We start from the raw sequence: 123,384 nt of genomic DNA, 5'->3' as shown, positions 1-123,384 counted from the left end.
CTGAGATTCATGGAAGGAGGCAGTTGGTGGTTCTGCAGCAGTTTGGATGTGAATCGGAATGGTCTGCATTGGGGTTGAGTCTTCATTGGAGCCACCAGTGATGTGGTCTTTTGGAGCCACTTGATGCCACATGGTATCTTTGCAGCATAAAACTATATACTTGGATGGCCGAATAGGAACAGCTCCAGCCTCCAGCTCCTAGTGTGAGCGACACAGAAGACGGGTGATTTCTGCATTTTCAACTGAGGTACCAGGTTCATCTCACCGGGGTGTGTCAGACAGTTGGCGCTGGTCTGCGGGTGCAGCCCAACCAGTGAGAGCTGAAGCAGAGTGAGGCATCGCCTCACCTGGGAAGTGCAAGGGGGAAGGGAATTCCTTTTCCTAGCCAAAGGAAATTGAGACACACAACACCTGGAAAATCGGGTAACTCCCACCCTAATACTGTACTTTACCAAGGGTCTTAGCAAACGGCACACCAGGAGATTATATCCCACACCTGGTCCAGAGGGTCCCATGCCCACGGAGCCTCCCTCATTGCTAGCACAGCAGTCTGAGATCTAACTGCAAGGCGGCAGTGAGGCTGGGGGAGGGGCGCCCGCCATTGCTGAGGCTTAAGTAGGTAAACAAAGCCGCTGGGAAGCTCGAATTGGGTGGAGCCCACCACTGCTCAAGGAGGCTGGCCTGCCTCGGTAGACTCCTCCTCTGGGGACAGGGCATAGCTAAACAAAAAGCAGCAGAAAACCTCAGCAGAGGTAAATGCCCCTGACAGCTTTGAAGAGAGCAGTGGATCTCCCAGCACAGAGGTTGAGATCTGAGAACGGACAGACTGCCTGCTCAAGTGGGTCCCTGACCCCTGAGTAGCCTGACTGGGAGACATCCCCCACTAGGTGCAGACTGACACCTCACACCTCACATGGCGGGGTACACCCCTGAGACAAAGCTTCCAGAGCAAGAATCACACAGCAACACTTGCTGTTCAGCAATATTCTATTTTCTGCAGCCTCCGCTGCTGATGCCCAGGCAAACAGAGTCTGGAGTGGGCCTCAAGCAAACTCCAACAGATCTACAGCTGAGGGTCCTGACTGTTAGAAGGAAAACTAACAAACAGAAAGGACACCCACACCAAAACCCCATCAGTACATCACCATCATCAAAGACCAAAGGCAGATAAAACCACAAAGATGGGGAAAAAGCAGTGCAGAAAAGCTGGAAATTCAAAAAATCAGAGCGCATCTCCCCCTCCAAAGGAACGCAGCTCATCGCCAGCAATGGAACAAAGCTGGACAGAGAATGACTGATGAGAGAAGAAGGCTTCAGTTGATCAAACTTCTCAGAGCGAAAGGAGAAACTACATAACCAGTGCAAAGAAACTAAAAACCTTGAAAAAAGAATGGATGAATGGATAACTAGAATTATCAATGCAGAGAAGACCTTAAAAGAACTGATAGAGATGAAAACCATAACATGAGAACTATGTGACAAATGCACAAGCTTCAGTAACCGACTCAATCGACTGGAAGAAAGAGTATCAGCGATTGAAGATCAAATGAATGAAATGAAGCAAGAAGAGAAGTGTAGAGAAAAAAGAGTAAAACAAAATGAACAAAGCCTTCAAGAAGTATGGGATTATGTGAAAAGACCAAATCTACGTCTGGTGTGCCTGAAAAAGTGACAGGGAAAATGGAACCAAGTTGGAAAACACTCTTCAGGATATCATCCAGGAGAACTTCCCCAACCTAGTAAGGCAGGCCAACATTCAAATTCAGGAAATGCAGAGAACGCCACAAAGATACTCCTTGAGAAGAGCAACTCCAAGACACATAATTGCCAGATTCACCAAAGTTGAAATGAAGGAAAAAATGTTAAGGGCAGCCAGAGAGAAAGGTCGGGTTACACACAAAGGGAAGCCCATCAGACTAACAGCAGATCTCTCGGCAGAAACTCTCCAAGCCAGAAGAGAGTGGGGGCCGATATTCAACATTCTTAAAAGAATTTTCTTTTTCTTTTTCTTTTTTTTATTATACTTTAAGTTCTAGGGTACATGTGCATAACGTGCAGGTTTGTTACATATGTATACTTATGCCATGTTGGTGTGCTGCACCCATCAACTCGTCAGCACCCATCAATTCATCATTTATATCATGTATAACTCCCCAATGCAATCCCTCCCTCCTCCCCCCTCCCCATAATAGGCCCCAGTGCGTGATGTTCCCCTTCCCGAGTCCAAGTGATCTCATTGTTCAGTTCCCACCTATGAGTGAGAACATGCGGTGTTTGGTTTTCTCTTCTTGTGATAGTTTGCTAAGAATGATGGTTTCCAGCTGCATCCATGTCCCTACAAAGGACGCAAACTCATCCTTTTTTATGGCTGCATAGTATTCCATGGTGTATATGTGCCACATTTTCTTAATCCAGTCTGTCACAGATGGACATTTGGGTTGATTCCAAGTCTTTGCTATTGTGAATAGTGCCGCAGTAAACATACGTGTGCATGTGTCTTTGTAGTAGAATAATTTATAATCCTTTGGGTATATACCCAGTAGTGGGATGGCTGGGTCATATGGTACATCTAGTTCTAGATCCTTGAGGAATTGCCATACTGTTTTCCATAATGGTTGAACTAGTTTACAATCCCACCAACAGTGTAAAAGTGTTCCTTTCTCCACATCCTCTCCAACACCTGTTGTTTCCTGACTTCTTAATGATTGCCATTCTAACTGGTGTGAAATGGTATCTCATTGTGGTTTTGATTTGCATTTCTCTGATGACGAGTGATGATGAGCATTTTTTCATGTGTCTGTTGGCTGTATGAATATCTTCTTTTGAGAAATGTCTGTTCATATCCTTTGCCCACTTTTTGATGGGGTTGTTTGTTTTTTTCTCGTATATTTGTTTGAGTTCTTTGTAGATTCTGGATATTAGCCCTTTGTCAGATGAGTAGGTTGCAAAAATTTTCTCCCATTCTGTAGGTTGCCTGTTCACTCTGATGGTAGTTTCTTTTGCTGTGCAAAAGCTCTTTAGTTTAATTAGATCCCATTTGTCAATTTTTGCTTTTGCTGCCATTGCTTTTGGTGTTTTAGACATGAAGTCCTTGCCCATGCCTATGTCCTGAATGGTACTACCTAGATTTTCTTCTAGGGTTTTGATGGTATTAGGTCTAACATTTAAGTCTCTAATCCATCTTGAATTAATCTTCGTATAAGGGGTAAGGAAAGGATCCAGTTTCAGCTTTCTACTTATGGCTAGCCAATTTTCCCAGCACCATTTATTAAATAGGGAATCCTTTCCCCATTTCTTGTTTCTCTCCGGTTTGTCAAAGATCAGATGGCTGTAGATGTGCGGTACTATTTCTGAGGACTCTGTTCTGTTCCATTGGTCTATATCTCTGTTTTGGTACCAGTACCATGCTGTTTTGGTTACTGTAGCATTGTAGTATAGTTTGAAGTCAAGTAGCGTGACGCCTCCAGCTTTGTCCTTTTGACTTAGGATTGTCTTGGCAATGCGGGCTCTTTTTTGGTTCCATATGAACTTTAAAGCAGTTTTTTCCAATTCTGTGAAGAATCTCATTGGTAGCTTGATAGGGATGGCATTGAATCTATAAATAACCTTGGGCAGTATGGCCATTTTCACGATATTGATTCTTCCTATCCATGAGCATGGTATGTTCTTCCATTTGTTTGTGTCCTCTTTGATTTCACTGAGCAGTGGTTTGTAGTTCTCCTTGAAGAGGTCCTTTACATCCCTTGTAAGCTGGATTCCTAGGTATTTTATTCTCTTTGAAGCAATTGTGAATGGAAGTTCATTCCTGATTTGGCTGTCTGCTTGTCTGTTACTGGTGTATAAGAATGCTTGTGATTTTTGCACATTAATTTTGTATCCTGAGACTTTGCTTAAGTTGCTTATCAGCTTAAGGAGATTTTGGGCTGAGACAATGGGGTTTTCTAAATATACAATCATGTCATCTGCAAACAGGGACAATTTGACTTCTTCTTTTCCTAACTGGATACCCTTGATTTCTTTCTCTTGCCTGATTGCCCTAGCCAGAACTTCCAACACTATGTTGAATAGGAGTGGTGAGAGAGGGCATCCCTGTCTTGTGCCAGTTTTCAAAGGGAATTTTTCCAGTTTTTGCCCATTCAGTATGATATTAGCTGTGGGTTTGTCATAAATAGCTCTTATTATTTTGAGGTACGTTCCATCAATACCGAATTTATTGAGCGTTTTTAGCATGAAGGGCTGTTGAATTTTGTCAAAAGCCTTTTCTGCATCTATTGAGACAATCATGTGGTTCTTGTCTTTGGTTCTGTTTATATGCTGGATTACGTTTATTGATTTGCGAATGTTGAACCAGCCTTGCATCCCAGGGATGAAGTCCACTTGATCATGGTGGATAAGCTTTTTGATGTGCTGCTGAATCCGGTTTGCCAGTATTTTATTGAGAAGTTTTGCATCGATGTTCATCAGGGATATTGGTCTAAAATTCTCTTTTTTTGTTGTGTCTCTGCCAGGCTTTGGTATCAGGATGATGTTGGCCTCATAAAATGAGTTAGGGAGGATTCCCTCTTTTTCTATTGATTGGAATAGTTTCAGAAGGAATGGTACCAGCTCCTCCTTGTACCTCTGGTAGAATTCAGCTGTGAATCCATCTGGTCCTGGACTTTTTTTGGTGGGTAGGCTATTAATTGTTGCCTCAATTTCAGAGCCTGCTATTGGTCTATTCAGGGATTCAACTTCTTCCTGGTTTAGTCTTGGGAGAGTGTAAGTGTCCAGGAAATTATCCATTTCTTCTAGATTTTCTAGTTTATTTGCGTAGAGGCGTTTATAGTATTCTCTGATGGTAGTTTATATTTCTGTGGGGTCGGTGGTGATATCCCCTTTATCATTTTTTATTGCGTCTATTTGATTCCTCTTTTCTTCTTTATTAGCCTTGCTAGCGGTCTGTCAATTTTGTTGATCTTTTCAAAAAACCAACTCCTGGATTCATTGATTTTTTGGAGGGTTTTTTGTGTCTCTATCTCCTTCAGTTCTGCTCTGATCTTAGTTATTTCTTGCCTTCTGCTAGCTTTTGAATGTGTTTGCTCTTGCCTGTCTAGTTCTTTTAATTGTGATGTTAGAGTGTCAATTTTAGATCTTTCCTGCTTTCTCTTGTGGGCATTTAGTGCTATAAATTTCCCTCTACACACTGCTTTAAATGTGTCCCAGAGATTCTGGTATGTTGTATCTTTGTTCTCGTTGGTTTCAAAGAACATCTTTATTTCCGCTTTCATTTCGTTATGTACCCAGTAGTCATTCAGGAGCAGGTTGTTCAGTTTCCATGTAGTTGAGCGGTTTTGATTGAGTTTCTTAGTCCTGAGTTCTAGTTTGATTGCACTGTGGTCTGAGAGACAGTTTGTTATAATTTCTGTTCTTTTACATTTGCTGAGGAGTGCTTTACTTCCAATTATGTGGTCAATTTTGGAATAAGTGTGATGTGGTGCTGAGAAGAATGTATATTCTGTTGATTTGGGGTGGAGAGTTCTATAGATGTCTATTAGGTCCGCTTGGTGCAGAGATGAGTTCAATTCCTGGATATCCTTGTTAACTTTCTGTCTCGTTGATCTGTCTAATGTTGACAGCGGAGTGTTGAAGTCTCCCATTATTATTGTATGGGAGTCTAAGTCTCTTTGTAAGTCTCTAAGGACTTGCTTTATGAATCTGGGTGCTCCTGTATTGGGTGCATATATATTTAGGAGAGTTAGCTCTTCCTGTTGAATTGATCCCTTTACCATTATGTAATGGCCTTCTTTGTCTCTTTTGATCTTTGATGGTTTAAAGTCTGTTTTATCAGAGACAAGGATTGCAACCCCTGCTTTTTTTTGTTCTCCATTTGCTTGGTAGATCTTCCTGCATCCCTTTATTTTGAGCCTATGTATGTCTCTGCATGTGAGATGGGTCTCCTGAATACAGCAGACTGATGGGTCTTGACTCTTTATCCAGTTTGCCAGTCTGCATCTTTTAATTGGAGCATTTAGTCCATTAACATTTAAGGTTAATATTGTTATGGTGAACTTGATCCTGCCATTATGATATTAACTGGTTATTTTGCTCGTTAGTTGATGCAGTTTCTTCCTAGCCTCGATGGTCTTTACATTTTGGCATGTTTTTGCAATGGCTGGTACCGGTTGTTCCTTTCCATGTTTAGGGCTTCCTTCAGGGTCTCTTGTAAGGCAGGCCTGGTGGTGACAAAATCTCTAAGCATTTGCTTATCTGTAAAGGATTTTATTTCTCCTTCACTGATGAAACTTAGTTTGGCTGGATATGAAATTCTGGGTTGAAAATTCTTTTCTTTAAGAATGTTGAATATTAGCCCCCACTCTCTTCTGGCTTGTAGAGTTTCTGCCGAGAGATCTGCTGTTAGTCTGATGGGCTTCCCTTTGTGGGTAACCCGACCTTTCTCTCTGGCTGCCCTTAAGATTTTTTCCTTCATTTCAACTTTGGTGAATCTGGCAATTATGTGTCTTGGAGTTGCTCTTCTGGAGGAGTATCTTTGTGGCATTCTCTGTATTTCCTGAATTTGAATGTTGGCCTGCCCTACTAGGTTGGGGAAGTTCTCCTGGATGATATCCTGAAGAGTGTTTTCCAACTTGGTTCCATTTTCCCCCTCACTTTCAGGCACCCCAATCAGACGTAGATTTGGTCTTTTTACGTAATCCCATACTTCTTGCAGGCTTTGTTCATTTCTTTTTCTTCTTTTTTCTTTTGGTTTCTCTTCTCGCTTCATTTCATTCATTTGATCTTCAATCGCTGATACTCTTTCTTCCAGTTGATCGAGTCGGTTACTGAAGCTTGTGCATTTGTCACGTATTTCTCGTGTCATGGTTTTCATCTCTGTCATTTCGTTTATGATCTTCTCTGCATTAATTAGTCTAGCTGTCAATTCTTCCACTCTTTTTTCAAGATTTTTAGTTTCTTTGCGCTGGGTACGTAATTCCTCCTTTAGCTCTGATAAGTTTGATGGACTGAAGCCTTCTTCTCTCCTCTCGTCAAAGCCATTCTCTGATCAGCTTTGATCCGTTGCTGGCGATGGGCTGCGCTCCTTTGCAGGGGGAGATGCGCTCTTATTTTTTGAATTTCCAGCTTTTCTGCCCTGCTTCTTCCCCATCTTTGTGGTTTTATCTGTCTCTGGTCTTTGATGATGGTGACGTACTGATGGGGTTTTGATATAGGTGTCCTTCCTGTTTGATAGTTTTCCTTCTGACAGTCAGAAGGACTGTCTGTTGGTCTGTTGGAGATTGCTTGAGGTCCACTCCAGACCCTGTTTGCCTGGGTATCAGCAGCAGAGGTTGCCGAAGATAGAATGTTGCTGAACAGCGAGTGTACCTGTCTGATTCTTCCTTTGGAAGTTTCCTCTCAGGGGTGTACTCCACCCTGTGAGGTGTGGGGTGTCAGACTGCCCCTAGTGGGGGATTTCTCCCAGCTAGGCTACTCAGGGGTCAGGGACCCACCTGAGCAGGCAGTCTGTCCGTTCTCAGATCTCAACCTCCGAGTTGGGAGATCCACAGCTCTCCCCAAAGCTGTCAGACAGAGTCGTTCGCGTCTGCACCGGCCCCCGCTGCTTCCCCTGTTGGTCTTCAGCTGTGCGCTGTCCCCAGAGGTGGAGTCTACAGAGACAGGCAGGCTTCCTTGAGCTGCTGTGAGCTCCACCCAATTCGAGCTTCCCAGCGGCTTTGTTTACCTGCTTAAGCCTCAGCAATGGCGGGCGCCCCTCCCCCAGCCTCGCTGCTGCCTTGCCGATAGATCGCTGCAGACTGCTGTGTTAGCAGTGAGGGCGGCTCCGTGGGCGTGGGACCCTCCCGGCCAGGTGTGGGATATATTCTCCTGGTGTGCCTGTTTGCTTAAAGCGCCGTATTGGGGTGGGAGTTACCCGATTTTCCAGGTGTTGTGTGTCTCAGTTCCCCTGGCTATGAAAACGGATTCCCTTCCCCCTTGCACTTCCAGGTGAGGCGATGCCTCGCCCTGCTTCAGCTCTCGCTGGTCAGGCTGCAGCAGCTGACCAGCACCGATTGTCCAGCACTCCCTAGTGAGATGACCCCAGTACCTCAGTTGAAAATGCAGAAATCACCGGTCTTCTGTGTCGCTCGCACTGGGAGTTGGAGACTGGAGCTGTTCCTATTTGGCCATCTTGCTCCGCCCCCCTTAAAAGAATTTTCAACCCAGAATTTCATATCCAGCCAAACTAAGTTTCATAAGTGAAGGAGAAATAAAATCCTTTACAGACAAGCAAATGCTGAGAGATTTTGTCACCACCAGGCCTGCCGTACAAGAGATCCTGAAGGAAGCACTAAACGTGGAAAGGAACAACCAGTACCAGCCATTGCAAAAACATGTCAAAATGTAAAGTCCATCAATGCTAGGAAGAAACTGCATCAACTAGCAAGCAAAATAACCAGCTAATATCATAATGACAGGATCAAGTTCACACATAACAATATTAACCTTAAATGTAAATGGACTCAATAGTCCAATTAAAAGACACAGACTGGCAAATTGGATAAAGAGTCAAGACCCATCAGTTTGCTGTATTCAGGAGACCCATCTCACATGCAGAGACACACATAGGCTCAAAATAAAGGGATGGAGGAAGATCTACCAAGCAAATGGAAAACAAACAAACAAAAAAAGCAGGGGTTGCAATCCTAGTCTCTGATAAAACAGAATTTAAACCATTAAAGATCAAAAGAGACAAAGAAGGCCATTACATAATGGTAAAGGGATCAATTCATCAGGAAGAGCTAACTATCCTAAATATATATGCACTCAATACAGGAGCACCCAGATTCATAAAGCAAGTCCTTAGAGACTTACAAAGAGACTTAGACTTCCATACAATAATAATGGGAGACTTTAACACCCCACTGTCAACATTAGACAGATCAACGAGACAGAACGTTAACAAGGATATCCAGGTATTGAACTCAACTCTGCACCAAGCAGACCTAATAGACATCTACAGAACTCTCCACCCCAAGTCAACAGAATATATATTCTTCTCAGCACCACATCGCACTTATTCCAAAATTGACCACATAGTTGCTTTAGCATTCCTCAGCAAATGTAAAAGAACAGAAATTATAACAAACTGTCTCTCAGACCACAGTGCAATCAAACTAGAACTCAGGACTAAGAAACTCAATCAAAACCGCTCAACTACATGGAAACTGAACAACCTGCTCCTGAATGACTACTGGGTACATAACGAAATGAAGGCAGAAATAAAGATGTTCTTTGAAACCAATGAGAACAAAGATACAACATACCAGAATCTCTGGGACACATTTAAAGCAGTGTGTAGAGGGAAATTTATGCCCACAAGAGAAAGCAGGAAAGATCTAAAATTGACACCCTAACATCAATTAAAGGAACTAGAGAAGCAAGAGCAAACACATTCAAAAGCTAGCAGAAGGCAAGAAATAACCAAGATCAGAGCAGAACTGAAGGAGATAAGAGACACAAAAAACCCTCCAAAAAATCAATGAATCCAGGAGCTGGTTTTTTGAAAAGATCAACAAAATTGATAGACCGCTAGCAAGACTAATAAGAAAAGAGAGAAGAATCAAATGGACGCCATAAAAAATGATAAAGGGGATATCACCACTGACCCCACAGAAATACAAACTACCATCAGAGAATACTGTAAACACCTCTACGCAAATAAACTAGAAAACCTAGAAGAGATGGATAATTTCCTGGACACTTACACTCTCCCAAGACTAAACCAGGAAGAAGTTGAATCCCTGAATAGACCAATAGCAGGCTCTGAAATTGAGGCAACAATTAATAGCTTACCAATCAAAAAAAGTCCAGGACCAGACGGATTCACAGCCGAATTCTACCAGAGGTACAAGGAGGAGCTGGTACCATTCCTTCTGAAACTATTCCAATCAATAGAAAAAGAGGGAATCCTCTCTAACTCATTTTACGAGGCCAACATCATCCTGATACCAAAGCGTGACAGAGATACAACAAAAAAAGAGAATTTTAGACCAATATCCCTGATGAACATCGATGCAAAAATCCTCAATAAAATACTGGCAAACCAAATCCAGCAGCACATCAAAAAGCTTATCCACCATGATCAAGTGGGCTTCATCCCTGGGATGCAAGGCTGGTTCAACATACGCAAATCAATAAATGTAATCCAGCATATAAACAGAACCAAAGACAAAAACCATATGGTTATCTCAATAGATGCAGAAAAGGCCTTTGACAAAATTCAACAGCCCTTCATGCTAAAAACTCTCAAAAAATAAATTCAGTATTGATGGAACATATCTCAAAATAATAAGAGCTATTTATGACAAACCCACAGCCAATATCATACTGAATGGGCAGAAACTGGAAGGATTCCCTTTGAAAACTGGCACAAGACAGGGATGCCCTCTCTCACCACTCCTATTCAACATAGTGTTGGAAGTTCTGGCTAGGGCAATCAGGCAAGAGAAAGAAATAAAGGGTATTCAGTTAGGAAAAGAAGAAGTCAAATTGTCCCTGTTTGCAGATGGCATGATTGTATATTTAGAAAACCCCATTGTCTCAGCCCAAAATCTCCTTAAGCTGATAAGGAACTTCAGCAAAGTCTCAGGACACAAAATCAATGTGCAAAAATCACAAGCATTCTTATACACCAGTAACAGACAAACAGAGAGCCAAATCATGAATGAACTCCCATTCACAATAGCTTCAAAGAGAATAAAATACCTAGAAATCCAACTTACAAGGGATGTAAAGGACCTCTTCAAGGAGAACTGCAAACCACTGCTCAGTGACATAAAAGAGGACACAAATGTAAGAACATACCATGCTCATGGATAGGAAGAATCAATATTGTGAAAATGGCCATACTGCCCAAGGTAATTTATAGATTCAATGCCATCCCCATTAAGCCACCAATGACTTTTTTCACAGAATTGGAAAAAACTGCTTTAAAGTTCATATGGAACCAAAAAAGAGCCCGCATTGCCAAGACAATCCTAAGCCAAAAGAACAAAGCTGGAAGCATCACGCTACCTGACTTCAAACTATACTACAAGGCTACAGCAACCAAAACAGCATGGTACTGGTACCAAAGCAGAGATATAGACCAATGGAACAGAACAGAGCCCTCAGAAGTAACACCACACATCTACAGCCATCTGATCTTTGATAAACCTGAGAAAAACAAGAAATGGGGAAAGGATTCCCTGTTTAATAAATGGTGCTGGGAAAATTGGTTAGCCATAAGTAGAAAGCTGAAACTGGATCCTTTCCTTACTCCTTGTACGAAAATTAATTCAAGATGGATTAGAGACTTAAATGTTAGACCTAAAAACCATAAAAACCCTAGACGAAAACCTAGGTAATACCATTCAGGACATAGGCATGGGCAGGGACTTCACGTCTAAAACACCAAAAGCAACGGCAACAAAAGCCAAAATTGACAAATGGGATCTAATTAAACTAAAGAGCTTCTGCATAGCAAAAGAAACTACTATCAGAGTGAACAGGCAACCTACAGAATGGGAGAAAATTTTTGCAATCTACTCATCTGACAAAGGGCTAATATCCAGAACCTATAAAGAACTCAATCAAATTTACAAGAAAAAAACAACCCCATCAAAAAGTGGGGCAAAGGATATGAACAGACACTTCTCAAAAGAAGACGTTCATACAGCCAACAGACACATGAAAAAATGCTCATCATCACTCGCCATCAGAGAAATCCAAATCAAAACCACAATGAGATACCATCTCACACCAGTTAGAATGGCAATCATTAAAAAATCAGGAAACAACAGGTGCTGGAGAAGATGTGGAGAAATAGGAACACTTTTACACTGTTGGTGGGACTGTAAACTAGTTCAACCATTGTGGAAAACAGTGTGGCGATTCCTCAAGGATCTAGAACTAGAAATATCATTTGACCCAGTGATCCCATTATTGGGGATATACCCAAAGGATTATAAGTCATGCTGCTATAAAGACACATGCATGCATATGTTTATTGCGGCACTATTCACAATAGCAAAGACTTGGAATCAACCCAGATGTCCATCAGTGACAGACTGGATTAAGAAAACGTGGCACATATACACCATGGAATACTATGCAGCCATAAAAAAGGATGAGTTTGTGTCCTTTGTAGGGACATGGATGCAGCTGGAAACCATCATTCTCAGCAAACTATCACAAGAACAGAAAACCAGATACCGCATGTTCTCACTCATAGGTGGGAATTGAACAATGAGATCACTTGGATACAGGAAGGGAAACATCACACACCGGGTCGTATTGTGGGGAGGGGGGAGGGGAGAGGGATAGCATTAGGAGATATACCTAATGTAAATGACGAGTTAATGGGTGCAGCACACCAACATGGCACATGTATATATATGTAACAAACCTGCACAACCATTTTGTTACTTATAAATCATTCAGCTTTATCCTTCATCTTGTTAAATGCTGGCAGTTATGTAGCACCATGGTTTGATCTCTTAAAGTTATTGATGGGGTAGATTATTTGTACTAGTATGAGTGGCTTCCTAAACAAGCTCCAGTCTGAGTATGCTCATGGGTGAAAGTCTAAGGCCTGTAACTCCCAACGTAGAATCTACCCACCCTCACAGTCCTAGGTACCTGTGGTTCTTATTTCTACAGCCTTACAATATACCTCCAGGCATATTAGAGGAAGCAGGGGACTGTGGGTAGGTTTTATGATAATAACTTTGTACCACTTAGTAAAGCCAAGGCCTCTGGCCTGTTCTCTGGCTGGTCATTGGGAGGGAAGGACAGGTCCTAAAGCTAGAAGCATCATGCAGGTGGGATACTTGATGCTATACAACATTACTGGCACCTTGGGCCCTAGCTTAGGCCCCTGGGTACCACTGTAATGCTCAGGTTGCTGGGGCCATACTGTAAAATATCATCGGATTCATTCACAGTTGACTCCCTGACTCATTTCTATCAGCTGCTCACTTTGGTGACTAGCCTTGGATGACCTAGGAAGCATGTACTGATGTGGGAAAAGTATGGACTCCCTTGGAGAGACAGAGTGTGTGTGTGTACTGATGGTGTGTGCTGTATGGGTGATATGGGGAAAGAATCTTCACGCAGTCTCAGAGAAGATTCCAAATAATGTATGTTTTCAGGGGTAGTCAAATGACTTAATTTTGTGATGGGAATTCTGTAGTATGCAGTAGAATGATTTGGCAGATATAAGCTGATAGTTTCATTCATTCTTTACAAGACTGGTTTTCCTAATTTCCTATATTTTGATTTCCTAATTAATTGCTTCTTGCTGTGATTTGTATAAACTTCTCATTTCAAGCTTTTTACACTGTTCACGTCTGTGTTGCCCAAACTTGACAATGTCCCTCAGAGCTACCTTTATCTCTTTTTCTGTCTCCAAATCCAGGAAAATGTCACAAATGATTAGATATTTTATTATCTAGATAAAATATCTAGTCAACAATTTTATTTTAAAGTATTTCAAAATACAAAAGTTATCAAAAAGCTGAATATTTACAATTATGTCATAGGTTACTATTAAGTGTGCAGAGGATAGAGTGTGTGAGACTTTGAAGAGGAAATATACAAAGTACAATAAACAGCAAGGTTACACGTCATCGTTTTGCCACTGTACGGAAGTGGGAAGTGCCGACCTGGAGAGGTCACTGTTGGTTCATTTCCCTGTATCCAGAAAGGACTGTCTCTTAAATCCACCAGGGGAGGAAACAGCTTCCTGTGGAAAATGCTGTCTTCTCAGGAGCATTGTATCTAGAAAGGACAAACAGAACACATGCCTCTAGAAGTGTTTCAAATAATGGCTAGCATTTAGTAATAAAGCCAAACATATTAAAAAGAATTTTTTTTTGCCCATTTCTAGAATGTGGAACAGGAAACATTCAAGTTGGAAATCTCTAGTCTGTAATCTGCATCAAGTTTTGGTACTAGCCTTGCCAACTGACTCAAATTGTGTGGGCAAGCTCTTGAGCCTTTGTAATGAAGTAAGGATGCTGATAATAGCCACCTCACTGGGAAGAACGAATGCAAAGTGCTCAGAAATTAATTTGTAGGAAAAATTTTCCTGAAATTAAAGTTATATTTGTTTAAAAGCCAGTGAACAACAGCTTCAACCAGTATTCACTGTATAAGGATGCTTACAGTGACAGTGTGTGTGTGTGTGTGTCTTTTTTTTTTTTTCTCCTAGGAGATGGGGTCTTGTTACATTGCCCAGGCTGGATTACTGTGGCTCTTCATAGGCATGAACATAAGTCTCCTAGAGCCCTGAACTCCTGGGCTCAAGTGATCCTCACGCCTCAGCCTCCTGAGTAGCTGGGACTAGGAGCACAGGCTCTGTGCCTGGCTATAGGACAGTGCACAGTCATAACTCAGTGAAGACATACTGCAAGGAGCTATGATGTACCATGGTCTGGTTCCTTGAAGTTTTCTGTAAAGCAGTATCTAATGCCGTGATAGTGTGTGGAGAGGTTCTGTGGTTGTTTTTTAAAAATACAAAGTTCCACTTGCAGTTTAATCTTCCCATAGATAACAGTTAGAAACTTGTGACAAAATCTGAATTTTTTTTTGTCTTTAGAAGGCCAGGAATGGTCGCTCACACCTGTAATCCCAACACTTTGGGAGGCTGAGGTGAGAGGATCACTTGAGTCCAGGAGTTCAAGACCAGCCTGGGCAACATAGTGAGACTCCATCTCTTTAAAAAAAAAAAAAAAAAAGGTGGCACGTGCCTGTAGTCCTAGCTACCTGGAAGGCTGAGGCAGGAAGGTCATTTGAGCCCAGGAGTTTGAGGCTGCAGTGAACGATTATTGTGGCCCTGCACCCCAGCCCAGGCAACAGAGGGAGACCCCGTCTCAAAAAAAAAAAAAAAAAAAAAAAAAGAAGGTCAGTGAGCTAGAATATAGATCAAAACTACCCAATATGAACAGAGAAAAAAGAGGAAAGAACTTTAGTGACTTTAGATATCAAGTAGTCACAGATATTACTGGAGTTCCAGAATGACAAGATAGAAAGGGATAGAGAAAGTATTTGAAGAAATAATGGCTCAAAATGTCCCAATTGAGGAAAAAATATACAGATTCAAGAATTCTAGGAAATCCTAAGTTAAAAAAATTTAAAAACCACATCCAGGCAAGTATAGTAAAAATTCTGGAAACCAAAAATAAAGAATGCCTTGAATGTAGCCACAAAGAAACCAGTAAACTCAAGGGAACAATGAAGTTTGATATTGGAGACAATTGTGAAAGTGCTTTAAGAAAACCTCAGAATTGCATATCAAGCTAAAATATCCTCAAAAATGAAGGAAAATAAAGAGAAGAAGTCACCAGCAAACCTGTACATGTAAGAAATGTCAAAGGAAGTACTTCAGGCTGAAAGGAAATAATACCATATGGAAACTTGGATTCAGGCAAGAATAACATGGAAATTATAAATGTGGGTAAATGTAAAGCTACATTGTATTTTTTTCTTTATAATTTCCTTTAAAAAGACACAACTAAAGAAAAATTATATCATTGTATTACAGGATTTAGAATGTGTACATATGTATATTTGTGTGTGTGTGTGTATATATATATAATAGGATATTAATCAAGTACAAAATTTTGCAAAGACATAGGTAAAAAATAGAAGAATCAAATGAAATACGAAAAAATATTTAGTCAAATAGAAGGCAAGACAAGAGGAACTGAACAAAAAGTGGATAGGACAAATAAAAAGCAAGTAACAAAATTGTAGACCTAAATTCAGCCTTATGATAACACTCGAAAAAAAAGAATCACAACAGAGGAAAACTGCAAACCAGTATCCCTCATGAACACTGACACAATATTCTCAATATATTAGCAAAATAATCCAGCATTAGGATAATACATTATGATCAAGTGAGTTTATATCCAGAATAAAAGTTGGCTTTCACACTTGAAAATCAATATAACTTACCATATAAATGGATTAAAGGGGAAAAGCCATATCATCTCAATTGATAGAAAAAAAGCATTTGACAAAATCTGTCACCTAGTAAACTAGAAAGAAACTTCCACAATTTGTTAGGAGACTCTGAAAAACCTTACATCACGATAGTGAAATACTAAATGCCTTCCTCCAACACTGAGAACAAGACAAGGATGTTGACTGTACTATTATACAACATTGTAGAGGAGGTCCTAGCCAGTGCATATAAGAAGAAAAATAAAAGTTAGTTATAAAGATTGGAAAGATGAGTACATTTTTTGTTTATTTGTAAATGACTACACAGAAAATCTGAAGGATTCTACAGTACAACTACTAGACATAAGTCAATTTAGAAAGGTTACAGGATGCAAGGTCAATATATAAAAATTAACTGCACTTTCCTATGTAAACAATTAGGAAATGAAAAAAAATAAATTTCATTTAGTATTAAAATCTCCCCAAATTATTTAGAAATAAATTTAACGAAAGACTTCTTTATTCAAAACTGCAAAATAGACCGGGCACGGTGGCTCACACCTGTAATCCCAGCACTTTGGGAGGCTGAGGCAGGTGGATCACCTTAAGTCAGGAGTCCCAGACCAGCCTGGCCAACGTGGTGAAACCGCGTCTCTACTAAAAATACAAAAATTAGCTGGACATGGTGGTGGGTGCCTGTAATCCTAGCTACTCGAGGGGCTGAGGCAGGAGAATGGCTTGAACCTGGAAGGCAGAGGTTGCAGTGAGCCGAGATTGCACCATTGTACTCTGGCCTGGGTGACAAGAGTTGAAACTCCATCTCAAAAACAAACAAAAAACCCTGCAAAATAGTGATGAGTAATTGAAAAAGATCTAAATAAATGTAGAGATATACCATATTCATAGACTGGCAGACTGTTGTTAAAGATGTCAGTTCTCAAAATGATCTACAGAATCAATGTAACTGTTGTAATAGGCAGAATTCTAGGATGGTCCCTAAATTTCCCATACCCAGTGATACTTATCCTGTGTAATACCTTCCTCTTGAGTGTGGGCAGGGCTTGTGATATGATGTGATAATAACCATATTAGGTTTAATTATATGATAGAGATGAAGGAATTTTGCAGATGTAGTTAAGGTCCCAATCAATGGACTCTGAATTATCAAAAGAGAGTTTGTCATGGGCTTCACTAATCAGGTGAACCCTTTATAATAGGGTCCAGACTTTCCTTGAAGGGAGAGATTGTAAATATGAGAGATGATCTTACACTGGACTTGAAGCAGTTTCATGTTGTGGGGAGGGTCACATGTCAGGAAACTGCCTGTAGGAGCTAAGGGCTTCAGTCCTCTGACCATAAAGATCAGAATCTTCCCCCACCGTCCCCAAAGAAAACAAAACCCAACAGACTAGAAAAAGACTTCAGATAAGATCGAAGCTCCAACCAACACTATGATTATAGCCTTGTGAGACCCTGAAGAGAAGACTCAGCTAAGCCATACCTAGACTACTGACCCATAACCATAGAAATTGTGAGATAATAAATGTGTGTTGTTTTAAGATGCTAAATTTGTGATAATTTGTTATATAGCAACAAAATTAATACAAGTCCCAATCATAATTTGAGCAGGTTTCTTAAACAGAATTTGAGAAACTGATTTTAAAATTGTCTACAAAGATAGAATAACAGCCAAAACAATCTTAAAAAAAAAAAATGACAAATTGGAGGATCCACAATACCTGACTTTAAGAGATTCTATAAAGCCACAGTAATCAAAATAGTGTAGTATTAAAATAAGGGAGAAGCACGTCAATGCCAAAGAAGAGAGGGTCCAGAAATAGGCCCACATTTTATATCTATTTGAGGGGAAGAAAATCCAACCCTTCCTCACACTGGAAACAAAAATTATTTCAAGATAAATTGCAGATCTAGAGCTTCTAGAAGAAAACAGGAAAATGTTTCTGACTTGTTAGTAGGCAATATATATATATAAACACACACATATATATTTAGGACAAAGAAGGCAACCATAAAATTTCAAATTTAAAAATTAATGAATTATAATTCATCAAAATCAAAACCTGCTCATCAAAAGACACCATTCAGAAAAACAAATGGGAAGCCACAGCGTGTGATATTTGCAAAATATATGTGACAAAGAATACATACATAAAAAACTTAGAACTCAAATAGACAATAATCCAGTGTCAATGAGGAAAATTTGTCTTTTCGGCAAATTCTGCCAGGTCAGCTGGATATCTACATGCAAAAGAAGGAAGCTGGATCCCTATCTCACACCAGACACAAAAACTAAGTGGATCAAAGACCTAAATGTAAGAGTAATAACTACAAAACTTCTAGAAGGAAACAGGTACAAATCTTCATGACTTTGGAGATGGGGTCTTGCTATGTTGCCTAGGCTGGTCTTGAACTCCTGGACTCAAGCAATCCTGACTCAGCCTCCTGAGTATCTGGGATAACAGGTGCATGCCACTGTGTCCAGTTTACACAATAGTTGATTGGCTGGTTAGTTTTTTGAGACAAAGGGGCTCGCTCAATCTGTTGCCCAGGCTGGAGTACAGTGGCTTGATCATAGCTCACTTCAGCCTCAGCCTCCTGGGCTCAAGTGATCTCCTGCCTCAGCCTCCCAAGCAACGGGGACTACAGGTGTATGCCACCATACCTGGCTAATTATTTTATTTTATTTTTGTAGGGACACTGTCTCACTGTGTTGCCCAGTCTGGTCTCGAACTTCTGAGCTCAAGTGATCCTACCACTCTGGCCTCCCAAAGCATTGGGATTATAAGCATGAGCCACTGTGCCCAGCCTGGCAATGGTTTTTGATACAATACCAAAAGCATAAGCAACCAAAGGGCAGGGGGAACCAAACAGATAAATTGGACTTCATCAAAATAAAATACTTGTGCATGAAACAATGCTATCAGGGTCGAGCATGGTGGCTCATGCCTGTAGTCCCAGCACTTTGGGAGGCCGAGGTAGGATTGTTTGAGCCCAGGAGTTCGAGACCAACCTGCGCAATGTGGCAAGACCCTGCCTCTATTAAAAAACAAAAAGGATCAAGAAAGGGGAAAAAAAACCCCACAAGAAAATACTTCCAAATCATATATGATACAGAACTTATATCTAGAACAGATAAAGAACTCTTAGAACTGAACAATAAAAAGACAAACACCCAGCTGGGTGCAGTGGCTCATGCCTGTAATCCCAGCACTTTGGGAGGTTGAGGCTGGCAAATCACATGAAGTCAGGAGTTCGAGACCAGCCTGGCCAACATGGTGAAACCCACCCGTCTCTACTAAAAATATAAAAGTTAGCCGAGCGTGGTGGCACATGCCCGTAGTCCGAGCTACTCAGGGGCTAAGGCATGAGAATCACCAGAATCTGGGAGGCGGAGGTTGCAGTGAGCCGAGATCATGCCACTGCACTCTAGCCTAGGCAACAGAGCAAGATTCTGTCTAAAAAAAAAAAAAAGGCAGACAACAGCTGTTGGCAGGGATGTGGAGTGGAGAGCCGAACGCTTTTGTGCAGCTGGTGGGAATGTAAGAGGGTGCAATTGCTGTGGAAAACATTTTGGAGTGGTCAGGTAAGGGCAAGAAGGCCGGTGGGGCTGCAACATGGTGAGTAATCAGACCTGAGGCAGGAGGAGAAGGTTGGGCCTGTTCATGGGCAGCCTTGGAGGCTCTTTGTTTCTGCAGGTGCAATCAAAAGCCAAGAGAACCATGAACCAGATATACTGGAGATAGCCTGAAAGCCCTTGCTCATGGGGGCTAAGGGTGGGAGGAATCTAGAAAACATGTAGGGTTTCTGTCCTGTCCAACTGGTTGGATGGAGCTGCCGCTTCCTGAGGAAGGGAAAACAGAGAGGTTGTGGGGGGAATCTCGACTCCTGTTTAACCAGGCTAAGTGTGAGATGCCGTGTCAGAGGTGAATTACTTTCACTTCTCCCTTTGGTAAAAGAATATCCTGAGTTTTGGCAGGGCTTTTGGCTTCTCAATTAAAGACTACATTTCCCTGTCTTCCTCTGCAGTATGTGTGGCCACGAGTAAGTGCTTCCAATGGAATGAAGTAGAAGGAATATGTGCAGCTTCCATGTGACAAAAATGGGACTTGGAAAGAAAAAGAAATGGAGATTATTTCCAAATCTCTGGAAGCCAACATTTTTACAATATATTCTCCTGAATTATATCACAGACCCTAAAAAACAAAAACAAAAACAAAACAAAACAAAAACCTTTTATTAGCTGACTCTAGTTTTAATGGCGCGATTAAAAAGAGCCCTGTGAGATTTGAAAAAATCTGGTCTAGTCGGAATGATGCTGCTTGGCCAAATAACCTTTGTATGGAGACAATAATGCTTGCGTTTTAGCATTAAAAAAAAACACATCAAAAGGTGGTTGTCAGATTGTTCAAATCTGGCAAGTTCCATGATGCACTAAAAGGAGTTGATACCGATACACAGTAAAAAGCTGCATGCGACCAGGCGTGGTGGCTCAAGCCTGTAATCCCAGCACTTTGGGAGGCCGAGACAGGTGGATCACAAGGTCAGGAGATTGAGACCATCCTGGCTAACATGGTGAAACCCCATCTCTACTAAAAAATATTAAAAAACTAGCCGGGCGAGGTGGCGGGTGCCTATAGTCCCAGTTACTTGGGAGGCTGAGGCAGGAGAATGGCATAAACCCGGGAGGCGGAGCTTGCAGTGAGCCGAGATCTGGCCACTACACTCCAGCCTGGGTGACAGAGTGAGACTCCGTCTCAAAAAAAAAAAAAAGCTGCATGCACGCTGTGGACCCTTGCGCCCAGAAGGCACATGGGTGCTCTGCCACTCACCTGCACATGCCGCTCACAGTTCCTCCTCCGTTCGCAGGTACTGGGTACAGTCTGAAATCTTTTTCAGTTGAGCAGCGTTTAATCTTTCTGAACACATAGGACATGTGCTTTCAGTGTTTAGCATGCTGATTAGGGGAGGGAAAGACAGAGTAAATTAAATATGTAACATTCCTTTAGCTTTGGGTTACTCTAATGAGAAAGACAACTACTTTCTGTCTACACCTCCTAATACATGTCCACCATGCAATTTGAGAATCAGAACTATTGAGTCTCATGCAAGATCCTCTTTAAGGATAATATTCTCAAAGACAATTTGAGTCTTTAGAGATCCTTAGGAACACAAATAAACAGAAGGATGCTTCAGAACAAAAGAAGTAGAATGAAAGGCCTGTGTCTGGACAAATCTGTGAGACTCGGTGACATGATGCACACTTACATCTTCAATTCGGAGTACAGAGCAGGGAAGTCACAATGTGGACACACTGTCCAGTCATCTTTCAACATGTGTCGACCCTGGAAACGGTATGTTTAAGAGTTAAATTCATCTTTGTTTTAAAAACTCCCACTGTTATTCAATTTTTTTTTTTTTTTTTTTTTTGAGACAGAATCTTGCTTTGTTGACCAGGCTGGAGTGCAGTGGTACAATCTCAGCTCACTGCAACCTCCACCTCCTGGATTCAAGCGATTCTTCTGCCTCAGACTCCCATGCAGCTGGGACTACAGGAGCATGCCACCATGCCCAGCTAATTTTCATGTTTTTAGTAGAGACAGGGTTTTACCATGTTGGCCAGGCTGGTCTTGAACTCTTGACCTCAAGTGATCCACCCACCTCGGCCTCCCAAAGTGTTAGGATTACAGGTGTGAGCCACTGCGCCCTGCCTGTTATTCAATTATAATAATTGAACTCCAGTTATAAGTCAGACCTCTAAATTATAAAATCATTGCTATTTCACACAGGTGGGTAACAGATGACATTAAAAGGACTAAAGCTAGGTTTTTGCTTATCAGATTCCTGTTTAAAGGAAGAATAATCTTCAATTTTGTGATATCATTACCTGAATTTAGTTTTCTTTAAAATAAAGCTTAAATTAGTTCAGTGAATTACAAATAAACTGATATGTTAAAGTTCTCTGACACTAGATCTCAATATTATAATAATGAAAACTACTGCTTATTAAGTGCTGCAGCCTGCCAGGATGCCACCAAGGCTTCACATGTTAGCTCATCAGTCTGTGGTTGGTGTTGCTGCAGAGGATTGAGCCTGGGACAGTCTGATCCCCGAGTCTGCGCTATTCAGCCCTGCAGTGATAGTGCCTCCACTATTATTATTTGCTTTGAATATCACCTTTAACTGTATTGACCACGAAATAAAATGCCAGATGTTGCAGGAAATTTGAGGGATAAGATTATTTTAAAAGTGAAGAAAATATTGACATATTCAAATGGGTTACAAATATATATGCAAAGAAAGGGAAATTACTATAAAGGAACTCACTGTTGCAATGCAATATGGGATACTGTTTTTACATCCAGGACAGAGGAGTTCACACTCTGGGAGAAGAAATTTGCAGAATGGACATGGAGTCATGGCCTCTTCTATCTCAGATGTATCGGGTCTCCTGTGAGGAAGAATCATGTCAATTAAAAATACCGTTTTATTCATGTACCGGGGAGGGCAAAGAGAAAGCATATTTGGAAAACCAGGGGCACGTGACACACCTACTTCATAGTCAGACTCTGGGCTTAGAGAGATACTTACAAGCTCACACTAGCCCTTGATCCACTCCAGGGAGGAGGAAGACTACTTAGGATTGGTTAGGTTCTAGGGTGTTACATGGGCCACCTTTGGGAACCGGAGTTCATAGCACATTCAACGGCAGAAAGCACGGGTAGGTCTTGTGGTCTTCTCTCTTCCTGTGCTACTGGAGTGGTGAGCTTGGTATTTATCCTCTGTCTCTCTCTTTTGTGTAACAGAAGTGGTAAAAGCTATACCAGCACTGTCCAATAGAACTGTCTGTGACAATGGAAATGTTCGGATTCTGTGCTGTCTAATATGGTAGCCATGAGCCACATTTGAACACTTGAAATACGGGTAGTGTGAAGAACTAAGTTTTAACTTTTATTCCATTTTAATTAAATTTAAATAGCCACATATGGCTAGCAGATACCATACTGGACCACATAGCTATAAACCATTTGTGCATGGGGCGAGAATGACTAGCATCTCCTCCCAGCCAGAGCCTCAGCTAGTGTGATTCTATGCTGCGGGGGTAAATATGATCTTGCATTTTCTAGTTACCTTCTCCCCACCCCATTCTCCATGCTAGCAGGTATTTTGGGTCAGAGTGATTTGGTCTGAAGCTACTTAGGCTTAAAAAAAGGAGTATTCCACGTACTCCTATCCACCTTAGAGCTCTCTGCCATGAGGGTGGCTCCCAAGTCCAGCTACCAGTGAAGTGTCATTTGCTTCCATTTGTCATTACCAATCCTAGTCTTCTCCCTGGGCTAAGGTCTGGGTCAAGACTCAGGGACCTGGGTCTCATCATAATGTAATGAACAGGAACCCCAAATGTCATCACTCCTCTGAATAAGTGGTTGTTTAGAATTACTCCATGACTGCAATGACTTTTTTCTTTTCCAAATGCAAGGGCTACTTTTTCCTAGTTTTCCTTTAGAAAAAGCAGGCTACTGACGCTTTCTGAAGCGAGGACATGCCTAAGGGCTTTTGGGGCTGCATAGGATTTGGAAATGGGGTCTCTGCTGGCAGTGGGCCCTGTGAGTAGGAAGTTCCCACAGAGAATGCCCACGATTTTCTATCCCTCTTTGGCAGACGTAGTTCGCTGCTTCTCTCCATCTCCTTGCCAGCAGAACTTTGTTTCCACTTAGCAGCCTTAAGTGCTGTGAGGCAGAGTACTGGCCACGGAGGTGAAAACTGAAGGTCCTGAGGATGGTGCCTTCCTGAGCAAAAAGGAGAAGATCCCTTTGACTTCTCATTTCCCTACTTCTTCCTGCCTGGAATGAAGACATGGTGTCTGCGGGTGTGGCAGATGTCTTGCCACATGGAAACCTCTATGCTATGGATGGCAAAGCTGGAAGATAGGAGGATCTGGGTCTGGTGGCATCAAGGCACAGTGACACCAGCCCTGGACTGTGATGCCTTGTGTATGAGTCAAATAAATACTGACTTGGTCAAGCTGCTGTTAGGTTTTCTGCTGCTTGGGGCTGAATATAATCCTAATTGCTATGCCCGCCTTTTTTTTTTTTTTTTTTTTGACATGGAGTCTCACTCTGTTGCCCAGGCTGGAGTGCAATGGCACAATCTTGGCTCACTGCAAACTCCGCCTCCAAGGTTCAAGCGATTCTCCTGCCCCAGCCTCCTGAGTAGCTGGGACTACAGGTGTGCGCTACCAGGCCCAGCCAATTTTTGTATTTTTAGTAGAGATGGGGTTTCATCATATTGGCCAGGCTGGTCTTGAACTCCTGACCTCAAGTGACTTGTCCACCTCAGCCTCCCAAAGTGTTGGGATTACAGGCGTGAGCCACTGCACCTGGCTCCCCGCTGTTTTCTTATCGAACCTGCACATTGGCAGCTACATTTTGGGAAATACCTTTGAGAAATGTGATTAGATAGCAGAAATAGCTGTCTCTGCCTACCTGACCATTCCCTCGATCTTCTTTTTGTATTTGGCATCTATTTTGCTGCGGTATTCAGGCCTCATCAACATAGCTGCGAAGCTGAAAGCAGAGTTCTTCAGGCCTGCCCTGTGACACTCAATCACAGTTGACGTCAGGATTGGTACAATGTCTGCAAGAGAAAATGGGAGAGCAGTAAGGGCACAGTGTCTCCTGTCCTCAGTGATACAGGCGGGACTCCACCCTGGTTCTGTAGGAAAACAGGGTCATAGCCTCTGAACTTTGCTTTTTCTGCAAAGAACCAGATATGATCTGTTTAATGAGGAAAGTACGTAGCCATGGGGTCAGGCTAACTGCCCATCAATTGCTTTTCCTTTGATTACACCATGTCTGCCTTGTAACGCTGGGACCTGCATCCTTTGAGGCAACACTTCCATGAGTTTCCTTTCACACCTCTTAGATATATTTTTTTGCATCTGACAGGACTACTGATAAAAGCATTAGGGGGATTAATGACTTTAGGCACTAATCTCTCTGCAGGCATCAAATTCTTTCTTCAGGACAGATACCCAGAATTACTGGCTCAAAAACAGGACCTTTTAAAAAATACTCTTACCACAAATTGCCGAACTACTTTCTGGAAATGCCATACCAATCTCCATTCCCTCCAGCAGTCATGAGAGTGCTTGTCCTATCCAACACTTTGCCCGCATGGTAGACTTTCATGTAACAACGACGACAAAAATACACTTAGAGAATATGGGTTGGCCAATTATGACCCATGGACCAAATCTAGCCCTCTGACTTTTTATATGGCCCATGAGCAAAGAATGATTTTTACATTTTTAAGTGGTTGAAAAAACATCAAAAGAAAAATATTTTTGTGACATGTTAAAAGTGTATGTGGTTAACATTTGTGTCCAAAAATAAAGCTCTACTGAAACACAGTCATGCCCATTCGTTTATGTATTATTCATGAGAAGATGGCAGAGTTGAGCAGCTGTGACAGAGACTGTATGTCTCACGAAGTCTAAAATATTTTACATCTGGCCCTTTACAGAAAAAGTTTGCTGATCCCTGTCACAATGTGACAGGATTTAATTATTTCAGAATGCTATCATGACATGGTTTTTAGAATAGCGGGGCCTTTTCAGAGGCAACATCCTACTGTGCTTGTGAACACAGAGTCAGACTATTATTAGCTGACAACGTGATCCTGGGCAAATGTTGTTTCTTTTCTTTTGTCCCAGTTTGTGCAGAAAAGTACTTGTGTGTGCAGGCCTGAGACTGTCATCCTTGGAAAGGCTTGAACAGCTAACCCTTGGCTCGCATCTGGAACACAGATTTGGAGACGGTTCCCACCATTTCCAGAACTGATGAGTGGCTCACTGTGCCTAAAATCTTTGTACAAACAATGTGGTTTATGCTGAACACCTGCTCTCTGGGAGCCTGGAAAACTGGGTACATGCCAGGCAGGGGGTGCCTACATGACCACACCCCAACAAAACTCCTGGCTGCTGAGTCTCTAATGAGCTTCTTGGCACTCTACGTTTCGCCATGTCGTACAAGTCAGTCTTGGAGGAGTTACTGAACTTGCGTCCTGTGTGTTCCACTGGAAAGGGACTCTTGGAGGTCCGTGCCTGCACCTGCTCGCCTTTGGGCAAATCTTTCTGCTCATTTTGCCTCAGATCCTTTTGCTGTGGTAAATCTCAGCTTTGGTACTATCGTGTGTTGACTCTTGTAAATCCTCCCAGTGAAGAATCATCAAACCTGGGAGTGGTCTTGGGGCCCTGACATGCCACTTCATGGAGCTGCTGTGAGAATTAAACGAGTTATTGACGAGGGGAGCCTGCACAAGGGGTGCCGTGCCAGCGTGGGGCATGGGGCATGCGGCCTGGGGAGCCTGCACAAGGGGTGCCGTGCCAGCGTGGGGCATGGGGCATGCGGCCTGGGGAGCCTGCACAAGGGGTGGGGTGCCGTGCAGCGTGGGGCATGGGGCATGCGGCGTGGTCAGTGGTACTTACGTGATGGAAATTTGCTGATGTTGTTGGCCACCCGAATAAGCATGCGAGCCCCTTTCATGTGATCTCCATTTTTAACATGAATCTGAAACAAATGACATATTTTACTCTTCTCATAGTCATTGGTTATCCCCAATTCATGCTTTGTTCCCCCAAATAACTCCTTGATTATGGCCCAGGGTCACTGTGGGATCCTTGTAGACTTTCCTGGCTGATGCCACTGGAGATCCCTCCCTTTTTTCTCTTCAACAGCTGCTGCCTGGCTCCATGGCCTCACCTGCCTCACCTACTCTATGCTCTGCTTTTGACTTTGCCCTAGACCACTTGATATGGGTTCAAATCCCCAGTCTATCTCTTACTGGCCATTCCTGGGGGACCAACTTCACCAAGTTGTGGTAAGACCTGAAAGCTGAGTGAGTCAGGAATCAGGCAGAAAGAAAGAGAATGATCTGCTAAAGGAAAGGGGCCCTGTCTGTGCTAGGAGGGCAATGATGGGCGGAAGACCTGAGACTAGGCAAGGACCAGCAGGGTCAGTGACACATTGAGGGGTGCATTTAAGATGGGGTGAGCCTCGAGAGTCAGCAGGGGCCAGGCCATGAAGCCACTGCAGTCATCCAAGGGTGAGATAAGGAGGCCAAAAAGTGGGGCAGTGGGGAGGAGAGAAGCAGACAGATAAGGCGTCAGGGCTGCTGATACTTGGTGAGAATGTGCAGGGTGAGAGTGAAATGATGCCAACACTTGGGGCCAGAGAAAAAGAAAAGGACGAGAGAAGCACCCCTGTGGCTTACGGTGCTAGAAAGCTCTGTTGCTGGAGGGCCTCTTACAGAAATTCCTATTTTTGCCCCACATCTTCCACCAATGTGTTTCCCCTCCCCCACTGCACTCCTAAAGGCTCCATTTTGCCAGATTCTGTGCTCCCAGGACATTGATATCACCACTCATGTCTGCAGCTGAGAAAGACTCTCCTCCTTCCAACCCCCTCCTTTATGGAAGAAGGGTCCTCCTGACTCTCTGAAGGGAAAAGTACTCTTGGAGGTTGCAAGTTATACCTTCAGATGCATTTCCCTTAGAATCAGCATTATAGACCTGTACAGTCTCATGTGGTAGTCATTAGTCATGTATGGCTACTTACATTTAAAAATTAAAATCATATACAATTAAAAATGTAGTTTATCAGCTGTACTAGCTGTATTTTAAGTGCTCCATAGCCAGGTTAGTGGCTACCATATTGAGAAGTACAGATATAGAATAGTGCTATCACTGTAGAAAGTTCTACTGGCCAGTGCTGATATAGACAATAATTAGGATATAAATCATTCATAACATGACTGCTCTTGTGAACAGGTCAGAGAACCAATTTAGCATTAATATGGAAAGATGTACTGTGACATAAATGAACATCTGAAAAAATATGTCAGTTGGATCTGCCTGTATCTTTACAGATATATATATATATATATATATATATATATAAATGTACACATGAATATATGTGACATTTATGTAAGTTGTATTGTGTCTTTTTCTAGAGTTGAGGTCTCGCTCTGTTGCCCAGGCTGGAGTTCCATGGTGTGACTGTAGCTCAGTGCAGCCTCAAACTCCTGGGCTTAAATGATTCTCCTCGCTCGTCCTCCCAAAGTACTGGGATTACATGTGTGAGCCACCATGCCCAGCCTCATTTATGTAAATCATACATACAAGTACTTGAAGTTTGCAGGATCTATTTTTGTTTGTATTGATAATTATTGATTTCAAAACAATATACACAACTAAACGTAATCCCAATTTGGTAAAAAACATGCATTTATAGAAGTACAAAGAATATATACAACACAGTGTTAACAATTGTTATATCTGGACGGTGGACTTAAAGGATGAATTTTTAAAAAATTATTTTTGATGTTCTTTACACTTCCTTAGTGAATATGTATTATTTTTATATTTGGATGAAGACTAAACAATATTTAAAAAAACAGTGGAATTTTATGAAATCCACTAACAGAATAAATAAATTAACAAGTTTTGGATAAACAAAGATGTTTTAAGTAAATCTATTTTTCTGGCACAGGTAATACATTTATATGTTTCAAAATCAAAACAATATAAGAAAGCTGGGCATGGTGGTTCACATCTGTAATCCCAGCACTTTGGGAGGTCAGGAGTTTGAAACCAGCTTGGCCAACATGGTGAAACCCCATCTCTACTAAAAATACAAAAAAATTAGCTGGGTGTGGTGGTGTGTGCCTGTAATCCCAGCTACTCGGGAGGCTGAGGCAGGAGAATTGCTTGAACCTGGGAGGCAGAGGTTGCAGTGAGCCGAGACCGTGCCACTGCCTGGGTGACAGAGCAAGACTCCATCTCAAAAACAAAACAAAACAACACACCACACTATAAGAAGATGCACATGGGGAAGCCTGGTCCCCCTCGTCTCCCTGTCCCCACACTGGAGTTGGTGCTGTGCCTCCTGCCCCGTGTCTTATTCCACACAAGGCAGCGTATTGTAGAAGTGTTCTGTATCTTGTTTTGTTACTTAACAATACAGAGATCTGGCAATCGCTCTAATCCAATGGAGAATGCCTGGAGAAAATCTCAATGGGGGACAAACACCTGGCAGGTTATGTCCCAAGTCACTCCATGGGCCTCACCTTCACTAGTATATAGCTGTGCAGAATCATGAGGTTGGTGGCCATCTCGGAGGGAATTCTGATCTTCTGGGATTTCAGTTCTGCGTACATACTGAAAAGAACATCGTGTGCATTCCGGTAGTTGCCTTGAAAAAAGGTGGTAAAACTACATTACTGCAAAGGGTGAAATCTGAGGACGTTCTATGGACCCCCATCTTACAAGTGGATTTTGTTAATCTTGTTATTAGTAATCGCTTAATAATGTCTTATTCAAAGCAACTCAGCAGATTTCCTATCTGTCTGTCTGTCTGTCTATCAGAGACAGGGTCTCGCTCTGTCACCAAGGCTGGAGTGCAGGGGCACAATCTCTGTTCACTGCAACCTCTGCCTCCCGAGCTTAAGTGATCCTCCCATGCCTGGCTAATTTTTGTGTTTTTTGTAGAGACAAGGTTTTCACCATGTTGCCCAGGCTGGTCTCAAACTCCTAGGCTCAAGAAATCCACCCTCCTCAGCCTCCCAAAGTGGTAGGATTACAGGCGTGAGCCAATGCACCCAGCCAGATTTCCTATTTTAATTGATGTTATGAACACCTAGCCAGTCCCTCTGGTGAAAAATGGTGGTGTCCTCCTTGATGTCTTACTCTTCCTCAGGGCACCCCCCTGGCCCTAAAGTCCACCAGGCCATGGAGTTCTGAGTCTCTCAGTCTCCCAATTCCAGCCTCCCTTCCCATGCCCACTGTGAAAGCTTCTCACCATTTCCTTCTGCAGTAGTGCTCATCAGGATTGCTCTGGGCCCACATCTGATGTCAGAGTATGCTTTGAAAACCCTCAAGCCTTCATCCACTCTCAGATATCTCAAGGTCACACCCCTGCATAAAACCCTCCAATGGCGCCACTCACGCCTGTAAGTGCAAATTCCTGAGCAGAGGACTCGTGCCCTTCAGGATTGGCCTCTGCGCTCCTTTCTGGCCTGATTTTCCCTCCCTTCCTTCTCCAGGCATGTAAATGCTCAGCCTTGCCAGCAGTTTTCCTCATCCCAGCACTTCCCCACACCCCCATTTCCCCATATCCCAGCACTTTGGCTTCTAGCACCTCCCACTCCCCCTGTCTCCTGCTCCCCCATCCTTTTAAAACTCAGCTAAAGCTTTCATTGCCTTCTCTCGTCTCCATCCTCCAACTCTCCCTACCCCAACCTTCAGGATGCTGTGGGTAACCCAGCAGTCGCTCTTATTTTAATTGTGCCTTTTCAGCCTATTTCTCTTTCTAGTCTGGCACTTGTCACCCTGTCCAACAACTCTGAATTTACTTTCTGTCTCTCCCATCAAATTATGACCTTGAGGGCTGAACTGTGGCTCAGTTCTCTCTGTATCCTGAGCTCCTAGCACGCATCTGACAGGAAGAAGGTGTTGTTAGATCAATGTAAGCTCAAAAAAGTAATGATTTATTTGACTGCATATTTTCCAAAATTGTGTCCACATTTATAAAGATTTAAGATCAACTCACAAAAATTAATGAAGATATCAGACTAATTCTGTCACTCAATAAGTACTGACAGAGCACATGTGAGCAGAACCATCCTGAAGAGTCTATCAACAGTCTCTGCATATTATAAAGAACTAGGTCCATAACAGCACCTCATCATTACCCTCCATCGCCTAATGTCTCATATTGTTAAGGCCAAACACAGGGAATGGAAGAAAATGTCATGAGTCTGTAGGAAGGGGGTTGTGGGCTGGAGGGGTGAGAGGAGACATCATTCATGAGGCAGAAACTCTGAGGCTGTGGGGGAGGAGAGGAAATAGCACTTGACAAGAGACGGTCTTAGTCTCTTACATTTAAACAGTCCCCTGGGACAGTACATTGTTTAACCCCTCTGAAACCTAGAAATGGTCATCTCTTTAGTCTTTTGGGTTCAAAGCAAGCCTATGTTAGAAATGTAGGGGCTACTCTTTCCTACACAGAAAAGGGGCTGGGGCTTGATTCTGCTGCCTGTCTGGGGAGTAACAGGTATGTATCACGGACCCACCTGCAGACTGCTCTTCTCTGGCAATGATGATGGCAGTCTGGGCAGCTTCTCGGTATTGCTTCAGAGCCATGTACAAGCGGAACAGGTACTTGGCATCCTGACATATAAACCATTATAGAAACATTAGTTTCTTCATTAGCTAAGGGGAGATTAAATTTTGTATTTCAGTTAGAATCACATTCATCTGCCAGTAACTGAGAATTGATACTGCTTTAAAAAACTCAATGAATAAAGAATTAGTTTATTTATTAAACATTTATTCAGAGCTCAATATGGCCAGGTGGTATTCTAAGTACTTGAGAAATACTAATGCATTTAAAACCTCATACCCACCCTGAGAATAAGGCACTATTGTTATCCTGATTTCACAGATGAGAAGCTGAAACAACAGGAGGGAGTCAGCCAGGATTTGAACCACAGAATCTGAGTCTGTATTCCTGACCCTACTCCACAGAATATTTCTCATGTGCTTGGAAACAAACTATATTCTTACATGACACGTGAATTTTGCAAACTTTCAATAATTTTTATATGCATATCAGTTTTCTCTGACCTATAAAATTTTCTTTGGCCTTTGGCCATTTTCCATTCCTATTCCAGCTCTAGACAGCTGCGAGATCTGATGCTGGTTTTCAGATTATTAGAGTAAGTGGACACCATGGGAGGTGGCTGAAGCAGCTGAAGGGCCTGTATCCTTTGATGAGTTAACTGAGCTGCTCTGGATCTCTGTGGCTTTATCTGTAAGATGCAGAAAATGGACTCAGGGACCACTACAGTCCTCTCCAGTGGTGACATGCTATTGCCCTTGCTTCCAGTCAGTGACTTGAGTTCTTCACCAGCAAATGTCCTTGAATGTAAAGCAAAGGGGAAGAAGGAGGTCTGGGGCATTTTCAAAGGTATGTGAGTCTCTCCTCACCAGGACTGGGAGAAGATGGACATTCTGTAGGAAGCCACAGTGAGTCACATATTTTGAAAATATGCTTGTAATGATTTCTTTCTTACTTTTTCTTTTTGAGATGGAGTCTCACTCTGTCACCCAGGCTGGAGTGCAGTGGCACAATCTCTTAGCTCACTGCAACCTCTGCCTTCTGGGTTCAAGCAATTCTCCTGCCTCAGCCTCCTGAGTAGCTAGGACTACAGGCGCGCGCCACCACACCTGGCTAATTTTTGTATTTTTTGTAGAGACGGGGTTTCGCCATGTTGGCCAGGCTAGTCTCCAACTCCTGACCTCAAGTGATCCACCCGCCTTTGCCTCCCAAAGTGCTGGGATTACAGGCATGAGCCACCACACCTGGCCAATTTATTTCTATTTTATGTTATAGAGAACTACCTTTATGCTTAATCTGATTTTTGTTAATTTCCATAATGTTGGGAATGTAAACAAAGCACACTCTGAGTTTTAGAGATGAGTGCTAGGTCATAGTTTCAATGTCAGTGATCTTTTTTCATAGTTCCTAGAACAAACAAAATTATAACATTTGAGAAAAATTGCATGTGGTGAGGATTGTTATCTAGAGGGGCATGGCTATCTCACAGTTGGCAAAGCCAATTTTAAAGAGTAAATATACGTTATCCTCCAAAACGCAGGGTCTGTCTAGATCAAGCTTGCTCTAGCCATGGCCTGCAGGCTACATGTGGCCCTGGACAGCTTTGAATGCAGTCCAACACAAATTTGTAAACTTTTAAAAAACAGTACGAGTTTTTTTTTGCGATTTTTTTTTTTTTTTTTTTTTTTTTTTTTTTTTAGTTCATCAGCTATTGTTAGTGTATTTTATGTGTGGCCCAAGACAATTCTTCTTCTTCCAATGTGACCCAGGGAAGCAAAAAGATTGGACACTCCTGGTCTAGCTTATCTACACTACTGACAGGGAGTAAATTTTTCACGTCTATGTTGTAAAAGCATGATGGGTAAAAGAGGCAGAATCAAACTGTAACTGAGATCTGAGGACGCACATGAAGCCCACGTGTTCAGTACCTTAGGCACGCCATCGTTTTCCCCCAAGAGGTGGTCTATCAGCTGATGGGTCAGCAGTTCATCTTTGGCCTGACCAACCTGTTTAATAAGAGAGAAAGACCCAGCAAATTCACCATCTTAAATCGAGCAAGACTGGAGAAAAAGACAATCTTCTGCTTAAGGAGATGGACTAAGAAGCATTAATAGTATCTATAATAAAGTGCCTGAAATATGACATAGGATCAGGGTCTTTCTTCATTTGTTGCTAGACTCTCCATTAATAAAAATCCATCCTTAGACGCTATAGCTTTTCTTAGCTGCTGTATCAAAATACCATATTTTCTTTCACATGCACAGAGAATGTACTTCTGGATTTATTTATTTATTTATTATTATTACTATTTTTTGAGACGGAGTCTCACTCTGTTGCCAGGCCGGAGTGCAGTGGCACGATCTCGGCTCACTGCAATCTCCGCCTCCTGGGTTCAAGCGATTCTCCTGCCTCAGCCTCTCGTGTAGCTGGGACTACAAGCGTGCGCCACCACAACCAGCTAATTTTTATATTTTTAGTAGAGACGGGGGTTTCACCATGTTGGCCTGGATGGTCTTGATCTTCTGACCTCATGATCTGCTCATCTCAGCCTCCCAAAGTGCTGAGATTACAGGCGTGAGCCACCGTGCTCAGCCCTTGGATGTTTTAATAAAAACTTTAAGATAAATGACTATGACACCTTGAGGACAGCATCTTAAGCACAAGCGCTGACACAAGGATATCATTCCAGGTGCCCTCCTCTGCAGCGGCTCCCTGAGGAAAAGGTCTTACGCACGACTACATGTCATCGAAAGTGTAAAGAAGTGAGGGTCCCAGCCAGAGGAGCCTGGATAAAGGCAAGCAGCTGAAATGTGCGTACGGCTCTGGAGACAAGGCTGGCTTAGAAATCTTTACTTAAAAGTCATCTCCAGGCCCGGCATGGTGGCTCACGCCTGTAATCCCAGCACTGTGGGAGGCTGAGGTGGGTGGATCACTTGAGGCCAGGAGTTCAAGGCCAGTCTGGCCAACATGATGAGACCCTGTCTCTCCTAAAAATACAAAAATTGGCTGGGTGTGGTAGTGCATGCTTGTAATCTCAGCTACTTGGGAGGCTGAGGCATGAGAATCGGCTTGAGCCTGGGAGGCGAAGGTTGCAGTGAGCCGAGATCCTGCCCCTGCACTCTAGCCTGGGCGACAGCGTGAGACTTTGTCTCAAAAAAAAAAGAGGAAAAGAAATTCATCTCCATAAAGGTGAGTTAAATCATTGAAGTACTGGGTGGTGTTGAACCAGAAAAATAATGTACCACATTGCAGGATGGGCATGTATGAGTTTAATACGAACAGAATGTGTGAGGTCAGGAATTTAGGGGGAGCACTAGGGAATTACTGACAAAATTAGGAGGCTTCAGAATTCTGTGTCTATTAAAAAGGAGTGAGCAAAAAACATAGCTGGAGCTCAACTTAGGGGAAGGAACACTGAACAGTCTTGTCACGGTAACGACATTACAATGGGAAAAACCACCGGACAATGGAGGAAATGATCACTAGGGACTCAGCAACACATGGCCTTGCTTGCTACACCTCAGGGGAGGTATGAGGACAAGTCTGCAAGTTATCTGTCCAGTAGAGGAAGGATACAATCAGTAGACTTGAGTAATAGAGAAATGGCCCTGAACCTGCAGGTGCAGAGGCTCTCAGGCTGCAGGATTTCTGCACACTGCCCCACCTGTGGTCACCGTCAGGGGAAAAAGCTAGGCTTTCCCCAATCTGTGTCACCTCTGCTCTTGCCACTTCGGTAAAGCAGGGATGTTGGGACATAAATGATAGAGTTTGTTCTCTTGATGGCTTCTGTGGATGGCTTTGGGTGAATAAGCCAGGACAGAGAAATGGTTAAAGCAAAGGCTCTGGATGGAGCCAGCCTGCTGGGGGTCAACTGAGTGACACTACTTGAGACCTGTGTGATCTTGGGCAGGTTACTCTTGGGGCCTCAACGTGGGCAGTAATAGCACCTAACTCACAGAACTGCTGTGAGGATTAAATAAGTGAATACACGTACATGGCTTGAACAGGTGCCAAGTAGACAGGATTGTCAAATACAGACAACAAAAATACAGCATTCCCAGTTAAATTTAAATTTCAGAGAAGCACTGAGTAATTTTCACTATTACGTATGCAAAATGTGGCCTCCCCACTGGCAGGGTCAGTACTCGATAGGTGTCCCTATTTTTTTTTTTTTTTAGACGGGAGTTTCACTCTTGTTGCCTAGGCTGGAGTGCAATGGTGTGATCTCTGCTCACCACAACCTCTGCATCCTGGGTTTAAGTGATTCTCCTGCCTCAGCCTCCTGAGTAGCTGGGATTACAGGCATATGCCACTACTCCCGGCTAATTTTATATTTTTAGTAGAGATGGGGTTTCTCCACATTGGTCAGGCTGGTCTTGAACTCCCGACCTCAGGTGATCGGCCCACCTCGGCCTCCCGAAGTGCTGGAATTACAGCTGTGAGCCACCATGCCCGGCTGTCCCTATTGTTTTTGTCACCAGCAACAATGGCAGCTGTCCCCAGGGAGAGTGGAGCACACTCGAAGTGTCAGGACAGACACGCAGACAGGAGAGCCAGCAGGGAATAGATGTGGCCAGGCAAAGGCAACTCATGGCAGGGTGCGGATGGAATGCTGAGGGGCGCTTGCATTGAAGGGGCAGAGAGGCCAGGGAAGGAGGCTGAGAAGGGACCATCTGAGAAGGAAGTGGAGAACAGAAGATGCAGTGTTCTGAGGGGAAAAAGTCCAGAAAGATGTAGTATAATAGGGTAAAATGTTACTGTAACATGGAGTAGGGTGAAGACTGACACGAGACTTCTATATTTAGCAAGTGAGAGATCTGTGGGGACCTTTTCAAGCAAGTTCATGGAGTGGGGAAGGCAGAAGCTGAGTGCAAGGAGGTAAGGAGGACTCTCCCAACTCACCTGAGGGACACCAGTGAGCCCCACCTTCCCCATCATCTCCCAGTGAGGGGTCTCATACTTCCCTTCCCGCTCCATAAACCAAGGAGGTGTTTCAAAGCTTTGAGGTGTCGAGGATGGGGATGGGTGGGGGTGGGTGAAGCACAAGCATTTTGACGGTGAACCCAATAACTCAGGGGTGTGGCTTCTGGCTGTGAATCAGCAGGTGAAAGAGCGCGCAGATTGTGAGAAAATGCAAGTCACGAGTAAAAGCGATATTTCCCCCCCCAGGGGAAGGTCCCCAAGAAAGAAAGAAAGAAATGGAAGACTGGGAAGGAAACTTGTTATCATCTGTTTTCACTGAGCTAGGGACCAACATGTGCTCGATTCAACAAGTATTAATTGAGTGACTGCCATGTGCTGAACACTCTATAAAGAGATGGGTTCTGGACCTTGAGGCACTTGTAAATCTGAAGGGAGTTACTATAGCAGTAAGTGACGTTCAAAGTACTTAGACCATTCTAGGGAGGGTGAAATTTCATCTCAAGGACAGTTTAGGAAAGGCTTATTGGGTAGGAGTATGAGATGCAGAGGTGCAGGGGTAGGGGTGTTTTAGGTGTAAGGCGCCAGAGTGAAGGAACGAAGGAAGGGGAACCCTGAACTATTCAAATAAAAGAGGGCAGTTTAAGACTGAGCACTGTGCTCACACATGTAATCACAGCACTTTGGGAGGCCAAGGTGGGAGGATCACTTGAGCCTAGGAGTTCAAGACCAGCCAGGACAACACAGCAAAAACCCATCTCTACAAAAAATATAAAATTAGCCAGGTGTGGTGGCATGTCTGTAGTCCCAGCTACTTGGATGGCTAAGGTGGGAGAATTGCTTGAACCCAGGAGGTCAAGGCTGCAGTGAGCTGTGATCATGCCACCTGGGCAACAGAGAGAGACCCTGTCTCAAAAGGGGATAAAAAAAAAAGTGGCCAATTTAGTTGTAGCACAGGCTGCTGACCTAGAGGAGTGTAAGAGGTAAGTGGGAAGGAAAGAAAGCATTGGTTTTAGTCCCAGATCGATTACTTTCTATTTGGGTGTCTGTAGGTTAGTCATATCACCTTCTGGTACCTCAGTTTCCCCATCAGTAAAATGAAGGAGGTTAGACTGGTTCACTTCCAGGTATTTCTAAGATTTTATGATCCATGAAGGATAATTTGGGAATAAATTGTGGAGGCAATGGGGAACCACGAGAGGTTCTGCAGCTTAAGCATAAAATGATTTGCAGCTGCACTTGAAAAAAAAATCCAGTAGTAAAATTCAAAATGGACTTGTCTGAATGAAGTAATCCTAGCAATAAGTACAAATATGTTGGTTTTACTGACTACATGTCCTTGACCTTAATAAAATTTAACAAAATCCATTAGAAATACAACATTGAGAAAGTATTGTGGGATTACAGAATACTAATGAAAGGAGAGAAATTTGACAGCTGCAAGGGACATCCATAATTTTGTCTAATATTCATTCCTTCAACTCTTCTGAGAGATGCTTCTGCTTCACTTCAACCATGGAGTTCCAGTGGAAATTCCATGTCTTAAGAGACCCCATCTCCATGGCTACTGAACTTTGTCTACTGGTGGGAATTTGACCCAATTTGCCCAGGCATGATATTCCATCCCTGTGGCCACCAATTGATTAATCCTGCGATGGACACTTGAACTACCCAAATCAGAGCCCTTCTGGACTTACTAATTAAAGGCAAGTCTTCTTCTTCTTCCAATGTGGCCCAGGGAAGTCAAAAGATTGGATACCCCGATCTAAGTAATAATCATCAACGGTTGCTGAAATCATTGGGTGACAAGTTGATGGGAAAGCTTATCATAGATTGATCAGGTTGACCACACCTACACCCAATAATCAATCTTAACACCATAAAAAGAGAGACCAGGCCGGGCGCGGTGGCTCTCCCCTATAATCCCAACACTTTCAGAGGCCAAGGTGGGTGGATCACCGGAGGCAGGAGTTTGAGAACAGCCTGGCCAACGTGGTAAAACATCCATCTCTACTAAAAAATAGAAAAAAAAAAAAAATTAGCCAGCTGTGGTTAATTTTTTTAACCATAGGAGCCAGGTGGGCACCTGTAGTCCCAGCTACTCAGGAGGTTGAGGCAGAAGAATCACTTGAACCCAGGAGGTGGGGTTTACAGTGAACCAAGATCATGCCACTGCACTCCAGCCTGGGCAACAACAACAACAACAACAACAAAAAGACCACAAAAATATGGGCTACTATGAACTGAGTGTTTGTGTCCCCCACATACCCCAAATTCATCTGTTAAAGCCCCAACCTTTATGTAATGGTATTTGGAAATGGAGCCCCTGGGAGGTAATTAAGGTTAGATTGTAGCCTTAAGAGGAAGGGAGAGAAATCTCTCTCCTTGCATACATGTATAGGAAAGGCCACGTGAGGACACAGTGAGAAGGCTGCTGTCTGCAAGTCAGGAAGAGAGCCCTCATCAGGAACCAAATTACCAGCACCTTGATCTTGGACTTCTCAAACTCCAGAAGTCACCCAGACTACGGTATTTTGTTATGGCAGCCCAAGTTGATTTAAGATATGGCCCTACTAGGCTGGGTGTGGTGGCTCATGCCTTTAATCCCAGCACTTTGGGAGGCCAAGGTGGGCAGATCATTTGAGGTCAGGATTTTGATACCAGCCTGCCCAACATGGTGAAATCCTGACTCTACTAAAAACACACAAAAATTAGTTGGGTATGGTAGCACACATCTGTAATCTCAGCTATTGGGGAGGCTGAGGCAGGAGAATCACTTGAACCCAGGAGGCAGAGGTTGCGGTGAGCTAAGATTGTACCACTGAACTCCAGCTTGGGCGACAAAGTGAGACTCTGTGTCAAAAAAAAAACAAAAAAAAAAAACAGAAAAAAAAAAAAAAAGAGATATGGCCCTACTGCTGTGATGAGAATAGGAAGTACACGGTACCATCTATGAAGTTGCTTTTACAGAAATATCATCTATATCTGATCAAGTATCTAGATTTAACTACTAGTGAGTGGGAAATACAGGGTAATTATACCACAAGGATGTAATTAGCTAAATCAAAATGTCAGAAATTCCTCAGGATAAATGACCCATTTTCTTAACACATAAATAGCAAGTATGCATGTGTGGGCGGTGTTTAGGAGATATAAATAGAGTTGAAGAGAGAGAGAGAGAGAGAGAGAGAGAAGGAGAGAAGTGAGGGGAAGGGAGATTAAAAGAGACTTAAGGCCCATATAAACTAAATGTAATACATGAGCCTTGTCTTGATACTAAGGTGAACTAACCAACTGTATGAAAGCATTTATGCAAGAGCTGAAGAAATTCGAACCCTAACTAGATAGTTGACAATATCAAGGAATTGCTATTAGAAAAACTGGAACCCTCACACAGTGCCTGTTGGAATATAAGTGGTCAGCTGCTTCAGGAAACAGTTGGACAGTTTCTCAAAATGTTAAACATAGGGTTTACATATGGCCTAGCAATTCCACTCCTAAGTAATACACTTAAGAGAAATGAAAACACATGTCCACATGAAAACTTGCACACAAATGTTAATAGCAGTATTACTCATAATAGCCAAAAAGAAGAAACAACAAATGCCCAATAACTGATGAATAAACAATGTGTGGTATATTCATACAATGGAATATTATTCAGACATAAGAAGGCATGAATTCTTGTCACATGCTACAACATGGACGAGCCTTGAAAACATGGTGCTAAATGAGAGAAGCAGGCACAAAAGGCCACATATTATATGGTTCCATTTATATGAAATGTCTAGAATAGGCAAATCCACAGAAACAGAAAGATTATAATATACAATACATACAGTAATCAGGACAATGGAGTATTGGTACAAGGACAAACTAAAGGAAAAGACTAGAGGATCCCAAACCAGATTCATACTACATGGTAATTTCATGTCATTTCATTTATGACAAATGCTTTGTGGCAATTCAGTGGTGGAAAGGATGGTATTTTGATAAATGGTGCTGGTCAACAGGATATCCACATTGAAAAGAAATATCCTTGACCCCTACCTTATACCATATACCTAATTAATTCGGGATGGGCATAAGCCTAAATGAGACAGATAGAACAAACTACCAGAAGAAAACATAAGGGAAATATTTTCATGACCATGGGATAGGCAGAGATTTCTTTTCTTTTTTTTTTTTTTTGAGATGAAGTTTCGTTCTTGTTGCCCAGGCTGGAGGGCAATGGCACAGTCTCGGCCCACTACAACCTCTGCCTCCCAGGTTCAAGTGATTCTCCTGCTTCAGCCTCCAAAGTAGCTGGGATTACAGGTGCCCGCCACTATGCCCAGCTAATATTTGTATTTTTAGTAGAGATGGGGTTTCACCATGTTGGCCAGGCTGGTCTTGAACTCCTGACCTCAAGTGATCCACTGCACCCAGCTTAAAATTTCTTAATTGGACCAAAAAACACTAACTATAAAAGATTCAATGAGTTGAACTTTATTAAAAGTTAAGAATTTCTGCTCATCAAGAGAATAAAAAGGTAAGCCATGCCTTTGAAGATTTTTGCAACATATATCTGACAAAAAGACCTGTATTTAGAATACTATGACCTAATGATTCTACTCCTGGATATATACCCAATAAAACTGAGGGCTTTTGCTCACCAAAAGACATGAACAGCTTTATGGCAGCTTTATTCATAATATGCCCAAACTGGAGACAACTCAAAAGTCCATTAATAGAGTAAGGAGTAAATAAACTGTGGTACAGTCATATAGTAGAATACTACACAGCAATGAAGAAGAATGACCTATTGCTGAGCTGGATGCGACAGCTCATGCCTGTAATCCCAGCACTTTGGGAGGCTGAGGTGGGCAGATCACGAGGTCAGGAGTTCGAGACCAGCCTGGCCAACATGGTGAAACCCTGTCTCTACTAAAAATACAAAAACTAGCAGGGCACGGTGGCAGGCACCTGTAATCCCAGCTACTCGGGAGGCTGAGACAGGAGAATCGTTTGAAACTGGAAGGTGGAGGTTGCAGTGAGCCGAGATCACGCCACAGCACTCTTGCCTGGGCAAAAGAGCGAAATTCTGTCTCAAAAAAAAAAAAAAAAAAAAAAAAAAGAATGACCTATTGCTATGTGCAATAACACAAACAGACACATTTGCATACATAATGCTGACTGAAACTGGACACAAGCGTACACATGCGTGATTCTGTTTCTATTTAGATTATACAAAGGCAAAACGAATCTATAAGAATATAAGTCAGAATTGTGGTTACCTTTGGTGGGGGATATTAACTGGGGGGTGACATGAGGGAGACTTTCGGTAGCTGGAAATGTTCTATATCTTGATCTGGGTGGGGGTTACACAGGTATGCACAGAGGAAAAAACTAATCCAGTTGTACACTTAGGATTTGTGAACTTTACTGTACTCAAGTTACACCAACTTGAAAATCAACGTTTCTTATCTTTTAGACACTGATATTGTATCCACAAGTGAAATGATACGGTGACTGCGATTTACTTAAAAAAACAAAACAAAACAAAACACCCAGGAAAGAGGGTGAGGGCATGAATAAAATGAGGCTGTCTATGCATTGACAGCTGTTGAAGCTACATGATGGGTATGTAGGGGTTTGTTATACCGTTTGGTCTACTTCTGCATATATTTAAAATTTTCTTTAAGAATTTTTTTTAAAAATTGGCATTCTTGAAAGTTTCAGTCAAAGTGTACTTACAGTTTCAATTGCCATTTCTATTGCCACATTGTCTTCTGAGCTTGGGCATTTCAGGAAGTGTTTAAGTGCCTAAAAAGAGAATTATAGCAATTAAAAATTTTCAGAATATTTTCACATTAGGGAAAACAAAGCTTTCACACAGCCTTTACATAAAGTAATTACAGTCTGTGAAAGTATCATCATCTCAACCAGGGGCTCGCATAGTGTTAGATCTTAAATATATCCTTAAAAGCTGGGTATAGTTTAAAAATGGAAGGACTCAGTTAACCCTCTGAAGAATCTAGTCCTGATGAAATGAAAAGGCAAAATGTGCCCTTTTCAGTAGGAAGATTTAATTATTTTCATTCATTTATTCTTTCAACAAATAGTTACTGACAACCTGCTACTATGAATGTGGGACTTCGTTAGATCCCATGGAGAATACCAGGAATAGGTATGGCACGGCCCCTCTTTTCTGTGTTATATACAATCTTACCAGGAAGATCTGTGTGATATGATGATAATATAAGAGACCAATTATTTTAAGTCATAATTGTCTAATTCCTGCACACCATAACACCACACTTAGGAAGAAATTTACAACTATAAAAAGACAAATGGACTGGATTGTCAGTGTTTTTTTTTTCTTTCTTTTATAGGTGCTCTGAGGAAGAAAAGATGGTTTGGCATGGAGATGATCCCGAAGGTGTCATTTGAAGGATGAATAGGTTTGTGGTAGGTGGCGTAGGGAACAGAGAGGAACCCAGATGGAGAACAGGATGGATGAAGTCCTGGCTGTTAGAGGAATGTGGGACTCTTCTATGGAAACAGCTGGGTGCCAGATTAGGGAGTTCTGGCTGGTTGGTCAAACTATGGAAATTCTCTTAAGTGCCAGCTAAGGAGTTTGGACTTTATCTAAGAGCCAGCAACAACAAATTGGTGGTGGCCTGTAGGCTGAATTCACACACAGACATGTTTTTTTTGGCCAGTGAGGTATTCTATAAATATCGGGACACATATTTCAAAACTGGCAGCCCCAAGCTTCCATTTTGTTTGGATGAATGGAGGCAAGATGGCGCACTTCCGGGTTCTTCATCCCCCAACTTCTCCCGCGCGCGTGAAAATCCAGCCGGCGACCCGGGAAGGTGCAGACCAACTAGGCATGCGCCAGGTGATGTCAATCTGAAGAGACCAAGATTTACCTGGTCGCACCTGTGGAACGCCCCCTGACACGCCCGTGCCCCGCCTATTGCCCTCCCACTCCTAGAAAAGCCGCTCCGGAGGCACGCCATGCACGGCCTTCCTCAGTCCTCCACTCCTGTCGGGATGTCAGGACTGTGGGAACTCCGTCCGAGAGCTGTACGGGTGACTCTGGGGGCCCCTTTTGTCGGGGGGCCAACAGACCTCTCCCTACCCACCTTCTTCCCTTGAAGCTAGGTGACCAAAATAAACTTGCAGTTTTGCTCCTACCCTTGCCTCGTCGCTGGTTCTTTTGTACCCGCTCTGGTGGTCTTAGAAAAACAAAACACATTTCTCTTGAAAAAATCATATGATCTGGCACTACAGGGCCTGGATTCCTAAAAAACAATTTTATGGAGGTCAGCAACAGCTGGCTTCTTAAGATATGTGCCATTCAGTAGTCCCTACCCTGTCACATGAACAATGCGCAGCTTTACCCTGTAGCTTCACTTATCGTGTCCCTTCTTTGGACACTGTTAACCCCTGCCTTAGGCCAATGGACTCTGTAACAATGAAAGCAACTATTATTTGGGGAACAAAGTGAAGGATGACAAACTCTAAAGGCGGACAAACTAAAAACAGGAAAAAAAAGAAACTACTGCAATAATCAGAAGCAAGGTCCTGTGGGCCTGGACTGAGTTGATGGTAGTTAGAATGAAGTGACAGATGTGAGAGGTATTACAAAGGAAGGTTGTGACTGGGTGTGGGAGGGAGAGGAAGATTTCAGAGTTAGCTCTGAGATTTCAAATCTGAGTGGGAGTTACTGGCATTTACATATATTTCCTACAATTATTCCTGCGTAGTCAGTGTATATTTTCTTGGCAAATACTAACTCGTGAATATTGGCCACACAGCAAGAAGAATTTTCCAGCCTGAAGATACCTCTTTTCTCCTTCAAAGTATAAGGCAATGCTTTGATAGTCTTCATTAGTAGTGTCTTCAGAACCTATAACAGAAGTTTACTGAGTAAAATATCTGAGCAAAATTTGTTTACCTTTTACTGCTAACCTGAAAATAAAGAACGAGTGATCTAAAAATAGGTGAAATCTAAGAGAAATCTAATGAGAAATCTAAGAATGAGTGATCTAAAAATAGGTGATTAAAAACTCCTAACAGCAAACATCAATATAATTATTAATGTCTGTTTTCGTCACAAAACATACTTATCACAATTACCCCAAATACTGACTCTGTTCCATCTTTTTTTTTTAACTCTAAATGTGATCCAGGAGAGGAAATTATAAGGTTTTTGTTGGTAATACAAATGGAATCCATCCCTCTCAGCAATGCCTGGTTTAAACAATAGTCTGTATATTTGTCAGACAAGTAGGGAAGACGACATTCGAGTAGCCAGTAGATGCTGGTTAAAGATATGACTGTTCTTCCTTTGGCTTGGGGCTTAAATACATTAAGCATAGAGGAAGAAGGACCCCCAAAGCTGCTGGAATTCCAATTCATCATTTACATTTACCTACGGGAGTTGGGGCCCAACAGAATACTAAAGTATAACAACCACCCTGCGCCTCCAGCTGGAGGAAAAGGGGGTTTATAGGAGAAAGGCATAAAGCTAAGTGGGGAAAAGTATGTGTGTGTTTTGAAGGTGGGAGGAGGCACACACACATACACACACACACCCTTAATATACACACCTTATATAAGACAAACCATGTTCTTAAGAACTTAGAAAAATTGCTTTAGTGAAATGGTGGTGGTAATGTTAGGACAGAAATGTCATCAGTCAAGTTAAGCATTGGCAATTCTGAAGTTGCTTATCTGTACTTCCCTTTTTTTTTTTTTTTAACTCTATTTTCTCTAATTCTCTTAATGACTTCGCAAGAAGTCATTTGGGAAGCCAAAGCATCCCAAGAAGCTTTTACCTAATTTGTATCCTTGAAGACTGAAATAAATATTTTCTTGTGAATCCTAACATCAATTCTTATGGTCATTTTGTGAATTATAAAAAACAAAATAACACAAAAGAACAAATATTTTATGATTCCACTTATATGAGGTACCATGAATAGTCAAATTCATAGATACAGAAAGTAAAATCATGCTTACCAGGGTCTAGGGAAAAGAGGGCAATGGGAAATTACTATTTAATGGGTACAGAGAAAGTCTGGGATGATGAAAAAGTTCTAGAGATGGACAGTAGTGATGGCCACATAACAACGTGAATGAATGTACCAAATTGTACACTTTTAAATGGAAATTTTATGTTATATATATTTTAGCACAATAAACCAAAACAAAACACAAATAACATTACGTATGGTCCATGAAATGAAAATTTGAAAATTATTTCAGTAGTTTCTAAAAATAATTGCAAACATGAGAAGAAAACCTCTAAGCAGGCATTCCCAGAATATCAAATTCTCCTTTGGACTGTCCAAATCTTTGAAAAACACATCTTGGGTATATCACTCTTCATCATTTGTAACTCGATTTTTTAATGAAAATATTTACATTTTCAAAAATCATCCTGCATTTTCTATCACCTTCATTTTGAAATCTTCGATTTACTACTGGCTGATAAATAGCAGGATTTGGGAAATCTAGCCTCTCTTGGAATTCACACAGAAAAACCCTTAATTTTTAAAATAATCCTTTTTAACAATACCATCTCACCTTGAAGTAGCAGGGATCTTGAAATCCAACACATAACATAGATACATGTGTGTCTACGTATAAATGATAAACATTTATACCAAGCGCATTCTTGTATGTATACCAATCTGATAATTAGATCATAAGCGACAAAGTGTTTTTATGATAAACATCTTGAAGAGAACCAGGGAAAAAATGATATTTACCAATAATATCTGCATAGATTTCCATTTTGTTGTGTTGCTGAGCCAGTGTGAAAGCTTCATTGTTACATTTGGACATGACAAGAAACTGGATGGCAGACCCATAGTCACCAAGCTGTAGAAAAAACCTGAAGCAAAGTACTTTCTTTAATTAGCTAGACTCTTAAATGAGTTTGTGATTTACAAAATTTTTCAACCAGGGGAAACCATTTAAAAATCAAAATTTATTAGATAAATTGCAGTTCTTTTTTTTTTGAAATGGAGGCTCACTCTGTCACCCAGGCTGGAGTGCAGTGGCGCAATCTTGGCTCATGCAGCCTCCGCCTCCTGGGTTCAAGGGATTTTCCTGCCTCAGCCTCCCAAGTAGCTGGAACTACAGGCATGCACCACGACACCCAGCTAAATTTTTGTATTTTCAGTAGAGATGGGGTTTCACCATGTTGGCCAGGCTGGTCTTGAACTCCTGATCTCAGGTGATCCATCCATCTCGGCCTCCCAAAGTGCTGGGATTACAAGTGTGAGCCACCACACCCAGCATGCAGTTCTATATTATATGCTTCCACTTGAAAGACATACTCTTGTCTGCTGACCACAACGGCCTTTGAATTTAAATACTTAGACCTGATAAAAAAAATAAAGACTAAATATTCCTTTTGAATTAATATATTTGATGATAGAAGGTGGAGGCTTACTTTTATGGTTAGTTTTTGAAAGTCCAAAAATATTAATGTATTATGTTACCTGGCTACCATTTTGGCTCCATCCGGAGACTGGGTCTCTCTAACAATACTGACAGCTTTTTCAGGATTATTGAGGTGATCCAGATAGATGCGGATTACACTTTGCCATTGTTTTGCATTCTCATAAGCCACAACAGCTTCTTTGTATCTATAAAAACATAGCTCAGATAAACTTTTTTTTAACACTGTCAATCTGGGGAGAAAATGTTGATAAGTGTTTAGGACACTTTTTCATGTTATTGATGGTGACTGCTTATTTTTCCTGAACTTCTTTTTCCTTTAACAGAAAAATACCAGAAACCACCCCACTAAAATGTTCTTTTTAGCAATTTGATAAATGAACAGTAAAATATCAATATTAAACTGTATTTTCCCATCTGAATCAAAGCCATATTTTTTTTACATTTTACTGCTTTTTTTTTCCTTTTAAGTAGGAAGATTATAATAGTAATATAGAAAATGTAGATTTTTTTTCACAATTATAGATACAGCTTCATGGTGATATATAAAACCTTTACATATCCTCAGTCACAAAGCTCATACCTTTGTGTTGACCTCCAGATAGAGCTCAGGATCCCTCTTCAGTTCCTGACCGGCTCTCAGCTCCCTCCATTTCAACAAGACATTCGGTATATATCTCTTATTTCCTAAGGTTACTTTTCTAAAAGTGCAGGGTATTAAATCTCCTTTAAAAGTTTCTTAGTAGATATTTCCAAGTTAATTTCCAGAGGCTATAGAAAGTTACACCTCTTTAAAAAATTTTTTTTTATTTTTAAACTTGTTGTAGAGATGGGCTGTCTCTCTGTTGCCCAGGCTGCCCTCAAACTCCAGGCCTCAAGTGATCCTCCTGCCTTGGCCTCCCAAAGTGCAGGGATTCCAGGTGTAAGCCACCATGCCCAGCCCAAAAGTTACATTTCTATTGGTTGTGTACATATAAGCACATTTTGACAACATGGTTATTAGTTTAAAATAAATATTTCTAAATATGGCAGGTTGCCTTAATTTAACTACTATTAGTGAGGTAGAACCTTTTCATGTTTACATCAAATGCAATTTCATAATTGTATTTCCTCCTCTGGCACTTGTGTTCTTGTCTTTAGCCCATTTTCCTATTAGTGTCTTTGAGTTTCTTGTATTAAGTAGTGGGAGATCTTTGTATGTTTAGGATATTAACTATCCATTGCTATATTTTAACTGTATTACAATAGAGTTATAAATTTTTAAATACAGTTAAAATATAGCAATGGATAGTTAAGCAGCTTAAACAAGCTTAAACAAGCAGCCCTATGTGGCTTCAGCAAGCAGCTGTATGTTTCTTCACTTTTCTTTCCCCCTGCATCTGTGATTTATAAAATAGTAATCCTCCTTAATAAAATAACAATCACTTTATTTTCATGCCATATTATATCAAAATTTCAACTTCCACTATAAAACCCTCAAATAAAAAGAGATACTAGTCTATATTTGAGTATATAAAGGAAACACTGAGATATATGAGGTACAGGAGGATTTTAATAGTCTGGCACTTCAGGTCAACAAAGGATTAAATAAAGGTGTTTTCTGTCTTTCTCTACTTTGCCTTTCTTACAGGGTTGCAAATATCAATGGTTAATTTGTAAAGCTTATATTACTTTAAATTGGTATAAATTTGAGAAAGGTACAAACCTTCCATCTGCTTCCTTGGCTTTGGCATACTGCAAATGGATCTTAGGAGAAGAAACGTGGGGCAGAAGATCACCAACTTTTGCCCTGGAAAAGTAGGTCCAGGAGAACAATATGAGTACCATGTTCACTCTAAAAGTAGCCTGCTATAACCAAATGTTAGGTTTTAGGATGCAAAAAACAGTTATTACTATCTTTCAAAAATCTTGGTTCCTGGTGGGGTGCAGCGGCCTGTAATCCCAGCACTTGGGAAGGGTGAGGCGGGCAGATCAGCTGAGTTTAGGGGTTCAAGACCAGCCTGGACAACATGGTGAAATCCTGTCTCTACTAGAAAAAAAAGTACCAAAATTAGCCAGGCATAGTGGCGGCATGTCTGTGATCCCAGCTACTCAGGAGGCTGAGGCAGAGAATTGCGAGAACCCAGGAGGTGGAGGTTGCAGTGAGCTGAGATCGTGCCACTATGCTCCAGCCTGAGCAACGGAGCGAGACTCTGTCTCAAAAAAAAAAAAAAAAAAAAAAAAAAAAAGAAAAGAAAATCTTGGCTCCTATGGGTAAAAGCTGATTTAATTGCTGTTTCTCCTAACACCCACTCCACTCCCACCCCCAAGGGTAGGAAAATGGTTAGTCCATTAACTCTGTTAGGACAAGGGGGGTTTTTGTTTTTTCCTACTAATTTATCTGATTAAGGATTTCTCCACACCAAACCAGGAGAATGTGCTATTCTTTGGAAAAAGAACTATTAACATGAACTTATCTAAGGAGAACAAAAGAGATGAAGGGAAGGTCTAGATAGGGGAACAGAATGGACAGGGAGAAAGCATGGCAAGGAGGCACTTAAGTGGGGAGACCCCAGAGGCACATTCATTTCCAATCCTGTTCAGAAACAAACCGCAGGCAGCTCTTACCAATTCTTAGAGCGGATGTAAACAGATGCTGCTTTGTCATAGTAGAGACCTTTTTCATACAGTTGGGCTGCTTCTGAAAATTGCTAAAATAAGACAGGATTATTAAAATACTAAGTTATTATGTATAAAAGACCATATGAATATTGATGCAGACAAAAGAGGACCTTCATATTCTCCAATATGGCTCCACAGTCTCTTTTAAGGACCCTGCTGGGATGCTTGAGTGCTTGGTTAACCCCTCGACGTATGTCTCCCATTCTTATGGACATCTGGGCCACTCCAGCCAGACAAGCTTCATCATGTTCCTGCAATCACAAGGCAAATACTAACAAATCAGATTCTAACTTAACACCATGTGTTTAAGAAAGAACAATGAATTTAACTCTAAAATGATTCCAAAGGTTATGGTTTACTTTTATCTTTTCAGGGAAGTCTCATGATTTTAAAATAACACTTGGGTCTTTTTTTTTAAAAAACCAGCTATTACAAAATTATATTTTGTTCTGTGAAAGCCTAGATCAACTTCATGCTTAAGACCAAATTTTTACTATCTCTCATATGTCTTGACCTTCTTTTCTTTTTCTTTTTTTTTGAGATGGGGTCTCGCTCTGTTGCCCAGGCTGGAGTGCAGTGGCGTGATCTCTGCTCACTGCAAGCTCTGCCTCCTGGGTTCAAGCCATTCTCCTGCCTCAGCCTCCCAAGTAGCTGGGACTACAGGTGCCCATGACCACGCCCGGCTAATTTTTTGTATTTTTAGTAGAGACAGGTTTTCACCGTGTTAGCCAGGATGGTCTCGATCTCCTGACCTCGTGATCTGCCTGCCTCGGCCTTCCAAAATGCTGGTATTACAGGCATGAGCCATCGTGCCCGGCCACCTTCATATGTCTTTTTGGTATAAAATTTTATATAAGAAGCAATATACTAGCTATATAGCATAAATGCTATGAATAAAATTAAGAAGAAAACCATTTATCAAATTGCAGATTTCTCTATGAGGCATGATTAAACATAAAAACTTCATTTCTTTAGTAATTGTTAAATTCATTAAAGATACCAAAGACAGCTAAAGAACTCACCAAATAACTAATCTCTACTAGTAAGATGTAATGTCAGATTATATTTTATCTAAATCAGCATGTCTAGTAAAATTTTCTGTGATGACAGAAATGTTCTATATCTGCCCCATCCAATATGGTAGCTACTGGGCATTTGAAATACGGCTAGTGTAACAGAGGAATTGAATTTTAAATTTTATTTAACTTTAAATAATTTAAGTAGACACATGTGGCTAGTGGTTACTGTATTTGATGGTGCAGATAAAGAATGAACTAAAATTGATGTAGCCAGACAAAGAAAATGTCAAAAACCTAAGAGATAAATGAGCAAAGGACATGATCAGACAATTCATTAAAAAATACAAGTGGAAACAAAATACAATTGGCCAATAAATAAAAACATGCTCAACTTCACCAATAATCAAATATACATAAAATAAAATATCTTTATTTGCTTATAGAATTGGTAGAGATAAAACAACTGATAACATTCAGTTTTGCTGAGAATGAAGGGGGCACTATCATACATGGAGTGTGTGTGAATTATTACAATTTCTTTTGAACAGCAATTTAGCCATGTCAAAAATGAAAAGTACACTTTGTAACCTAGAAATCTAACTTATAGGAAAATATTCTTCAGAAATACTATCATAGGTAGCTAAAGATACATGTACTAGTAGAATATTCATTGTAGTGATTTTAAAAAATGAATTTAATTTTTTAATTTTAATTTTTTAATTTAAAAAAGTTGTTGTTTTTTTTAAAGAGACTGGGTCTCATTCTACTGCCTAGGCTGGAGTGCAGTGATGCAATGCTACCATACCCAGCTAATTTTTTATTTTTAAATTTGTAGAGATGGGCCAGGCATGGTGGCTCAAGCCTGTTGTCCCAGCACTTTGGGAGGCTGAGGTGGGCAGATCACTTGAGGCCAGGAGTTCAAGACCAGCCTGGCTAACATGGCAAAACTCTGTCTCTACCAAAAATACAAAAATTAGTCAATCATGGTGGCACATGCCTGTAATCCCAGCTATTCGGGAGGCTGAGGTACAAGAATCGCTTGAACCCAGGAGGTAAAGGTTGCAGTTAACCAGGATCGCACCACTGCACTCCAGCCTGGGTGACCCAGTGAAAGACTGTCTCCAAAAGAAAAATAAACAAATGAATTTGTAGATATGGGGGTCTTGTTTTGTTGTCCAGGCTGGTCTTGAACTCCTGGTGTCAAGCATTACTTAGACTCACTTTTCTTTTCTACTTTTTTTTTTGAGACGGAGTTTCCCTCTTGTTGCCCAGGCTGGAGTGCAATGGTGCGATCTCAGCTCACTGCAACCTCTGCTTCCCGATTCAAGTGATTCTCCTGCCTCAGTTACCTGAGTAGTTGGGATTACAGGTGCGTGCCACCACACCTGACTAATTTTGTATTTTTAGTAGACACAAGGTTTAACCATGTTGGCCAGGCTGGTCTCCTGATCTAAAGTGATCCACTGGCCTCGGCCTCCCAAAGTGCTGGGATTACCAGCATGAGCCACTGTGCCTGGCCCTGGACCCACTTTTTTTTTTTTTTTTTTTTTTTGAGACAAAGTCTCACTGTGTTGTCCAGGTTGGGGTGCAATGGCACGATCTTGGCTCACTGCAACCTCCGCCTCCTGGGTTCAAGCGATTCTCTCTGCCTCAGCCTCTCGAGTAGCTGGGATTACAGGCGCCCATCACCATGGCTGCTAATTTTTGTATTTTTAGTAGAGATGGGGTTTTGCCACATTGGCCAGACTGGCCTGGACTCACTTTTCATGTTAACATAGTTTGGTAATTTTTCAAATTAGCTATCATGAGGTTGCATTACTTTTGTAATAAAAATGCTATATATAAAACGGAAAGTCAAAAGATTTTCAACCTTCACAAGACATCACCTAACTTAAAAACAGTAATTATTATTATAAATCTTAGCTTTTTAAGCTAGAATTCTGGGATGGGTAAAAGAGGTAGCACAGTGGGTCATGCTTTCCAGGGTCATCTTAAAAGATACAGTATGAGACAGAAACAGCAGAATAAAGTTTTATGGATTGGGAATTCACTTTCAAAATGGTTACTGAAACTTTTTTTTTTTTTTCTTTGAGATGGAGTCTCACTCTGTCACCCAGGCTGTAGTGCAGTGGCACAATCTTGGCTCACTGCAACCTCCACTTTCCGGGTTCAAGCGATTCTTCTGCCTCAGCCTCCCGAGTAGCTGGGACTACACACGTGTGCCACCACGTCTGGCTAAGTTTTGTATTTTTTTTTTAGTAGACGGGGTTTCCCCATATTGGCCAGGCTGGTCTTGAACTCCTGACCTCGTGATCTGCCCGCCTTGGCCTCCCGAAGTGCTGGGATTACAGGTGCGAGCCACTGTGCCCAGCCTACTGAAACTTTTAAAAAGAGCAAAAGGAAAAATCTTATGAAAATCATAGCCTGTAGGTAAGAAGGATAAAAATCTTATTTCCAACTTTACTTATATTAAGAATGTAAAACTTATCAGACTGGTAAAAATATTGTCTTCATCAGATTTTAAGAGCTTGAAGTGTTTTAAAATGATTTAACTATTTCCTTGCAAGGTTGTTAGTAAACCAAAGAAAAGGCTCACCTGCTAGATAGGAAATACAATACAAATAAGACCATGATTTTTAAAAACGAAACTGAAAATGAACCCAAAGATTATTAGGCATATCTTATCTTTATCCAAGATTACCTTATTATCACCTGTTATTCCTTTCTCATAATGAGCCAAAGCATTTACATAATCACCCCTGAAAAAAAAAGAGTGAATTTTAATATTTATTTTAGAATTTTATTTACATATACTTTTTCCTTTTTTTTTTTTCTTTTTTTTAGAGACAGGGTCTTACTGTTGCCCAGGCTGGAGTGCAGTGGCACAAACACAGCTCATTGTAGCCCCGACACCTCACTGGCTCAAGTGATCTTCCAGCCTCAGCTTCCTGAGTAGTTGAGACTACAGGCATGTGCCACCATGCCTGGCAAATTAAAAAAAAAAAAAATTTTGTAGGGACAAAGTCTCACTATGTTGCCAAGGCTGGTCTTGAACTCCTGGGCTCAAATGATCTACCACCTTGGCCTCCCAAAGTGCTAGGATTACAGGCATGAGCCACCACTGGGGAGTAGTAGACCAATTTACAAATACAAGATTTAAAGGATAATCTTTGTCATTGAGTTGCTTAAGCTCACAAAAGATGTGGAACACTACAGATGCATTCTTTCAAAGTGCAGTATGTCATTATCTTACTACTTTAAAAGTAATTATTAAGCTGGGTTATGCTATACTGTAAGGTACTTACTGTGTGGTATGCTAGGCATTTTGAGGAGCTACATTAATTTTCTTTTTAAATTCCAGGGTACATGTGCAGGATGTGCAGGTTTGTTACATAGGTAAACATGTGCCATGGTGGTTTGCTGTACCTATCAACCCATCACCTAAGTATTAAGCCTAGCATGTATTAGCTATTTTTTCTGATAAGAAGCTACATTACTTTTATTGGCTATTTTTGGTTAATTATTTCCTTTGGGGCACTAAATGACAATCACATGACCATAGAACACTTTTTTTTTTTTTTTTTTTTAACCAAAGGCCCAATATTTACAAGAACATATATTGAGGGAATCTAGAAGGCCATCAATTTATTAAAGGGTAGAAGTGGAGGAATACATTGGGGATTATAGTGCTGAGGGCCCTGGTTCTTATACCAAGAAAAAGTATTAATATACATGATATAAATAATATTCCTGGGCCAGGCACGGTGGCTCACGCCTGTAACCCCAGCACTTTGGGAGGCCGAGGCACACGGATCATAGGTCAGGAGTTCAAGACCAGCCTGACCAACGTGGTGAAACCCTGTCTCTACTAAAAATACAAAAATTAGCCACGTGTGGTGGCATGTGCCTGTAATCCCAGCTACTTGCGAGGCTGAGGCAGGAGAATTGCTTGAACGCAGGAGGCGGAAGTTGTAGTGAGCTGAGATTGCACCACTGTACTCCAGCCTGGGTGACAGAGCAAGACTCCATCTCAAATAATAATAATAATAATAATAATAATAATAATAATCCCTTCCTGTGACTGATGCTAACATGGATCTGCATATACAGAAGACTTTTATTATTTCAACTTATTTTCATTGTTTGGGATAGAATGAATCAGTGATTTGCCTAAGATACTTTTTGGGATCTATCTTCCTCTAAGAAACCATCTTCTCCAGAATAAATTAATCAGCTCTGAAATGGCATGATTTGAGATCTACCTTATCACTATTTTATCAGCTTAGACAAGTTACTAAACCTCTCTAAGCCTCATTCACTTTCCTCATCTATTAATGTAGAAGGACATTTTTGGAAAAGGAGCTGTTCGGCGGTTGAGAACTTTCTTTTGTTCAGCCTAGGACTCCAGAGTCAGCAATGTTCCTAAATGGAAATTTCTAATACGGACCTGATTACATCAACCAAGCTAGGGATTTTTCCTGAGAATCGGGAAGAGACATCCTCAGGAGATACCCCTAGCTCAGCTGATGTAATCAATTGAGTTGACAGTTCCTCCCACAGGAGCCTGAGGTTTTCCTTGGGCATGCTGAATTAATACTTTGGAACTCTCACTTTATTTTTTGTTATTTTAGCTCACTGGATTATTTATTATTTTATTTTGAAGCTCTCATATGGAACTAGCTCATCAGTTTAATCCCAGACTTTAGTAAGTTAAATCTCACCTAGACCTGATAGACTGGCCCTGCTTTGACCTAATCAAGGTCTTGGATGCATAATGAAACAGACGGTTGAAATGGAACACAGGCCTAGGGTCTTAGGTGTCAAAGTCAGTAGCTGGTGTCTATTCAGGTATTTGATGACAATGAACTATACTTAAGTTAGGTCCCATTATCACAAGGAAATTCCTTCAGACTGTTGGGGGCTAGAGTGTGTGTACACTAGGGTCCGAAGATCTGCATACAAATATCAGTGAAGGCTTTGAGAATCGGTGGCTTCACGGTCAAGTGGTGAGCAGAAAGGGTTAGAAATGACAACACACAGGCTTTCAACTGACTTCAGTTCATCTGACCAAGTTTGAGAATTTGTTACAACACTTCAAATTTTCCCGAAGGAAGTGAAAAATCCAAGTGTTCTGGATGGTGCAACGGCTTACTGGGGTGTCTGTACTCTGACAGGACATGGTGGATCATCTTTTCTCCTTAGCACAGAAGTTTTATATTTTAAGACTCAGTCATCTTCAGGATGCAGGTAGAGGGCCAGGGAACTGGGGCCCTGTCTCTTGTGTTACGTACAAAGATTCCAACGTGCACTTTTTGGTATATGCATTTATAAGGAACAGAAATGTGGCAAACTTCATCAGATTGATTAAGAAGAAATAAAATCTCTAAAATGTTTTTAATCTGTAGAATAGAAAACTTGAAAGACGATACCATGTTTAGAAATGAAAGAGTACTTATTTTTCTTATTTTGAAACAGGGTCTTGCTCCACTGCCTAGGCTGGTGTATAGTGGCGTGATCACAGCTCACAGCAGCCTCAACGTTCTGGGCTCAAGTGATCCTCCCACCTTAGCTTCTCTAGCAGCTGGGACTGCAGTCACGTGAGCCCAGGCTTGGCTTTTTTTTTTTTTTTTTTTTTTCTTTGTAGAGACAAGTTCTCATTATGTTGCCAAGGCTGGTCTCATACTCCTGAGCTCAAGCAGTCTTCCTTCTTTGGCCTCTCAAAGAGCTAGGATTATAGACATGAGCCACCATGCCTGGTACAGAGTAGTTTTTGATAGAGTAACTCCTACAACATGAATTTATGTGTCAGTATTCTCAATGAATCCAAAGTCTCTATGACAGTAAAGTAGAACTATGTGAAATGTTTTTAGAAAAAAATCAAATGTTATAACTATATTTTCTTTGTTTAAAGACTAATCTTTTTCCATATTTTAATATTTTTTAATGTTGGAATGTATCATAATAAATGTCAAAATGTCTGGTTGTCATTACACATACATGTACAAACTTATATTTGCAAATGAATTATTCATTTATTTTCTCTGCAGATATTTACATTGGTAGCACCAACCATGGCTGAAAGTTAACTTAAAACTGGATCCTAAATGCCTCTAAAATTACACTTCGATGCAACACTGCAATAAAAATGTATAGTCTGTCAATTAAGACTATTGACAATTAAGAGGGTCTAGCAATTAAGAGCACTAGAAAATTCTAAATTTTTCAGAATAGATTATGGAATTTCCAAAGGCAAGAGGGATTTGTGACTCCTATTCATGCATCATGAAGGACTATTACTCAAGCCCTCAGTATCCTCCTGGGAAGAGTTTTTGGCTTGAATTGCAGTACCAATTGTCTAATTTTCATACACATGAAACTCAAAAAACTATAATTAAAAAAATCATTCAGTTAAAAAAATGTATGTATCTGTGAAGTACAAGTGTAGGTCTTTGTGTGCATATATTGGGTAGTGGTGAAGTCTGGACTGTTAGTGTACCCATACCTGAGTAGGGAAAACTGCACCCAGTGGGTAATTTTTCAACCCTCATCCACCCTTCCACTTTTTGGAGTCTTCAGTGTCTATTATTCCTCTCTGTATGTCCTTGTGTACCCATGGTTGAGCTCCCACTTATGAGGGAAAACATGCAGTATTTGATTTTCTGAGTTACATCCCTTTGGCCTCCAGTTCCATCCATGTTGCTGCAAAAGACAAAATTCATTCTTTTTTTATGGCTGAGTAGTATTCTGTGGTGTGTGTGTGTGTCTGTGTGTGTGTGTACACCACATTTCCTTTCTTCAGTGCTCTACTGATGGACACTTAGGTTGATTCCTTACCTTTGCTATTATGAATAGCGTTGCAATAAACATATGAGTGCAGGTATCTTTTAGATGTAATGATTTCTTTCCCTTTAGGTATACACTCAGTAGTGGGATTGCTGGGTCGAATGGTAGTTCTAGTTTTAGGTCTTTGAGAAATCTCAATACTGTTTACCATAAAGGTTCTACTAATTTACATTCCTATGAACAGTATATAAGCATTCCCTTTTCTCCACATCCTTACCAACATCTATTATTTTTAGATTTTTTAATAATAGCTATTCTGACTGGTGTAAGACTGTATTTCATTGTGGTTTTAATTTGCATTTCTCTGATGATTAATGATATTGACCATTTTTTCATATTTTTATTGGTTGCTTATATGTCTTCTTTTGAAAAATGTCTATTTATGTCCTTTGCCCACTTTTTAATGAGGTTATTTGTTTTCTTCTTGTTGAGTTGTTTGAGTTCCTTGCAGATTCTGGATATTCGCTGCTTGTTGGATGCACAGTTTGCAAATACTTTTTCCCATTCTGTTGGTTGTCTGTTTGCTCTGCTGATTGTTTCTTTTGCTGTGCAGAAGCTTTTTGGTTTAAGTCCCATTTGTCTGCTTTTGTTAGAAAAAACTATAATTCTAAGCAAATAGAAAATGTAGACCAAACCTTGGTGTTTTTCACTATGGTTTGAAATTACAGAGCAAATCCTTAAACTGTTAAAGGAGGTCAGAACCATGACGTAAGTTAGGAAAAGCAGTGTGATGCTATGCATAGTTGTTGATGACCACATGCGATTAAAAATAATATTTAGGCTGGGCACAGTGGCTCACGCTTATAATCCTAGCACTTTGGGAGGCTGAGTTGGGAGGATCACTTGAGCTCAGGAGACCAGCCTGGTCAAGATGGTGAGACCCTGTCTCTCTAAAAATTAAAAAAAAATTAAAAATTAGCCAGGCATTGTGGTGCATGCCTATAGTCCCAGCTACTCAGGAGACTGAGATGGGAGGATCACTTGAGCACAGAAGTTCGAGGCTGCAGTGAACTATGATCACACCACAGCACTCCAGCCTGGGTAACACAGAGAGATCCTGTCTCTATTAAAAATAATAATAAAATAATATTAATAACATTTAGATTCTAAATGCAGAAACAGCTTAGATCGAGACTTAGATTTTGATGCTGAAAACTTAAAGTGGATAATGCACGGATAAGACATCATTAGAAAAAACATTTTTCAGATATATAATTAATATAGTATTTTTTCTCTAAAAAAATTATTAAATCAACGGAGGGCCTTATCATTAATGGAAGTTTCAAACTAAAGATATTTGCAGTCATTGGCTACTGACTGAAATGTATAAAAACAAAGACTTACGCGAATTCAAGCTGAATAGCATATTCTTTTGATATAAAAGGAATCTGGTCTGGGGCCAAATGCTTTGCCAGTTGTAGAGCACTGTCCCAATGCTGTAAATCCCTTCTCATCTGTTAAGAAGAGAAAGACCTTAATTTTAAATGAGCAAAATTATTTTGCAAAGTTACCACCAAGAGCTAGTTTTAATAAAACTAATTACAAAACCTTTTTGTTTAAATAATGAAACTTGATCTTTACAATGATAATATATTACTATAGCATGCGTTCTCAATAGGGTTGACAGAGCCCTGAAGAAGGCAAAAACTGATTCTTGGAGGGGCAAAAAAACTTAGCTATTACAATGGTTTGTGGCCCTCCAAAACTCAACCTTATCTAACAAAATCTTAGTCCTTAGTATTTAATTTTTCTCAGCAGGGAGTAATCAAATTAAATTAATGTAATCAATTAAAGTTAAGTTTTATTTTTAGAAGGTAGTGATTTTAAAAAGTTGAGAACACTTTGCTATAGGAATTGGTGTGTTTTTCTCAGAAAATCTGAAGCTATATCACAACACGAGTAATAGCAAATGTAACTAAAATGTAACTAAAATGTAAATATATCTTTCTTCCTAGTTCCTGTGGTCTTTTATCTCTGCCTGGTACATAATTCTAAATATAAACTAATCATTAAGGAATCTTTTAAAGTTCATTCCTCACTTTATTCATACTTTCCAAACAATAATAGCTAACATTTTTCAGGTGTTATTATCTGCCAGATACTGTTCTAGGGGATTAGCTTATTTATCTTTCACGACTACCCTTTTGCAATGTATTAATACTTTCTTGTATCAATGTTAGAGATCCAGAAACTGAGGCAAAGAGAGGCTCCTCTGTACATAAGGTTACACAGCTGGTACATGACAGAGCTGGGCAGTAGGGCTCTGCCTCTGAACTCTTCACCTGGTTAACTCATCAGCTTTCAAAGTGAGGTTAAAGAGTAATCACCCTTCTCCATTATCAATCCATTACCTCAAATTCTTTCCAAGTCTAGCAGCACATGACAAGTGCCCACAGTTAAATGCAGAAGAGTTGAGATGACATCTTTCCCCTCACTCATCGCAGCCATATTCCCATTTCAGTGAGTACTAATCCAAGTTTTGAAAACTTCTCAGGGTGTCCCAATTATCTTAAATAATACTGTAAAATTACCCACATTTTTCTTAAAGTTAATTTAGTTCACTTAAAATTTAAAAATGAAAATTTGCTATAGAATGATTTGTAAAAGGAAAGCTGTAAAATTAATAACAAATGCTTCCAAAACAACCTCTTTTACATAGTTGTAGAAATGCCAGTTTTAGGTGAAATAATATTAATGATTACAAAAGCTAATGATATGTCTTTACTATTGATCATGCACTGTGCTAAAAGATCTCGTTCTCATTTTTAAATCTTTACAAATATCCTGTGAGCTAGATATTATTCTTCCTACTTTAAAGAAATAGGATCTAGGGCTCAGAAAGGTTAAATAACATGTCCAAGCTTACACAGAGCTGGAATTTGAACCCAGACATGTCTAACTGTGAAGTCTACGCTCCTCACTGCAAGTCTATATGGCCACGGTTCCCTTCTTCCCTGCCCTTGAACTAACTAGGCCCTTCATCCTGCTCTAGGCCCTCTCCTGCAATGCTCACCTCTGGGAAACCAGTGATGGTACACTAGTCCTTAGCTCACCTCTTAATACACAACAGAATTTCACATAATAAGGATAAATGTGCCTCGGTTTTCCCATCTGGAAAACAGAGAAAAAACCAATCCTATCTCATAGGATTGTTGTGAGGGTTTAATGAGTTAATACATGTCAAGTGCTTAGAAAAGTGCTTGGCCCACATAAGCACTCAATATATGATGATATTTTTCCTTGTATATGTTTTTGTAATTTACACAATCTGTTCTCTTTGGACACATTTAGATTTCAATTAGTAATGTTGTAATACCATGCATTTTATGCCTCCACAAAATGCAGAATAAACATATTTTTGAATTATGATTTTAATGAAAAATATTATAATTAAAGAGTACTCAGGGGTTCTTAAACTGACATGTTTGAATTTTAGGAGGGGGAAGGCATATAGTGTCTGTGCTGAGAAATTTTAATTATATAGAAGGGGTGATCCTCCTTTGCATGTTCTTATGTTCTTTTTTTTTTTTTTTTTTTTTTTTTTTTTGAGACGGAGTCTCGCTCTGTCGCCCAGGCTGGAGTGCAGTGGCGCAATCTCGGCTCACTGCAAGCTCCGCCTCCCGGGTTTACGCCATTCTCCTGCCTCAGCCTCCCGAGTAGCTGGGACTACAGGCGCCCGCCATCTCGCCCGGCTAGTTTTTTGTATTTTTTAGTAGAGACGGGGTTTCACCTCGTAGACCAGGATGGTCTCGATCTCCTGACCTCGTGATCCGCCCGTCTCGGCCTCCCAAAGTGCTGGGATTACAGGCTTGAGCCACCGCGCCCGGCCTTTTTTTTTTTTTTTTTTTTTTGAGACGGAGTCTCCCTCTGTCACCCAGGCTGGAGTGCAGTGGTGCAATCTTGGCTCACTGCAACCTCTGCCTCATAGGTTCAAGCGATTCTCCTTCCCCAGCCTCCAAGTAGCTGGGATTACAGGCTCACTGCAACCTCTACCTCCCAGGTTCAAGCTGTTCTCCTGTCTCACTCTCCTGAGTAGCTGGGATTACAGGCACATGCCACCACGTCCAGCTAATTTTTGTATTTTTAGTTGAGGTGAGGTTTCATCATATTGGTCAGCTGGTCTCAAACTTCTGACCTCAGGTGATCCACCCACCTTGGCCTCCCAAAGTGCTGGGATTAGAGGCGTGAGCCACTGCGCCAGGCCCCATTTTTTTTTTCCCCGTTTCCCCACTGGATACCTCTTACACAATTTCCATTCTTAATTGCTGCCATACCTCCAGGGCAGCAATAGGACAGCTGGATGCAAGGTACAGGTCCTGAGCCAGGTTATAATCATTGGTAAACATGGCAAGGTGTCCTGCCAAAAGATTGTAGTCCTCTAGTCCCTACAAATAAAAGCAATTTTGATGAGAAAAAAATGTAAGAGTTTAACTTTTTTTTTTTTTTTTAAGGACTTTGATCAGTAGGAAGTGGTAATATTCTATCGATTCACTTGTTTAAGAGTTAGGTAAGATTAAACGGAAAAAGTTTAGACTGCATTTAACTTAAAATAGCATTTACATCTTAACTTACTTGATAATTCTATAACATGCTGTTTACCTTTATTTGTTCCAAGGACATCACCATGCCAACATTTCCAATTCTCCGATAAACACGGATTGCAAACTCTACTTCCATGTGATGTAGACAAGCTCTGGCCAACTCATTCCAGGCAGCCTCATCATTCAGAATCCTGCACATTTCCCAAGCATCAGAAAACCTGGGATGTAAGTACATAAGCTTAATCAGAACGCTCCACTTGCCACGTTAGGCAATTTTCAGACTACATGTTATCTAATAGTGTGCCCCAGATAAACTGTCTAAAACATTTCTTCACCTGTAATTGTCGTTTGCAAGTAATGAAAAGACACTTAAGCTTTCTTTCTTTGGCAGATAAATTTTTTCCTGAATTCTTTTTTTTTTTTTTTTTTTTTTTTTTTTTTTTTTTTTTTTTTTGAGACGATCTTGCTTGCCCCGAGAGTAGTGCGGCTCTCAGCTCATCAAGCCCGCCTCCGGTTCACCATTCTGTCTCTCCTTCCGAGTAGCTGACTACAGCCCCGCTCTCTCGCCCGCTAGTTTTTTGTATTTTTTTAGAACGGGGTTCACCGTTTAGCCAGATGGTCTCGACTCTGTGATCCGCCTTCGGCCCCGCGGGTTACAGCTTGAGCCACCGCCCCCCGAACTTTATTATCTGAACTACTCTTATCACCTACTCAATAACACTAAATTTATTCATTATTTTTATTTCACACATAGATGAATATTATTTTTGTTCTCCATAAGTCTAATAAAATTAGTATTCTATTCCTATAAATTTAGAAGTTTAAAACAGGGGTCAGCAAACTATGGCTCATGGGCCAAATCTAGTCAGCTGCTATTTTGAAAATACAGCTTGAGTGGAACAGTCACTCATCAGCCTACTCTTTTTTTTTTTGGAAGACAGAGTCTCGCTCTGTTGCTCAGGGTGGAGTGCAGTGGCGCAATCTCACTTAACTGCAACCTCGGCCTCCCCGGTTCATTATTCTCCTGCCTCAGCCTCCTGAGTAGCTGGGACTACAGGCGTGCACCACCACGCCAGCTAATTTTTCGTATTTTTAGTAGAGATGGGGTTTCACCATGTTAGGCAGGATGGTCTCGATCTGCTGACCTCGTGATCCACCCGCCTCGGCCTCCCAAAGTGCTGGGATTACAGGTGTGTGCCACCTCACCCGGCCCAGCCCACTCTTTAATGGATTGTCTGTGGCCACTTTCCGGCTACAACAGCCAGCCTGAGTAGCTGTGATAGAGACCCTATGGCCCTTAAAGCTTGAAATATTTACCATTTGGACCATAACAGAAAAGGTTTTCAGACCTCTGGTTTAAAACATGAACATAAATGCCAATTAAACTTTTGGTGGAACCTCTACATGAGTGAATATATTACATTCATCTATCTCTTCATTTATCCATTTATCTATTCACCTATTCATTTTTCCATCCAACACACATTTACTGAGCTCCTCTTATGTGCTTGGAAACATGACACAAAAATCAACCACAGTTGCTGTCCTTAAGGCAGTCACAATTGGGGAAGGGGGAAGAGACAGATAAGGAAACAAATGACTATAACACAGTTTGACAGAGGTAACTGAGTACTTACAATAGGTAACTCTTGGTGCTAAGTCTTTTGCATAAATTCCCTTACCCTAATAACACTACCCACTAAGTATTATTATTATTTCTCCTTTAAAGATTAGGAAAGTGAGGCTTACAGATGTTAAAAGACTAGCCCAAGGCACACAGAGATAAGTGGTGTCACTCTCTTAACCACTGTGTATACTGCATCCTGGCTCTGAGGCAACACATCAGAAAGACCCCAAGCAGGACTGCCTGTGGTGGTGGGGAAGTCGGGGAAGGCTTCCTGGAGTAGGAGATGGCTCCACTAATTTCTGATGGGTAAAGAAAGAGGGGTTACTACATTCAGAGATAGGGAAAGGGTGTTCCAGGAAGAATCGTGAAATATATGCAATTTCAGCAGCCAGTGGAACAGAGAGGGAGTTGAGTGGAAACAGCTGAGCTGGTCTTAAATCATGAAGTGCCTAGTAGGTCATGGAGGTCCCCCAGGAATTTGGATTTGTTTGTAAAAGCAATAGGAAGTCGCTGAAGGATCTTGAGCAGGGAAACGAGGGGATCAAATCACATTTTCAAAAGTGTGTGGAGAACAGATGAGATCATTATAAGGCTACCCGCAGACACAGCAGTTAGGAAGTGGAGAGTTACATTACACATTATTCCAAGTGAGGGCCTGGGTAAAGACAAGGGAACACAGGAGGAGGAAAGGAGCTGGTGTATGTGTGTGTTAAGGCATGTGCATGTGTGATTAGAGTGAGGGAAAATAGGGGTCTGTGGAAATTGATGAGTTCAGTTTTAGAAAGGGCAAGTTTGAAGAGCTCTTGGACTTCCAAGTACATATGACTGGAAGGTAGTTGTAAGTACAGGTTTAAGATAAAGACACAGATTTTAAAGTCAACTTCATATGGGTGGTATGCTGAGCCATGTTAAGCAGAGGAGATTCACTCAGGAAGAATAATTAGAGTAAGAAGAGAAGGAAACTCATGAGACCCCAATAAATAGCACATTTAAGAGAGGCTCAGAAGAATTAGAACGTCAAAGGAAATTCACGGTGGCTCTAGGAGATAAGAGAAAAAAACAGGAAAAGGAAATTATAAGCAAAGCTAAAATCAAACTTCATTATGATGAAATCAAGATATTGTTGACATAATTAGGTTTATTAGGATTTCACAATAACTGGGCTCTTTGGAAGCTTAGAAACCGTTTTGTTCTTACAGGCTTTTCTTATAATAAAGTACTCATAATAAAAACAGCTTACTATCTTATCTGAGCTTCACAATACCCCTGTGAAATGAACAAGGGAAGTACTGTTATCTCCATCTATTGAATAGGATTTGACATTTTATCAAAAAGACACCTGCACTCATATGTTTGCTAGAGCACTATTCACAATAGCAAAGTCATGGAATCAACTAAGTGTCCATCAACAGATGACTGGATTTTAAAACGTGGTGTGTATATGTAGATATACACACCATGGAATACTACTCAGCCATTAAAAATGAAATCATGTCTTTTGCAGCAATATGGATGGAATTCGAGGTCATTATCCTAAGTGAAATGCCCCAAAGTCAAAAACTGCACGTTCTCACTTAGAAGTGGGAGATAAACAATGGGTACACATGGACATACAGGTGGAATAAGAGACACTGGAAACCCCAAAAGGTGGGATGGTGAGACGGGGTTGAGGGATAAAATACTATCTACTGGGTACAGTGTTCACTATTCTGGTGATGGGTACATTAAAAGCCCAGACTTCACCATACGCACTATATCCATGTAGCACAACTGCACTTATATTTTTACATTTACAAAAAATAAAAAATATTCTTGCAAGGAGAAAGAATAAAGCAATAAAATAAAATAATTATAGGATTTGACCTTTAAAATCACAAAAGCAAATGAGAAGTTCCAAAAGAAGTCTCTTTGACTTCTCTCTTTGAAAGCCTACCTTTTTAGCATCAAATTCTGTGCCAGCATTGGTCTCAGTTCGTCAGGCCCCGTATCTTTGAAGTTGCTGAGAAAGCCATAGGTGCTAAGGTAGATGTTGTTTACTTTTCCACTCTGTGTTTGGCAGGTCAACTCTCCATTATATAGCAGCAAAGGTTTATGAGCAAAAGGAACTTTGGTGCTACCAGCCAAAATAACCTTGGCTCCTACATTATAAAACAGACATCTCAATGCTGAAAGCTAATACTCAGCACAAAAATCAGAAAGGCATATTTTAATTTTACTGCAATGGGGAAATTCATTTGTCAGCAAATATACACAAAAGGGGTTTAGTACCTTGTATAGTGTCCTTGTGAAAGACATAAGTGTACACCTTATCATCATCATAAGCAATAAATACACCTTTATCCATTGGCCAGTTTTCCCAAAGAATACCTTTAATGGTTGGTGAAAAATCTGGAATCTCACAGGTAGTGTCATTAACCTACAAAATAAGATTTACAGATTTGCCCCAAGTCTGTACTTAAATCATTATCATTTGCCGTGGTAGAAGCCTGTTTGCAGCCTTAGCTGGCTTAGCTTACTAAGTCATATTCAACCTAACATCACTCCAACAACAACAGAAAAGAAAGTTTCTTTTTCCATTCTTATCCTAGGTCTGGCTTGAAAAAACTATAGTTATTTGGAAAATCCAAGGTTTGATCTAAAATCTGGCAAATTTGTAGGCGATTGCACCAGTCTAGACACAAAGCTTCAGCGTAAGGAAAAAAAAATTAAAGCTGCTCAAGATGACAGAAATTTAAACTACAAACACACTTGTACTTGTGTTTAGAAATTTTTCATAATACTGAGTATTTGATAATACTGGGTATTAAGAAACAAATTAATTCACATGATTGAAGTAAATTACACTAGGGATGCTTTATTTCAAAAGACTTCTCTAAAATGCATGTCAACAAATATAAATATACAATCATCTCTCAATATCCATGAGGGATTGGTTCCAGGATCTCCTACGGAGAGCGAAACCCACAGATGCCCAAATCCCTGACCCATAAAATGGTGTAATATGTGTATAACCTGTGTACACCCTCCCTTATACTTTAAATCATCTCTAGATTACTTATAATACCTAATACAACATAAACCTCATGTAAATTGTTGTCATACTGTATTGGGAATATAGACAAGAAAAATTTTCTGCACAGGTTTAGCGTAGACAAAGCCATCCATTTTTCCTCTGAATATTTTTGATCCACAGTTGGTTGAATCCGTGGATGAGGAACCCATAGATAGGGTGGGCTGACTGTACTATTATACTAAATAAGCTATTTATAAAAATAGTCCATATAAGTCCTGTGAACGCAGGCAGATAGACTTATATATATCCTGAGTAGGGAACTGAAAAATATCTGCCTCCTCCTACTCTCAAAATAAAAATGAAATATAAAATCCCTGCAAATAATAAGTAATACTACAAAGCTGTGTTATTTAATATGGTAGTTGCTATTATAACATCCACATGTAGCCAGATGTACCTATTAAGCACTGAAATATGCCAAGTCCGAATTGAGATATGTTTAAGTGTAAACTACACACTCAGAGAGTTCGCATGAAAAAAAGATTGTAAAATATCTCATTACTTTTTTTATATTCAATTACACATTGAAATGATAATATTGAGATACCATTGAATACCAGTCAGAATGGCGATTATTAAGTCAAGAAACAATAGATGCTGGCAAGGCTGAGGAGAAAGAGGAATGCTTTTACACTGTTAGTGGGAATGTAAATTCGTTCAACCATTGTGGAAGACAGTATGGGAATTCCTCAAGGGTTTAATTAAATATATTAAAATTAATTTCACCTGTTTGTTTTTTATCTTTTAAAAAATGTAGCTAATATAAAATTTATAATTACATATGTGGTTCACATTATATTTCCATTGGACAGTGCTACTTACAAGATATTGTACTAATTACTTCATTTCATGCTAACCTTATACTCTAAAAGACAGGTACTATTATTATTCCCATTTTACAGATGAAGAAACTGAAGTACAGGGAAATCTGCCCAAAGTCACACAGCTAGTAGGTTGATGAGCCAGTATTTGAACCCAGGCAGTCGGGCTCCTGAGTCTCTGCTTCTAACCCATGTTAGTCTATGTTATAGTGATGCTCACTTTGTATAGATGAGCACATCAGTGCCACTGGACTAGTGGTTGAACTTTTTTTAAAAAAGGTAACCATTTGTTGAGTGCTTATTATGTGGCTAACACTGTACTAAAAGCTTACATGCATCATCCTATTAACTTTTCATTTAACAACCCTACAAAGTAGGTACTAGAACTGTCTCCATCTTAGACAGACAGGAAAACTGGAAATCCAATCAAAGTGAGAGCTCGTTAACAGAAATTATCAAGAAAAAGAGAACTGTAAATGGAGAAAGTAAAAATGAATGAAATCACCTTGTTTAAGGCTGACCTTACTCCTTACCCTTTCCTAGCAGCCACACCCTATTTTTGACTTTAACTCCTGACAGACACCTGATTTACCCTCCTACTCTCGTATATTCTGTCTAAGCCACAGTTTCTAACTGTGGTGAACCCACACGGGGGAAATTCAAGGCAGCTCTAATTAGTTCCCTGTTATAGAAAGGAAACCTATACAAGGTGGAATTTCCATATTAAATAGAGGGAACTCAAGGTTTATCTTCATTTATGTCATTCATCCTTCCTTATTTGCTTTGCAATTGGGGGAGGAGTGCATTGAGTAAGAACTAGCAAATGAAGAATTTGGCATAGATAATCCAGCTACATCCGTGGAAATTCATTATATTTGTCAAATAAAGAAAGAAAAGAAAAGAGAAAGAGAAGAGAAGGAAAGGAAGGGAAGGGAAAGGGAAGAGGAAGGGAAGGGAAAGGAAAGGAAGAAGGGGTGGGCATGGGGAGGAAGTAAGTCTTTGTATCAAGCAAAGTGTAGCAGTGAGGAGCAGGCTGTTTACATTGAGGGGACACCACAGTGAGACCTAGGGACCTGGAAACAGTATTAAGGATGGGTCCACAAGCAGCTGTAGTTTATGTGAATTTGACCAAGAACATAGTAAACTATTAACAGGATATAAAAAGTAAATGAAAAATCCAATTATAGTAACTAATGTAAAGGCACATCTCCTTTTTTCTAAATCTATTTTCAAAAAAGTTAAGGACGTTTAAAAATATGAGTGGCTGATTTTTAAAATGGGCTCATCCATTTTTATTCATCTAATACAGAAATACCTGTTCCTTGTGCTCAGGATCTTTAAGGAAAAAGGAAAATCAACTGAGGTGGGCAGAAAGGACAGATAAGCTCACTGCCTATCGGGAGAGAAAAGTCACGTACAGGAAGATACACTGTAATTATTGTATTGTGCAGTAAGTATACGATAAGGTTGAAAGTGGTATAGGATATAATAACATTTTTTCCCATTAAAAATCTTTCTGGGATGGCCACTATGAAAAATTACAGAATAATGGAAAAAGTTGTCTTGATATAGTCATAAGAAATCTATCATAAACATGATATGAAGATGATAGCGAAGAACTACAATACTTGGCACTAATTAATAGAAAATTTTACATGAGATACGTTTTAAACACACTTTTTCCCCCCTATATTGCATTTGAAAAAATAAACATTTAAAAATGTTCTAGACTTACTGGACAGTAAACAAATCCATCACTTTTTTCATCAATGAAAACTAATCTGGTCCCATTTGGGTCGGGAAAAATCTTTTTCACACTGACAGGATGTCGATAATCATTAACGAACTGCCAGTCTTCAATGTAGAAATACTGAACGACACCAGTCTAAAAAAAAAAATTCAGTCATGAAAATATAAAAGGTAGTCAAGGAAATACTAACTTTCAACATTTAAATTAAACATACGTCCTAATTTTAAGAGAAAAATGTCATGTTTTTGATGAAGCGTCTAAGAATAATATTTAGTATATGTGAAAGGTACAGACTCAAGAAAATAAATAAAATGGGAAAAGTTGGGCACAGTGGCTCTCGCCTGTAATCCCAACACTTTGAGAGGGGTTTCACCGTGTTAGCCAGGATGGTCTCAATCTGCTGACCTCGTGATCCGCCTGCCTCAGCCTCCCAAAGTGCTGGGATTACAGGTGGGAGCCACCGCATCCGGCCCAGCCTACTCTTTAATGGGCGGATCTGCCTCCCTGGTTCAAGCGATTCTCCTGCCTCAGCCTCCCGAGTAGCTGGGATTACAGGCATGCGCCACCATGCCCAGTTAATTTTTGTATTTTTAATAGAGATGGGGTTTCACCATGTTGGTCAGGCTGGTCTTGAACTCCTGACCTCAAGTGATCTGCCCACCTCGGCCTCCCAAAGTGTTGGGATTACAGCCATGAGCCACAGGACCTGGCCATGTTCAGTATTGTCACTGAAGTGATGGTGTTTCATGGGTATATACATATGTCAAAACCTATCAAATTGGACACTTTTTAATTTTATTTGTTTTTTTGGAGACAGAGTCTTGTTCTGTCACCTAGGCTGTATGCAGTGGTGCGATCTCAGCTCACTGCAACCTCCACTTCCCAGGCTCAATTATTCTCCTGCCTCAGCCTCCCGAGTAGCTGGGACTACAGGCATGCGCCATTAAGCCCAGCTAATTTTTGTATTTTTAGTACAACGGGATTTTACCATGTCGTCCAAGCTGGCCTCAAACTCCTGAGCTCAGGCAATCAGCCTGTCTTGGCCTCCCAAAGTGCTGGGATTACAGGCGTGAGCCACCGTGCCCGTCCAAATTGTACACTTTAATAGTGCATTTTTTTTTGCATATCAATGAAACTTCAATAAAGCTGCCAAAAACCATGATATTTTCTGAATTACTCAAGAATGAAACTAGAATAGTTGCTGCTTAATGAACAGACTACTACACTTATTCCAAAAGTACTGTGGCATAGTGGAAAGAGATTTTCCATCAGGAAGTCTTAGTTTAAGTTCCAGTTTGCTATAGACTTGCTAGCCTCTCAATCTTTGGTATCTTCCTCCTGAAAATTTCCCTGTGTGTATTTTTTCATATCACCAAATTACCTGATATATGAGACCTACCTTACTGATGTATATTATCTCAAAGACTTACTAGTTTCGGTCAAACTTAAATTTTAAAAAGTCTCTCATATGGCAAAAAGCATGGTTTAAAACATGTTCTTTCAAAAAAATAATTTAGGTCAGGCACCTGTGGCCCATGCCTGTAATTCCCGTAGTTTGGGAGGCCAAGGTAGGAGGATCATTTGAGGCTAGGAGTTCAAGACCAGCCTGAGCAACATAGTGAGATCCAGTCTCTAACAAAAAAAAAAAAAAAAAAAAAAAAAAAAAAAAAAATTAGTTAGCAGGTTTCTAAAATAAATAAATAAATAAATAAATAAATAAAAAGAAAATATAAAAAAATGTTTCGGCTGGGCACGGTGGCTCACACCTGTAATCCCAGCACTTTGGGAGGCTGAGGCAGGTGGATCATGAGGTCAGGAGTTCAAGACCAGCCTGGCCAAGATGGTGAAACACCGTATCTACTAAAAATACAAAAATTAGCTGAGTATGGTGGTGGGTGCCTATAATCCCAGCTACTAGAGAGGCCAAGGCACAGTACTGCTTGAACCCAGGAGGTGGAGGTTGGAGTGAGTCAAGATTGCACCACTGTACTCCAGCCTGGGTGACAGAGTGAGACTCCGTCTCCAAACAAACAAAAAATTTTCAAGGAGGTCCATTTCTTGAAAAAAAAAAATAAAAGAAAAAAGAAAAAAATTAAAAACTAAAAATTAACAGGGCATGGTGGCATGCCCTTTTAGTCCCAGCTACTCAGAAGGATGAGACAGGAGGATTGCTTGAGCCCAGGAAGTCGAAATTGTAGTAAGCTATGATCGTGCTGCTGCACTCCAGCCTGGGTGACAGAGTGAGACTCTGTCTCTAAAAATAATAATGGTAATGATAATTTCATGTGAAAAAGTGGAAACTTTTAAAATAGTAAATAACTTTTTCTTTGTTGTTGTTGTTTTTTGTTTTTCAGACGGGGTCTTGCTCTGTTACCCAGGCCGGAGTGTAGTGGCATGATCTCAGCTCACTGGCAACCTCCACCCCCGGGGCTCAAGTGATCTTCCCATCTCAGCCTCCTGAGTAGCTGGGAGCACAGGCACACACACACCACCACGTCTGGCTATTTTTTTGTATTTTTATTAGAGATGGGGGTCTCGCCATGTTGCTCAGGTTGGTCTCGAACTCCTGAGCTCAAGCGATCCACCCACCTCGGCCTCCCAAAATGCTGGGATTTTCGGTGGGAGCCACTGCACCAGGCCAATATTTTGCTAAAGTGGAAAATAATGCATTTTCTACCAACTTTGCTTAATTCTTTTACAGACTGATCAAGGTAACAGGTATGACATACTTTGAAAAATCTGTGAAAACTGTTTACAAATATAAGATGCTAGCTATAACTATTTTATGTGCAGGTGGCTAATGTAATATTTGGAGATATAGGGTACCTATGGTTCAAAGGATGAAGAAATTGAAGTCAGATTCTCAATATTCAATTAATTTTAATATTTGCTGAATGCCTACTAAATGCAGACATTAGAGATTTGAAGTTGAATTGTCTATGTTCATCACCAAATTAAATCCTTAAGGTACCCAGATAGGGAAAATGGTGCTTGGAGGGGTTAAGCACCAGCTAGCAAGTAACAGAACTGGTGTTTGAGCCCAGATTTGCTAGGCTCTAAAGTCTGAGCTTTTCACTAGGCCATCAAAATTGCTTAAAATCACGAAAGCACTGATATTAACAAATCATGCCACCTACGTGTTCTATATACATACAGTCATTCACCACATAAGGTTTCAGTCAGCGATGGACTGTGTATATGATGATAGTCCCATAAGATCAGGATGGAGGTGAAAAATTCTTATTGCCTAGTGACATCGTGAATGTCATAATGTCAAAGCATAAGCCATTACTCATAAGTTTGTGGTGATGCTGGTGTAAACAAACCTCGTGTGCTGCCAGTTATATAAAAGTATAGCACGTATAATTATGTGTAGCACATAATACTTGATAATGATACTAAATGACTGTTACTGGTTTATATATTTATTATACTATACTTTTTATTGTTATTTTAGAGTGTACTCCTATTTATTTAAAAAAGTTAACTGTAAAACAGGCTCAACCAGATTCTTCAGGAGGTATCCTGAAGGCATTGTTATCATAGGAGATGAGAGTTCCATGCATGTTATTCCCGCTGAAGACCTTCCAGTGGGACAAGATGTGGAGGTGGGAGACAGTGATACTGATGATCTTGATGCTATGGTGGCCTGCACTAATGTGTGTGTCTGTGTCTTAGTTTTTATAAAAAGTTTAAACGTTAAAAAGTGAAAAATAGAGAAAGGCTTATAGAATAGGATATAATATTTTTTAAGAAAATATTTTGTGTAACTATACAATGTGTTTGTGTTTTAAGCTAAGTGTTACTACAAAAGAGTCAAAAAGTTTTTAAAAATTTAAAAGCTTATAAAGTAAAAAAGTTATAGTAAGAGAAGGTTAATTATTGAAGAAAAAAATTTTAAATAAATTTAGTGTCCCTAAGTACACAGTGTTGATAAAATCCATGGTAATGTACAGTAATGCCGCAGGCCTTCATAGTCACTCACCACTCACTCACTCACTCACTCACTCACTCACTCACTCACTCACTCACCCAGAGCCATGTCCAGTCCTGCAAGCTCCTGTCATGGTAAGTGCCCTATACAGGCGTGCTGTTTTAAATATTTTATATCATACGTTTACAGTACCTTTTCTATGTTTAGATACAATTGTGTTACAATTGCCTATAGCATTCAGTATAGTCACATGCTGTACTGGTTTGTAGCCTAGAAGCAATAGGCTCTAGCACACAGGGTAGGTGTGTAGTGGGCTGTACCATCTAGGTTCCTGTAAGCACACTCCATGACATCCACACAGTGACGAACTTTGCCCAATGACATGTTTCTCAGAATGTATCTCCATTGCTAAGAGACACATGAATGTATATAATTAATCACAGATAACTTCAGTAATTGTATTGGATTCAATATAGAAAAAAGGCTGGTAGGAGAAGGAAATGACCGAGATCACAAAGTAAAAATTAGAAATTCCCAATGTTCTCTAATAAAGAATGTGATACATACATCTGTACCATAGATGAGGAAATCACTAGTTAAGGCATGGCATAAGATACGGCACTTATCATCCACTGCTGGGAAAAGCCGAGTCTCACGTTCTTCTTGAGCATCCAAGATTTCGCTTTCTATCTAAAATGTAAAGAATAATAATGGCTCACAGATTCATTTGAGTAAACCTGCTATACAACATCTAGGGGTGTCTTTTTCTCAAGTTCAACTGAACATTCAGACTCCCAAGACTACCAGAGGTCAGTTTAGTCAGAAAGCTATCAGACAGGAACCACAGCTTGCCAGCAAGGTAGCACAGACGTACCTCTTAGTGTGAACAGTCTTTACTGCAGGCTCTGCAGCTATCTAATTGCTAATCTCTTTGTCTTCCATGAAGAGCCATGAAACATGTGAGAAATACCCTGACTTAGAAGCCCCCTCTTCACAGGTGCCAACATATCTTGAACAACTCAGCAGGCATGGTTTCAAAGACCCCCACACACAAATTGCCCAAATATGAGTCAGCACCTTCCAGGAAGCCCGAAGATATGGCATTCCCATCAGGTTTTTATGGTTCGTGTATCGTTCCTTCTAGTTGCAATTTACCAACAGGGTAATTATTATTTTTGCTAAAGGCTATGTTGTGAGTAGCACTGTTGATATTTATCAGGTTTTTGGGGAATAGGGTTAGAAAGTCAATAGAACTTCTCATATAGAAGGGGAAGGGTTTTGTTAATCCTTTACTCACATCTGGCTTTCTAGTTAGTCTGTACATCCTTGCTTCCTGACCAATATTCTTGATAATCAGACATTAGGCTGTTCATCATAACTTAACTTAGCATGTCTCCAGGACATCAAAATTATACTTACCAAATGTAACTGGACTTTGCCTTCAAAAAGTGCAGCAGCATAGTCAGAATGAAGGCAAATACTGGCTACTGTTCCCAGATACTCCATATCTTTCAATTTTTTCACAGCTGTAGCAATTTTTAAAAACCAACACATTAAAATATTTATAAAACTATCTCATACATACTTGCAAATAATTTTAAAAGGTGTGCTTTTGCAAAAATATTCTGAACTTAAAATTTCATTTTAATCTTAAATGATTAAATTGAATCTTAAAGATTAAATTTCATTTTAATCTTAGTTGCCATATAAATTGGCCTTCAGGCATTCCATTATGGTTTACATGAAACAAAGTAATAGAAAATAAAATCACATGCAAAACAATTAAGAATTAAACTTTAAGTGGCAATAAACTTAATGGTATTTCCTGTTTAACCAGTTAATTTTCAGGTTTGTTCTATTCCTGAGGGTTACCTGACCTAGAATTGGGGAAAGCTGATGGGGAGGAAGAAGGGGAAGAAAAAACAAAACAAGGTTTTCCTCACATGCTAGTAGCTATTATTCAAAGCATAAAAGGGGAGACAGAACTAATATTTATTAAGTACCCACTAGGTTTAGGAGTGCTTAAAACAGTCACTGTGCCAAGTGAGATCACGCATTTTATTTTATTTAATCTTCCTCATGATCCATTAAAGTAGAAGTATCCTCATTTTCTAGATGAGTAAGGCTCACAAGCGCAAAGTGATTTGTCTATAGTCACTTAACTAACCGAGGCAGAAAGGGAAATTAAATCCAGGGCCTCTCTAATTCTGAAACTCATACTCTACCCACTATGCTATGCTGCCTTCACTACACAGGTAAAGAATAAAAGCTTTCTAAAAATTACGTGAATTTTTAGAAGACTTACAAAACCATTTAAGCTTAGAATGAGATATGTGAACAAAAGAGTGAAAGACTTCGTCCTAAAAGAAACTTCCAGTGCTTACCAAATAAGAACAGAAATTATATGCTAGATAAGAATAAACAACTAGATTTAGACTTGCCATTCTCTCCAAGGACATAAAACCAAGCTCGATTATTCATTCCTACAGCCAGATGATAAAGACCTACTGCCACAAAGTTGGGTTCCACATCAACAGAAACTGTGATTGGTAGCTCCTATATAGAGAAAAATAGTAATACATCAACTGCTAAACTTATTTTATTAATAAATAAGAGAAAAATAACACCATTTTCATACTCCTTCAATAGGGTTGGCTATGGTGACTTCAAGGAGGGAGGTGAGATAGGCAATCCTTGTGCTGCAGGCATCCCCAAGTATAGGAAGCTTGGTCAGGAAAACATGAAGTGAGCCCCTTTGGGTAGAGAGTGCTAGCAACTGGCCATCATCAGTCCAGGACAAGGTACCCAATCCTGAAATAATCGACAAAATAAATGATCATTCAAAAACAATATATAGTTGCAGGCAGCAAACAAATATTTTCATTTAAGCTACCAGAGACATAACAATTTTCAAATACTTTCCTTACCAGTTTAAGTAGTTTTTATTTAGAGTAGGAAATTTGCCATGGATTGGCATAAGAATATGAGCATTGGCTCATTCCCTGTGGCTCAAAGGGAAAGTACAGTTATGTGTAACTTAACAACAGGACTGTGTTCTAAGAAATCTGTCATTAGGTGACTGTTGTTGTGTGAACATCATAGAGTGTACTTACACAAACCTAGATGAAACAGCGTACTACATACCTAGGCTATATTGTAGAGCCTATTGCTCCTAGGCTATAAGCCTGTATGGCATGCTACTGTACTGAACACTGTGCAACTGTAACACAGCAGTATTTGCACACTGAAACATATCTAAACATAGAAAATGTACAGTAAGCCTGAGCAACAAAACAAGACCCTGTCTCAAAAAAAAAAAAAAAGAAAAAGTAGTAAATATGGACCATGTATGTGGACCACTGATGACTGAAATGTCATTATGTGGGTCATGACTGTCTATAAGAATTTATACTTTACATTAGAATTAGGATAAAATTCACTATAAATCTCTGGATCAAAGTAGACATATCTTTGTAGTCAAGCAGTATGACAACATAATTACTAAAATAAGGAGACTATTTTAGGGAACTCTAGTGAAGAATATTAAAATTTATTTCTGGCCAGGCACAGTGGTTCACGCCTGTAATCCCAGCACTTTGGGAGGCCAAGGCGGGCGGATCACCCGAGATCAAGAGTTCAAGACCAGCCTGGCCAACATGGTGAAACCCCGTCTCCACTAAAAATACAAAAATTAGCTGGGCGTGGTGGTGCATGCCTGTAATACCAGCTACTTGGGAGGATGAGGCAGGAGAATAGCTTGAACCTTGGAGGTCGAGGTTGCAGCGAGCAGAGATCATGCCATTGCATGCCATCCTGGGCTACAAAATGAGATTCCATCTCAAAAAAAAAAAAAAAAAAAAAATCCTCCTACAACGAATGCAAATCACACAATAATGAACACAACCTTATTCTCTGTAACTGGAATGATAAAATGTCGATCTGCTTCAGAAAAATCGATACCTTTATTTTCCTCATCCAGGCTGAGTATAGCATACATGTCTTTTAAGTCAACCAAGTCTTGGATTTTAATGCTGAAAAACAAAAATGTATTTAAAAAATATATATATGATCTTTATATAAAACTCTTTTAGTTCACCAAAAATTATAAACCATGGAATAGGTTATTGGTCTCCAAAATGTGATGTACAGAACGATCTACTCGGTTAAAGTAAGAAAATATTAGAATTTCTATACTTCATTATATCTTTAAATTTTGGGGTTTGTTGTTGTTTGTTTACTGTGTGAAGAGATGGGGGGTGGGTTGTACCTGGCTGAGTTTCTGATCTATGGCTTCAGGAATGAGGAGGTTAAAATGGTCCTGAAGAAATTTGAGTATGAAAATATTCTCCTGAGTAATATTAATTATTGTAAGATGATACACGCTTCTCTTTACAATGTATTCCCTTTCTCCCGTGCCCAGAGTTCTTTCATACAAAAGGAAGTGAATTATAGTACAGAAAGAACATTAAATTTGGATCAGAAGGATCAGGTTGAAAGCTCTGAAAAATGCGGGCATAATATTATTTCATAGTGTTGTAATAAGTAAGTTGATGTAAATGAAAGTTGTGTAGTACAATGTTGAGACCCAATAGTTGTAACATTTCTTTCCTCCTAATCTCCTTTTCTCCTTTCTCTTCCCTTCCAGTATTTTCCTCTTACATTTTTTCCCTCATTATTTTCATTTAATTGAATTTTAAGATAATTTTAGATTCACAGGTAGTTATAAGAGGCAATATAGAGAGATAGATTCCATGTCCCCTTTTCTCCCAATAACATCTTGAAACACTATAGTGTAATATCACAATCAGGATACCGACATTGATAGAAACCACAAATCTTATTCCGATGCCCCTAGTTTTGCTTGTATTCAGTGTGTGTGTTTACTTGTACTTGGTGTGTGTGTTTACTTGTACTCAGTGTGTGTGTTTAGTAACTTTCTCACACAAGAGATTCATGAGATCCACAACCACAGTCAGGATACAGATAGTTCCATGACCACGAGGATCTCTCATGTTGCCTTTTTATAAACACTCACCTCTTTCCTTCTGACCCCAGCCCCTCCTAACCTCTGGCAATCACTAATCTGTTCTTTGTTTTTACAATTCTGTCTTTTCAAGAACATTATATAAATGAAATCATACAGTATGCAACCTGTTGAGACTGGCTTTTTTCCATTCAGCGTAATCCTTTGGAAATTCATTCAAGTTGTTGGGTGTATCAATAGGTTGTTCCTTTTTATTGTTGAGTAGTGTTCTATGACATGGATGAACCATTCACCCACTGAAGGACATCTGGATTGTTTCCAGTTTTTGGTTATTACAAATAAAGTTGCTATAAACATTCATATACAGGTTTTTTATTTTTTTATTTTATTATTTATTTATTTATTTATTTTTTATCTTTTTTTTTTGAGACGGAGTCTCGCTCTGTCGCCCAGGCTGGAGTGCAGTGGCTGGATCTTGGCTCACTGCAAGCTCCGACTCCCGGGTTAACACCATTCTCCTGCCTCAGCCTCCCCAGTAGCTGGGACTACAGGCGCCCGCCACCTCGCCCGGCTAGTTTTTTTGTATTTTTTAGTAGAGACAGGGTTTCACCGGGTTAGCCAGGATGGTCTCGATCTCCTGACCTCGTGATCCACCCGTCTCGGCCTCCCAAAGTACTGGGATTACAGGCTTGAGCCACCGCGCCCGGCCCTTATTTTTTTTATTATACTTTAAGTTCTAGGGTACATGTGCACAATGTGCAGGTTTGTTACATATGTATACATGTGCCATGTTGGTGTGCCGTACCCATTAACTCATCATTTACATTAGGTATATCTCCTAACGCTATCCTTCCCCCCTACCCCTTCCCCACAATAGGACCCAATGTGTGATGTTCCCCTTCCTGTGTCCAAGTGATCTCATTGTTCAATTCCCACCTATGAGTGAGAACATGTGGTATGTGGTTTTCTGTTCTTGCGATAGTTTGCTGAGAATGATGGTTTCCAGCTGCATCCATGTCCCTAAAAAGGACACAAACTCATCCTTTTTTATAGCGGCATAGTATTCCATGGTGTATATGTGCCACATTTTCTTAATCCAGCCTGTCACTGATGGACATCTGGGTTGATTCCAAGTCTTTGCTTTGTGAATAGTGCTGCAATAAACACACATGTGCATGTGTCTTTATAGCAGCATGACTTATAATCCTTTGGGTATATTCCCAGTAATGGGATGGCTGGGTCAAATGGTATTTATAGTTCTAGATCCTGGAGGAATCACCACACTGTTTTCCACAATGGTTGAACTAGTTTACAGTCCCACCAACAGTGTAAAAGTGTTCCTATTTCTCCACATCCTCTCCAGCACCTGTTGTTTCCTGATTTTTTTAATGATTGCCATTCTAACTGGTGTGAGATAGTATCTCATTGTGGTTTTGATTCGCATTTCTCTGATGGCGAGTGATGATGAGCATTTTTTCATGTGTCTGTTGGCTGCATATACAGGTTTTTATCTGAATGTAGGTGTTCATTTCTCTGGAATAAATGGCCAGATGTGAAACTGCTAGATCATACAGTAATTGCATGTTTAGTTTTTAAAGAAACTGCTAAACTGCTTCCCAGAGTAGCTGTACCATATCATTCCCACCAGCAATGTATGAGTAATCCAGTTTCTCCTCATCCTTACCCACATTTGGTGTTATCACTATTTTTCATTTTAGCCATTCTAATAGATGGGTAGTAAGAGTTAATTGTGGTTTTAATTTGCATTTCTCTAATGGCTAATTTTCATGTATTTGTTATTATTTGGTGAAATCTATGTCTTTTGCCTATTTTCTAACAGGGTTGTTTGCTTTTTTTTTTACTGTTGGGTTTTTGTTGAATGGTAACTATATAAGTAAGTTTATTATTTTTGTGTTGCATAAATAGATTGACATTTAAACAAAAATAGTATCAACATAGTGTTGGGTTGATAATATATACAGATATCAAACATATGACATACTGTTGGGTCTTGAGAGTCCTTTACATATTCTAGATACTAGATACTAGTCCTTTGTTGGATATGTGGTTTACAAATATTTTCTCATTCTGTAGCTTATCTTTTCATTGTATTTGTTTATTTATTTTCAGAGTCAAGGTTTCACCATGTTGGCCAGGCTGGTCTCAAACTCCTGACCTCAGGTGATGTGCCTGCCTTGGCCTCCCAAAGTGCTGGAATTACAGATATGAGGCACCGCATCCGGCCTTCTTTTCATCTTTAACAGAGTATTTCACAAAGCCAAAGTTTAAAATTTTGATGAAATCTACTTTATCAATTTTTCCTTTTATAGATCATAGTTTTGGTTTCAAGTCTAAGAACTCTTTACTTAACCCTAGATCCAAAAGATATCCTCCTATATTTTACATTTTATATTTAAGTCTATGAGTGAATTTTTTTATTAAGGTGTAAAGTTGGTGTTGAAGCTTTTTTTTGTTTTTTTTTTTTTTTTTTTTTCACTTTTGGATGTCTAATTACTCCAGTACCATTTGTTGAAAAGGGCATCTTGCTTTTATTGAATTATTTTTTGCCTTTGTCAAAAACCAACTGTGCATATTTGTGTGGGTTTATTTCTGTCTTCTCTATTCTATTCCATTGATTGATATGTCTTTTCCTCTGCCAATGATGCATAATCTTGATGATTATAGCTACACAAGTTTTTATATTGGGAATAATGATTTCTCCCATTTTATTGTTCTTTTTTAAGATTGCTGTTGGCTATTTTAGGATCTATGTCTATCTCTCTATCTCTCTGTCTCTATCTATCTATATTAGAATAAGCATGTCTATGCCTACAAAGAAGCGTGCTGGGATTTTGATATAAATTTCATTAAACAATAGATCAACTTGGAGGAACTGACATCTTCACTTTGTTGAGCTTTTCAATCTATGAACACAGTATAACTCTCCATTTATTTGGGTCTAATTTGATCTCTTTTGTCAGAATTTTATAATTTTCAGCACAGACACTGTACAGGTTTTGTTAGAGGTATACTTAAGCAGTTCAGTTTCTTTGGAGTGGACTGAATATGGTATTGGTTTTCATTTTTGTTTTCATTGTTAATGTTCATTGTTAGTATATAGAAATGTGATTAATTTTTGTGTGTTGATCTTATATCCTACAATCTTGCTCAACTCATTTATTAGTTTTAGTTCTAGGAGTTGCTTTTATGTAGAAAATTCCAAGATTTTTTATGCAGAAAATCCCAAGATGATCATGACATCTGCAAATAGAGATAGTTTTCCTTCTTCCTTTCTAATCTGAGTGCTGTGTATTTCTTTTTCTTGCCTATTGCAGTGGCCAGAACTTCTAATGCTAGGTTGAATAAGAGTAATGAGAACAGATATTCTTGTCTTGTTCCTAATCTTAAGGGACAAGCATTCCATCTTTCACCATTAAGCATGATATTAAGTGTAGGTTTTTTGTAGTTCTTTTTTTTTGAGACAGGGTTTCACTCTTTTGCCCAGGCTGGAGTACAGTGGCATGATCACAGCTCTCTGCAGCCGCAACCTCCCAGGCTCAAGTGATCCTCCCACCTCAGACTCCCAAGTTGCTGGAACTACAGGCAACTTGTAGAGATGGGGTCTCGCCATATCGCCCAGTCTGGTCTTGAACTCTTGGGCTCAAGTGACTCTCCTGCCGTGGCCTCCCAAGGTGCTGGGATTACAGGAGTGATCCACTGTGCCTGGCCTATATTGTTCTTTGTCAAACTGAGGTAATTACTTGCTATTCCTAACTTGCTGAGAGTTTTTATCATGAAGATGTGCTGGACTTTGTGCAATGTTTTTTCTGTGTCAATTGATGTGATTATATGGCTTGTCTTTTTTAGCTTCTAATATAGTGATTACATTTTTTTGTTTGTTTGTTTTCTTTTTGAGACAGGGTCTTGCTCTGTTGCTCAGGCTAGAGTATAGTGATGCAAATGCAGCTCACTGCAACCTCAAACTCCTGGGCTCAGCAATCCTCCCACCTCAGCTTCCTGAGTAGCTAGGAATACAGGCACATGCCACCAGGCCTCGCTATTTTGTTTTAGAGATGGGGTCTTGCTATGTTGCCCAGGCTGGTCTCCAACCCCTAGCCTCAGGTGATCCTCCTGGCTCAGCCTCCCAAAGCGCTGGGATTACAGCCATGTACCACTGCACCTGACCTAGATTACACTGATTTTTGAATATTGAACCATTTGATATTTTCAGTATCTGAAATAAATCACACTTGGTCATGAAGTATAATTCCTTTTATACACTGCTACATTGTTTGCTAAATTTTCTTGAGAATTTTCATGCTCAAGTTTATGAGAGATACTGACTTGTATTTTTCTTTTTTAATACACTGTCTTTGTTTGGTCTTGGTATAAAGGTACTACTAGCCTTATAAAACAAGTTGAAGAGTTCTTCAACTTGGTATTAATTGGTATTAATCCTTTCTCAAGTGTTTGGCAGAATTCTTCAATGAAACCATACAGGCCTGGAGATTTATTTTTTGGGAGCATTTAAATCACTAATTCCATTTTATTGTAGTTATAGGGCTAATCCAGATGATCTGTTTCATTTGGGTTGAGTTTTGGTAGTTTATGGTTTTCAAAGAATTGTCCCATTTCTTCTAGGTTGTCAAATTTTGAGTGTAAAATTGCTTGTAGTATTCCTTTATTATTCTCATAATGGCTTTCAGATCTGTAGGGATATTCCTGTTTCATTCTTGATATTGGTGATTTGTTGTGTCTATTCTCTTTTCATTTTTGTCAGGCTTGTTAGAGGCTTATCGATTTTATTTTCTTCAAAGAACCAGCTTCTTGTTTAATTGATTTTTTTTTTTTTTTTTTTTTGGAGACGGAGTCTCACTCTGTCACCCAGGCTGGAGTGCAATGGTGTGAACTCGGCTCACCGCAACCTCTCTCTCCTGGGTTCAAGTGATTCTTCTGCCTCAGCCTCCCGAGTAGCTGGGATTATAGGCATGCACCACCATACCCAGCTAGTTTTGTATTTTTAGTAGAGACAGGGTTGCTCCATGTTGGTCAGGCTGATTTTTAAAATTTTCTCATTTTTCCATTTGAACATTTTTTTAGTATCCCATTTTAATTTCTCTATTTTGCTTTTGTATATTTCTTTGAATAGTTTTCTCAGAGGTTGCTCTAGATTATAATATACATATTTAAGTTTTCATAGTCTACTTAGAATCAATATTTTACCATTTCGAGTGGAATGTAGAAGTCTTATCACATACAAAACCTTTTACCCTCTCTCCCCTTTATGGTATAGTTGTCTTATATATTGCATTTTCATGCATTAAACACCCTACTGAGCAATATTATAATTTTTGTTTTAAACCATCACATATACATTAAAGATCTCAAAAGAAAAAAATGTCCATTATATTTACCCGGATATTTACCATTTCTATTGCTCTTCCTTCATTCTTAATGTCCTAAATTTCCTTGTGTTCTCAGTTCTATTCCATCTGAAGAACTTCCTTCAGCAATACTTTTAGAGAGCAAGACGGTCTCTTCATTTTCCTTCATCTAAAAATGCTTTTATTTCATTTTCATTTACTGACATACATTTTCACTGGATGACAATGCTTTTATTTTAGCACTTTAAGAATATTGTGGCATTTCCTTCTAGCCTCAATGCTTTATGGTGAGAAAATCCACTGTCATTCGAAATGTTGCTCTCTGGCTGCTTTCAAGATTTTTTCTTTGTCTTTATTTTTCAACAGTTTGATTATGATGTGAATAGCTCTAGATTTCTTCTGGTTTATCCGTTTGGGGACTTGCTGAGCTTCTATAATATGGAGGTTTATGTCTTTTGCCATAAGTTTCCAGTCATTATTTTTGGGATTCCGAAGACACAAATACTAGACCTTTTGTTATTGTCTAACAGGTCTCTGGGACAAATAATTTTGTTTCATTTTTTCTTCCATGTTCAGATTGGATATTTTCTAATGATCTCTCTTCAAGTTCACTGACTCCTTATTATCTCCATTTGCTATTAAGTCCACCACATTTATTGCATTTTATAGTTCTAAAATTTCCATTTGGTTCTTCTTTATTGGTTCTATTTCTTTTCTGAGACTTTATAGCTTTCCATTTGTTTCAAGAGTATTAGCCCTTACCTCTTGGAGCATTTCTATATCTGCTATCTGCATCTTCTTGGCATTGGTGTTTTTTTACTGTTATTTCCTGAGCAAGTTAAAATTTTCCTAATTCTTCATATATCAAGTAATTGGGGGTTATATTCTGGACATTGTGAAATTATGAGACTGTGTCTAATCTAAATCTCACGGAGAAGGTTAATATTTTTGTTTCAGTAGGCCACCAACCTCGCTGGGTTCAGGTCACAAGTTTCAAGGAGACTTCTGTGGCTTATGGTTTCAATGTCGGTTCTATTTTCAATGCCTTTGCAGTGGTATTCAGATATGTCCCTCTATGGCCCACTCAGTGGCTAGTATAAGACCTTGGCTATGATCTATGTCTTAGTTCAGTTCACAAGGTCTTTGGTATATGTTTAGGATAAGTCTATACATATGAGCTTAAGGATGAACCCAGGAGTTCATAAATATGTTTACAGGGTTGCTTTCCTGGGTTCCTTCCTCTCTGTGATCAATCTGGTACTTTCTAGTTCCCTAGGGCTCCTAATTTTGGTCCTCTATTAATGCTTGATCTCTGGTTACCCTGTTCTACCACATAATTCCCACAACTGTATGAGCACTTGTGACCAAGAGAGGACAAAGAGAAAAATAGGCAACAGTGGTTTGCCCTATCTTCTTGAAACCACAGCCTCTAATTGGAGAGAAGATCATCCTCCATCAGAGTTTTAGATGCCTGTGGGTCCTTGGTGCCATTGTTCCTGCTGCCACTGTCATGGGGAGATTGCTTGGTGGCTGGAGCATTAGAGAACAAAGAACAAAAAAAGAAAAAAAAGAAAACCAGGGGATTTCCCCAACTGCCTTTGAGCATTACAAGTTCTCTTTTCCACAACTTAAGCCAGAACCAGAGAGCTTCCTTAAAGCTCTCTCTGTGCTCTGGTGCCTAGTTCTAGGTTTCAGACTTCCTGGAGTCCTGGCTGTGAGAGAGCAGAGGACAAATGGGAGACTCACTGCTGGTTAGCTGGCACTTCAAATTCCATCTTCTTTTCCAATCTGCCTGCTACTATTTACTTTTCAGAGTCCTTAAATATCTGCTCCATGCATTCTGCTCACGTTTTACAGCTATATTCAGTGGGAGACATGGGGTGGAGTGTGCTTACTCCATGTTACCCAGAACTACCTATTTTATTTTTAAGACTGATTTTCAACTATACTTTGTTTTATATTTTTGCCCTGAATATTAAAATCAGGAGTAAAGTAGTCTTAGATGTCTTAAATTGTAAACATGATTGCCAGATTCATATTAGCTACCAAAGTTTGGCTGATTCACTTGAGTATTTACTATACTAACTTTACTAAAAATATGTGAAAATAACTTACCAGTTATCTCCACATGTAGCAACTTTGTTAAGAGTCTGTGACACTGCAATGCTAGTTAGATTATCTTTATGGTTACGAGCCTGAAATATCTCTTGACCAAGCTCTCCAGTATGAGTAGAAACGACCACAAAATGTCCACGTGAAAAACCAATCATGATGCGGCCATCACCATACCTATAGCAACGAAGGCAACAATATGGTAAACAAGGAGATTAGCTATCAGTGGCAACATGGTAAATTAGCAAGTACCTTAAAATTAAGGAATTACAGAATATAATTTATCAAGGGCCTACTTTGTGTCAGATAATATGCTAAATAGTTCTGCATACTAAATCACAGACCATGAATCAGAAAATGTTATGTATAGAATTGAATGTTACAAACAAAAATTGAATACAATTAGTAAGGAAAAACCTATAGATGTCCTTCTGTAATGAGCTTTTTGTACATACCAGTCATAGCAGACATACCAATTATAGCAGACAATGTTGCCAAAGTCCTGCTGAAATTCAAGATCAGCTGGGTTATCTGGTTCATTCAGATTAAAAAGAAACAAAGCTTTCTTGCCAAGCACCACACTTATCTGCCAGAAAAGATTAGGAGATTGTGAAATGAGTTATTTAGTACTTCATGAAAAGACCAATAAGCAAATCCAAAAGCTGAACCTAATTTGTGAAAATAATAAGCCCAATTTAGATGTGCTCCGTGCTATAACTAGCACAATAATATGACTGACTAAAAAAATGTATTTACTAATATATAGTCTGGTAAGGGTCCTTGGTTTTACACATCTTCAATATACCCTTTGAAATATACTAAAATTCCTTTGTGGAGTAACCATTTAAACTTTCTATACGTTTCATTAGAGTACTGCACAATACAGGATTGTAAATCTGACAGTTCCACTGCAAATGAATTCATATTTTGATTATAAAGACTCTTCCACTCTAAGAGGCTGTTCTGTTTTTGAGCCATTTGGGATTACAGGTCCATACTCCTGTGGATAATCCAGCTTGGCTTTTATATCATCACTGGTTCCATCACCTGCAGGTCAGTGTTGGCTAAACTCGTGTCTCTCTGCTACTCATGCAAGTAAATTCTTCAGTGTAATTCCCAGCAGAGGATGTAATTATGTTGGGAGAAAAAATAGTACATTACTTATTTGGGCTTATTATTGATATATTTCCTTGATTATAAGATGCTCTCAATTGTAAGTCACTATCAATTTAATAATAGAGTTTTAAGAAATAAAGAACTACTACTTCATTAAATATATTCATATTGATTGTGAAAATCATCTGGATTTCAGAATGTTAAGATGTGGCAGGGAAAATGCATCTAAGTATTAACCAAAAGCTACAACTTTGGCCGGGCGCGGTGGCTCATGCCTGTAATTCCAGCACTTCGGGAGGCAGAGGTGGGCGGATCACCTGAGGTTGGGAGTTTGAGACCAGCCTGACCAACACAGAGAAACCCCATCTCTACTAAAAATACAAAATTAGCTGGATGTGGTGGCACATCCTTATAATCCCAGCTATTTGGGAGGCTGAGGCAGGAGAATCGCTTGAACCTAGGAGGTGGAGGTTGCGGTGAGCCAAGATCACATCACTGAACTCCAGCCTGGACAACAAGAGCAAAACTCTGTCTCAAAAAAAAAAAAAAAAAAAACCCCACAAATCTACAACTTCAAGAGCTTTGCTAACCACATCTCATAGAGTAAAAATTTTAAAAATAATATACGAATTAATACTTCTGTTCTGCAAGGTACCCCTAATGTTTTTGCTACCACAAGAATGAAAAGAGCAATACCAATTGTAACAGAAACCTGTCCTCATTTGCTGTAATGCCAGGCAGTCAGTAGCAATTACAACAACTTTTAGGGACTAAAAGACCTAGCTCTACCTTGGCTTAAAATATAGTCAATGGACATAATTTATTTATCACTATTTTAGTTATCCAAGAAAAGGAAATTATATATTCCACAAAATTACCCAAATGATTTGCACATGGATTTGATTAGAATTCTTACCATGCTTTCAGCAGCAGAGGTTCGGTCATCTGTCTTCATCAAGGAAAACTGTATGTTACTAGGCTCTGATCTCACTTGTGTCTAAAGGAGTAAAAACATCATCACTATGAAAAACCCAATGTTTAAATTCATTCTGAATATTAATAGAACAGGTAACTTGTTTTCATTCCTGACTAATGTTGGACTAAGAACCTGAAAATGCTACTGTCACAAATATCTAGAAATTCTAGATGAAACAGAAAATATATCTTATTAAATAGATAAATAAGCTTGAAAGAAGAAAAGGGAAATTTACAGGGACCATCAGCAAAGATCAAACTAAAACCAGAGTGTGTGCAGAAACTGATGCTGCAGCTATCCAGAGCAGCTAGTTACGGGAGACAATAAGGAAACCCATTTATCTTGGCCTGAGTGTTGAGTCAGACAAAACAAAGTTCATTTCAATAACTTAATTAAAGGATAGGCGTGGTGGCTCATATCTGTAATCCCAGTGCTTTGGGAGGCTGAGGTGGGAGGATAGCTTGAGCCCAGGAGTTTGAGGCTGCAGTGAGCTATGATCATGCCACTGCACTCCAGAGCAAGACCCTGTCTCAAAAAAAAAAAAAAAAAAAAAAAAAGGAAAAAGGATTTAAATATCTCCATTCCTCCCTTCCTATCCTCACTATAGTCTGAGGTTCAAATTCATATGTTGGGTTGTTTGGGAGCTCCCAAGATGAAAAATTAACATAAAATATGGAAGCATCCAGGCTTATACTACCCCTGCAGTTTCGGAAAAAACTAACCCAGAACCTCTACCAAGGTTTTAAAAAATTTCCACACATAAACCTTGCTAAAGATGAGCTCATAATTCAAAATTACAAAACTCGTAAAGAAACAATGTATCAAGAGAAGGAGCTAGCAGATATAAAAATAATAGAATTATCAGAGACAGAAATATAAAATAAATATTTTAAAAATGACTAAAGCTGTAAAAGGACTCATAAATATCAGAAAAGAATTTTTTAAGTTCAGGCAGTTTTTTTTGGGTGCATATGTACTTTTGTATTGTAGGAGGTGTATCTGAAGGGTAGAGTCCTAGAAATGGTATTGTTAGGTCAAAAAGTAAGTACAGATGTAGTTTTGTTAGCTATTTCCAAATTTTCCTCCAGACAGGACATACTTATTTTATCTATAGTTTCATCAACAGAATATGTTGTCATATTTTACATAATTTTGCCACCCTGATAGATGAAAACTGGTATTTCAGTGTGGCTTTAATTTGTAGTTATTTAATGATGAGTAAGTTTGAAATTTTTTCATATGTATGAGAGCCATTTTTTATATATTTTTGTGTGAACTGTCTATTCATGTATTTCAAGCAGATTTTTAAAAGAACTACAAAGTACTTTCTAAAAACAAGGAGTCATTAAAATAAAAAAACTCAATGGTATAGACAGATGATTAGACAAATTTGAAGAAAGAATATGTGAACTAATATGAGGAAATCATCCAAAAGGTTGCAGAGTGATAAAAAGATAGAAACTATGAAAAGGAGAGATTAAGAGACATAAGAAGGTCCAACAGCTATCTAACAGATGCTCCCGAAAAACAGAATAGAAAGGGCAAGAAGTAATATTCAAAGAGATAATGACTATGAATTTTCCTGAATTGACAAAAGATAGCAATCTTCAGATTCAGGAAGCAAGACAAATCCTGAGCAGGATAAATAAAAAAAAATCCATACAAGTAACACCATAGTGATCTTCAGAACACCAAAGTTAAAACAATTAAGAAAAAACACCAAACAAAGCAACACTTACAATGCATATTTTGCTTACTACATGACAGCTTAAGTAGGATGTCTAATTTTGGAAGCAGACTTCTTAAGGATTAGAAATGAAAAATAGTTATCTTGTATGTAAGTAACAGCTGAATTGTAGTGACTTCCTGGAATGCTATATGGAAAAAATATTCTAAGGCCATATTTTGATTCAGTGGAGGGAAAAAATCCACTATCTATTGGTGATGTCTGATATGGACACAAGAGAGGGGAGTTGTAGCATTTGTACTATACCTAACATTCTATTTCTTAAGGGCATTGAAAATAGGATGATTAAAACAGACACAGGAATCGACTTTCTTCAGCCCTATTTTCTAATAATTCCCAATCAAAACCTGTATCTTCAGTTAGTCCAGGCTTGAACAACACATGAACAAGCTGTAGTAAGGTTCTCCTTGCTGTTCTGCTTGTACTGAATGAGTAAATGTTCTGCACTATCTACTAAAGTAAGTTTTAGCAAGGCACATAGTCATCTAGCTGGACTAAAATTGCAGCTTTCCTAGGAGCAGGTAGATTTGGCCACATGACTAGGTTCTAGTCATATGATATGAAGGGAAATAATAAATGCATCTTCCAGATCAAGTCCTTTACAAATTTCTTACATTCTATTTCTTCTCTTTGTCCTTTCCCTGGAGCTAAAATGCAGATGTGATCCTGGTACACTAGCTTCAATCATGCAGATGAGGGTAAAATACTCTAGAAAATGGCAGAGCAATAAGATGGAAGGAACCTGAGACTCTGTACAATTTAGTGAAGCAGAGGTATGTAGGTGACTTGTCTCTCTGTTACATGAGAAAGAAAGAGAGGAAACCCCCTGCCCCCAACCCATACTATCATATTCTTACACCCCCTGAAGTTTTAGGTCTCTCTGTCCCAACAGTTTAGTCTATACCCTGACTGATTCAGATAGCCTTCTATCTTTGAGAGAGTCACAATCAAACTTTCATTGATCTTCTCTATCTCCCAAATGTTGTAGGACAGGTAAGCTGCACCACAAAATGTGACAATTAATCAGCAAGAGCATGTGTGTTTTATATTAGTAATGTCTTCTTAAGAGTGGGGCCCTATGATTGGCAACCTCTAAGGTGGCCCACAATGATCCCCACTTTCTGGTTTTATGCCTGTGTGATCCCCATCCCTGCCCTACTGAGTGTGGGCTATACCTTGTAATTCACTTCTAAAGAACAAAATATCGCAAAAGTGATTCTGTGATTAGGTTATAAAGAGATGCAGCTTCAGTCTTGAATGGCTTCTCTCACTCTCTCGCCAGCTGCTGTGTTGTGAGGCACTCTATGGAGAGATCCATCTGGCAAGGAAGTGAGGGAGGCTTCCAGTGAATAGCTAGAGAGAAACTGAGTCTAACAACCTATAAGGAACTGAACCCTGTCATCTCCCACGTGAGTGAGCTTGGAGGCAGATTTTCTCCCTATCGAGCCTTCACATGAAACTGCAGCCGTGTCTGACAACACGATTGCAGCCTTGTAGAGACTTTGAGGCAGAGACACCCAGATAAGCTGCATCTAAATTCCTCATCCACAAAACCATGAAATCATAAGTGTTGTTTTAAGCTTCTACATTTTGAGGTTAATTTGTTATGCAGCAATAGATTGGCCAATACAGAGCCATATTTCATATTCTTTCTACAGTATATAGCACAGTACCATGTGCCTAGCAGGTATTCAAAGAATATGTTAGTCAATATTACTCTAGCAATACTAAATCATGAGCAGTAGTCCAAAGTGAAAATTTCCCATTGGTTACATTATGTATCTACTGGCGATACAAATTCCCATAAGGAGGGAGCCTCCGAAAGAGCTAATCAATCTTGAGAAATGTGAACAGTAGAAAAATTTAATCTTAAAATTAAATTTCATTAGCATTAGTTTAGAAGCAATTTATCAGTTAAAGGTATGGGCTTTATAATCAGGCAGATTTGACTCTGAGTTCAAGATCTACCAGTTATTAACATTTGTATTATAAATATACATATATAAAAAAGAGTTACTTCACAAATACACTGACTAGAACTACAGAGCTGATAATCCACGTTAATAACAAAGGGAAATATACAAAGGAGGATATTTGGAGAACATATTCATATCAAAGAAAAATGTTCTGACACATAAATAGAAAGGTTTTTGAAGTTATTGTGTATACACACACACATATACATACCTCACATATAGATTTTTAAAAATTGTATAGATTAGTTTGATAGACAAACTATTTATTTGGGGGGAAAGCTTGAATATATCAGACCAAAGAGATGTTACTGTATTACCTGTCTTATCGTGTCACCTTCCTGATTACTGACTGTAATCATTTTATCTTCACCACCTAAAGCAAGCAGATTTTCTGTATTCCAACATCCACAAGTGATTCTCTTAGTATGTTTTCCTGAAAAAGAGATGATTTTTGTACAGACATGTGGATTTCTCAAAGAAAAAAATCTGTGATGCCAATCTGAATATACCAAGAGATTAAACAGACAAGAATTTAGAATTTCATCAAAGCAGTTAGTGTCTAAGCAACCTTATTTAAAATAGTTTATTACCAAGGTATCAATCAAAATAATGGGGTATAAAGGCATTACTGTTTTCCAAATTTTTATCTGGATATAAGCATAGGGGCCCTAATGTAAAAAGATATTTTGCTCCTTGACAAGATTTATTTGCTTATCATATAACCAAACCTGCAAAGATAGTGTCTTTTTTTCTTTTTTGAGACAGGTTCTGGCTCTGTCATCCAGGCTAGAGCGCAGTGGTGTGATCTCAGCTCACTGCAACCTCTGCTTCCCCAGTTCAAGTCATCCTCCCAACTCAGCCTCCCAAGTAGCTGGGACTATAGGCACATGCCACCACACCCAGCTAATTTTTTTTTTTTTTAAAACGGAGTCTTGCTGTCTTGCCCAGGCTGGAGTACAGTGGTGCGATCTTGGCTCATTGAAACCTTCGCCTCCCAGGTTCAAGCAATTCTTCTGCCTCAGCCTGTCAAGTAGCTGGGACTACAGGTGTGCCACCAAACCTGACTAATTTTTATATTTTCAGTAGGGACACGGTTTCACCATGTTGGCCAAGCTGGTCTTGAACTCCTGACCTCAGGTGATCTGCCTGCCTTGGCCTCCCAAAGTGCTGGGACTACAGGCATGAGCCACCACACCTGGCCATTTTTGTATTTTTTGTAAAGACGTGGTTTCATTTTGTTGCCCAAGTTGGTCTCCAACTCCTGAGCTCAAGCGATCCACCCGTCTTGGCCTCCCAGAGTGCTGGGATTACAGGCGTGAGCCACCATGCCTGGCTCCAAAGTTAATGTCTTAAGAGACGTAAATTCCAAAGCAGTGAAGTTAACTTTACTCATACTCAGCTTCATGGTGTGGTATACCTTTGACGTAAGCAGATTTAACATTCACAGTTTAACTGTTCATATATAACTAAAAGAGGCCAGGCACAGTGGCTCATGCCTATAATCCCAGCGCTTTGGGAAGCTGAGGTGGGAGGATTGTATGAGCCCAGGAGTTCAAGATCAGCCTAGGCAACAGAGTGAGACTTCATCTCTACAAAAATTAAAGAAAAAAAAATTAGCCAGGTCTGCTGGCACACACCTGTAGTCCCAGCTACTCGGGAAGCTGAGGTGGGAGGATCACTTGAGCCTAGGAGATTGAATGAGCCGTAATCCCACCACTGCCCTCTGGCCTGGGTGACACAGCAAGACCTTACCTCTCAAAAAAACAAAAACAGCAACAGCTAAAAGATATATAATAATATATGATAACACTGATGTACCTGTTAAGAACTGTGTAACTAAGCTAATGAGTAATATCAAATAGCCACTAACTATCATGGTTTTTCATTGAGCTTTCCAGTCAGTGCAAAAATTACATTTTTTTTGGGGGGGGGAATCACACACTTGACACGATGGGCATTTCTGAAGGTCTTGGGATAGATAAATCCTCAAGAGTCCCAAGGGTAATTCTACTAATGAGAAGAACAGTTAAATGTATAGATTCTGGAGCCAGACTGCTTAGCTTTGAGTCTTAGCTCCACTACCTACTGAAAAAAATCTTCAGTAAGTTACTTAACCTTTTTTTTTTTTTTTTGAGATGGAGTCTTGCTGTGTTTCCCAGGCTGGAGTGCAGTGGTATAATCTTCTCAGCTCACTGCAGCTTCTGCTTCCTGGGTTCAAGCAATTCTCCTGCCTCAGCCTCCCAAGTAGCTGGGATTACAGGAGCCCACTACCACACCTGGTTAATGTTTTTGTATTTTTTGTAGAGATGGGGTTTCACCATGTTGGCCAGGCTGGTTTCGAACTCCCGACCTCAAGTGACCCACCTGCCTCGGCCTTCCAAAATGCTGGAATTACAGGGATGAGCCACCATGCCTAGCCAACCTTTCTATTCCTTACTCACTTCATTCATAAATTGGGAATAATAGTATGACCTCTCATAGGGTTGAGATTCAATTGCATTAAAGCACTGACCAAAGTGCAAGGCACATATGAAATGAAATGCTATCAAAGTGTCAGCTATTTTAGCTGTTACTGAAAGCAGAGACCACATTCATTTCATTCTTCGTACCCTCATAGAATCTAATACAGTACCTATGCAGAAAGCAAGTATTAAATGAAAGGTTAAGTGAGTAGACCCTGAGGCAGGAGTTTGCCTGGTGTGTTAAGAGGCTCAGGAAGGACAGTGTGGTTGGAGCAGACAAATGACGAAGGAAGAACATGAGATGAGGTCAGAGGGGTTGCAAAGGCCAGATTATGGAAAATTTGTTCTGGCCATTTTAAGGCCTTTCGCTTTGATTCTGGGTGAGACAGAAACCATTGAAGAGTTCTGAGCAGAGGGCTCATTCTGGCCTCTGGGTTGAGAAGATTCTAGAGTGGGGCAAGAGTTGAAGTGGAGAGGCCAGTAAAGAGGAGACTGCAGAAATTAAGGCAGAAAATGTTTGAGACCACACCATGGTGGCAGCAGTAGAGATGGTGAGACAGGCTGCATTCTGGAGATATTTAGAGGTTGAGTCTATAAGATTTTCTGACAAATTAGATATGGAGAGTACGAGAAAGAAAAGCGTCAAGGGTGGCCCTAAATCTTGGCCTAAAGATTTGGAAGAATGAAATGTCAACAACAGTGGAAGGAAAAGCTGTGAGTCAAGAAGGTTTTGGAGATACTAAATTTGAAGTGTATATTTAGACACCTCATTGAAAATGTTGAGTAAGCAGCTGGAGGTATGAGTCTACAGTGTGGAAAAGATAAAAATTTGGGAGTTTTCAGGATATAGACAGTATTTCCTATCAGGAGACCAGAGCACAAAAGTGAAAGAAATATTCAGAGAAGAAACTGGGGCTACAGAGATTTTGCAGATCATAGATTAAGGGACTTGGGTGTTATAAAGGAACTGGGTCTCCAAAGAAATAGGCATTAGGAAGGGGAAAAGACTATACAAAGACAAGTAGGAAGATGCCAAAGATATCTTTCTATACCCAAGAAAGGGAGAAGAAAGTATCTTCTTCCTCCTCCTTCTTATATACCTCAAAGCCCTTTTGCTTTCAGTGCTCAGATATCAAGTTAGTCTTAACATCAATAATAACAGTTAATAGACAAACGAATTTAAAGTTGATATTTGTAACTTAAAAAATTTTAGTTTAACTTTTCAAATAGTTCAATGACATTAATGTTTAGCTGTAGCACCAAAAATTAATGTTAACATTAAAGAGATACATATATGTAAAAATAATTTGAAATGATTATCTTGAATGAAGAGCACTTTCTCAAGTATCTGTGGGTGCCACTATCTCCAGAGTGTAATTCCTTTATTAGCAGTAAGTTATACTTTTCCTGGCCACCTGGATACAATTAAGCCCACTAGGTTCTACCATTCATCACAATGATGTTACAATAATTGACAAGAATAGATGATTCTTCTTGGGTATTCAGAGGGCAGATGCCAAGTGGCCAGAGGTTGGGGGAATCAAAGAGCTGAAACAAGAAGGTCAAACAGGGAACACATAAAAACACCCTCCGGCTGCATATCCTGAGGCAAATGGAATTCATAGTCCACATCTAGATTTAACTAGGATTTGGAGAGGGTGAGGGGTCAGAATTAGAAATCTTGATATATTCTATCCAAGCAGTAAATTTTTTTTTTTTTTTGAGATGAAGTCTCACTCTGTCACCTAGGCTGGAGTGCGGTGGTGTGATCTTAACTCACTCCAATCTCCGCTCTCCAAGTTCAAGTGATTCTCCTGCCTCAGCCTCTTGAGTAGCTGGGACTACAGGTGCCTGCCACTGCACCTGGCTAATTTTTTTGTATTTTTAGTAGAGACGGGGTTTCACCATCTTGGCCAGGCTGGTCTTGAACTCCTGACCTTGTGATCCACCCACCTTGGCCTCCCAAAGTGCTGGGATTACAGGTGTGAGCCACTATGCCCAGACCCAAGCAGTAAATGTTTTAATCTGCCTACTGTGGGGAGTAAAATTACCACATATTATAATGCAACTAAATTAACTAAAATTAACAAAAATAGCACATATTATCAATATGTGTTCATATGCATATGAGCTATTCCTTGTCCAGAGGTAGAGTCTGGGTGAGAAAGGACAAATGGAAGCCATGCTATTAATGTCCTGATGCCAAAGGCACAGCCTGACTTTAACTCAATCCATTCTATGTACCCTGGGAAGTTATCAGTAAGCAGTGAACAGGGATCTTCATGTTTAGCTAAATGTAAGACTTTGGGGGAACATGGGGAGGGGGTTCATACTGCAAAATTTCCCTTTCAAGATCAGGGAAACCCAAGGCAGCAGAATTTATATTTAGGTAAAGCATCTCAAATATTTAGCAGTGTTTCCAGCTATCACCTACCAAGGACAGGAATCTTTCGAGATGTCTGACGATTATAAATAAGCAAATTTCCTTTAACAGTTCCAACAGCCAGGAAACTTCCAACTTTTGACCAAAGAAGGAAAGACATTTGATCCCTGTAACATTAAGACATAAATTACTAAACAATTCACGATCATAACCTCTAAACAGTCCTTTAAAAAAGTACTCCATGGATAACTTTAACATCTACTTAGAAGCCAAAGTACAAAATACAACTTAATGCTTCAGAACAAAGACTAAATGCTAAAGACATTTTGGAGATGCTATAGGATGATCTTAGGGTCAGTTAGACTCAAAATACAAAAGTATAATGAATGTAGACTTCAATTCTGTTATGATAAACTCAAAATTCATGAGATGACCTATGATGAGGTATTTATTAATTTGTCTATTAAAGAGGTTTAGCTCTAAATGTAATTACAAAAATATTAATGGATGGTGAAACCTCATGCTTTAAAAAAGTGGCATCCAATAACATAATATATTAAATGGTAAAAATCATTGGGAGTTCGTAACTTTAAAAAGGATATATCTTTTCTAGCCCCGTCACTATTAAGAGTAGCTCAAAAGCAGGCAGAAAACACTTTTGCCCACCACCAGTTCTGACATGCATTCTAGAATTCATGAGGTTGAAGTGTTATACAGTTCCCTACTAAGGGGATGCAGAACTTCTTGGAGTGTACCTCGTTCCATATATTGAGAAAAGAAATTACAATGGGTCAAGAACAGTGGTTCTCAAGATTTGAAATCAGAACCAGCAGCATCATCTAGGAACTTGTGGGAAATGCCAGTTCTCAGATCCCAGCCCAGACATACTAACCGAGGAATTCTGAAAGTGGCACCCAGCTCCCTGTGTTTTCATAAGCCCTCCAGGGGATTCTGATGCAGCTAAATTTTGAGCACCGCTGACAGACCATGGTATGGTTTTCAGAAAGCAGCACTGCTTCCAAGAATGTTGAGGGCAGTGATAAAAGGACAAAATAGTAAGTTTAAAGAGGTTTCCTCTGGCAAAATTAGGAGAACTTGAGGATTAAACATTACATACTTGTTTAATACAAGTTGAGTTTGTGAAACATCGTAAAATCATGATGTTACTTGGAAGAGAAAAAAATAATTTAAAGTATGTGGAAAAATTAGTTGTAATAATAGAAGCATATAATAAAATGTTTAGTTAAAAAATTAATTTTAGGCCGGGCAAGGTGACTTACGCCTGTAATCCCGGCACTTTGGGAGGCCAAGGTGGACGGATCACAAGGTCAGGAGTTCAAGACCAGCCTGGCCAATGTGGTGAAACCTGTCTCTACTAAAAATACAAAAATTAGCTGGGTGTGGTGGCATGCACCTGTAGTTCCAGCTACTAGGTAGGCTTAGGCAGAAGAATTGCTTGAACCCAGGAGGCAGAGGCTGCAGTGAGCCGAGATTGTGCCACTGCACTCTAGCCTGGGCAACAGAGCGAGACTCTGTCTCAAAAAAAAAGAAAAAAAAATTAATTTTAGCAAGTAAGGGAGTAGTAACATACCAGGCTGCTAGGTTCTTCTATTAAGTATCTATTTACAAAAGATAAATATGCATTTTAATCTTTTTTTCCTTGTTTTAAGTAGGTGCCATAGCTACAATAATGTGCCTCTCAGATTTCCCTTTGTCTGCAGAAAGTGTAACTGGCCACAAGCCCCAACTGCTAGGCTTTGGAATCCATCACCTCAATGAACTGGGCTGTGCTTTCTCATGGGCTGCTCCCAGACAATGACTGAGTGAGGGAGGGATAACTGCTGGGCCCATTCCCGGGCAGAACTCCTTTGACAGGTAACTTTTGCCCAAAGACTCCCCACAGACCTAGCTGAACTTTCTTAATTAGAACTCTACTACAATTTAATGGGCTGGGCACGGCGGCTCACACATGTAATCCCAGCACTTTGGGAGGCTGAGGTGGGCAGATCATCCGAGGTCAGGAGTTCAAGACCAGCCTGGCCAACATGGCGAAACCCCATCTCTACTAAAAATACAAAAATTAGCTGGGCGTGGTCGTGGGCACCTGTAGTCTCAGCTACTTTGCAGGCTGAGGCAGGAGAACTGCTTTGACCCAGGAGGTGGAGGTTGCAATGAGCCAAGATCGTGCCACTGTACTCCAGCCTGGGTGACAGAGGGAGACTCCGATCCAAAACAAAAAAAAAAACCAAAAAAACCAAAACTGTGCTACAATTTAAGATGCTTCTTCCCAACCTTACTTCTTTCCCTCTCTCATTTATAAGGGTCAGACATGCACTGAGGTCTGACAGCTCTTCCAATCTCTTCTCCTAACCTCTCTAGGTTCCCTCACAGGCATTTCCTGTAAGAAATCTCTTACACATTTAATCCTGTCTTAGAGAGACTCCTTCAAAGAAAATATGAATAAAAATAATTCTGCATGAGCTAAAAATAGTATCAGAGAAAAGAACTGTATAACAAGAACAAGATCTGATCAGCAACAGTGATCATATATAATAAGATAAATATAACATTAGTTTATTCAATAGTTTATCAGCACTGACAGTTACACAACAACCAACTAGAAAGAAAGTGTTAAATAATGTGTTCTAAGAAGATCAAGTAATCAAATGTCCTCAAAAGAAGAGCTAACTGAACAGACTCCATCCCTCTTAGGAGATAAGGCCTGTAGAAAGTCTTGCAAATTACAATACGATACTAAAGCATATGTAAATTTCCAATAATGCCATTGGATCAAGACAACATATAACAATCACATGTATCTCTGGCCAAGCAAAATTTAAAGAATATATCATCCTAGGGAAATGTACAGGTTACAAAAAATTGCAACCTATGTATAAGGCATGGGCTTAAAAGAATTTTACTAACATGACAACTGAGGTCAATTTAAAAAGACACTGAGTAGGATACCTAGTACTCAGGTCCAAATTGCCTTGGGAGAAGCAACCATGTTCTGTGATCCATCCAAGAATGAATTGGTTGATGAAGCAGATGTTACATACACGGTTTTCTGTGGAAAGAAATGGCTATATCCCAGTCATATAATTAAATGACTACTTCTGTTAGGTCTAGGCAGGAGCAGAGTAAATACTGCTATAATCCTAAAAGAGTATAAAAGCATATATAGCAAAAATAAATGAATTCAGCTCATTGAATTAATGTAATATTTTTAGTTAAGTGGCACCACGGTTAAGTTTTGTGATAATTACATTTGGATAGGTTTTGGGTACTATTTAAGGTGTCTGAAGTGCTCAAAAGACTCACTTCAGATAAATTTTATAAATGGAACCTAAATTGATTAAAAGCATTTATTTACTAAGGAATAACTGAACCTAGAGGAATCAAGGTGGCCATGTACAACAGGACCTTCTTAAATAAAAATACTTAAGAAAAATTGATATTCAAAGTTTTGTTTAATAACTAGCTAGTATAACAGATTGGCCTTTGAATAGAGAACAAACAATAGTGGGTATGCTTTTGTATATACAAAAGTCCTTTAGACTTTAATTATAAGCATCAACAGTAAAGCAACCTTAATTTTATTTTAATGACAATTACGATAACATCTACCATTTACTTGGGTCTTAATTTTATGCCTTGCCATGACATACATTTAAACACCACAACAATCCTAAGATGAAGTGGAGAAACAGACACTCTGGGAAGATAGAGAGCTGAAGGCAGAGATAGACCAGTTAGAAACATCAGGGGATTAATTATGCACTTTTCTCTGAGTGAGAACATGGCCTTACTATTGCTGAATTTGGCTCAAGAACCAGTACTTGAAGTTTATTAAACATTCCCTTGAATGAAAGCACAGAGAGTGTATATAAAATCTTTCTGAAAAGTGATGTAAACCCAAAGTGTAAGAGGACAGAGTAAGAACTGAAGGTTCTTAGACTCAGAAAGACTTTACATTGGTAGACAGTATCTTCTGCAGCTACTTGCCTCAACACTCACTCTGGAGGGTCAATGGGACTGCACTCCCTAGGTTATAGCTGATGCTGCTCTACATGACTGCCTTGCTTCCTCTGGGTTCGGTTATTCCTTAGTAAATAACTTGAAAACTTATAGTCTGGTCTCATAGCATGTATATGATCTCTTCCTCCCCACCTGAGGGGTACATGAAGCCATGAAACATGCTATACCCACGTCATACAGATGAAGAAACTGAGGCTTGGAGAGAGGTTAAGCAACTTGTCCAAGGTCAAAATGGCAACGTTTCAGCTGGAAATACTGACAAGTTTTTCTTTTCCATATTGGAAACTGATTTCTATTTTAGCAGATATCTGTCATTTATTCTGTCTGCCCAAGGTGTTTTTCCATTTGGGAACTGCCCTGCCCTTCACCCTTCCTTTCACTTGGTGGGAAGTACCAATCCATGGCCCTGCCTACTCCATTCAGAGACCTTTTGAGGAACTGAATGGGCTCTGGTGATGTCAAGGCACATGCTCTTTTCTCTGGCATGGCTTGCTATGAAGAATGATACACACTGATAGCTACCAGTAGTCGTGGGTGAGAATCTGATTTAGAATGAAGTCAATACAGAGAAAAGAGGAGCTGAGAGATGGAGAAAAAGTCTTGATTGCACCATTATAACTCCTAGATCCAGCCATGCCTATGGTCAAGCCCATCTCTGGATTTTCCCATATATATTTTGTCTCATCTCTGCACTTCTTAGTCTGTTCCACTGAAAGTAACTTTTTAAGAAGCTATTTATATTTCACAGTTATAACAATTTCATTCTAATTGGGTAACAATAATAAAATAACCATTTTCTAAGAAAATAACTCATTAAGGAATCTTTAAAATGAAAGTAGAAAAGAATTGTTAGCACCAAAGCTACAAATATTCATGTTTCTAAGTGAAGCTTTAAAAAATAAAAAAGTTATCTTACCTCATGCCATTATCTAACTGGCTAGTCTTATTTGTGTTGGCATCCCAAAGATAAATGCAGCTAGATTTCTCAGCAATCACTGCTAGGACATCTCCATCTTTATCCCAATCCATGGCAACACAGTTACTTTTTAAAAAGAGAGCAAAATATCACTATACATTTTTTTAAAGTAAAATCACTGTGATTTTTGTCTATAACAAGATTATTCAATCTATTTTGAACAGATAATAAACTCTCTAAAGTGAGAAATACAACTCACTATTCACTGCATGGGTGATATTAACTTCAATTTTTTGCTGTGGTTGAGGGGATGGTAAAATTCAAAATTTTACTTTTAATACCATTTTCATACACTACATTAAATATAATCATACTTAAGTTAGCAGATTTTCTTAAATCCTATAAAGAACCCTGCCTTTTGATAAAACAAACTCATCAAGCACCTTTACAAATGAATCACATCTGGAATTGAGACATAATTTGTATGATCAGCTTTTAAAAGATCATTTTAGATTGACAGAGAGGAAAAGAAGGTATTGATAAGAAACAAAGTGGCTGGGCACAGTGGCTCACGCTTGTAATCCCAGCACTTTGGGAGGCCGAGGCAGGCGGATCATCTGAGGTCAGGAGTTCGAGACCAGCCTGACCAACATGGAGAAACCCCATCTCTATTAAAAAATACAAAAATTAGCTGGGCATGGTGGTGCATGCCTGTAATCCCAGCTACTTGGGAGGCTGAGGCAGGAGAATCGCTTGAACCCGGGAGGCAGAGGTTGCAGTGGGCCAAGATGGTGCCACTGCACTCTAGCCTGAGCACCATGGTAAGTTCCCATCTCTACCAAAAAAAAGAGAAAAAAAGGGGGGCTGGGCATGGTGGCATGCACATGCTACTCAGCTACTCAGGAGGCTGAAGTGGGAGGATTACTTGAGCCCGGGAGGTCAAGGCTGCAGTGAGCCATGTTTGTGCCACTGCATTCCAGCTTGGGAGATACAGTGAGACCCTGTTTCAAAAAAAGAAAAGCAGCAAAATTATAGCTAAACTGGGTGATTGGGTAGATATAGGATTGTAAAAAAGGGAAAGATTGATTCTTTTTTTTTTTTTTTTTGAGACGGAGTCTCGCTCTGTGGCCCAGGCTGGAGTGCAGTGGCGCGATCCCGGCTCACTGCAAGCTCCACCTCCCGGGTTCCCGCCATTCTCCTGCCTCAGCCTCCCAAGCAGCTGGGACTACAAGCGCTCGCCGCCACGCCCGGCTAATTTTTTGCATTTTTAGTAGAGACGGGGTTTCACCGTGTTAGCCAGGATGGTCTCGATCTCCTGACCTTGTGATCCGCCCGTCTCGGCCTCCCACAGTGCTGGGATTACAGGCGTGAGCCACCGCGCCCGGCCGGGAAAGATTGATTCTAAGGTGGTGAATAAGAAATGTTATTTTCCTTTTTTTTTTTTTTTTGAGACAAGGTCTGGCTCTGTTGCCCAGGCTGGAGTGCAGTGGTGCGATTATACTTGGCTATAACCTCACACTCCTGGGCTCAAGTGATTATAGTTCACGATAACCTCAAATTCCAGAGCTTAAGTGATCCTCTGCCTCAGTCTCCTAAAATACTGGGATTACAGGTGTGAGCCCCTGTGCCTGGTCATTATTTTCATTTTATATCTTGATAGAAAATAAGGAGAGTAATTTGATTAAGGTAACAACATAGTTATAAATAGGAAATGGTCTATTATTCCAATTATTGACAAAATCATCTACTAATTAAAGATTATGTATTTAACAGCATTTTCCTTATCTGGGGATCCTCTGTCAGTCAATTTCCACTATTATGAATACAGCAAAACAATCCAGAAGAAATGAGGCCATCATGTAACAGAAATAGATGTCACAGAGATCACACAATAAAGCTCACGCAATTTACTCAAAGACAACTTTTACTGAGCCTTCTTTTATTTCACATATAATTATAGCTTCTTTGACCTGCTTCCAGGAATATAGAAACCAGAAGCTACAATTAAGAGAGTTAATGGAAAATGCCAAAATGATGGCATTAGGTGGGTGGGGCAGGGCAAGAGGTAGGAAAGGCTATTAGAGACTGAGAAAAGTAAAATCTGATTTTCAAAAATGGTCAATAAACTACAGAAAGAAACATGAATTTTAAAAGCACAGCACCATAAGTCAGTTTAGGTGAGGGACTCTATACATATTTTTTTTTTTTTTTGAGACAGAGTCTCATTCTGTCACCCAGGCTGAAGTGCAGTAGTGCAATCTTGGCTCACTGCAACCTCCACCTCCCGGGTTCAAGCAATTCTCCTGCCTTAGCCTCCAAAGTAGCTGGGACTACAGGCGCATGCCACTACGCCCAGCTACTTTTTTGTATTTTTAGTAGAGGCAGGGTTTCACCGTGTTAGCCAGGATGGTCTTGATTTCCTGACCTCATGATCCACCTGCCTCGGCCTCCCAAAGTGCTGGGATTACAGGCATAAGCCACCGCACAGAGCCTTTATACATCTTAATAACCACTGAGACTATCAGCAGAATGACTAATACAGGTAGCGATTACACTGAATCATTAAAAATGCTTCAATTATGCTTAGTATAATGTAGAATGATTTCCTGAAAATGGATAAAGCCTTTATCCTTTACAAAGTTATGTGGAAAGTAAGTATTTTCCAACAATTTATTAGAGATGGAAAACTAAAGTAGACACAGGTTTATCTTATCTGCCTATACATACACTAAGACTTGTTTGTAATTTAAAAGAATTCTTTCGTGTGGACTCAATTCTTTCACATGGTCTGATTTATGATCCTGTCTTAAGGCTTCTCTGTGAGTATATGGGTGTTGATATATAGAAACTCTAATTCATATATCTCTACATATTTCATAACTACTTACGGCTAAAAAAACAAATCCCTTTGCAAACAGAAGAAGCGAAAGATTCTATTTGATTATAATTTTAAGGCAGTATTTTTTTAATGTTTTAGGTAACAAAGGTTGACAGGTTTTTTTAAATCTACTTCTGGACTTACCCAGGTAAGTTAATTTCACTTCTTTTTTGACCATGGCGATCAAAGATTTTCACAATATAATCAGCTCTGAAAGCAATCAGAACATAAAGATATGATACACTTTTTTTTTTTTTTTTTTTTTTTTTTTGAGACAGAGTCTCCCTCTGTTGCCCAGGCTGGAGTGCAGTTGTGCGATCTCAGCTCACTGCAACCTCCACCTTCCAGGTTCAAGCAATTCTCCTGCCTCGGCCTGCCAAGTAGCTGGGATTACAGATGCCTGCCACCACACCCGGCTAATTTTTGTATTTTTGTAGAGATGGCATTTCACCGTGTTGGCCAGGCTGGTCTCAAACTCCTGGTCTCAAGTGATCCACCTGCCTTGGCCTCCCAAATTGTTGGGATTATAGGCATGAGCCACTGCACCCGGCCTAAATGTTTCTTTTATTTATCTATGTATGTGTGTATATATATATAGCTGCCATCCAAGTGATTTCAGTGTTTTCTCCTGATAGTTTAATAATTTGTATATAAAAAGTTATTACCAGGGAAAAGGTTCTATGAACTTTGATGTTAATGGAGATAAACATATTCCTTTTCCTACCATACAACTGTTACACAAAAACTTTTACTGAGGCCAGGTTCACTTGAACCTGGGAGGTGGAGGTTGCAGCAAGCTGAGATCATGCTGCTGCACTCCATCCTGGGCAACAAAGCTAGACTCCGTCTAAAAAACAAAAACAAAAAAAACTTCTACTGAGTAGATGGTATGGTTACATGGGCATACAACCACTGCTTAAAACATTCATTGGTTTCTTACCCTGTTACTGCAAGGTAGTTTCCGGACGTTTTTTGCCAGGCAAACTGTATTGGTGCGCCAAGCCAAGTCTTTTCTAGCAATGAGAAAATACGCTAAAAAATAAACACAATTTTTAATATTTTCAAAACATACAATCAAGTGTTGATCAGAAAAATATCAAAACATGGTCATGAAAACAATAGGATTCAGGATGGTGAGGATTATTTTAGAGCTTATCTAGAAGTTAACAACAAAACAAACAAAACAAAATCAACCAACCAAACATACACAACTACATGGTAAATTACAGATCTTAAGATATAGGAGAGCTTTTATTATAAAATTTTTTAGCTTTTTAATGCTTCTGAATGTTAATTTTATAAAAATGTGTAATTTTAGTGTTTTATAGATGTTAAAGATTAAAATAAGTGAAGCCTGAATTCAGTTAATTATCTGTGGCACGGATTCCTGGTGATTAAACACAAAAATTGCTATCTTAAACATCATAAAAATACAGAACGTCTTTACTCCTTTCAACATTATTTTCTTCTATTAGTTTCATTGGTTATATTTACATCATCATTAAGTGTTTAACTTGGCTACTGGGTGAATAGTGTTATCAACTGAAAACTCTTTCTTTTCCTTGAAACAATCTAGAAACATGATGTCCAAGATGGAGGCTACAAACCACATGTAGCTATTGAGGACCTGGAATATAAGTAATCCCAACCTAGCTGTGCTGTAAATATAAAACGTATATCAGATTTCAACAACCGAAAAAAGAATATAAACTATCTCATTGTTAATTTTTATACTGATTACACGTTGAAATAACATTTTTTGATATACTGGGTAAGATAAAATATATTATTAAAATAAATTTTACCTGTTTTCTTAAAAAATTTTTAATGGTCAATAAAAATATGAAATTACATTGGCTCACATTACATTTATATTAGACAGTGTTGATCTAGAACATTTAGGAATATGAGTTTGGGTGAAAAAATTTGGATTTCGATATTAGGTTAAATTATATATTAAACAATGATGCCCATATCTAGGCATATGAAGTTTAGATATTACAGGGGACTTAGTCTGTGCAGCAACACAAAACTCTTACAGTCCTCAAAATTCCAAACACAGCCTGGCCAACATGGCGAAACTTCGTCTCTACTAAAAATAAAAAAATTAGCTGGGCATAGTGGTGCGCGCCTGTAATCCTAGCTACTTGGGAGGCTGAGGCACGAGAATCCCTTGAACCCAGGAGGCAGAGGTTGAAGTGAGCCGAGATGGCGCCACTGTACTCCAGCCTGGGTGATAGGGCGAGACTCCATCTCAAAATAAATAAATAACCAACCAAACACAAAGCAATGAGGTTTTTTATTTTTAATTTTTTTTAGACGGCGTCTTGCTCTGTTGAGGCTCTGGAGTGCAGTGGGGCGATCTTGGCTCACTGCAACCTCCACCTCCTGGGTTCAAACGATTCTGCTGCCTCAGCCTCCCGAATAGCTGGGATTACAAGCACATGCCACCATGCCCGGCTAATTTTTAAAATATTTTTGGTAGAGACGGGGTTTCCCCACGTTGGCCAGGCTGATGTAGAACTCCTGACCTCAAGTGATCCACCTGCCTCGGCATTCCAAAGTGCTGGGATTACAGGCGTGAGCCACCACGCCCTGTCCCAACGAGCATTTTACATGCTAAAGAAATTAACCTCTATTGAAAGTAGAAGTGGGCTATGATCATGGGACATAAAAGTTTTGTAGAGCATAAAGAAACTCATGAAGAAAGAATACCTAAAAGCATCTTACTTTTGCAATTTTGTGACCATTTCACCCTGGAACTCCTTCATACAAGTGACAAGTCCTTAAACTGGAATTTCATTACCTTCTATGGCTGACTTGCCTCTAGCTGTGATCTCATATTTATTTTTCTTCAGTGGAGCTCTATAGATGCTCCATATACCGTGCAGAGGAAAAAGTGCTAGTTTCACAACCAAAAAACCAAGATTTAAATTTGTTTGTCGCTTATTAGCTGTAGGGTTTTAAGTAAGTCGCTTAAATTGCCTTCAGCAAAAAATTCTCAACTGTAAATCATGAATAATATCTTTTCACTACTAATATTTCATAAATTGTAAAGAGCTTTAGAAATAAAAATGGGAGTTATGATTACTGGTCCGTCAATTCCAATTACCACACTAATAGCCACGAAGAAGCATGAGGACATCTAAAATAATTTTAAAATTGAGCCTTCCGGCCGGGCACGGTGGCTCACGCCTGTAATCCCAGCACTTTGGGAGCCCGAGGTCGGTGGATCACGAGGTCAGGAGAGTGACACCATTCTGGCTAACACGGTGAAACCCCATCTCTACTAAAAATACAAAAAATTAGCTGGGCGTTGTGGCACGCGCCTGCAGTCCCAGCTACTCGGGAGGCTGAGGCAGGAGAATCACTTGAACCCTGGAGGTGGAGACTGCAGGGAGCATAGATTGAGCCACTGTACTCCAGCCTGGGCAACTGAGCGAGACTCTATCTCAAAAGAAAAAAAAAAAAGAGCCTTCCATTTCTTTGCCAGAGCACAGCAAGGGGGAGACTGCTCTGATAAATCAGAAAGTGGGGTGGGCAAGAAGCCCAAGCCTAGAAACCGTGCGTGCAGAGGATGAGGCACATGAACGTGAGACCTCAATAATGTACACTCGCTAGCAGTTGATTGAACTGGTCACAGGTAATACAATTTGAGGTTATTCTTTAGGAGTCTTTTCATTCTTTTTAAGGCGCTGGGCAGCTGCGCCAGAGGTGTAGCCCCAAGAAATGAGGTAGCTCGTGATATCTGACCCAGTCAACTTTACCGCGACCCTCCAAACGCGTTTACTCGACCGCTTCTTTCCGCGTGCGAAGCTGGGGTATCTTTAGATTCAGTCCGCTCATTTCGGCCAGGGAGGGGTTCCTACTTTCTGCACTGCTTCTACAGCGTCTGCAGTCCCCAAAACGAGAGGCCTCTCTCTCCGCCCTCTCCTCTCATATTTTCTTTCCTTTCCCTCGTCCGTTCAACTTCGCCCCCGTCCTCTCTGGTCACCTCTCTCCCTCATTTCCAACGAACTCGGAAGGAGGGAGAGGGACAGACATCCTCTTTTGAAAGCGAGCGAGGGTCAGTAGTCGCGTTTTCCCGCCCCCCGCCCGGGGATTTGTGAGTTATTTACCTTCATTTCCAGGCTCGAGCTGCTACGCGAACTATGAAGTACGCAGGCGCACCCGGTCTCCACCAAGCAGGCTACCGCGTTCCCGTCACCCAGGAGACCGCGCGAGCAGCGACCAATCAGCGAGAACTAACTGAAAGGCGGTGCCTCGCGGGGCCGGGTCAAGTGCACAGCCCTCTGCGAGGGTGGGCGAGAGGCGGAGGGTGGAATCACCTGACATCAGAGTCGCTAACCCCAGGAAGTTGGGCGTCGCAAGGCCTTGCTGGGCCTCGGCTTCCTGGCTGGCTCTGATTGGATGAGATTTGTCCGGGAGAGACCGGCTCTGCGAGCCCTCAAAGGCGCGTGCGTATATTTTGGACCGCGATAACTAAGATGTCAGTGGTGGCCAAAGGGGGCGCCGGGAAGCTGAAGAAAAAAAGACGCAGAATGTTGGATTAAAGGAGGCAGGATGGGCCAAATAGCCCTACACAGTCCACGCAAAGAGGGGTTGGACGAGCTCGGGTGTATCTTTTTTTCTTCCAGGATTCTGGGGTATAAGGGATGAGGCGTAAGAGGTACAGTAGTTTATTTCAAGATAGGGTTGTTGGTGCTTTTTTTTTTTTTTTTTTTTTTTTTTTTTTTTTTTTTTTCAGTTTCAACAAAATGTGCTAGGTAACGTGGGCAGGAAAAATGAGCTCCAATAATTTTCCTTTATAGTTTGGACCTGGCAGCTTTCCCCAAAGTATAAAGCCCTGTCGTATAGTATTTGTGCTGCGTTATTTATAGCATGAAAGTGCATTTTTTGCCCAAGCGTCTGAAAGTGTTGAAACAGTCTACCTTTTGCTTTTCTTTTCGACATCAGGTAGGAATCTGGCTTAGAGAAAGTTAATCAATGATGTGAAATAATTAATGATGAATGTTTGCAAATTCTTAAGTAGGGTGTTATGCCTTTGCACTGGGGTTTTCAATTATGTTACAAGACAGGGGTCTGGATCCAGACCCCAAGAGAGGGTTCTTGGATCGCGCGCAGGAAAGCAGGGCGAGTTCTCAGTGCAGAATAAAAGCAAGTTTATTAAGAAAGTAAAGTGGTGAAAGGACAGCTGCTCCATAGACAGAGCAGGACATTCCTGAAAGTAAGAGGAGGGACGCATCCACCCTCGTTACAATGCTTGTATATATGGGGAGACGTGCTCTGCTACAAGAGTTTTGATCAAGGATTAATTTTCTTGATTATTTTGCAAGAATAGATATCTTTAAAGCAAAATTAGGAATGCCTTTGTTCTCCAGATATTGGGATATCTGGACACTCCCAAGTCTGGGTCTGTTTTAGTAAACATTATTAATTTGTTCCCTTAATTGTAAACATCTAGAGGCAAGGGATGCCTAACTTCTGAAAATGCAGCCCAGCAAGTCTCAGCCTCATTTTCCTAGCCCTCACTCAAAATGGAGTCGCTCTGGTTCAAATGCTTCTGACAGTTAGGTTAATTACTTAAATTTTTTTCTGAAAGATTCCTCTGCTGAAAAGGTAAGCATTTAAAAATATACCAGAGCAATCAGTTCTTAACAAGACCTGCCCTCGGGAGAAAGTATTTTACCAAAGCCTAGTCTGCTGGGGTTTTATCAGAGCCTAAACTACTTGGGAGAAGGGAAATACACAACTCCAGCCTCCATAAACCATCCTGTTCCACTTAAGTGTGGGAGATTAAGAAGTATTGGTGGCTAGGCTCAGTGGCTCACGCCTGTAATCCCAGCACTTGGGGAGGTCGAGGTGGGGGGATCACTTGAGGTCAGGAGTTCAAGACCAGCTTGGCCAACATGGTGAAACCTTGGCTAACATGGTGAAAACCCGTTTCTACTAAAATACAAAAAATTAGCCCGGCGCGGTGGTGCATGCCTGTAGTCCTAGCTGCTCGGGAGGCTGAGGCAGGGGAATCACTTGAACCCAGGAAGGGGAGATTGCAGTGAGCCGAGATCGCACCACTGCCCTCCAGCCTGGCGACAGAGCAAGACTCCGTCTCAAAAAAAAAAAAAAAAGAAAAAAATTATCCTGGTGTGGTGGCACATGCCTATAATCCCAGCTGCTCAGAAGGCTGAGGCATGAGAATTGCTTGAACCTAGGAGGCAAAGGTTGCAATGAGCCGAGATTGTGCCAGTGCACTCCAGCCTGGTGACAGGGCTAGACTCCATCTCAAAAAATAAAAATAAAAAAAAGGAAGTACTGGTGACATTCACCATCCACACAGATTCACCATCTACACAGGCTCACTAAAGGCTGAGGCCTAATCATAGGACTGCAGAACACTTGCCCTATCCTGTACCTTACCACACACTACTAAAAGCCTACTTACCAGCACTCCTTTTGTCTAGTACATCCTGTCTGGTGTTGTTTTCTATTGTTTATGACAGAATACATAAAACTGGGTAATTTATAAAGAAAAGGAACTCATTTCTTATAGTTACGGAGGCTGAGAAGTCCAAGGTCAAGGGAGTGTATCTGGTGAGATCCTTCTTGCTGGTGCGGACTCTCTGAAGAGTCCTGAGGCAACACAGGATATCACATGGTAGGAGGCTGAGTGTGCTAACTTTCTAGCTAAGGTCTCCTTATAAAGCCACCAGTTTCACTCCCATCATGAGCCATTACTTCATTAACCCATTAATCCATGAATCTGTGGATCTGTGAATGAATGAATCCATTCATGAAAGTAGGGCACAGAGGATCCGTTTGCCTCTTAAAGGGCCCACCTTTCAATATTGCCACATTGGTGATTAAGTTTCAACATGAGCTTTATAGGGGACATTCACACCATTCCAGATTTCACCAAAAAATTACAAGGCATACTAAAAGGCAAAAAACAATGTTTGAAGAGACTAAACAAGCAGGAGAACTAGAGTCATATAGAGCAGGAGTGTTGGAATTATGAGACCAGGACTTTATGGGTGGATCACGAGGTCAGGAGATCGAGACCATCCTGGCTAACACAGTGAAACCCCGTCTCTACTAAAAAAACAAACAAACAAAAAACAAACAAACAAACAAAAAAAACTAAGATGAATGTGCTACTGGAGGTAATGGAAAAGTAGACAACATGCAAGAGCACATGGAAAATACAAACAGAGAGATAGAAATTCTAATAAAGACTCGAAATGCTACAGATCAAAAACACTAACAGAAATGAAGAATGCTCATGATTAATTTCCCCCAAGTTCATGTCTGACAACAAATCACACATCGTAGAAGCTCAGAGAACTCCAAACAAGATAAATGCTCAAGAAATCACACCTAAGCATATCATATTTAAACTCTGAAAAATAAAATATTTTTAAAAAGTCATGAAAGAAGCTGAGGGGAGGGGGGACTTTACATATAGGGGAGCTAAGATAAGAATTACATTGAATTCTCAGAAACCATGAAGAAGAGAGTGGAATAAAATATTTAAAGTGTTGAGAATTTTTAAAAAACCCCCAAACCTAGAATTCTGTATCCTGTAAAATTATCCTTCACCAGTGAAGGAGTCCACTCCTCATTGATTAGATGCCAAACACAAAGTGGCTAACTTTGGTGAAAGGATCTTGACCTGCTTTTTTCAAACTGGAACTACTTCTTTCCATGCATTTTCCTCCTGACTCAACAGTAAAGCTGCTTTAGTTCTAAGTGTTTTGATACTACAAGGATGTAGTGGTCAGTAATCAGATCAAGACCTGGAAAAAAAAAAAGTATTTTATGTAAACATTATTTGGGGGTTACTCAAACAATACCGCTAATTTATGCTTTAATGTAAAACACACACACACATTTGTGCAGAAACACTATATGAGGATTCAAATCCCTGAATGTCAGTAAATGGAGTTGAGAAATATTTTTGTGTGAGGAAGTTGATTCTGTACTATGAAGGAGGTACAATTGTTTCATGTAGACTTAAAATTTTTTTTTATTGTGTTTCATGGCCAGGAGTAGCAGCTCAAGCCCATAATCCCAGCACTTTGGGAGGCCAGAGGTGGGAGGTTCACTTGAGCCCAGGATTTGAGAATAGCCTGGGCAACAAAACAAGACCCCTTTGCTACAAAAAAATTAAAAAATAAAAATTAGCCAGGCATGGTGGCATGTGCCTACAGTGCCAACTACTTGGGAGGCTAAGGCAGGAGAATCCTTTGAGCATGAGTTCAAGGCTGCAGTGAACTATGATCACGCCACTGCACTCCAGCCTGGGCGACAGAGTGAAACCCTGTTTCAAAAAAAAAAAAAAAAAAAGTGTTTTATGTTTTTTATACCTTTTTTTTTTTTCACTTTAATGCGATCTTATTATTATTTTTTTTTAGTATACTTTAAGTTCTAGGGTATATGTGCATAACGTGCAGGTTTGTTACATATGTATACTTATGCCATGTTGGTGTGCTGCACCCATCAACTCGTCAGCACCCATCAATTCATCATTTATATCATGTATAACTCCCCAATGCAATCCCTCCCTCCTCCCCCCTCCCCATGATAGGCCCCAGTGTGTGATGTTCCCCTTCCCGAGTCCAAGTGATCTCATTGTTCAGTTCCCACCTATGAGTGAGAACATGCGGTGTTTGGTTTTCTGTTCTTGTGATAGTTTGCTAAGAATGATGGTTTCCAGCTGCATCCATGTCCCTACAAAGGACGCAAACTCATCCTTTTTTATGGCTGCATAGTATTCCATGGTGTATATGTGCCACATTTTCTTAATCCAGTCTGTCACAGATGGACATTTGGGTTGATTCCAAGTCTTTGCTATTGTGAATAGTGCCGCAATAAACATACGTGTGCATGTGTCTTTGTAGTAGAATAATTTATAATCCTTTGGGTATATACCCAGTAGTGGGATGGCTGGGTCATATGGTACATCTAGTTCTAGATCCTTGAGGAATTGCCATACTGTTTTCCATAATGGTTGAACTAGTTTATAATCCCACCAACAGTGTAAAAATGTTCCTATTTCTCCACATCCTCTCCAACACCTGTTGTTTCCTGACTTCTATACCGTTTTTAACTGAAGTTATAAAAATGTTTCCAACAAGTTATCTCTCCTTACGTTTTAAGAATCTAAATTATCTCGATGAGTTGAAATAAGGGTGTTAGCAGCTTTCTAATTAGTACTATAAATCTGTCTAAACAAGAGGACATCCTAGTACACAAAATAATGTCACTGTTTCAAACCAGTCTAGACCAAAAAAAAAAAAAAAAAAAAAAAATTAAAATTTTCAGAGTCAAAAATGAACATCTGAAGAGAAACTAATTCCTCCTTAAAAATAAAAGTATCTTCAAAATAGAAAAAAAATTTCAGAATCATTTCATAGTTTAATTGCAATATGTCGCTAACAGATGGTGATTCTTCTCTTGGGAAAGATTTAAGTAAAAACTTTGATATAAAACCAAGGTAAACATACAGTGTTCATGTAAATGTACACATGGTATTACATATACTTATCATTAAGCTAATTTTTAAATTAAAATCAAAGATTTAAAAAAGTGAAGAAGTAAAGACTTTCTTAGACAAAAAAAAAAAAAAAAAAAAAAAAAAAAATTGAGGGAATTTGTTGCCAGTAGACCTGCCTTGAACAAGAAATGTTAAAAGAAGTTTTTTTTTGTTTTAGAGAGAAAGAAAATGATATGTCAGAAACTCAAATATCCATAAAGAAAGAAAGAGCATTGGGAAAAGAATAAATGAAGGTATAATTAAATATTTTTTCTAATACTTAATTGATTTAACAGGTAACAGTTTGTTCTGAATAAGAATAGCAACAATGTATTCAATGACATATGCTTATATATAAATATATGCTTATATATAAGGGAATTAATGATAACAATGATTTAAGGAATGGGAGGGAAGAAATAGAAATAATTTATTATAGAGTACTTACGTTACCTGTGAAATGATAAAGTGTTATTTGACAGTGGACTTGGTAAATGTATATTGCTAAATATAGGGCAACTACTAAAAAAAGGTTTTAGAAAAGCGTAATTGATATGCTAAGAAAGGAGAGAAAATGGAATAATATAAAATGCTCAATTAAAACCACAAAAGTCAGGTAAAAAAAATGTAGAAGACAAAAATAAGAACGAGGAACAAATGGAAATGAAACCATACAATGTCTGATCTCAAGCCTTAGGCACTTAAACTAGAAATCAATAACAGAAAAATTGCTGGAAAATCCCCAAATACTTGGAGATTAAACAACACACTTCTAGATAACACACGGATCAAAGAAGAAATCTCAAGAGAAATTTAAAATAGTTTGAACTAATAAAGTGAAAATACACTTGTTAAAATTTGTGGGATGCGGTGAAAGCAGTGATTGTTTTGTTTGTTTTTGCTTAGTTTTTTTTTTTTTTTTGAGTGTGGTCTTGCTCTGAATCCCGGGCTGGAGTGGGGATGCAGTGGCATAATTATACCTCACTGCAGCCTCAGACTGCTGGCTTCATGCTATGCTCCCACCTTGGTCTCCCAACGTGCTGGGATTACAGGCATGAGCCACCATGCCTAGCAAAGATAGAAACTTATAGCATAGAATGCATATTTTAGAAAAGAAGAAAGCTCTAAAAATAAATAATCTAAGCTTCCACTTTAGGAAACTAAAAAAAGAAAATTTAAATTAAAAGTAAAAAGAATAAAAGATATAATAAGAATTAGAGCAGAAATCAATAAAATTGAAAATAGGAAATCAATAGAGAAAGAAGACCAAAAGTTGGTTATTTGAAAAGAGCAATACAATTGACTAGCCTCTAGCTAGACTAAGAAGAAAAGAGAGAAGACTCAAAAATCACTAATGTCAGCTGTTCTAATGAATTACTAATGAATAGCCTGTATCTATTTAAAAAATCAGACCAGTAATTAATAATTTTCTAGGCCGGATGCAGTGGCTAATGCTTGTTATCCCAGCACTTTGGGAGGCTGAGGCGGGTGGATCACCTGAGGTCAGGAGTTAGAGACCATCTGGCTAACATGGTGAAACCCTGTCTCTACTAAAAATACAAAAATTAGCTGTGCGTGGTGGTAGGCGCCTGTAATCACAGCTATTCGGGAGGCTGAGACAGGAGAATTGCTTGAACTTGTGAGGTGGAGGTTGCAGTGAGCCAAGATCATGCCACTGCACTCTAGCCTGGGGGGCAAGAGCGAGATTTGGTCTTAGAATAAATAAGTAAATAAAATAATAATAACTTTCTGAAAGAGAAAGCACCAGGTTCTGACGGGTTCACTGGTGAATTCTGCCAAACATTGAAGGAAGAAATTATACCAATTCTCTATAGTCTCTTTCAGAAAATAGAACCTGAGGGAATACTTCATCACTTATTCTATAAGGCCAGCATTACACTAATACCAAACCAAGACAAATACATTACAAGAAAAGAAAACTACAGACCAATATCTCTCATGACCATAGATGCAAAAATTCTCAACAAAATGTTAGCAAATCAAATCCAGCAACATATAGAAAGAATTATACACCATAACCAAGTGGAATTTATTCTAGGCATACAACGCTGATTCCACACTGGAAAAACAATTAATATAATCCACATCATCAGGCTAAAGAAGAAAAGGTATGTTTGTAGACCAATAGATGAGAAAAAAGCATGTGACAAAATTTAACATTGATTCATGATAAAAACTCTCAACAAACTAGGAATAGAGGAAAACTTCCCAACTTGATAAAGAATGTCTACAAAAAAACCTACAGCTAGCATCATACTTGCTGGTGAGAAACTTGAGGATTTTCCTACTAAGATCAAGAACAAGGCAAGGATGTCCCCTTCTTACCACTCCTTTTGAGCATCATACTGAGAGTTGTAGCTAATGCAATTAGACCAGAAAGAAAATGAAGGGTATACTAATTGGGAAGGGAGGGGGAAAAAACTGTCTTTGTTTGCACATGATGTGATTGTCTACATAGAAAATCTGAAGGAATGGACAAAAAAGCCCTCTTGGAACTAACAAGTGATTATAGTAAGTTTGCAAGATACACAAAAGTCAATCGCTTTCCCCTATACCAGCAACAAACAAGTAGAACATGAATTTAAAAACACAATACCATTTACACCAGCATCCCCAAAATGAAATACATAGCTATAAATCTAACAAAATATATACAAGATCTATGTGAAGAAAACTACAAAACTTTGTTGGAGAGATAGTTCATGTTCATAGATGGGAAAACTCAGAATTGTTAAGATGTCAGTTTTTCCCAACTTAATCTACAGATTGAATGCAATCAAAATCCCAGCAAATTATTTTGTGGCTATTGACAAACTGATTCTAAAGCTTATATGGAGAGGCAAAAGACCCAACTCAGTTTTGAAGGAGAAGAACAACATTGGAAGACTGACACTACCTGACTTTAAGACTTATGCCACAGTAATCAGAGAACATGATACTGATGAAAGAATAGATGAATAGATCAATAAAACAGAATAGAAAGCATAGAAAAGACCCGCATAAATTTAGTCAACTGATTTTTTTTGTTTGTTTTTTTGAGATGGAGTCTCACTCTGTCGCCCAGACTGGAGTACAGTGGCACAATCTCGGCTCGCTGCAGCCTCCGCCTCCCGGGTTCAAGTGATTCTCCTGTCTCAGTCTCCTGAGTAGCTGGGACTATAGTCACACACCACCACGGCCAGCCAATTTTTGTATTTTTAGTAGAGATGGAGTTTCACCATGTTGGTCAGGCTGGTCTCAAACTCCTGACCTCAGGTGATCCACCCATCTCAGCCTCCCAAAGTGCTGGAATTACAGGCGTGAGCCACTGTGCCGTGCCTGATCTTTGACAAACGAGTAATGGCAATACAATGGAGCAAAAGTAGTCTTTTCAACAAGTTGTGGTGGAACAACTGGACATCCACAAGCAAGAAATGAATGTAGACACAGAGCCTTTTTGAAAATTCACTCAAAGTGGATCATAAACCTAAATGGAAAATGTGGAACTATAAAGCTTCTAGAATATAGGAGAAAATCTAAGATGAACTTGGGTATGATGACGACTTTTTAGATACCACCTAAGAGCATGGTCCCTGAAAGAAATAATTGATAGGCTGGACTTCATTAAAATTTGAAAGTTCTGCTTTGCAAAAGACAACTGTAAAGAGAATAAGACAAGCCACAAACTGGGAGAAAATATTTGCAAAAAACACATTTGATAAAGGATTGTTACCCAGAATATACAAAGAATTCTTAAAACCCAGCAATAGAAAATGAACAACATGATTTTAAAATATGTAAAAGACCCGAACACCTCACCAAAGCCAGTATACCGATGGCAAGTAAAGATAAAGAAATGTTCAAAATCATGTGTCATTAGGGAATTGTAAATTAAAACAACAACTATTACACACCCATTAGAATGACCAAAATCTAGAACACTGACAACAACAAATGCAAGTGAGGGTGTGGCACAACAGGAACTCTCACTCATTGCTGGTGAGAATCCAAAATGGTTCAGCTACTTTGGAAGATTGTTTGGCAGTTTCTTACAAAACTAAACATACTGTTAGCATACAGTCCAGCAGTCATGTTCCTTAGATTTTATTTAAATGAATTGAAAACTATGTCCCCACAAAAATCTGTACAAAAATGTTTATAGCAGCTTTATTCATAATTGCTAAAAGTTGGAGGCAATCAAGATTATCAAGATGTTTGTTAGTAAGTGAATGGATAAACAAGCTATGGTATATCCAGACTATGGAATATTATTCAACACTAAAAAGAAGTGAACTATAAAGCCATGAAAATATATGTAGGAACCTTAGCAGCAAATTGCTGAGTGAAAGAAGCCATTCTGAAAAGGCCGCATACCGTATGATTCTAACTATATGACATTTTGGAAAAGGCAAAACTATGGATATAACTGTCAGTGGTTGCCAGGAGGGAGGGCGGGAGAAACAGGCAGAGCACAGAGGATTTTTAGGGCAGTGTCACTATTCTATACAATACTGTATTACTATGGTGAATACATATCATTATACATTTGTCAAAACCCATAGACTGCACAACCTCAAGAGTGAACCCCAATGTAAACTATGGACTTCGGATGACAAAAATAATTCATCAACCGTACAACCAATGTATCACTATGGTTAAAATGGAATTTTAAGGGACCAGAATACCCAAAACAAAAGAATAAAGTTGGAGAACTCACATTTTCAAAACTTACTATAAAGCTGAAGCAACTAAAATAGTGTGGTATTGGCATAGGATACTATATATAGATCAATGGAACAGAATTGAGAGTCCAGAAATAAAACCATACATCTGAGGCCAATTGATTTTCAATGATTGTCAAGACAATTCAGTGGGTGAAAGAATAGATTTTTTCAACAATTAGTGTTGGAACATGCAAAAAAATGAAATTGCACCCCTATCTCCCAGAATATACAAAAATTAACTCAAATGGATCAAAGTCCTAAATGTAAGAGCTAAAACTATAAAATTTTTAGAAAAAGCCAAAGAATTCCTGACCTTGGTTTAGACAATTATTTGTTGGATCTAATACCAAAATCGCAAGTGACAGAAGAAAAAAATAGACAATTTGTACTTCATCAAAATTAAAAAATTTTATGCTTCAAAAGACAACATCGTGAAAGTAAAAAGATAACCCATAAATTGAAAGAAAATAATTGCAAATCATATACCTGATAAAATATTTATATCCAAAATAGATAAAGAAATCTTACAACCCTAAAACAAAGACAAAGAACCCATTGAAAATGGGAAAATGATTTGAATAGCCATTTCTCCAAGGAAGATCAAAGGGTATGAAAAGTGTATGAACAGAGAGGGTATGAGAAGTGCATATGATCAGGCAGAGTATGAGATACACCTATGATCAGAGAGGGTATGAGAAGCGCCTACGATCGGAGAGGGTAGAGACGCGCGTAAGATCGGAGAGGGTATGAGAAGCGCCTACGATCAGAGAGGGTAGAGAAGCGCGTAGGATCGGAGAGGGTATGAGAAGCGCCTACGATCAGAGAGGTACTAGAGTAGGGAAACTGAGTGCTTACGTAACAAGCAAGTTTTTTTTTTTTTTTTTTTTTTTTAAGTATGAAAGAATGTGGTTTCATTTCACAAGGTCATGCAAATGTATCCACATCAGTTGTTATGAAAGAAGTCGGTAGCAGTACAGTCTGAGATGGTGTGTGTGCTATCAGAAGAATTAAAATAGCACATTTAAGAAGCAAGTTTTAAGCCTATATTTGTGGACCATAGGAACAACAAACTGTCATCCCCCAATGGTAGTGTTCAATAGGGCCAACTGATACGAAAGCATGCAATAGCATTTTAAAAAAATCTGGCCAGGCGTGGTGGTTCACACTTGTAATCCCAGCACTTTGGAAGGCCGAGGTGGGCAGATCACGAGGTCAGGAGCTTGAGACCAGCCTGGCCAACACAGTGAAACTCCATCTCTACTAAAAATACAAAAAATTAGCTGGGCATGGTGGCGGGCGCCTGTAATCCTTGCTACTTGGGAGGCTGAGGCAGGAGGATCGCTTGAACCTGGGAGGCAGAGGTTGCAGTGAGCTGAGATTGCATCACTGCACTCCAGCCCGGGTGACAGTGTGAGACTCTGTCTCAGATGAAATAAATAAATAAATAAATAAATAAATAAATAAATAAATAAATAAATCTGTTGTTGCACAACAGTAAAATTTAATAGTCTAATAACCACTTTATTATTTCACAGTTCTATGGTTGACTGGGCTCTTCACAATGGTTTTTTTCTCCTCTGTGTGATGTTGGCATAGACCCCTGTCATTTGTGGGCTTGATTAGTTTGGAATGTCCAAGATGGCTCACTCAGATGGCTGACATTTGATATTTGCTACTGGCTGCTGGTTATTGGCTGGGAGCCCACCTGGAGCTATTAGCCAAAGCTTACTTACATGTGGCTACTTAATATGTGGCCTCTCTATGTGGTTTGGGCTTCTCAGAACATGGTGGCTGGATTCTGAGAGAAAGCATCCTAAGAATAAACTTGAAGAGGTAAAATCGGAAGCTGTCAACTGGCATGATGCCCACATCTGCCACATTCTTTTGGTTAACCAATTCACAGATTGAGCCCAGAGATAAGAGGAGGGGAAAAATATTCCACCTCTCAATGCAAATAATCACAAAGAATTTATGGTCATTTAAAAACTATCACAAGCGCCAACAGAAATCAGAAGCAAAGCACAATGCAACCAGTTCTAATTTTAAACAAATAATTACCAGTAATTTTTCTCAAACTGCAAAGATTCAAAACTGCAACTCACCCATTTTAAAGTTTGAGACCAAAATTTTTCTTTGAAAGCTTCATTAAAAACAAATAGTAAAATTACTATGTAGAAAGACCTGAGAAGTATTATATTTAAACATAAACAGTATAAAATATTGATTTTCTTTCAACAAAGAATTTTTAAAAATCAATGACATTATTGTGCATAGTACATTTGTTTTCTTTTAACATGTAAAAACAGACTCCATTAACAATTACAGATCTAACATTTGCAGTTCCAGCTGCTTGCAAATGGCTGTGAAAATCATGGAGTATTTGAATTACAAGCTTTGAGGCTGATGTGTAGTGCCATCAGATCACTTATCTAGTGGGTGAGCTTAATTTTCTATCTGGCATTTGCAACTTTTTGGAATTTGTTTTATTCTACATGTTATCATTTGTATTAATAAGTATTAATAAATTTGTTTCTTTGTGGTAAATAATTCTCAAGAGGAAAAAAATACAGAGCCAAATTCTGACAGTAGAAAGCCAGAAGCCTGTACAAATGTTGACATACTCATGAATATGAGTGGTTCAACATGGTGAAACCCTGTCTCTACTAAAAATACAAAAATTAGTTGGGCGTGGTGGCATGCACCTGTTATCCCAGCTACTTGGGAGGCTGAGGCAGGAGAATCGCTTGAATCTGGGAGGTAGAGGAAGCAGTGAGGTGAGATCACACTACTGCGCCCCAGCCTGGGTGACAGAGCAAGACTCTGTCTCAGGAAAAAAAGAAAAAGTTCTCTGAGGTCACTAATGTCAAGAATCCAGTGTACTATGCAAGGGGACTTCAAAAAAGTGTTTGAAAGATGGAATTAAAAGATTAAAAATTAAAAATGTAAATGTAGTTCTCAAAATAACTCCATCATGCTCAAGACAGTTTTGTAAGCTATGATAGCCACTTAGTCCACCCCTAAAGAACTGAGAATCCTGTAAATTTAACCAAGTCAATGCAATCTTTTTTACATAATTAACTGAAGAAAAATAGGTGCCTTTTCAAGATTTTTTAGGATTAGAAAACAAAAGGAAGTCAGAAGGGGCAAAATCAGGACTGTAAGGCAAAAACCTAGTGATTTCCCATTGAAACTTCTGCAAAATTGCCCCTGTTTGATGAGAGGAATGAGCAGTAACATTGTCATGATAGAGAAGGACTCTGGTGAAGCTTTTCCAGGCGTTTTCTTTTTAAACTAAAGCTTTGGCTCACTTTCTTAAAACATTCATAATAAGCAGATCTAATTATTCTTTGGCCCTTCAGACAGTCAACAAGCAATATGCCTTGAGCATCCCTGAACATTTTTGCCATGACCTTTTCTCTTGACTGGTCTGCTTTTGCTTTGGCTGGACTACTTCCATCTCTTAGTAGCCATTGCTTTGATTGTGCTTTGCCATTTGGATTGTACTGGTAAAGTCATATTTTACTTCCCATTATAGTTCTTCAAAGCAATACTTCAGGATCTTGATCCACATTTTTTTTTTTTCTCTGTTGCCCAAACTGAAGTGCAGCAGCACAATCTTGGCTCACTGCAACCTCCGCTTCCCAGATTCAAGCAATTCTCCTGCCTCAGCCTCCTGAGTAGCTGGGACTATAAGCATATGCCACCATGCCTGGCTGATTTTTGTATTTTTAGTAGAGATGGGGTTTCACCATGTTGTCCAGGCTTATCTTGATCTCCTGACCTTGTGATCTACCTGCTTTGGCCTCCCAAAGTGCCGGGATTATAGGTGTGAACCACTGCAAAAATTTTTATAATTTTTTTCTAAAAAATTGATGTGAGTGGTCTGCTGCTGTGGGTTTCATCTTCAACTTGTCTTGTTCCTTCCTAAAAGGATTGATCCATTTGTAAACTGCTGATTTCCTTGGGGCATTGTCTTCATAAACTTCCTGTAAAGCATCAGTGATTTCACCATCACCCATGCCTCACCATAAAGTTGATGTTTGTTTCTGCTTCAATTTCAGTAGCATGTTGCTCTGATAGGGATCTTTTTAAAACTGATGTCTTATTCTTTTTACTGCCTCAAACTAGATCTTGTTCAGACATGTTATAACAAGCTAGTACAAGTTTATTTTGGTGCAAAATAATCTTGTAATCCATATATGCATTTTTCATAATGCACTTTTTTTTTTGTTTTTGAAACAGGGCCTCTGCTCTGTTGCCCAGGCTGGAGTACACTGGTACAATCATAGGTCCCTGCAGCCCTGATCTCCTGGGCTCAAGCAATCCTCCAGCTTCAGCCTCCTGAGTAGCTGGGACAACAAATATGCACCACTATGCCTGGCTAGTTTATTTGATTTTTAGCAGAGACAAGGCCTCGCTATGTTGCCCAGGATGGTCTCAAACTCCTGGGTTCAAGTAATCCTCCTACCTCCGCCTCCTGAGTAACTAGGACTACAGGCACATGCCACTGCATCTGGCTGACTTATGTATTTATTTATAGAGGTGGAGGTCTCACTTTGTTGCCCTTGTGCTGAGATTGCAGGTGTGAGCCACCATGCCTGACCTGTTCAACTTTTATGCGCCAGATACAGTATCATGCCAATTACAGAGATCAAGGACTCAAATCAGTCTTCAAGAAGCTACATAGTTGTACAGATAATAAACAATAAAACAAAATAAAACTATAAATCAAGCAGGACTCAGGGTTCTGACTTCTGCACCCAAATAAGTAGCTAAGATATACAGATAGATGAGATTTGGGGACTATCAGTTTTGTTTGAGGTATATTAAATCGTGAGGGACTCATGGGCTATCAAGTTGGAGATATCTAACTTGGAAGTGGGCCTTACAAGGGGTCACAGCTAGACATGTTGTCATTGGCATATAGTCACTGGCAGTTAAAGCCATGAGGGTGAGTAATGTTTTTCCCCAGAGGGCAATAAAAAGAAGAAAAGTGTGTTTTACTTGGTTTGATTTGGGGGTTGGGGGGTTGGTTTTTGTCTTTATTTTTTCCTCTTCTTAAATGTTTGATGGAAGGCTTGTAACAGAACTGAATAGCATTAGGAAGTGAAACTGAATTCACTGAAGCTCGGATAGAGTATAGGAGGTGTTTGAATGAGAAAAGACCCTTAGCCAGGGGAATGTGGGTGGTTAAGTTTCCTGGGGTAGCTTCAAGGAGCACACAGGAAAAATCTTTTCAAGGAGAGACACCAAAGGAGCTGAGGACAATTTATCTTGACTGGAAGAACACAGGCAGTGCTACAATATGAAAGATGCTGAATACCTTCAGAACTAGTCGTAACT

At 39.8% G+C, this 123,384-nt stretch overlaps 1 protein-coding gene across 5 annotated transcripts; it reads right to left on the bottom strand.

The window, feature by feature from the left end:
• Positions 1–13,474: 13,474 nt before the first annotated feature.
• WDR19 (WD repeat domain 19) lies at positions 13,475–108,061 on the bottom strand. Of its 5 annotated transcripts, none has more exons than XM_010365800.2 (37): positions 107,904–108,061; positions 104,726–104,817; positions 103,930–103,995; positions 100,908–101,033; positions 96,005–96,120; positions 91,426–91,541; positions 87,326–87,406; positions 85,767–85,879; positions 85,297–85,470; positions 76,774–76,844; positions 75,452–75,624; positions 75,255–75,369; positions 74,233–74,339; positions 73,381–73,503; positions 68,865–69,014; positions 65,504–65,651; positions 65,169–65,373; positions 61,667–61,826; positions 61,342–61,452; positions 58,412–58,521; positions 52,926–52,983; positions 49,316–49,456; positions 49,152–49,234; positions 48,250–48,333; positions 46,586–46,732; positions 45,848–45,972; positions 43,868–43,980; positions 41,817–41,885; positions 33,089–33,166; positions 31,114–31,210; positions 29,110–29,234; positions 26,468–26,549; positions 24,465–24,615; positions 22,306–22,429; positions 21,247–21,323; positions 20,811–20,935; positions 13,475–13,791 (listed from the first exon to the last, which is right to left on the bottom strand). In XM_010365800.2, exons 1-36 carry the CDS (start codon positions 107,907–107,909, stop codon positions 20,824–20,826), a joined length of 4,029 nt encoding a protein of 1,342 aa, XP_010364102.1. In that variant the 5' UTR covers positions 107,910–108,061; the 3' UTR covers positions 13,475–13,791; positions 20,811–20,823. The 5 variants fall into 5 exon arrangements, 3 of the variants coding, with proteins under 3 accessions (XP_010364102.1, XP_030777368.1, XP_030777364.1); XM_030921504.1 differs by lacking the exon at positions 107,904–108,061 and adding an exon at positions 107,539–107,796 and having other exon boundaries at positions 13,478–13,791; XM_030921508.1 differs by lacking the exon at positions 96,005–96,120 and having other exon boundaries at positions 107,904–107,938.
• Positions 108,062–123,384: the final 15,323 nt, after the last annotated feature.

The sequence above is a fragment of the Rhinopithecus roxellana genome, chromosome 2, assembly GCF_007565055.1.
Source record: "Rhinopithecus roxellana isolate Shanxi Qingling chromosome 2, ASM756505v1, whole genome shotgun sequence".
In the NCBI taxonomy this organism is placed as follows: Eukaryota; Metazoa; Chordata; class Mammalia; order Primates; family Cercopithecidae; genus Rhinopithecus; species Rhinopithecus roxellana.
This window is presented reverse-complemented; position numbering and strand designations above follow the sequence as displayed.

What these genes read in the sequence shown, in the direction of transcription:
- WDR19 (XM_010365800.2), bottom strand. An exon ending in AACATTGTCTGCTATAATTG is followed by an intron (nt 85,471 to 85,766) that starts GTATGTCTGCTA and finishes TCGTTGCTATAG; the next exon opens with GTATGGTGATGGCCGCATCA. An exon ending in TCCTCATCTATGGTACAGAT is followed by an intron (nt 69,015 to 73,380) that starts GTATGTATCACA and finishes TTTTTTTTTTAG; the next exon opens with ACTGGTGTCGTTCAGTATTT.